The 130,175-nt window shown below is 33.3% G+C and overlaps 13 protein-coding genes, 1 non-coding gene and 3 pseudogenes across 27 annotated transcripts; 9 read left to right on the forward strand and 8 right to left on the reverse strand.

The window, feature by feature from the left end:
• Positions 1–12,169: 12,169 nt before the first annotated feature.
• LOC110415754 (uncharacterized) lies at positions 12,170–13,335 on the forward strand (annotated as a pseudogene). Its single transcript, XR_016351132.1, has 3 exons — positions 12,170–12,438; positions 12,533–12,606; positions 12,700–13,335. The product of XR_016351132.1 is annotated as an uncharacterized LOC110415754 (transcript).
• Positions 13,336–14,797: 1,462 nt separating this feature from the next.
• On the forward strand, positions 14,798–16,705 carry WCRKC1 (WCRKC thioredoxin 1). The gene is made up of 5 exons (XM_021426786.2): positions 14,798–15,332; positions 15,439–15,513; positions 15,980–16,046; positions 16,138–16,155; positions 16,245–16,705. Exons 1-5 carry the CDS (start codon positions 15,028–15,030, stop codon positions 16,341–16,343), a joined length of 564 nt encoding a protein of 187 aa, XP_021282461.1. The 5' UTR covers positions 14,798–15,027; the 3' UTR covers positions 16,344–16,705.
• Positions 16,706–16,889: 184 nt separating this feature from the next.
• Positions 16,890–16,971, forward strand: TRNAS-GCU (transfer RNA serine (anticodon GCU)). Its single transcript has one exon. It is a non-coding gene; the product is annotated as a tRNA-Ser (tRNA).
• Positions 16,972–18,970: 1,999 nt separating this feature from the next.
• On the reverse strand, positions 18,971–20,860 carry LOC110415013 (uncharacterized). The gene is made up of 3 exons (XM_021426477.2): positions 19,696–20,860; positions 19,521–19,600; positions 18,971–19,421 (listed from the first exon to the last, which is right to left on the reverse strand). The coding sequence occupies exons 1-3, from the start codon at positions 20,092–20,094 to the stop codon at positions 19,328–19,330; spliced, it is 573 nt and encodes a 190-aa protein (XP_021282152.2). The 5' UTR covers positions 20,095–20,860; the 3' UTR covers positions 18,971–19,327.
• On the reverse strand, positions 20,121–20,576 carry LOC149527249 (uncharacterized). Its single transcript, XM_089783297.1, has one exon. The coding sequence runs from the start codon at positions 20,574–20,576 to the stop codon at positions 20,121–20,123; it is 456 nt and encodes a 151-aa protein (XP_089639423.1).
• Positions 20,861–22,221: 1,361 nt separating the features above from the next.
• LOC110415282 (DNA-3-methyladenine glycosylase (MAG)) lies at positions 22,222–25,318 on the forward strand. Its single transcript, XM_021426878.2, has 6 exons — positions 22,222–22,577; positions 22,905–22,976; positions 23,113–23,236; positions 23,685–23,755; positions 24,777–24,834; positions 24,935–25,318. Exons 1-6 carry the CDS (start codon positions 22,257–22,259, stop codon positions 25,096–25,098), a joined length of 810 nt encoding a protein of 269 aa, XP_021282553.2. The 5' UTR covers positions 22,222–22,256; the 3' UTR covers positions 25,099–25,318.
• Positions 25,319–25,484: 166 nt separating this feature from the next.
• Positions 25,485–30,727, forward strand: LOC149527250 (ubiquitin fusion degradation protein 1 C-like; annotated as a pseudogene).
• Positions 30,728–32,204: 1,477 nt separating this feature from the next.
• On the reverse strand, positions 32,205–35,906 carry SPC98 (spindle pole body component 98). Of its 2 annotated transcripts, XM_089783364.1 has the most exons (4): positions 33,538–35,906; positions 32,979–33,440; positions 32,847–32,895; positions 32,205–32,560 (listed from the first exon to the last, which is right to left on the reverse strand). In XM_089783364.1, the coding sequence occupies exons 1-2, from the start codon at positions 35,799–35,801 to the stop codon at positions 33,146–33,148; spliced, it is 2,559 nt and encodes an 852-aa protein (XP_089639490.1). In that variant the 5' UTR covers positions 35,802–35,906; the 3' UTR covers positions 32,205–32,560; positions 32,847–32,895; positions 32,979–33,145. The 2 variants fall into 2 exon arrangements, with proteins under 2 accessions (XP_089639490.1, XP_089639489.1); XM_089783363.1 differs by having other exon boundaries at positions 32,205–32,895.
• A 6,277-nt stretch (positions 35,907–42,183) lies between these two features.
• On the forward strand, positions 42,184–46,656 carry LOC110415161 (Protein with RING/U-box and TRAF-like domain). 5 transcript variants are annotated; one of them, XM_021426717.2, is made up of 5 exons: positions 42,184–42,424; positions 43,084–43,134; positions 44,193–44,496; positions 45,128–45,514; positions 45,966–46,656. In XM_021426717.2, exons 3-5 carry the CDS (start codon positions 44,281–44,283, stop codon positions 46,284–46,286), a joined length of 924 nt encoding a protein of 307 aa, XP_021282392.1. In that variant the 5' UTR covers positions 42,184–42,424; positions 43,084–43,134; positions 44,193–44,280; the 3' UTR covers positions 46,287–46,656. The 5 variants fall into 5 exon arrangements, with proteins under 5 accessions (XP_021282392.1, XP_021282393.1, XP_021282394.1 ...); XM_021426719.2 differs by lacking the exon at positions 42,184–42,424 and adding an exon at positions 42,435–42,972; XM_021426720.2 differs by lacking the exon at positions 42,184–42,424 and adding an exon at positions 42,541–42,559.
• A 999-nt stretch (positions 46,657–47,655) lies between these two features.
• Positions 47,656–50,626, forward strand: LOC110415136 (Protein kinase superfamily protein). The gene is made up of 8 exons (XM_021426655.2): positions 47,656–47,821; positions 48,146–48,323; positions 48,445–48,701; positions 48,801–48,927; positions 49,017–49,290; positions 49,965–50,097; positions 50,170–50,256; positions 50,394–50,626. The coding sequence occupies exons 2-8, from the start codon at positions 48,227–48,229 to the stop codon at positions 50,517–50,519; spliced, it is 1,101 nt and encodes a 366-aa protein (XP_021282330.1). The 5' UTR covers positions 47,656–47,821; positions 48,146–48,226; the 3' UTR covers positions 50,520–50,626.
• Positions 50,627–52,802: 2,176 nt separating this feature from the next.
• LOC110414752 (uncharacterized) lies at positions 52,803–61,726 on the forward strand. Its single transcript, XM_021426156.1, has 8 exons — positions 52,803–53,256; positions 54,083–54,451; positions 54,528–54,787; positions 56,773–56,914; positions 57,119–57,490; positions 57,569–57,700; positions 58,879–59,007; positions 59,122–61,726. Exons 1-8 carry the CDS (start codon positions 53,158–53,160, stop codon positions 61,435–61,437), a joined length of 3,819 nt encoding a protein of 1,272 aa, XP_021281831.1. The 5' UTR covers positions 52,803–53,157; the 3' UTR covers positions 61,438–61,726.
• A 626-nt stretch (positions 61,727–62,352) lies between these two features.
• On the reverse strand, positions 62,353–64,377 carry LOC110415298 (DNA-directed RNA polymerase subunit beta). 2 transcript variants are annotated; one of them, XM_021426900.1, is made up of 3 exons: positions 64,343–64,377; positions 62,972–63,799; positions 62,353–62,677 (listed from the first exon to the last, which is right to left on the reverse strand). In XM_021426900.1, the coding sequence occupies exons 2-3, from the start codon at positions 63,594–63,596 to the stop codon at positions 62,472–62,474; spliced, it is 831 nt and encodes a 276-aa protein (XP_021282575.1). In that variant the 5' UTR covers positions 63,597–63,799; positions 64,343–64,377; the 3' UTR covers positions 62,353–62,471. The 2 variants fall into 2 exon arrangements, with proteins under 2 accessions (XP_021282575.1, XP_021282576.1); XM_021426901.1 differs by having other exon boundaries at positions 62,972–63,796; positions 64,343–64,371.
• A 294-nt stretch (positions 64,378–64,671) lies between these two features.
• Positions 64,672–69,722, reverse strand: LOC110414953 (metal tolerance protein 4-like). 5 transcript variants are annotated; one of them, XM_021426375.1, is made up of 8 exons: positions 69,222–69,722; positions 68,931–69,143; positions 67,581–67,753; positions 66,974–67,172; positions 66,326–66,399; positions 66,090–66,240; positions 65,407–65,540; positions 64,672–65,101 (listed from the first exon to the last, which is right to left on the reverse strand). In XM_021426375.1, the coding sequence occupies exons 2-8, from the start codon at positions 69,139–69,141 to the stop codon at positions 64,922–64,924; spliced, it is 1,122 nt and encodes a 373-aa protein (XP_021282050.1). In that variant the 5' UTR covers positions 69,142–69,143; positions 69,222–69,722; the 3' UTR covers positions 64,672–64,921. The 5 variants fall into 5 exon arrangements, with proteins under 5 accessions (XP_021282050.1, XP_021282049.1, XP_021282048.1 ...); XM_021426374.1 differs by having other exon boundaries at positions 65,407–65,519; positions 66,326–66,504; XM_021426373.2 differs by having other exon boundaries at positions 66,326–66,504; positions 69,392–69,720.
• A 921-nt stretch (positions 69,723–70,643) lies between these two features.
• On the forward strand, positions 70,644–71,506 carry LOC110415312 (transmembrane/coiled-coil protein (Protein of unknown function DUF106, transmembrane)). Its single transcript, XM_021426927.1, has one exon. The coding sequence runs from the start codon at positions 70,740–70,742 to the stop codon at positions 71,322–71,324; it is 585 nt and encodes a 194-aa protein (XP_021282602.1). The 5' UTR covers positions 70,644–70,739; the 3' UTR covers positions 71,325–71,506.
• Positions 71,507–82,237: 10,731 nt separating this feature from the next.
• LOC110415156 (P-loop containing nucleoside triphosphate hydrolases superfamily protein) lies at positions 82,238–96,516 on the reverse strand. Of its 2 annotated transcripts, XM_021426706.2 has the most exons (24): positions 96,218–96,516; positions 95,408–95,690; positions 95,206–95,303; positions 94,465–94,554; positions 93,548–93,600; positions 92,710–92,775; positions 92,576–92,629; positions 92,365–92,424; positions 91,334–91,412; positions 90,914–90,981; positions 90,524–90,586; positions 90,207–90,311; positions 89,145–89,249; positions 88,876–88,983; positions 88,578–88,724; positions 86,973–87,155; positions 86,674–86,832; positions 85,636–85,866; positions 85,232–85,372; positions 85,023–85,148; positions 84,884–84,934; positions 84,530–84,577; positions 84,272–84,421; positions 82,238–83,592 (listed from the first exon to the last, which is right to left on the reverse strand). In XM_021426706.2, exons 2-24 carry the CDS (start codon positions 95,653–95,655, stop codon positions 83,071–83,073), a joined length of 2,955 nt encoding a protein of 984 aa, XP_021282381.1. In that variant the 5' UTR covers positions 95,656–95,690; positions 96,218–96,516; the 3' UTR covers positions 82,238–83,070. The 2 variants fall into 2 exon arrangements, with proteins under 2 accessions (XP_021282381.1, XP_021282385.1); XM_021426710.2 differs by lacking the exons at positions 94,465–94,554; positions 95,206–95,303; positions 95,408–95,690; positions 96,218–96,516 and adding an exon at positions 93,784–94,411.
• Positions 96,517–106,107: 9,591 nt separating this feature from the next.
• LOC110415157 (C18orf8) lies at positions 106,108–113,878 on the reverse strand. Its single transcript, XM_021426712.2, is given in 14 exon segments — positions 106,108–106,801; positions 107,218–107,397; positions 107,524–107,632; positions 108,257–108,864; positions 108,958–109,032; positions 109,110–109,445; positions 109,546–109,633; positions 109,721–109,830; positions 111,039–111,192; positions 112,195–112,454; positions 112,547–112,778; positions 112,880–112,941; positions 113,064–113,165; positions 113,710–113,878. Coding segments are annotated over 11 exon segments (2,265 nt in total). The 5' UTR covers positions 112,715–112,778; positions 112,880–112,941; positions 113,064–113,165; positions 113,710–113,878; the 3' UTR covers positions 106,108–106,624.
• Positions 113,879–114,911: 1,033 nt separating this feature from the next.
• On the reverse strand, positions 114,912–118,226 carry LOC110415158 (small ribosomal subunit protein uS9m-like; annotated as a pseudogene). Its single transcript, XR_016351130.1, has 4 exons — positions 117,712–118,226; positions 116,830–117,270; positions 115,442–115,522; positions 114,912–115,279 (listed from the first exon to the last, which is right to left on the reverse strand). The product of XR_016351130.1 is annotated as a small ribosomal subunit protein uS9m-like (transcript).
• Between the last annotated feature and the right edge of the window lie 11,949 nt (positions 118,227–130,175).

The following is a 130,175-nucleotide window of genomic DNA, read 5'->3' on the forward strand; positions in this document are numbered from 1 at the left end:
GGAGAGAAAATTGGCGTTTGCGGAGAGAGAAAGTGGAGAAGTGGGACGAGACTAAAGTGAATGTGACTGTACAGAAAGAGAAAGTTGTCTATGTTGGAGAGAGGACTCTTGTGACTTGTGAGGAACAGAGAGGAAAAGAGAGAGAAAAAAAGGGAAAAGAGCTATAAAGAAAAAAGAAAGAATAAACGGTTTGAAAAAAGGGATGGTTTTCCACATAATTAACATTCTGCCACTGAGTTCCTATTTTTGTGGCACGTGTATTTTCCACGACATGTGCTACATCACATTAATTTTGTTGCGTTTTAGAGATATGGGATATTCATAACAGACCATACCCCGCGTTTTATTAGGGTCGTTCTCTTTTATCTATAATTTTTTTTTAATTTTAGTATATGTAAAGTGAATAAGTATGACCAAAAATATAATTTATTAATAAATATATATCTGCAATAGCTTCTTTCCTATTAATTCAATAATATCTTTTAGTGAGTAAAACCTTCTTTCCTATTAATTCAATAATATCTTTTAGTGAGTAAAACCTTTCTTATGTATATAAAAACTCAAAGAGGTCTACCAAAAAAAGAAATTAAACTTTTGGCGATAAAAATCTAGATTACGAAAATTTTTAAAACTAAATTTGAGTGTAAAAAATCATGCATAAAAAATATTAAAATAACCTAAGAAATTATAATCTTTTGAACGTGATTGTTGATCAACATCAAATTAGCAACAAGTAAAAATAATCAAATTATAAAAAAAAATAGCAAATTGAGTGCTACGTGAAACAATCCAAAAGAAAGCAATGAAATCAATGCAAATTTTAGTATTATAAAGTTTTCCTTTTGATCGAGTTATACTAGTCAATATATTTTTAGGCAACATTCAACAATATCATGTTTAGTTTGAATTTTTAACATTAAATGATCAACATATTTTTGGGCTTTGTCTTTTCATAGAGTTTGAATTTGTAATAAATATGTAAAATTTTCAAATGAAAACGATCTATTGTAATAAATTTAATTTTTTTGAGTACCAAAATTATAGTTTTGTATAGATTTAGTAGAGAGGAGACATTTATTTAGAATGTACACACCTCAAAGAGATAAACTATTAATGTAAAATTATTTCCTTTTTTATCAAAGATTTTATTTTTATATATATTTGTATTGGATGAATCTATATTTTCCTTTTAAATCAGGAATTTGTAAAAACGGCAGCTTCTATTTATAAAGGAAATTATCTTATGATGTGGATTTGCAAGATTTATAAATATACGTTACGTTATAACTAAAGTAAAATAATAAATTAATGCAATTATGAAATAAACATATATGATTATATAAAAAATAATTATTCAATTTCAAATAAATGAGTTTCTTTATGCAAGAATTTCGTTGAATTCGTCTATTGAATCCTCATTGCAACTCTTTTCAAAAACTTGATTTTACAGTTCATCTTCCGTATTAAAAAATTATTTTATGCATTTACAAAAGTTAAATGTCATTTTGTCCAAATTCTAATAAACTTGTATTCAACACTTGAAATAGAAAATTATTCATAAAAAGAAACAAGAGAAACCAATCAAGCAAAGAATTGGGCAAGAAAGGGCACTTTCCTTTATCCCACTCAGATTAGCAGTTACGGCATAAAATGTAAGGCTAATTTATTGGAGAGAAAGGCAATTCAAACTCAAATCGGGATCAAGTAAGCTTATCCCAAGTTTTTGAATTTAATTCTGCGTATCTTAACTTGTTTTATCTTGGTCTTGTAAACTTTGTATTATAAATAATTCAATTCTGCTTATTGACAATCAATGATTTGAGCTTTGTTCCACCATAATTTTGTTTGGTAACTGTCATTTGACGAAGACCTTCACTTACCCTACTCACCAATATTACGAAGGATAAATTCGATGGTAGATTATCTAAACTCAAGCAATTTAATTTATATAATAATTAGTATGTATTTATTTAGTAACTATTTTTAGTTATTATTTAATAGAAATGTGAGAATTTAATAAAATTAGTTGTGGCGTTTAAAAATATTCTATTTACCGGATTACTTTTCAATTTTTAATCTGTAAGCTACGGGGTTCATCGATGGCCGACACGTATCCCAAATAAATGTTAGATTGTTCAATTGTTAAGGGTATTAAAGACTTTTCATCACAAAATTCGGAAGAGAGAGACGATGAATCGGGAGAGAGAATTTGCAGGAAAAGGAGAAGGAAAGTTCAGATCTGGCTGAGAGCATAAGGAAAACATTTTGTATTTTCCTTTTTAGTATTTCTTTTTTAATGAGAAAACATTTTTGGAAAAAAAAATTATAAAATAGGCAATTAGTGTGTCTTTAAGAATTAAAAAATGTTTTTAATTTCCTCAGGAAAATATCAGATCACAGAAAGGGAAAGAGGTAGTGGCAGAAATCGTAATATTCATCAAAATCCCCTTATCAAAAGTACCCTTTACATTGTTTTTGAAAATTTAAAAATTTATGAGTTCCGTTTCCACCTCCTTACCGGTATTAAGTTAAATATAGACATTTATAAATGCCTGTCCGTGTGGGACCTCTTATAACTGTTTCCTCTATTTTTCATTTTTTAAACTTTTTCCGTCGTGTTTTTTAATCGTACATGTCAAACATGTACGGCCGCTTGTTCACAAAAAAATGTTAAAGAAGAATCAACTGCCGAAGCGCTCGGCAACCGGCGGTGAGGGTTGTGGTAGCTGTGGCGCATTTTAATTGGCGGGGGACCCATCTGACAGACAAAAAGACGGAATGGGGTGTTTAAGGTCCCAACCAGTAACCTTCAAGTTATGGAATCACCGCCCAGCATTGTCGTTTGGGTTTTAAGGATTTGAGTTTGCCAAATGCCCTACGGCTTTGACAATTACAAGGTGGGTTGGAGTTGGATCTATCTGTGTTTTATCATCCTCTTTGGAACTCAAACATGTCTTTCACCCAAAGAGAAAATCACTTGAAAGAAGAAGTAGCACATCCTAAAAGACCAACATTAAAAGGTTTAGAGAATATAAAATTGTTATAGTTAAAATATTTCAAAGGCATTTAGATTAATTTGGTTATCTATTTATTATCGCATGATACGATGCAAAATAGATATTCTATTTTGGGAAGCACTTTAATTTAATAGTTCGATATAATTCATTGATTTTACTTTAATTTTCAACCTTATTTTAATTTAATTTCCCCCTCTCTTATGTCTACTCTAAAAATGTTGGACTGAACAACATAGTTGGGTTGTAAGTTGTATTGAAAAGGTTATTCTATTCAATATCTATTTGACTGATATTTTTGTTCTTATTATTTATTTTTTTTAAATTAAAAAAAATTAAAAGTATAAACTATAGAGGAAACCTAAATGATCTTCCTAATTAGTATTTAATTTGTTAGAGAAAAGCCATTGACCTTAAGCTAGTCCGTGAAAGAAACCCTTGGTGAGTCAATGTCAAAGTAAACCATCTGGCTGACTACACATGAACTGAGAAAATGAACAAACAGTCAAAAGCTTTAATCTTGAAGTTCAAATCGAGCTACTTCATTTTCTCTTCCTCACCATTTTCCCAATAGATTCAGTCATTGACGGATTAAACAAACAAATTTTTTTTCTCTTTGTGTTATCAATAAATTAATGCTTAATCTGTTAAGAAGGTTTAAATAAACCCTATTTTTAAACAATATATATGTATATAAGAGGTTGGGAAGATTTGACGATTGATCCAAACTGATTCACGAGCATTCAAACACTTGCAGAATGCATGTGACATGGCAAATGGGCTTTATCTATAAAATGATTTTTTTTATTAATATAAAATAATAATTAAAAACTAATACATCGAGTATTCGGTTCAATTATAAATATATATAACTATTTATTTAAAAAATTAAGTTGAAATTCACTTTTTTTTCAAATAATAAATAAGTAAAAATAATTAAAAATTTTAAATATTGAAAGGTAGAATTGAAATAAATAAAAGTGGTTCTCCCTTTTGGCCCCATTTGGAAAACTAGAGGTTCAAGTTTAGACGCAAATATTTTTGAAGGGTTTATTGGGATGAACTAAATGGGACCATGCTCTTCCTTATTGCACAATGAATCAAATCACAGCCAACTATATGATGTGCCCAACAAGATATTGTATTTATAAGCTAAGTGGCTCTTAAAAGAAACAGTAGCTAGCACGGTTCGTAGAGTTGTGAATATTGTTCATCTAAATTATAGTCTCTTTAATAGTTTATCCAAAAATAATTGTTCATCTGTAATATATTAATTATATCATTACAAGTCCATTTTTTTTGGTGAATTTAAAATATATAAACTACCAATTGCCTCTAGTCTTAAGTTAGTGAATAGTATTTAGAAAAAAAAAATAATTTGTGGGTCTCCTTTCCAAAACTTAAAATGATATCAATTTGAGAATTAAGTATTTACATTCAATTAAGTCATATATTTTTTTTCTTTTTGAAAACGAGAAGAAGTCATCCCTATTAATAGTTGATCAGTCTTTTGTCATGTAATATTCTAACAATTAATAAATGATTTTATTCGATAGTCTTATATTTGCTCCCAAATAAAAAATTTGAAAAGAGTCTAAGATCTCCAATCGGAACAAATGGGTCGAAGCAGCCGTACATTCCCAGCGTGGACTTGGCTGGACTCCCCTGGTGTACGCGTCAACTCCTCAAATCTATGCCCAATGTCTGTCGGTGCTGCCTTCCTTTAGGATCTTATTACTTCCAAATCAACCATTAATAATTCTTTTTACTGCTTAATTAAATCTCCTGTCTTTATCGAGAAATTGGAACTTTCCTCCTGCCTTTGTTGACGTACATACCATCACTCATCAAACAATTCAAACTATACTTACTTGAGGGCAAGATGAGACTTCAAATATATCTTACACATAAATCACAATTTTATGTAATTAAATAAAATTTTAATACACTGGTTAATATTTTTAAATTATAAGAGTTTTAAGATGATCAAAACAGGAGTGGAGTTAGTTAATTTTTATTAAAAAGATTAAAAATAAAAAATTAAAAATTAAAAAATTTAAAAATTAATATATTAACTTTAATTAACAATAAAAAGATTAATAATAAAAAATAATTTTATATAACATGTAAATAAAAAAAATCTTATAATAATTTGAAAATTATGCTCGATCATATTTTTAGTATTCAAATTCATTAATTATTAATTATATATTGAAAAACATCCATTTATTGAAGATCAAGTCTTGAATATTTTAATTCACATTATTATTATTCATGAGTTGAAGCATTAAGGTTTGGTGGCTCAAGTATAGAAGAATCATTTGAATAATTTATATTTTTTCTTTTAAAGAATTTGTTAATTACTTTCAATTTACTCATACTTTAATCAAATATGAAAAACATTAATGCAGTTAATCTCTAATATTTTTATTTTATTATTATTTAAATTTATAATAATAAATATGAAACTATAATACATAAAACATAAATAATTAAATACAATATACAGGAATGATAATTTCCTCTCATATGATTAAAATTATATAAAGACTATATATTCTATATAATTTTCTTTCAACTAAATATAAAATATAAAACATATAAAAAAGATATATTCAAGATAATTTTCTCTTATATAATCAGGATTAATAAAAAAAATAATATATTAATGAAATTTTTAACAACAATGTAACATTACAACTTATATTTAAGAATTACATAATAATTTATTAATTTTTAAATATTAAAATCATATAAAAAAAAATTCATATAACAGAAAAAGAAAAATATGGTAAGTAGAAGATAGAATCTATATATGACATAATAAAAAAAGAAAGAGCTATGATTGATGGTTCGTAAAAATTTAAAGAAAAAAATTTATAAAAATTTAAAGAAAAAAATTTATAAAAATTTAAAATATATAAACAAAGAGAATAGAAATGAAAAAATTAAATAAATATAAATAAAAATAACAATATAAATTGAGAAAAAAAAATTAAAATTGAGTCATGTGAAATTATTTTATTATTTGTATTAATTATTAAATAAATAATTATTTTGAAAGGATCGTTAAAAAATATATTAAAAATTTTAAAAATTTTATATAATATAAACGAATTTTTAAAAATTTTGAAAGGTCAAAGTAAAGGAGGCTCCGCCCCTGGATCAAAGTATGGGTCACTATTTATCCTTTCTAACAATCTTGCAATAATTGAAAGATAACTTTTTTTAAAAGAATGTTTACATAAATGAGTCAAAATATTTTAATTGCAATATGAATGCTTGACGAAAAATTGGTCAAAATTATTGTAATCACTTCAAAATTTGGGACAAAAGTTACCAAATAAGTTTGATGGGTGATTTGGTTTGTTATGGCAATGAATTCAAATCAATAATTGTGAAAGGTTTAAAATACGATATGGACCAGATTTGCAATCATTGTGGAAATTGCTTCTTCCTTGCGATTTGTCATTCAATAATTGGTTTACATATATTACTATAAATGAAAAAAAAACCCAGAAAATTGAGTGATTTAATTATGTCTTTACAATGTGTGTAATAGTGACTTGCAAGCTATATAGTACAAAGATATCATCAATCGTGGAACTAAATGCTTGTGCGTATAAGTTGGATATATTTGTTGAGCTAGCAATTGAAGGAGACTACCATTTGGCAAAGAATAAAGGTGAAGGGAAATTGTACCAAAAACAGTAAAAGGAAAATTATATGGAAAAAGGGCCTATGTGCTTTCTACTAAGACTAAATAGAAATAAATGCAGAGAAAAAAAGATGGCAAGGATATGATCAGAAAAGCTAGAAATTGCCATTCATGTCTGTCCTCCACTTTAATTTTCTTCCAATTTGCTCAGCTCATTGTTCTGCCCAAAAACAAAAGTGATAGTGATTTCACAATTATCCAAAATTAAATATGGTGATTTGTCTTGAAATAAATGCAAATATTTATTATTGATAGACATCATTTGCTCTGATCATACATATAAGAATCCACCTTTTGACGTAGCAACAAATTGGGCAATATTTATTTCTTGATATGAATTGTTGTTTCGATATAAAAAAAAAAAAAGGCTAGATGATGCTATTTTCGAAGCTCAATAATTGAAAACCTTATGCTAAAATAATTCATGAAGTCTGATGATTACCTATTAATATAAATGAATTCAAAAATGGAGGAAAATGACAGTCGGGGGTCCAGTGTCATTTAAGGCCTCCTAATCTCATCCTACTCATAGGCCAACGACTTTTCTCCACCGACTCAACTCCTTAACCTACTACATTCATTGGGAACCTTTTCAAATTGCAACCAGACAAAGAGCAAATCCCATTTTTGGTCCCTTGGGATTTTCTCAACATGCTCTTCCACATGATTCTTTTCTCCACTCTTCTATTGTGTGAGGCACCCCATCCATGCATTGTTCTGCAAGATCTGAGGCTTGTTAATTTATTTATTGCCAATAACCCATGATTTGTCACATCTTCTTTTCACTAAAACTCAATATATATATATATATAAATTCAAAGGCAGTCGTCTAGCTCATATTGATGGTAAGTACAATAATATTAGAGCACACTAAGGAGAGAACTAGGATGTCACAACATGAATATCATTTTGTTATGAGAATAAAGTGAGATTGAAATCTCTAGTTTACTCTATTAGCAACAAAGGTCCGTGATTGGTTTGGCAGAGAAGATCCCTATTAAAATATGCAGATAACATTTCTTTAAAAACGTGGGGTAGAATTAGAACGCTTGGCTTGGACACCTTAGGTCTTAAAATATTCAAAATCGCGACCTATAGGATTATATAATCGTGGAAAGACAGTAGTGATCAGTTATTTCTAACGCCGACATATATATTATAAAAAATTACAGGGGAAAGTGGTCACAAGTTTTCTCAATTCAATATTTTGACTAGAATAGGTTCTCCCTAACCATGAGAGAAATTGGAAAAATACCTGAAATACGTAAGGAAAAAGAATAAGGTGGGATGGAATATGTGATTTCTCCGTGAGATAATTGATGTGGAGCTCTCCCTACCCTTTGCCCACAGCATTGAACGCCAACGAAGCTACAAGGAAAAGCCCAAGGGGACCAAAAAAGAAAAAAAATAAGTATGCAAGTCAATTAGATCCATGTACAAGATTCAACCGTCGTCGAGGGATTGGTCTATAATTTTATGAATTTAATTTTTCTTTTTTTTTTTACAAAAATGATTTTCCCCTTCAATTCCTGAACAAGGTATTGATGGCGTTAAGAGACATATGACAGCTGAGAAATTCATGTACACGCCATGTGGTTTTACATTAGTGTAGGAGGCAGAGATGGTCATGATGCTAAGCAAATTATGAGTAGACTTCAAGCATCCAACTGGATTTCAAAGAAGCCTACCTTTATCAATTCAATCGGTTACTTATAAAAAGCTTATTGAACTTACAAACAAGTTATCATTTACAGCTGCTTTTTTTTTTATTCTTTCATTTCTGAATTTATTGTTTAAATAAGAAAGATTTGAGTCTTGGCATGTTTCTTTTGATTGACTAAGACTTTGCTTCGCGGTATATTATGCCTGAAAAAAGTGATTCACCACTTTTCAAGGGTCGGGATGTTCAAAGATTACTTACAAGTACAACAGCAAGTCCTATGGGAACTTCTCCAGCTTTTGGACAACCACAAACCACCAAGGAATAGACCCTTTTGGCCATGCCACCTAGACCTAGTTTTGGCGACGAAAGATAATTAATGTTTGTGGTCTTTTCCAATCATTCACTTTTTGGTTGCCTACCTCACTTGGTTGTGTAACTACTTTACAGGATAAAGAATGTATACATATTTCTCAAGTAAGCTGGCCATATTAGCTTCTAAAGCAACTGCAACTATTAATATATCCAAGGGCAGAGGTAGAAAGTGGAAGATCCCCCAAGGCCCAGGGACCTGCAGAACATGGAGGAAAAGCAAAATTCATGATCTGTTGATATAGTTGGTTATTATGGTAACTTAACTTTGCCACTCAGTGCCGCTTATTTTCATTTTCCCCGCAGGATTTTTGGGTTTGAAAACATGGGATGATCATATTATCGGGATTCCAATATCTGAATTGTTTTAAAAGGCTATGTAAAGGAATTAACATTCAAACTCTTATACCAGGATCTAATCATATCTCTACTGTTTGGAGCAATAACTAATTAAGCAGATTAGAACACCTTAATCCCTAGACTGACTATGGGCCATGTGTGACCTAAAGAGCTAAAGATTAATCTAGGATTAAAGAAAAGGAAGCTGCCGCCCCAAAAGAGAAAGAGGGGGGCTACTGGCTATAGGGTCACATATCTTTAGCAGATTACTCTATGACTTGAGGGGTGGATGCATGCCATTGATCATAGGAAATTAGCATGAAACAGGAGCTATCATTCTGCTTTGTTCGCTTTTCTAAATTACAAGGGTAGCTGTATACATAAAGTTAATACCACATGTTACCCAAATGGGCCGGAAAAAAGAGTAGGGATCCAAGAATGATTGCATTAAAACTTACACACTTGATACCTTAATGGCCAACTAAATCATCAATTGTTATCAATGGCTCCCCTTCTTGACCCAAAACTACCCTATGGATGCCTGATGGGGCAGTACTCCTTTTGGGTTCATTTGCATGCAGAAGATGATAACGCTGGAGCAGTAGCAAAAAGAAGTAAGACAACATCAACATTTTTTTATCAATCCCTCCATAATCTATATACATATAATTAATAATATAAAAAATGTGTATGATTTGATTGAAAGAGGAATACATTACACATAAAGTGGGTAAAAATAATGCTAATTAGTAATAATAATACAATATTGGTTCAAAATTCATAAATACATCACCGAAATCCTTAATTTTAACATAAGGGTGACACTGTCAATGTACTCCCCTTTAGTCATATACTCCAATAATTTGGGGAGGATAAAAGTTGGTCTCTCTCTTTTCTCTAGGATTGTCCACTGGCTTGGAGAAGCTTGCGAATGATACTAGTCTGTAAAGTGATTGGACCATGTTCCCCGGCACAAGCACCTTGACATTTTTCAGTGAAACAAAGGCTTTGCCTCACTTTTATATTGCCTTCCCAACACTGTGTTATGTTATACAACTCTCTTTTATTTTCTAAAATTAAAAAGTGCATGGTATGTATCTTCAACTTAATCGTCATTCAAAATAAATTAAAAGAGTGATACAAAATTACAATCAATAATGCCCCTTTCTATAATTTTTTTGGTACATTCGTTGATGTCCTTAATTTATAACATTTCACCATTTCTTTTACATCAATAATTGTTTGAATAAAATGATTAATTTCTCAATGTTTTTCTTTTAAGACATTGTATATTTTATTTGTTGCGTGTCAATTAACATTTTGGTAATGCTTTGACACTAAACAGGATAGGAGTATTACAATTCAAATATAGGATTTTCATCCAAATTTCATGGCATCCTTATCACTTGTTATTCTGTAACATTAAGGTTAAAATATATACTCAACAAGCTCCTAAGTTTTTTAAATTTTTAAAATAAATTCTTATTATTTATTTATGCATATAAGCTCTAATCTTAGGATTATATCCAGGCAAATCTTTATATTGACTAAAATTAATGTCATATGTATCATGTGGTCTTTTGGGTGGTTAGACTCATGGCATTTTTCCCACAAATGCATACTGATGTGACTTTCATGATGAGGCAAAATTGGTTAAGCGAATTTTTTTTTCACTTGAAACATAATTATTTTAATCAGTTAATTTCATCACATTAAAAAAAAAAAATTGCATCATCTACGATGAGTGAAAAGATACCAACTATGAGTTTTTCAACCATTAAGATCATAAACTACACTTATTTAGATACGAGAAAAAGATAGATATTATTGAGAAATTTGATTTATATAGTTGAAGAATTTGTTCATTATTTTAGCTTAATAGAGATTGCTTGAAAAGATTGTTGTCAGCATTGTTAAGGTCTGCAATGCTACTGTTGATGTTTATAAGAAAGAAAAGCAAGTAAGAGGGAAAACAAGAACATAAATTAGTGCATGGCTGGAACAGCCAACCAGCCATGTGCATGAGTTGCTTTGGCAACTTGGTCCAATTATTCACTTTCCATGGGCTTAACCAAATGGACTTGCCGATGTAACAGTTGGCAGCGCTTTACCACGGGGGCTTAAGATACTGTAAGGCCCCAATATTTGCCCTCTTCGTCTTTTCCTGATCCGGAGAAATAGATTTTTGCCAACTTTAGGCTGTCGATCATATAATCAGGATTTTTCAGTGGGCTGGGTTTCTTAACGACGGTAAAAATGCCTCTAACTTATTAAAAAATTTGGGAAAGAGATTTGCGCATACTTGCATTGGGATTTTGGGGCACCGTATCGAAAATTGACAGACACACACTTTCATAGCATCGTGAATTCTAAACTTTGTGGGTATAGCGAGCCATAAGGGTCAGCAACAATGTGCCTTTGGTGCCAACGAAGAATCTTAGTATTAACTATTCCTATCAATTATTGTTAGGATAGGATGGCATCCAACCACAGCTAGTGGGAGAGTAGGTAAGAATGAACCTCAATCTTTAGGCCCTTGTGGATTTTAGCCAGCCTTGTTGCAATTGCTAGTATTCCAGACTTCTATAAAGAGCATCACAAATCTATAGGTATTACTATCATTTATCATACATATTCTATAGTTTTCTGAGATAATGTCTTAGTGAAACAAACCGGCAATCCCACTGTGGCAAATATCCAACAAAACTGCAAAAAGAGAGTTGTTTTTTTTTGCTTTATTTTACTAAAACAGGTCCGTTGGAGCCTCCCAAGAACCGATTCTGGTGGCACTTGGCAATGGTGGGTTGGACTGGGGATGTACACGCGTACTAATAGAGCGTGGGTGATTCTCCTGGGAAAAAAATAAATCCATCCCGTACAACACTTGCAACGTGCCTTAGTGCCCTTTGTCAGGATCCCGCTGCCCTGCCTCTGCCGCAAATATAAAAACAAAACCCAAAATGAAATCGACCCCTTACACATTGTCCCCAGCCTTACAAAAAACAATACTTTTTTGCTGCATAGCCTTCATCACAACATGAGAATCAGAAACACTGGCCCTCGCTCCATTTCACCTCCACCTGATCATCTCTCTTCCATTTTACGACTACCACCCTCTCCACCGCCTGAAAAGCCAACCTTTTTCCCCACCAAAGCCATGATGACCGCTTCTGATCCGCTTTCTCCTCTTTACATGATCAACAAGCGCCACATGTCATGGTCAGTAGAATCAACGCCCGACTTTCCTCCTTGGACAACGGGGCTGATTCCAAAGACACCATCTTCAGCACAAGCTCTTATGCTCAAGATAGCTGGTCCATGTCAACTAATGAGATGTGAATGATTAAAAAGTTTCCATCTTTTTCATTCATGTTTGTTTTCGTTTTACTGTAATAACATTCGGCTGAAAATTTGGGCATGTTTGTACAGATTTGGGCACGGCATTTTTGGTCAGACTCAGACACCAACTTCAAGCTCAGCTTCTTCATCCCTATCTTACAATGGTATGCAACATTTTGTATGTCCATATACATTCTGAAATTTTAAATCAAAATGTTTTTTTGCCCGCATGTTGGGTTTAATACGGGACGATGTAGGGCACTGGTGTGAGGAAGAAAGAGCAATTCCATTGAAGAAAAGAAGAGTAGCAATGATAAGCTACGAAACAAAACAAAACACGGAGATTCAGATCATGAAGAAGCATGCATTGGGAAGGAAGCGAGAGATGGGGGAGATGGAGGGTTTTGAGAGGTGCAATAGGGAGAATGGGAAGGGATGGAGGTGTAACAAAATGAGAGTGAAGGGTCACAGCTTGTGCAAGCACCATTTGGAAATGCAAAGGATGAGAAATATCAATTGCCCCAGCAGAAACCAAGGGGATTCTTTGCTGGTAGAGCCAACCAAATGAGGGAAAACAAGAGAGTACGAGTGGTCAAGGCTCGATCCATGAGCAGCTTGCTTAGAGACACTGATCCATTGTTATATTAAAGTTGCTGAGGTAGTACTCGTGCTAGTATGGAATTAGCTTTAGCAGAAACTTGTAGTTTGATAGGCAAGCAGTGGGGAAGGAAAACTGTAGTAAATAGAAAATGGTAGACTGATAGTAACAGCAATCAAAATTGTAATGATGCATAGGTTTGACAGAAATCAAAATTGAAACAGAGACACGGTTCACGGTTGCTTCCTTGCTATTTCTTTGTATTTTTATTAGTTTCCATGTTGGGTGCTGGCCAGTCTGCCACGTATGTAGTTTGTTTCACAGTTTTCAATTTCCTTTCTTTTTTATAGGTCGCAAGGAAATTAGTGACTATTTGGTTGCTAGTAGGACTACTTTATATACAAAATTATAAAAATTATAATTATAATAACCTACTATATGGATATTATTTCATACAAAAAATCAATGAATAAACCGACAAAAAACTGGTATAAAATTACATTCAACTAACATATGATAAGATTCGAACTTAAGACTAAAAAGATATCATGACCACGAGCATGATGTGAGTACTCTAATATGATTTTATATTGATTTATTAGTTAATTAATTAGTTTTTTTATTGAATTTAATAATACTTTTGTTGAAAATTACTGGATTATGCATAATTTTATTTCTGAATGTAATTTTATTAAAATAATTCAACTTTTAAAAAAATTTATATTTACAAATAGTCATATTGATTTAGAATTAAAATGAACATAAAATTGAAATATATACTTATGTGATGACACTTGAACGTAAGATTATAATAGTTCCACTTTTGGTGCGGTTGAGACAGGATCTCATTGACCCCATTTAGATTATTTTGTTTTTCAAGTCATTTGGTTTTTATGTAATTTTTTATTTAAAATAATGCAATGTTTAATTAAATTACAATAATATATATCATCGTGTCTTATCATGCACAAATCAAAATTGAATTAGCTACTCCATTTTCCATTACTCAGAAAGAAAATAAAAGCTAAAACAAAAAAAATTATATATATATTTATAAATAAATTTTTATATTTTTATTGTATCTAATTAAGTATGTTTTTTTATTTGTAAGTATTTATTCTTTTACCTTTTAAAAAAAATTCTTATTACTTTCTTTTACTCAATTAAACCTAAATCTCGTAATAAAAATATAATATACCATATTTACGATAACAATAATGATCACTTGTTGTTGTATACATAATTTTTAATTTAATTGCTGATTAGGCACAATAAACACCAATGATGTGAGATTTTTTACGATACAGTGCACCGCGTCAACAATCACAATAAAAATTGAAGACGTGACATATCATATGTCTTTAATTATCATGTTACGTAAATTTTCTATGTATATAAGAAGTGAAAACTTTCAGTAAAAATAATATCTGTTATGTTTTCATTAGGGGATAAAAATTTAATTATATATAAATAAAAAACTTAATAAAAAAGAAAGAATTCCATTGAGAAAAGCATATAAAATAGTAAAATAGCTGTGGCTGACGTTGAACCAGTACACGAAAGGATGCAAAAGGCCGAGAAGGGAAGAACAAGACAAAAGATGAGGAAATTGGAAATAGTTAGAAAAAAGAGCAAAAGTTAGCTGCTATAGTCTAATAGCATTGTGGTCCCCACATCCCATTCTCCCTCCCTTACCTTACGGATAAGCCTTTCTTTGAACAGACAGTCTCTCTCTCTCCCCGTCTTCCAACGTTTCAAATGAATCAATCCACGCCAAAACGCAAACAAAGTATATCAGAAACGCAACTTCCGACTCTCAAACGGTGTTAAAAAAAGGAAACACAAAGGGCCCGAGGGTCTAACCTTCGAAGCCAGTTATGCTTTTCTTCTACTTTTCCAGATGCCCTTTTGCCTAAATATCTGATTTCCTATCAAAAATATCTTTGAAATAGTATATTGGAAGCAAAAGAAAGGATAAAAAGAAAAGATGTCAGTTTTGGCAGCAAATTCTCAAATTTTGTACAGAGAATTCTATCAAAGGGACCAACAACAGCAGCTTTGGAACAATGGGAGCTGTATGTTGTTGCAAAAAAATTGTGGGTATTTTGGGTTTGATAGGAGGAATGGAAAATGGAAGAAGAATATTGCAAGGAGAGATTGGAGAGTAGAAGCTCTTTGGCCCGATTTGTCCAGACCAAGTGCGGTTGAGATGGAACCCATCAACGATTCTGATCATCTTGATCAAATTCTGCTTGGTGCTCAAGAGCTCTCCCAGCCTATTCTCATTGACTGGTTTCCTCGCTCGCCATGTTTTTGTTAATCTAATCTTTATTTGATTTGTCCTCTGCTTCATGAATTGCAAAATGTTTAGGTCCTGCTTTTGTTTTATTGTTGATAGGATGGCTGCTTGGTGCCGGAAATGCATCTATTTGAAGCCTAAATTGGAGAAATTGGCAGCTGAGTATAATACCAAGTAATTTCCCTCCTCCCTCTTTAGGTTCTACTCTAGTTTGTGAAAATCTTTTACTAGTTTTGGAATCTATGCGTTTCTTAATTATGTGATCTTTTTGGCCACCTTACCCTTCATATAAAATTGCACAATATGTTACACCCCAACCTAAGGCAACCAATGTGTGTTTTAGGCTATATGGAAGGTTGGAGATGATAATTTGAGTAAAAACCTACATTCGAGTTCTAGCATTTTTCATCTCAATGAAAAGGCAGTCACCTTGAGGTTTTGGATTGAAGTGTTAAGTTCAAGCTGCACCATGATGAGTAATTGTATTTGTCATCAGCTTAAATCATCTATCATCCACTGCCCAACTGTTAGTCCTTGTCAAAAACTAGTTTAGCTATGAAATGCTTTGCTCTGCATTGGTTGCTTTAATTATTTTTGCTAATGTTCTTGACGTGTTCTTTTTTGTTTTAAATCCTCCTAGAATCAAATTTTATTATGTGGATGTCAACAAGGTACCTCAAAGTCTAGTGAAGCGGGGAAACATCTCTGTATGTATATGATATGCATTGTATAAACTTTCTTTCTCTCTTCGTAATCTGATATGATTTCTTTTTTGATTGTTTATGCCTCTCTGAGCAGAAAATGCCAACAATTCAGGTGCGTTGCCTACGAATTAAATCTGGGTTTGATATGAAAAGAGACGCTCTTATAAAGATTGACAGAAGGATCTGAAAAACTTGTTGCAGGTATGGAAGGATGGAGAGATGAAAGAAGAAGTAATTGGAGGACACAAGGCATGGCTTGTGATTGAAGAAGTGAGACAAATGATCCAAAAGTTTGTATGATTAAGCTACTGGGACTGTCACTCTTCTCTGTAGAATTAGCTCTTTCTCTGCTCTGCCATGATAAGGAAACTCACTTCCTATGGAAGAGCCATATTTGTACAGAAGAAATAATTCCACTAATCAGTGTTAATGCATAAAGGATAGATGCATCTTGAATTTGATGTATGAAATTAGCATGGCCATGGTATGCTGCAATTGCTGTGTGCAGAGAGGTCTACTTTGGTTTTTTATGTCTGCAAGTACCATAGTATGAAAAGCTTTGAAGATTGTTTGTATGCATTCTAAATGTAGCAATTAAAACTTGAAAGCCTTACGGTGGCATAATAATTTTGTTCGGCTATATATTAGAGTTGAAATACCTAGACATTGTTTTCTTTGTTTCTTTGTTTTTAACATTTTTGTTAAGGTCGCATTAAACTAACAAAATTGCAGAAGTACAAGCCAAACTGTTTCACCAGAAACGAACGAAAAAAGCCTGTGTGGCCATGCAGTTGTTGTGAGACATTTATTACTCTAAAATACATAGTACAACATATGAGTAAGTACGTCGCTTTGGCCGAGTGGTTAAGGCGTGTGCCTGCTAAGTACATGGGTTTATCCCGCGAGAGTTCGAATCTCTCAGGCGACGTTCCATCTTGTTTTCATTTTTAAGTTCTCTAATCAAAGTTTAATACTAATGCTATGGGCCAAAAACCTCTTAAGTACACCACGCCACAGGGCTTTTTTATTGTCTGCCACAACGAAAAAAGTTCCAAAGGACCCAAAGTTAAAAATCCTTTGATGTTCTTTCAATTTTAGCAAACACAATGTAAAAGACAAATCTCCCTATTAAGGATGCCATGCCAAGTGGAGCTAGGTTTCGATGTGATGGGCATTACACGATGTGCGTTTACGAGGATTAAGTCTTGCTAGGGCCAGCCAGAAGACAATCCCTTCGGCTTTCTAGTATTGCATCATTTGTGCCGACATTTTCCACACAAATAAGGCATTGATTCTTGCAACCTAAAACTATATAAACGTGGACAACTGATCATTAGTACCCGCTGATAACATCACAGTACAAAATGAAAAATGGAACTGCAGAAGCTAATTCTTAAAAGGAGAGGTACAGTCTAAGACTAAGAATGGGGCTACCTTCTATACAATCTAGGCAAAGCTTTCTAGGGCGAAAAATTTCATCAGGCAAGCTCAAAAAAAAAGAAAAAAACTGTCGACCCTGTATTATGCAGAAATATATAATGGTGATAGTGCTGAAGAAAATTCTTTAAAAGGCTGAAAGGTATAGGGGTAAGGGCAATGAGAAACAATCCTGACAAGGGGCAGAAATTGAAGTTGCAACTCTCAACAATCATGTCCAACCTAGGGAAAGAATCCTTACCATACTGCCCTAGAATTGAAACTGAGACTTACTCCTAACACATGCAACGGAGCAAACATGCTCGCTATGCTACTAGTTATAGCACTTTGATGATGTAAATTGTCTTTTCTCACTAGACTGCATCCATCTTCTTACGTCCACCACTGAGCGTACTTCATTTGTACATCTAGTTGATCATCCCATCAACATAACCACCTAAAGCTACATGTCCACTACTGAGCCTACTTCATTTATACATCTAGTTGATCATCCCATTAACATAACCACCTAAAGCTACTTCACCTGCCCACACACTAGATATAACTAAAAAACATATTAATCCCCATACCTTAAGCTCTCTTTTACTCTTTACTGATAACCCCTTAGCAAAGGGATGAATACATGCAAACAACAACCTCCATTACAATTAACTTTACTATCAGTAAAGGATCCAGATATCAAAGTTAAAGATAAACAACAATTTCAATATCCATTTGTTTGCAGGAGTTAAACCAAACCACTGCAAGGCCATCCACATGGTTTTCTTCTAATCTCATAATCGCTGTCTTGTAGCTAACAGCACTCTGTATTACATGGCCTAAGATTTATCTTCATGCTCTTTCAAATGCCAACACAATTTGCACAAATAAGAAAGTGCTTCACTTTGGACAAGTAAACATGTTAGGTGCAAGAGAAATTTCATTATAAGCACAAGTAATCCCATATAATGAACTCTTATATCACCATGCACACTATGACAACAGAAATAATATCATGCTTTCAATTGTATTCCCAAACAAGCAAACCAAAGAGAATAACTAGCCATACACCCCACTCATGGTAACTATGATCCAAGCTCCAGATATGAAAATTAAAACCAATTGAAATGCTTCCAAAAACATAAGTTATCCAAAACCTACATTAACTGGACCAGTAATTAGCCTGACAATACCTCTGGCAAAGACAGGAGCTCAGTAATCAAATTCAAACTACATTAACACAATCAAAAAATCATTAAATTATCCTTAGAAAATGCACCAGCTGAGTGCCATAGTTATTGCACCAGATCTCTACTTCTTGTGACAACATGAAAACCATAGGCAACCAAACCACAAACTTCAACTTGCCCATAAAGACCTAATACAATTCAGTTCTTATATGTTTTAACAGAAAAAAAAGAACGGCACAATTTGACCTTTTTCAGAATTCTGACAAATCATAGGAGCAATACAAAGAGATAGTAGAGAACTAAACCTGCGAGGTGATTAGATTTTCACTCTTAAGAACATCATTTCATTAACATGAACAAAGATCTTGCGAAAGTACACCAAGGATGAAGGTCCTCAAGTGGACCCAATGCATAGAATTACAATAGTCACTGTAAGACAACAGTTTCGTCATTGTCAAGGTTATAAGTTTAAAGGGATAGTTCAGATATTGGAAAACAAGACAGAGCTGACTCTCAGTCCAACTTCCAAGTTTAAAACCATGAACCATAGACCAAAATCATACTTGTTTGGCTCATACAAATCTGTCACAATAATTGCTGAAAACAGACACGTTTTAATAAAATTCTAGAATTCAGAAACAAAAATGAAAGACTTTCCTCATTTAGGAATAAAATAAATCATATTCCGAAACCAAATACTGCCCGAATCTTATTAAAAATAAGATCCCTCCATCCTCTCTCCGTGTTCTCCACCACAGTCGCATTCCCATATCTGCATTACGCATCCGCATAAACCCAAAATCAATCACCCAATTCAATCGGTAACGTATTTGCCATATTCACAATAAAACAACTAAGGATAGAAACCAACCTGTCCTCCTCCGGAACATCCGTATGTGTGAGCTTGATTATAGTAACTCCAGGCTGAGGCTCATCAAAAACAAGCCTTACCTGCAATCACAACCCATTACCAAAACCATCATTCAATCACTCTCTGAATCTCAAAAACTTAAAAACAAACAAAAGAAAAGACCAATTAAACTTACCGTAGAATCAATCCCATCAGGCCAACTCCCAAATCTCCATCTCTGAACAATCAACTTCCCTTCTTGCAACTCCAAATTATTCCCAGTAACTGACCCATCGAAAATGCTGAACTGCCCACCAACGTCTTTGCTAATCCTAGCATTACTCTGCGTAAACCCTTTCCACCTATTCTCATCCATCAAGATTTCATACATATCCTTAGCTCTACAGTTAAACTTCTCGGACATTGTAATCGTCTTAAACCCTTTTTTCCCTTCCTTTTTTGCTTCCTTCTTCACTTCCTTCTCCACCACAACTTTCTCCTCAGACACCCCAGCTGAATTACTACTACTATTACTGTTTTTGGGAGCCAATTTCTTGGCTTCCAATTCATCTTTAGCGGGGCCTCCTTTCGCCATAGTTTTAACGTAATCCCTCACTTTTTCTAAAACCAAAGGCTTCCCTTGGCCAGCATCGCTTCCTTCAATGTTTTCCCAATGGATCCTTCATCTTTAACCGTCACCTTAACTTCCGGATCCTCGTCAGCATTCTCATCCGAAATATATGGAATCTCAACATTACCGTCAACTTTCAAGAGCGTCTTCCCTTCTCCATCCTTGGCTTCGCCTTCCCATGATAAATTTACACTGATTTCATATCCAGGAATAATTTTACCCTTCCGGACGTTGAGGTAGGCTTCGCCGTCGATTTTTCGACCTTCTTGGTCTTGATGTGAAGATTGGCTTCGCCGTCGAGGTGGTGAGATTGGAAGGGATTTGGTGAAGAAGGTTTTAGACCATGGGAGACAATCGGTTTCCGCCCAGTGCCAGTTGTGGACATTGGCTCCATCGGGTCTGTCCTCCACGATCCATCGCTTGTCACCTTCGCCGTACTTGGCCATCGAGAAAAAACAAAAAATGGGGTGTTCAGATTGAAAGAGAGAGTGTTACGTGCTGGGCCGGGGCTTTGATTGAGGGAAGTTTATAAAGGCAGCTGAGAGAAAGGGGAGGGTGGGTTCTCTGGAGGGTTCGCGGTGAGGAAGAGTCTAGAATGTGGGCGTCCGCGGTGGTTTTGGGGATACACCAAAAAACACCATTAAACTAAATCTCCTCTCCCTCTCTCTCTCTCTCTCTTTCTTATTTTCCTTTGGAAGGATCTGGAAGACCATAACTGAATCTGTTTTTAGGGTTTCTTTCTTGTTCGTGAGTGAAGTTTGGGTTAGGCCAAGCGGTCCAAGAGACCCAATCTCCACGTTGTACGTCACCACTTCACCTTGTCCAATACGTTTTATTTTCATTTTCTTTTTGGATTTATTAAAGAATTTCTTTAATTTTTTTGGGTTGTTTTTTTTTAAAAAAATAAAATAAAAAATTCGGATTGTATCAATAAAAATGTTTATGAGGGTCTCTACGTGACAATAGATTAAATGTGTTTTATTATTAGGTTGTTTAGAAGTTTTTTATTCATTGTTTTCATATTATTTAAGAACAATGAAGCATTCCATGTAGGATAATATAATCTTTCAAAAATTAAGTATTATACCTTAGAAAAGAAAAAGACAAGATTTCTGTAAAAATGTCTTAGGTAAAACATTTTTATTTTTAAATTTTAATTAAAATTACATAAAAATTTATTAATTTTTAAAATAAATATTTAATTTTAAATATTTAAACTATGTTAATATTAAATATAAACTATTTAAAATACTCTCTTTTTTTTTATTGATTCTTTCTCTCAAGCCGATTGACGGCTTCTCTCGTATTAGTTGACCACTCATGGAGAACATCAGATCGATGCCCCTTGAGAGCACTAGAATCCTGATCGGACTCTCGTAGGGAGCATTGGAGTTCTTAAAGGAAGCCCCAAAATCAAGCTCCTCGGTGCTCCCTTGCTAGCCTCAATTGAGCTCTCCTGGAGTTCTTTTTTTTTTAAAAATTAATAAAATTATATAATAATAATTTTTAAAATGAATAAAAAATAAAATTATTTTTTAATAATATTATTTTATTAAATTAATAAAAACATTAACGATTCACTAACGATTAAATCTATGCATTTAGCAAAAGAGTTTTTTTGAGATGAAATATTTATTTTAAAAATTAATAAATAAAATTTAAATAAAAATTTAGAAAGGAAAGAGTATTTTACTCAAATAATTTAAGTTAAAATCAAGAAATTTCAATAAATAATGATTAAATAAAAATTAAAATAAATTAATAAATTAAATTTTTAGTTGCATAAATAAGTATATAAATTTTTTTGTATAAAGAAAAAATTTTATTGAATTAATTTAAAATAACATCCTATGTCATTTAAAAAAAAGACATCTATGTCATTGGATACCCAAAGAGTCCGTTAATAATAAATATAAGATGTTTAGTGATACTTTGTTTAAATAAATATTTTTATAAAATAATTATGATAAAATTGTTTAAATAAATACCCACAAGTATTGCAATGTATGAACAAATACCCGCCAAAACCCAACCGAGGTCAACATTCAACGGCCCCTCTATACTTCAAATTCCGACCAAAATCAATTTCCTTTTGGTCTCCTTCAACTCCTTTACTTTGCCTCCAAATGAACCCAACTCGCCGATTCAAACGAGTTGCTTCAAAACCCAATAGATCAATCCAACCGAGTCAATCCAGTAATGACCTGGAAACTCGGACGAGTCACCGTTCCAAATCAGTGACCGTTAGGGCCAAACCCAAACCCAGACAAATACAACCCCAGCCTCAACCCAGACTCAAAATCGAGTCTTCTCCAGTTTCTGACCCTTCTTTTCCCAAAACCACGATACTGTCCCCCGGGTTCTTTCAGATTGACGCTCTTGATTTGGCGCCACGTTTGCTTGGCAAGTTTTTAAGGAGAGATGACGTTGTTCTTCAGATTACTGAGGTAAATTGTGAGCATTTTTTTCTGTTGATCTCTTTTCCCGAATTCTGTTTTTTTCTCGAGAAAATAGAAACGAAAGATCGAATTTTGGAGTTTTTTTGGCGCTGAGTTTTTTTCATTAATTGGCGTAGTTGACTTGTGGTTAAATGCCCATTTGTTTGTTTCTGCGAAAAACCAAGGAAAATTGAAGGAAACTCATTAAAATTTTCATTTCGAGGCTATAGATATATTTATATACTAATGGGGTTTTACCAAAGTTTCTCTTTTGTTTTTTTACTTTCGATTTTCTTTGCCATGTGTTTTTTAATTTCAATTATTATGCTTTGACAGGTAGAGGCTTATAGACCAAATGACTCAGCTTGTCATGGTAGGTTTGGAATCACAGCAAGGACAGCCCCTGTTGTAAGTTTAGCTACTTCTTTATTCTTTTACATGTGCTTGCTAATTTGGATTCTTGTTCATTAATATCTTGAGAGTTTTATGATTATTTCTGTTGATTGAGTAATATTTGTTGATTTGCTTTATGGGGTTGTTGCAGTTTGGTCCTGGAGGGCATGCATATGTTTATCTTTGCTATGGTCTTCATACAATGCTCAATGTTGTTGCTGACAAGGAAGGAGTTGGGGCTGCAGTCTTAATACGAGCATGTGCCCCAGTGTGCGGTAATTTGCTGTATTACTATAGCTAGCTAACTCTTAGCTTTTATATGCACTTGTATTATTTTCTGTTACATTGCTATTTCTTATACTTTATACCTTATTTGGCCTTTAGTTGTAGTGAATGTAAAGATAATCAAGCCCTGAATCATCCTGATTCAGTTACTTGCAGAATTGCAGTTGCATAGAAAGTGTAGAAAGTGTTTTTAAATACTTATACCTTATATTTTTCTCTACTGTTAAATATCTGAGAACTTTTTCAAACTTGGTAGTTAATAGCAAAATGAGCAGAGAAAGCGTGGAGTCTTGACAAAATTTAGTGAGAATTTTCATTTCTGGTTTTCTGCCCTTCATTACAATTTCAGTTTTTATATGCTATCTATATTGAGTCTGAAAAGCCAGTATAGTATTTATCAAAGGCTATTTTTCTTGAAATATATGAACGCCTTCGCAGGTTTAGAGACCATTCAGCAGCGCCGAGGTCAGCAAACTGAGAAACCTATTCTTCTCACTGGACCTGGAAAGGTTAGCGCTGATTCTTTCCCCCTTTTATTTTTGCAATAGCTTGATCTTCCTATCTGTTTTACTTAATTGTTTGAAGATTTTGTGAAAAGTATTAACGGAAGGTAATTTCATGTTCTTGTATCTGGGAGATGGTTTTGTTGGTTTGATTAGCATAAATATGTTTTAAATATTAGTTTGGGATAATTAGCACATGAATTTTTCCTTAAACAAAGATTAAGTCTTATGCTTTATATCATTGGATCACATAAATGCAAATTGAATTTGTTAGTAACTTGAGCTATTGCAACAAAGTTCATGCTCAATACGTAAGAATTGGATGATGAAAAGGAAATGGAAGTGTTATGGAAGGCAAAAAATATATTGCATTTATCAATCTCAGCTTTCCTATGAAGCAGCGTTAAAGTGACTCAAACTGCTTTGAAAAGATACCAAAATTTCAAGGCTTTAATGGTTTCACAAAAGAATGTTCAAGAAGTGAAAGTGCCATATCTCTATAAGTATTTTGCAGGCAAGCCTGCATGCACACAGGAAGATCATCTCTGCCGACTCATGTGCATATGTAATTCTCAGTTTGCATTCATCTTTTGAACTGCTTTTTTCAACATTGATGGAAAATTAACTTTTGATTTTTTTTTTATATTTTCATTTCAAGCTTCCAAGTCATTTAGCCAAAAATAAAAATAAAAATCATCACTCTAGCTAATAAAATGAGGAGGCATTCATGAAATATCAATTGGGAAAGAAGTTCTATGAAAAGGATTTACCATTAATGTGCAATGAGGTGAGGAAGTTCTTTCTTTTCTAGATTGAAACATTGGTCGCTCATCTACTTGTTGCTAACAATTAACAAGGAAAAAATGGCAATATTTAGGTAGCAAATTTTTCCAGTCTTTCTTGTATTAAAATTTCTTTAACTCAGCAATGAGAGAAATAACTTCTATGAACTATTACTGCACAGAGTTATCAACTCTTTGGGTAATGCAGGTTTGGTGAGCTATTAATTTCTTATATTTGAATGAAGGTTGGTCAGGCACTTGGAATTTCCACAGAATGGTCTAACCATCCCCTTTACACTCCTGGTAATTAGTTGTGATTAATGTACCATGATTCTAATTTCCAGTGAAATCTATGTACCGTGTAGTGCAGTCCTGTAATAGAATATTCAATAAATGTGGATAGGTGGTCTGGAACTCTTAGATGGGCCACAGCCAGAGAAGATAGTAGTTGGTCCTCGTGTTGGCATTGAATATGCTTTACCTGAGCACGTTAGCGCCTTGTGGAGATTTGCCATTGCAGGTACCTCTTGGATAAGTGCTCCTAAAAACACTCTCAGGTCTCCCTAGCTACTCTTGAATTCTTGGCAGGTAAGGGGACTCCTTGTTGGGATTGAGCACAGGAAATTATATTCATATGAACTGTTTTCAATCTCTTTCTGTTTTCCTTTGTCATTGGAGTACAGGAAAGTGTGATATGTGAAACATGTTTCAAAGCATTGTAAATAAAGAAAGCCTATAAAGCAAACAGAAATTTCTCAATGTCTTGCTCCTATATGACCTAAGCCTTAGTTTTTTTTCTACAACATATTTTGCTAATTTTTACTACATATTATTATTATTATTATTATTATTATTATTTGCTCTGATATTCTCGCTATTTTGACTATTTAAACACCGACAAGGCATGTAAATATCCTCCTAACGCTACCAGAGCTAGGTTTAAGAGTTAGAAGCAAATTGTTCATCAGTAGTTATGACATCAAATTTCTTGAGCTTTAAGTTACTGATCTTTTATGGAGGGATTCTCTCAAGATTGTGTTCAATTTGATGGCTTTGAAAAGCTTGTTGAATGCTTTAGTCCTTTGGGAGAGTCCTCTTTTCAACCTCAAGGAAATAGTGCTTCTTCTTCTCTCGACCAAGTCGAAAGCAAAACCCTGCCTGATGGATTTTCTGATGAACAAGATGATCAACACGTGAAGGATAATGGTGGAGATGATCATTGTTCAGAAGAGAGTGATGATGGTGATTTTCTTTTAGAACTTGAAGGAAACTATGCTTCTTCCCCCGACCATGTCAAAAGTAGTAGAACCTTCCCTGATGGATCTTTTGATATGCAAAATAAAGAAGACAGTGAAGATGATTCTTCAAAAAAGAATGAATTAGACGATACTACCGATGATGATTATTCTTTGCATGAATATATCTACTATCAATCTCGATTATATGATTGGTATGAATGTGTTTATCGGTGTTTTCCACTTTCTTTTGTTGACAAAACATATCCAGAGATTGGTAATAAAATCATTATGCCTGCCGAGGCTCTCATGTTTCTCATGGCAACCAAAATCTCCATTCTTATGCAATTTGAGATTTAGAACCAATCCATGGGAAGGGTTTCCCATTGTGGGGTTTTGGAGTTCACTGAGGACAAGGGTTTAGTTTACTTGCCAGATTGGATGCTGAAGAGCATGCGACTGCAAGAAAGTGATCTCGTGAATATAAAGAATAAAAAGTTGGAGAAGGGAACGAATATCAAGCTACAACCTCACAAATTTGACTTTTTGGGGATCTCAAATCCAAAACCTGTATTGGAAAAAAATTTGTAAAAGTTTTCTTGCCTGATAATGGGGGATACCAATATAATCAACCATGGGAATGAGAATTTTTATATTAACATAGTGGAAACCAAGCAATCTGTTGCTATTAGCATCGTTGATGTAGACTATGATGTGGATTTTGCTCTTGTAAATGCTCAATTTTGATTAACTATTATTTTTTGAAGTGTTGTGTTACAAAATAAGAACAAGCGTAGAATAGTTATTTCATATGTTATGTTACCCAATAAAAAATAAGTGTGAAACAACTATTTCATACTAGAAAATAAAAGTAACTCATTATGAGTGGTAGATTTCATGAGTTATTTTCACGTTTGAGATGTTCTAAAGAGCTTGGCTTGGTGACTTAGATATGAAAATAGTTAAAAAAATTTCTTCTTAATTTTTTCTTGAAGTACATATGCTTTTACTTTTCTTTTTTTCTTTCAATAGAGTGCACGTGGTGCACTATCAACTGTCATTACTTCACTATCCAAAATTTACACCCATTACCTAACTACGTAGTCATTTTCTTAATATCTCATAAGTTGTTCTTTAACGTGCTCTTCCATGACAAGCGCGTTTTCCCTTGATTGAACTTCATATCCAATAACCTTGTTCTTCCATGACAAACACATTCTCTAATAGTTGAACATATTCTCCAAATTGTTCCTAAGAAAACACTATTGTTCAATATAAATGTGAGTGCTTTAGAGGTTAGGGGCAATCAGAAAGAATCATAAATTCAATAGAGACTATCTTCAAAATTCTCTCAAAGCTCTTCCAAGCATTTTCTCTACTCAGCATTTTCCACCCATCGTGCTCCGCCACTTTCTCCACACTTCTTGTTCTTCATTGCTTGCCACCAAAATAGTTATACTTCAAGGACTGCTCCGGTCTTCCTTTCTATCACCTCTAACTTATTTTGTTTCATTTAGTAGTATATGTCCTCTTTCTTTTTACTAAAAGAACCATCTACATTTTGTTGACAACCTTTTCAACCAATGCTCAGAACTTTGTTACAAAGGAAGAACTTGAGAAGTTGTTCGATCAGAAGAACAAAAGCCTCAGCTTCTCAAAGTTTGACTTGAAGCTAAACTCTATCCTAAGGATTACACTAGCTCAAAATTTAAACAATTCAATGGCAAGACCAGTGTTGCTCAAGAACACATCATGAAGTTTGTGAAAACCTTAGGAGTAGCAGGTTTGGATGACGATTTAACGTTGAATGAGTTCTTTAAGTCCTTCACTGAGAAAGTTTACACTTGGCATATCAATCTCACTCTTAGTTTAGTTAACTCTTGAAACCAGATGTGTAGGATGTTCAGGGAAAAGTCCTTTTCTATTCAAAAGAAAGTGACTCTTATTGATTTGAGAAGGGAACACCAAAAGTCAAGAGAGGATCTTATGGAGTACATATAGTGATTTAGAGAATGGGTATTAGATATACATGATTTTCATAATGAAAAGGAACTGATTAAAGTTTACATTAGGATATGTTCGATGAATATAGGGTGCATTTGGAAAACTTACCTGTTCTTATTTTTACCATTTTAGTCGAAGCTGCACGACTGACCAATAATATAGTTCTTAGGCAAAAACGAGTCAATTGTTTTAACAAAAGGAACATCCCAACTACAAACTCAATCCGAGGAGGTAGAGAATGAAAAAGTTCTCGAGAAAGTTTGAGGCCAAGGTGTGACAATTTCAAGAGAAGACAAGATGAAGAGATTGTTGCACCCCCTCCATTCTCAGTTCCACTTGACCAGTAAAGACACTTCTTTAGAAGTGGATTAGAGATGGATAAATAAAATTTTCAAGCATAGGAGGTACTTAACGAATTCTCCCTATTTGCATTTTCTTAAAAAGAGAAGTTGCAGTAGTATTCTCCATTTTCTTTCCCATAACAACCCTACCAGGCTCACCATAATGAACTTTTAATGTAAAACGAGTCTTGATCATAAAATGAAAAAAAAAATTCCTACAAGCACGAATGACAAAGACAACGAAATAAATATTCATGTATTATCATTCTTACCTATGCACTATCACGTCCTCTAAATTATAGTAATATTCCATAATTATTTATTTATTTTTATCTTTGCCCTATGTTTGTTTATTTATTCTTATCTTTATACCAAACAAAACAAATTAGGATATATATATATATATATATATATATATGTCACTAAACATATATAAAAAAAACTTCCTCTCTAGGAAAAACTAGTGGCAATAACAAAAAAAAAATCTTCTTCTTTGTTCCATATGAAAGCTGTGTTACAACAAATAAAAAAATATATTGTTGAAAAGGAAACTTACTTGTTCAAAGAAACCGTTAAGAAAAATCTTAGAAGTTAATTGTAAATTTTTGCAAAACTATTTTCTCTTGTTTATAGATTTTGGGAAAGTATTTTTCTAGTAAGAATCTAATACTTTAAATTTTCTTATCAAAATTTTTTCTCCATCTCATTACTTTTCTCGATATATTTCTACTTCGTTCTACTATTTTGATCTTTTTCTATTATCATACTTTAAAAAAAAATTGTATGTTTAAGTCTAAAATAAGCCCATGTCTTACTTGCCCAACTAAAAAAAAAATCACAAAATAGTTCTTTTTCTTGCGCAAGTTCATGATAAAATAAATAAATAAAATGCAATACTAAAAAAATTCATTTTAGTAAGATCATAGTTCTTTCGCCACTATAACGGTGCCATTGTTTCTTTTCTTATTCGAATATTTTGTTTGTCAAGTTGATGTAAAACTGTTTATATGATCATAAATAGGAATTGTCATGTTGTGATACTTGTCCATCTCCTAAAATGATGATGTAATCCATAATACATTATCGGTTGCCTGCTATTCTTCTAATTATTTATGGAGTCAACGACTTCTATTAAAAGAGAAAACATTAAACAATCTGTTTGTATTTCATTCGAAATATAGATAATCATTTATAAGGGAAATATCTCATCCTTTAAGCAACCCTTGATCTTCTCTTCCTTTTCCCACATAAAATAAATCAATAGCTTTATTTGCATTCCTTTTTTTTGCACACACCAAGGTTTATTATTAATCACAATATTCTAATTACATATGAAATTTTTATTTTTCGTAATAAAATTCTTATGTAAGGGCAAAACTACACCAAGTATTTTAGTGACATTCCAAAAGCGAAAAATGCCGAAAGACTTTCTCAAATGCAACAACAACAACAATAATAATAATAATAATAAATGTATAAATTTACAAACTATTCTGTATTCTTTATATATATATATATATATATATATATATATATATAAACGTTGCTTTACTAATTCTATGTGCATTTTCTTGTTTTATGCATAAAACTCTCCATAAGAACTTTAAAGTAAGAGCTAAACTGTAGATGCCTAGTTTGAGTAACTATTAATTTTTTAAGTATTGTACTACAAAATAGAAATAAGCGATGAATAATTATTTTATATTAAAAATTGAAAATAACTCAGAACAAGTGACAAGTTTCATAAGTTATCTTTACATTTGAGATGTTATAAAAAACTTAATTTGGTAGCTCAAATATAGAGATAATTAATAAGACTTATTTTTAACCTTTTTTTGAAATACATGTATGTTACTTTTTTTTTCTTTCAATAAAATACACGTTGTACACTATCAAATGTTACTACTCTACTATTCAAAACTTACACCCACTACTCAATGTTACTACTCTACTATTCAAAATTTACACCCACTACTCAATTATATGATCATTCTCTTCATATCTCATAGATCATTGTTTAACATGCTCTTCCATGACAAGCCTGTTATTTCATAATTGAACTTCATGTCCGATAAACATACTCTTACATGATAAGTATGTTCTCTTACAATTGAACATTTTTTTTCAATTATTCTTAAGAAAGTGCTTTTATTCTGTATAAATATAAGAACCTTGAAGGTTGAGGGCAATAAGAAAGAATAATAAACTCAGCCAAAAAAGCCATCTACAGCTCCTTCAGATTACAAAGAGCCTGAAAAGTCTACACCTAAATTTGCTTTAGGGAAGGAACAAGAGGGAGCAACTCAAAAACCCAAGTTCAAACCTTTCACGGGTTTGGCTAGAATCTTGGATGGGATTCCTACTTCCACAGCATTAGATTAAGCTTCTTTTCCTAATGAGCAACCGTCATCCGCTGCGCTTGGGAAAGGCGGGGCTGCCGAAGCAAAATCCAGGTCAAAGACAAAGATAAGTTCACAAGGATGTCTTACAATCGGATAGGAGCCAGCCTCAAAAAAAGGAAGAGAACTCACAGGCGAGAATGTGGAAGCTGAAACTTTGGATAATAAACCAAAGTTTCAGCCCTTCACTGGGAAGAAGTACACATTGGCTGGGTGATATCGGCCTTACCCATCAAAATGGTTTATTTAGTAATACTGACAGAATTTTATTAATTTTTTTCTTTCAACTTTTCTTTTCATTGATTAATCTTTGCATTACAATAAAACTTTTATAAATTAATCTTTGAGATTACGAAAATTTATTAATTAATTGAAATATTATTTAATCAATAAATTAATAATTTATTAATTTATACATTAACTAATAAAAAATGAATTTATCCAAGTATTTTTATTTTTTTAAATATTAAACACACATATATTATATATTGTGATTATATAAATATTATTTAATTATCGAATTAAGAATTATCATTATTCACAATTAACAAATTATTAAGATCTCATGAGAAATAACAAAAAAATAAAATTCAAAACGATAATTTTGTACTACAAGCACAAAGATAAACTTAAAATAATAATCATATTACATAATTTTTTCTTATAATACAAAAACACTATACTAAACCTTGATAAGGTCCCAAAAGATATCAATTTCAAAAAAAAAAAAATAACATTACAATCATAAAAAAATTATATATTTATATATCAAATTCAACCTATGTATTTTTTTAATATATTATCTTATAAATTTAATAAATTATTAATTTATCATATTAATTCCAAATCGAAACCAGTTAAAATTATTATTTAATCAAAATTATTAATTTATTAAGTATTAATTTATAAAAATTTTAATACCTTTATCTTAAACTCAAAAACCATTAAAATGTGGAGCAGTTGCAAAATTTTAAATTTCTTTGTTCTGCCACAACCAACAAGGTAGTTTGAAACAGGTTCAGAAGTGGCAAATGAAGATCTATGGCTTGACCTTTTTTTAACTTAAAAATTATTATAAATTTTTTTAAAAAAATAATAATTTTTTAAATTAAACTAAAATAATTAGATAAATTTACATTTATATGATCTTTTTAATAAACTCTAATATTGGTTAAAATTACTACAAAAAGTAATTCTTTTTTTAAGAAGATAAAATTGAGATTATTTTTAATAAATCAAGACATTTTTTAGACAAAAATAAAAATTCTCCTGTGTTTTTAAAAGAAAAAACTCTTCTGCGGAGCTAAGCTGAAAAAACCTTCGACCAAACAAACAGGTTAGACAGATAGGGAGGTCGAAATAGTGGAAATTCAAACCATAAGAAGTAACAACTTTGCTATACAAAATCCAAAATTCTTTGGCAACTTTCAGCATTCATCAGCACTGGATAACAAGCTCTGCAGCAGAAATAACAGATACTATAATAACTGCTGGAGAATGCTAAAGAAGGAAAATGAAAAACAGAATTAAGAGTATGGCAGAGAATTAGGTTCACATTATCATTGCATAAATAAACTAAAACTTTACAGGAAACCTAACAGATCTTTGCATCCCACAACAACAATAATGAATGCAAACATGTCATCCCTATGAAAACAATAACGTATGCATTCCATGATATAACCAGGTTACACTAGTCCAAACCATCAGCTATATTGAAATATTAATTTCCCACAATATTTTTTACAAATAATGTATAATCGTAACCAGAGAATAAGGTCAAAGGAGTAAGCTCAAAAGCAGCAACCATTAGAACAGTCTGTAATACTTTGAACTCAAAAGTTCTAGTTCTTGCTGATCTCTATTCAACTCCAAAAATACAAACCAATCACTCTTGGTATTGCAATGAGAGATGTTATATATATTACACGTATGCTGATGCTCCTTTATAGTAGAAAATCATGAAAAATAGTCAATCTTCCTTGTGAACGTGTATCGGCCACCACACTTTGCATCGCGAGCCAAACTTACAGCAATACCAAAAACCAGGCTTTGCAACCAAAAAGGAATACAAAATCACAACTTAATGCCACAAATAAATATCCAAGGGAAGGCCAAAAAAAATTCTAGTTAAACCAGATAAAAGGATATAAAAATCAAACATATAGAATGAATTGCTCATAAATTAACAAATTGAGAAATATGGTACGAATATACAAGCTTACAACATATAAGTTGTAAGAGCTGTAAGGACACACTAATGAATCATTGGACTATCGGATTCAAAACGTGTACACTACTACATTGAACACCACAATAAAACATTACAAAAATACCTTCAACTGAACTGCAAAGTTCCACACAAGCCATCAGAAAGCACACCATCTGAAAGGTAAGAAGCAGTGTCAGATATATGGAAAAGAAAAATAGAACAAAATTTAAATAAAGAACATCTCAAGTTGTCTTACCTAAAATCAAGCAATGTCCTACAAATTGGTCAGTCTATACAGCTGCCAGATGACTGAGTTTAATTCATGTGGCAGCATGGCGGAATTGACTTAGTGAATTGAAGCACTACATTCGTGTCCCAAAATGTTAGAAGCAATTCCTTAAACCCATATGTATTGACAGCATTTTATACGGTAGGATGCTGCTGACTATAAAATTCAGTGAAATCTAGCCGAAAAAGGAGGAATTTCAAATCTATATGTTGCTGAACAGGCAACCGAGCTAAGAAACCCTCAAGCAATGATGTATACTCTGTAGCTAATGCATCTAGATCTTGTCCCATATTTTGAAGGAATTCACTAGCACGTTGTGTTATGGCTTTCCTGCCTTCACTACTCCAAGACCCTGGCTCTGAAGATTTATCCTTTCTTTGCCTACTTGATTTGCTTTTGTCTCGAGAGTTTGAAGAGGATTCCACAGTTCTACAAAAAGTGAAAAGCAAGTGTTAGTGAATATATAAACGGAACAATTGCCTTAAGATATCTAAATACATACAAATAGTATGATGCTAGAACATACCTTGATTGCAACTCATGAATTCCTTCATATAACCGATCTGCATGGCTTCTAAATTGTAATATAAGGTCAAACAGGACAAAGAGTGACTTGTAAAGGGTTTGTGATCGTTCACCTAGGAGTGACTTTTCTACAATTGAATGGAGGTATTTCTCATGTGCTGCAAGTAGATCATCAAGATCTTTGGCTACTTCCATTTCATTGGAAAAATTGGACCATGATACCTCCAAGACTTCAAACATGATATAGTATTGCAAGTTTGTAACAAAATGATTCATCTCATCCCAAAGAACCTGGCACCGCCTCAAAGTTGAAAGCAATTGCAATTTTACTGCACGTTGCAGCTTTGTGAATGCATGAGAGGTAATACAATTGGGTTTCATTGTCTTCCAAGCACCAATGAGTGCATGCTCCACCCGTCTAAGCTTCCACAGAAAATTAAAAATTCTTAAATACCTGGTCATGACAGATTCAGTAAATACTGTATCTAGTGGAACCCTAGCATCATATTCCAATGAGAACACATCCCAGCCCCGATCACCAGTGTTATGTGGCATCATCTTAACCCGCAATCGATCTAGTATGTCAGGATCATCATACTGTGCATTAGATGACCGAATTGCACTTTCCAGTAATCCTGCTAGCTTGAAGGAACTAATAGTATTAGCAGGCTCAGAAAGCTCTGGTCCAACAATATCCATCAGGTACTGAACAAAATCACCCTGCCCAAGCAGCAAATATCGCTTGATCGCAAGACAGTGTTCTTTAAACTTATACCTCTTGTATATAACATCCAACAAATGCTTATCGATTCTCTTAGCTGCTTCCATGACTAGAGATTCAAGTGCATCAGTTTCTCCATATCCAAGGCCCCCTCTTCTAGTTGTAGTTCCAGCAGCAGCCGCAGCCTCTGCTGCAGCATCAGCCCAACCTCGGTCATCACAACAGACACGAAGAAAATTAATAGATTTCCCAGTCCTCAGAATACGTTGAGCAAGAGACTGTGAAATAAATGAAGGCAACATTCCAGCATGGAGCCGGTAACCTTCTCTCCAAAGCGATTCAGCTTTCACTGGTTGCCCCACGATAAAGAACTCAGCAAAAATATCCTCCAATTCCCCTTCCAAAACCCAACTCCTCACCATTTCAAAAAGCGGAGAGCAAACCCTCCGAAGCAATCGCCTCATGAAGTCGTGAACAAGTGGGTCACCATGCTGTGCATGCAAATGAATAGCACCAGCCATTGCCCCACCCCTCAAAACTTTACATTTATCAACCAAAACAGCCATTAACCTCATTTTCACCATTGGCTCAGCAAACCAAACAGACAATCTCCTCAAGGACAAATAATTCCCCGAACTTGCAGTCTCCGAAACCAATGGAACTGGATTCATTGACTGAGCCTCTAGCACAGCCAATAACTTATAATACTCTGATAACTCATCCTGCAACGCAGCACAAAATGCCTGTCCCACGGTCCCCACATCTTCAGCAGGAAAGCGATCCATACTCTCTGAAATATACCCTTTAACCTTCCTAAACAACCAACCTAATTCACAAAGCTTCCTAACAATAATTCGAGTAGCTCTAGGTACCTTAACTAAGTCGGATAAAGAATAACCATCTAAAGTACTATCAAATTTCACATACTTCCCATCAATCCCTTGACAAGCATACAACACATCTCTAACCAAAACCTCCTCACTCACTTCATTCTCTTCCTTAACCAAATTTCTTAACTCCCTAAACGAAATTTCACGTAAATTTTCAGGGTCTTTAGACACCAACAAAACCCCATTTTTCCAATCCTTTTCTCTATTATCTTTACCATTCAAAGCCCTTAAATTATTTCCCGTTTCATCATCATTTAAACCTAAATTAGGCAAGAAAACCGAAGAATCCATGCTGTTTTTCGCGGTTTTTCGATCTTCTGACACAATTTTAAGCAAGTAAAGAACTGCCCATTTGTTGTTAACGCTTCCCGGACCATTTTTGGAAGCGAATTTGGTGTAGAGATCAGCGAAGGTAAGGGCATCAGAGGAGTTACCTTGAGTGGCGAGACGGCGCTTGATGGATTCGGCGATGGCGTCAGCATCAGGGGAAATGGAAGGGGTTAGACGGCTGGAGAGTATGCGAAGAGCGTAACGAAGAGATTGGGAGAAATGAGGAGAGTTAAGGTTTGGGCTTTGAGAGTTTTGCTGAGAAAGTAAGCGACGGACTAACTCAATCACTAGATCTGTGACTTTGCGTTGATCTTCTTCTTCCATTTCCGAAAGAGAAAAGGGAAAGGATTGTTTTCTTTTCCTTTTTTCCCTAAAAAGAAGGAGAGAGGGATTTTAACAGTGAGAAATTTGGTAAGGGTTTTTGTTTGATTTTATATGGGCGGGCAAATGGAAAAAAACACTTCTCTTCAATTTTAATTCTTTCTTTATTTTTTTATTAATATTTTAAAAGATTTATATTTAGATGGGTTTTGCAAGCCCATTGATTTGATAAAAATGGGCCTTTTCCCAAGAACAAGTGTGCCCAATGGGCTTTTCCATGATTGTTTCAATATCCATTGAGCAGACAACATATCCTACGATTGGTGATTTTCAAGTCATTGATCAAACTATATTTATATGCAATGTCCACTAATCTATCTACCTATCTATCTATAGTATATATAAAAATATGAATATTGATATAATTTTATAGTGACAAAAATAGATATTATTGAAATATTATATTCCATGTTAGTGAAATACTAGATAATTTTATAGCATTTTTTATAATTATGATTTGCAAAACCAATAACCGCAAAATATATTATTACTTTTATAATATTTTATCTATGTTTTGGTAACATCGAACATACTCCGTGTGTAACTTTTATAATATGTTTAATACGATAGAGTTATTGAAATATTAACTACGAAGTTACTCAAATATCAGATAATTTTATATCTTTTTTGATAATTTGGTCGATAAAATTAAATAACCTGGTTAGTAACTTATATGAATATTCATGACTTTAGAGTTAATGAAGTATTATTATTAAATTACTGAAATACTATTATAGCTTTTTTTAAGAACCTTTCTCCGCAAAATCAATAACCTCAAAATATGCAATTACTTTCATAATTTCATGAATTGTTTGATAATATTAGACATAGTTTATGTTGTAAAAATAACAAAGCATAAAAACAATTCAAGAAAATTTGAGGCGTAAAACATCGTTACATTTTTCTTAACTATTAAATTTGATGTAAAAAGACTGTAACGGTTAACTTTGGGATCTAAAAACTTCTTATTTAGTTAACTTAAAAAAATCATTTATTTAGTATATATTATCATTGCTAATATCAATTCTAATAAATTTGTCACCATTCAAATTTTCCAAAATAAAAAGGTAACTAACTTGTTAAGTAACGCATATAATTATGTATACGGCAGGTGACACAAAACTAGTTTATTGACTAAAAAGGACACTATTTTTAATATATTTTTAAATTATCATTACAGATAATATTTTTTTGAACTCGAATTAATTATAAGGTTTATTTGATAAAAAAGAATTCTACCTTACATTAAAATGCTTTCTTTTATTAAGCATTGGATATATTTAACACCTATATGAAATTCTAACCAAAAAAAAAATTTGACATTCAATTTTCATAGTAGCATCAAAAATAGCTTGCAGTCAACTAGTGTAAGTAATTCCAATCATTTTAATTTCTTTAATTCCTCTCCTTACTGATGAAAGTTGTAGTGAACCTAAACAATATCTGTGTGCACTGAAACAATTTGCAGGCATGTCTGTGGGTGTGGGTATAGAAAACAGTATACAATAACCAATTAAAATTTAATAAATAAATTTTGAGATCATAAAAGTTAAAAAAAAAAAGAAAAAAGAAGAAAACATAGGAATTTTTTACATACAACTTTACATATTTAAAAATGATATAAGTTGAAATTTAATCATTCACTAAAACACACCATCAAATAATTATTGACAAGTTATAAAATATATGAAACTACTTAATTTAATAAATTATTAGATATATATATTGTTTTGAAATTGATACTTTTATATATAGTATTGATAAATTCTAAAAGAGTTAAAAAATTACTACTATTAAATTTTTTGTTGTGATAAAGAAAATATCTTATTAGCTCCTAAAATGCAAAATCTCGTCTAAAATCACATTATGTATGAATTTGGTTCAATTTTATATTAACTTTGTTCAATTATTAGCTGGTTTGTTAATTATTTTATCTATCTAATTGAATATTTATATGACATGAAAAAAATAAATAATAAATTTAAAATATGATTTCCTTTTGAAAGATTTTGAAATAAATAATTCCAACTTAGAAAAAATCTTAAAATATTTGTTGCAAAACGCGTGAAGTACAAAAGAAACACAGGCTTCAGATGTTAGGGAAAACACCAAAGCGCCATTAATTACTGCCATTCAGAAATTTTCAAAGCGAGACATTGATGCACCCATCCACGTCTTCCTATTCAGCATCAGATCATTGGCTGCAGGGCTGAAATCTCCTTGTACCCCAAACTTCAATGAAATTTCCACAGAAAATGTCGGTTAAGCTTTTGAATATTACCCAATCTAATTTCTTCGTTTGAAACCTTCTTATTCTTTATCTCACATGCTTATTGACTCATCAAACCATATATTACTGCGCGTTTCTCCTCTTATGAAAAGTACATGTCACCAGTAGCAGATAAGGAATTGGACAAGATTGCAAGAAGTGGGTAACCAACTGACCATCTCCTCATGCAGAAAATTTAATTAAATTTTGATAAGTACTAAACATATAAAATGATAACATATCAAAATCGCCTAATTATCTTATAGCCGCAATCTCTGATTAAGTATTTGGAAATTATATATTTTTTCTGATTTATACAGTATTGCTTTCAACCACCATTTTTTAAACTCATTGTCTTTTTTTGGTCATTTATTGTCTGGTTATTTGGGTAAAAAAAAATGGGTCGTCCCACATTAAAAAAATAAAGAGCAAGTGGTCCAAAGTTGTGTGGTAAATAAAGGAGACAAAGCCAATGTTCAGAGCTTTACATGGTAGGTGCAAAGAGGGGCCCTGGCCTTTTCCCCAAACGAATGAAGTGGAAGTCTTTCGAGTGCATAACTAGAAGCTCAAACAACTTTGTGGAGATGGTCAAAACCAACGTTTATGTTTGTGAGAATTCTTTTTACTCTGAGATGAATTTTTAAATTATTTTTTTAAAAAAAAGTAAACGTTAATAACTTTTGTGACTATTCCCACTTGTTTCTTTAAAAATATATTAAAACTTCAACTTAAAGTTTAGGCATTGAAATGGGATTGATAAATATACATATATATATATATATATATATCATGTTATCCAATGCCTTTTATTTAGAAAAAAGAAAGTTGTATTATCATATTCATGCATCTTCGTGGAAAGTTGAGAAAATATTGATTTCATGCTTAGTACATGACTTCGTCATTACATTAACCACATTATCAAAAGAACGCTCCAATAACTTGAATTTAATATTAAAATCGTGAATAAAAATTTATACGATAAATATTGATGATTTTTTTTCGTGTAGCATTATAAGATCAAAATATAATACTTAGATTCTTAGAATGCTTATGGTAAAGGTGAATAAAATAAAATAAAATTAATTATTCATCTAAATCAAATGTGATTTGGATAAATTAATTCAGTTTAATTGGTCCATTAAATCAATTGATTCAAAATATTTGATCCATTAGTTTTTTATTTTAAACTTTTTATACTAATTTAATAAAAAAATAAAACTAATTTTTTTTGTATATATTAGTATATATAATATTATATATATTATTTTTAAATTTATGTAAAATATAATATACATTAAATATTTTTAATTTTTAATTTGAACCACCTATTCAATCCTTTACTCTTTCTTTTCTTTTTTTTTTTTTCACCTTGATGGCTTTACACTGTACTCTTTCAATTTTTCTTTAGTCTTTTACTCTTCCTTTTTTTCAAAATCTAAACTTAAATCATAAGTTCTTACGCTTACACAAGTCCTTATTTGGACTTAAAATTATTTACATGAATCTTCATCATTCAATTTCAATGAGATTAAATTGGATATGATAGATACTAAAAAAGTTGAATTAGGTAATTATAATTTTTATTTTATTATTTTTTAATTCTTATTTTTTTATTTTTTTATTTATATATTTTAGAGATGTTAAAGATTGATATTGTAGATTTCATTTTCATTGTTAACGATTAATGAGTGAAAAAGTTAGAAATGCATTCTTTATAGTTCAATTGAGGTAAATGTTAAATTTTATGACTTTTTACATAATTTTTTATTTTTAATTTCTTTTACTTTGTTATTAAAAAAAATTTACTCTAGTTATATTTTTTATTTTCTTTCAATTGTTAGATAGCCAATGTGAGTGAATGTGAAGAGCCAAGTCATAAAGGAGATTTAAGTTGATAATTGGTGATGGTTAATGGTCTTATGTTAGATAATTTTATTTTGTAGATAGTAATTTTATTATCTTTGACCTTTTATTATGTTGAATTTGATGATTTATATAGAAAGATATAATTATATGAGTGAAGGAACAAATGTTATTTTTTTCTCTATTTAGATTATTTGTATATTTTATAATTATAGATTAAGTTTATAAGTTTTAATATTATAATTTGTAAAAAAATAAGTAATAAAATTTTGATCCATTTGTCCAAAATTGAACAAATCGAACTAATTTGATGTTTGGTTAATTTAGTTCTCTTTTATGTTTGGTCCGTTTTCTAAAAATATATGGTCCATCTGATCCTTAGTTATGGTATTAGCAATATGACATTGAAGATAATGGGCTCTTATTGAAGTGGGGATGATATCATGGTCCCCGCGTGAACATATATCTCATATTATCAAGATAATGCTCTCGACAGATTGAGTCACAAAATCTCATATTGAAGAGAAAACTCCTAGCAGAAAGTAAGAGAGGATATCATAGTCCTGGAGAAAGAAGTCATAAATTTCACATCGACTACGTATTAAATTGATACTAAGTATATAAAGGTTCACATCACTTTTAATTGTGAGGTGCTTTTTGTGAGATAAAATCATGAGATCGACGAATCAAAGTGAACAATACATGGGTTGATGTAGACCGTAGCAGTTGTTACCATGTAATCCTATCCAAAATTTAATAAGGTTGTATAAAAAAAAATTTATCAAATAAAACAAAGGAAGTTATCAAACCTGCATGATTCGAATAAACTCTTTAATTATCTAAGCCTTTTTTAAATAGACCTTTAGGTATAACCAATAAATCACAATCTTTATTATATATAATTCATAAGTCACTTAACAAATAAACTAACAAATTGACATATAATTTGAAAACATTCAATATAAAAGGTATAATATTAAAAAAAACTCTAAACTATTAAAAATATTAAATAATATTCTATTTTATTATTATATTTAATTAAGTTCATTAATTTTTATTTTATATTAAATAAGTTCTTATAATTTTTTTGAAGATTAAATAAGTTTTTATAATTAACAGTTGGCTAATTGTTATTAATGAAAACGTCATTTATCATTTTATGTCACGTAGTATTGATATATCATAATAAATGATGACATTACATATTAATATAACTTGATAATATAATTACATAATATTTTCATCATTCATATTAGTGTCACATAAATGCTATATGATATAAAAAATTACAAATGATATTTTGATTAATGACAGTTAATGAATTATTTATTTTAAAATTTATTTAACTTAAAATAAAATATAAAATTTAATTGAATTTAATAAAAAAATAAAAAACTTATAAAATTTGATAGTTCTAAAATCATCTCCTGCAATAAACTTTAGTATTAGCAAAATTCTATCTCACAAAAAGCTACATGATCAATGAAAAGATTTTAATATTATTCGATTTGAATTCAAAATTTTTAAGGTAAAATATTTCTATTTTTAAAATTGTAATCGAAATTTCAAGTGCATCTATTAGTTTTCGAAATGATACTTCATTTTAAAAAAATATTATTTATTAGACACATAAATTTAATTATTAGGTATCTGTTAGTATTTTCATTAATTTGATGACATGACAATATTAAAAATATAATCTTAATTTTTATTAAATTTAAAAATTACTATAATTAAATTTTTATTAATTTAAAAAAATTAGAGAGCAACAATAGGTGCTCCTTGAATTATTATTTTTATTTTTTTCAAAAAAATTATATAATATTTTTTAAAATTAATAAAAAATAATATTTTAAATTTTTAATATTTTTTAATAATAATGTTTATATTTTTGAAGTGAAATGTTTATTTTAAAAATTAATCAATTTATTTAAAATTTTAATTAAAATTTAAAAAATGAGATATTTTACTCAATTTTTTTAACAGAAAAAACACGTATCAACCATTGAGATACACGCATAGCCAAAAACAGAAAAGAAAAAGGACGTCACCCACTTGGCGCTCACATAAGTAAACGTCAACGAGAGTGTAAAAATGGAAAAGAAAGAGCTAATAACCTAAAAGGTAAAAGGAAAATAAAAATCGAATATTCAAACGTTGCGTGCGCCTTGAGGGATCGGTCCACTGGGGCAGGGGAGAGGAGAGGAGAGGAGAGGAGAGGCGAGGGGTTGGGGAACAGCAAGAAATCAGTGCTAAAAACGACATATACAGAAACCAAAATATTTTACTTCCAAATAACCCAAAGAATAATAATAATAAAAGGCCAATATTATCAAAATATACGACAGACGCGTTTGCATTTGCAAAGCAAAGCATGGCCACCATTTGATGCAAAACAAGTCTCCATTTTTCCCATGTGTTCGGTTTAAAACCCGTAAGTTTCGCTGCTCCTTTGGCACTTTGTCTTTTTTTTTTTTTTTTTGTGGTTTCAATGTTTTGACCGCAACCCAGATTTTGTTTGTGGATTTCAATGATGTGTAAAGACACCAAGCTTGGAAGTCTCAACTGGGTATTTGATTTCTTTTTTCCCTTCGGGTTTGGTTTTTTTGGTTTTGTTTTTTCTTTTGATCGGTAATGTTTGAAACTTGAAAATTTGGAGTTTTTGTTTTGTTTTGTTTCGTTGTTGTTTGTGTTTTAATTAATCCAAATGGGGAAGTCGGTTTTTGGACAAACATAGTTTTGACATTGCATCGAAAAAGAGAGAACTTTGTTGGAATTTGGACATTGAGGGGTGGGAGAGGGGGTTGTTTCCTTTCACCATTCCCTGTCCCATTTTCCGGTTCCTTTGTTAGAACCTATAAAAAATTGAAGATTTTTAAATTTTTTGGTGGGTAAAATCCAACTGAAAAAATGGTGGATTTGATTATAATTTGGGAGGTTTTTTATGCTGTTCTTGTCTCATGCTTTGGTTGCTTTTTGAAGGTATTTTGCATAAATAATAAAGCTAGTTCTTTTCTTTCTTATTCGGCTTTATATTTGATTCAAATTGGCAGTATTTTCATTAAAACCTCTGAATGTTGCCTGCTTTTTTAGATGATCATGTTCTTCGGAAAGGTAGTTTTTGGCGAAGCTGGGTTCTATTTGGTTCGTGATTCTTCCTTTTGCTTGCTCAAAGATTCAGCATTTTATAAGAGTGTTTGTGGAAGGAATTAGACATGAAAGCATGCCTGTTCTTGTTGCGCATGGCAATCTGAATTCTTTGATTGGTTGGAAAATAATCCCTTTTATATAAGCTTTTTCTTTCTTCTTGTTCCCCTGCTTGGCAATTATCGCTGAAATGAAAACAGTTAACTTAGTTTTGAAACATACTTCCCGATGTTAGAATTGTGTACCTTTCTCTTGCAAAGATGGAAATTCATTATTCCTTAGAAGAATGGTGCTTATAAACCTGCCCAATACTGTTTCATAGTTTATTGCTGTTTATATACTAGTTTCACTAATCACAAAGTGTTTGGCAAAAAAATTTTTGCTTAAACTTTGATTTCCATCTATATGAAATTTGAAGAGCAAGAAACAAGAAGGAAGAAGGCTTCTTACATGAAAACTGAGATGTGATAAATGGAACTTTTGTATGCAATCATTGCCATGGAAATGATTGACATTATCAAGTTATTAGAGTAACTACCATATATTAATTTATTACTAGTTTACTGCTATTTCTTTTGGTTTTAGAGATAGTCTCTTCTGAATGCTGATATTTGATTGTCCTGTTGGAATGTAATAATGTTGTATCTTTTGTTTGCTGTTGCTAGATTTCTCTTTAAAATGGCTGAGTGCCTTCGGAAAAATTTTACCTGAGAAATGCTTGGTTTTTATTGCAATATGATGAATGAAGCGTTAGCGATTTGAGACTCTTCTTGAAACAGGACATATTTAACTGCTTAAATGAGAATCTGGTTTTAATCTTGTTTGATCTTGTTAGGAAAAATTTTACTATTGGTTGCCTCGCTCCCCTGACCTGCCAAAATTAATGTTTGTGGTGAGAGCAAGTGTGTTGAGTTTCCTTCAAATTGTTCATATGTTTTGCCCTGCTTGTGTTATTTCTTCTGAATGTTCAACTTCATATTATTATATAATTTGCTACATGTTTTGTTTAAAATATCTTCTTTTTGATGACATCTAATATTTATCCTGTATTACAGGTAAATAGAGTGTAAAGCCTTTCAAAAGTACGTAAACATAAAATAATTTAAGTAGTTCACTGGAGATATCACCAGATTTGGAGTAGCAATGGCTCCTGGAGGCAGTGCTTGCAAAGAAGTTGTTGAATCTCATCCCTCTGTTGCAGATTATGACATTGCTACTGCAAAATCCGAGAGTAATACTACAACAATGAAGAGTCCTGTTAGTTTTGTTGGAAAACATGGAATTCATTCAAACAATGGTGTTTATGAACTCCTTGAGTGTCCTGTATGCACAAATTTGATGTACCCACCAATTCACCAGGTTTGTTCACCTTTGTGCACTTATTCTGGCTCCTCCATAAAGAATATAGTTTGTAGTATTTTGTTTTTCACCCTTTTTTTGTTTTTTTGACTGTCACTGAATTTTCTAATTTACTTTGTTGTGAGGGCTATATGTGTGCCTTCTTATGCTTGTATGGAACTAAGTAATGATATCTGTGTGCTGGGGTGGAAATGGTGGTGAAGAACTAGTTGTGGTGCGCTATTTAGTTAGATATTTGGTTGTGCATCCTGTGAAATGTAGGGAATCAAGCACAAGGCACTGAAGGGTTATGGGCATATAGTTATAGGGTAAAAAGGGGTATTTGTTACTATCCAAGAGGATAGCTTATCATCTTGGAGCTTGGTTGCTGCAGTGGAGAGTTATTCTCAGGTGGGGAGATGGAAAAATAATTAATGTACTTGGAAAGCAATTTGAATGGGTGGAAATTTTGGTCAGACGTGGGCTTATTTGGTGTTAAGTATACGTTGGCTATAGTGTCCTTAAGTGATTAGGTTTTATGGGGATTTTTTGCTATGGTATAGAGAATTTGTTCTTAACCTCTTTCTATCAAAATTTGCAAAAATGATTCAGTTATAATTTCTATATGTTGTATCCATTCTTTCTATTACAGTGCCCAAATGGACACACTCTGTGTTCAAACTGCAAGATTAGAGTGCACAACTGTTGCCCAACATGCCGCTATGATCTTGGAAATATAAGGTGTTTAGCTTTGGAGAAAGTTGCAGAATCCTTGGAACTCCCTTGTAAATACCAGAACCTAGGTTGCCATGATATCTTCCCCTATTACAGCAAGCTCAAGCATGAGCAACACTGTCGGTTTCGTCCCTACAATTGCCCTTACGCTGGGTCTGAGTGCTCTGTCACAGGTGACATCTCAACCCTTGTCGCACATCTCAAGGATGATCATAAGGTTGACATGCATAATGGATGTACCTTTAACCATCGATATGTCAAATCAAATCCACACGAAGTTGAAAATGCCACATGGATGCTTACTGTAAGTTCGTTTATGCTACAGTACATGACAGCTCAAATGTTATCATGCTTCTCTGCTAGTTATTTGTGAATTGTGATAAAACATCATGGTTGCAGACTTTTGCTCATATTTTTCTTTTCTAGTTTTCAAAAGAAATTGAAAAGCATTTAAGTCACCTGAGTTCTTTAAATTACCAAGGAGAATACGTGGTTTCTGTACAGACTGTTCAAGTTATAGGTAGTGCCAGTTTTAAACTGCAAATCTCATGCTTCTGGAAGGATTCATTTGACAAGTTATCCATAATTATTTGAAACAAACTACTGCTGTCTTTTTAAATAATTTATTGTAGATCTACTTTTAACTTTCTATACAAACTGTCATAATGTTTTCATCTACTCTTCCTCTGGTCAAATTAAATCTTGTCTTGATATGAAGCCCTAACCTACTTTGTGAACTCTGTCATCCTGTTCAGGTGTTTAATTGTTTTGGAAAACAGTTCTGCTTGCATTTTGAGGCTTTCCAGCTTGGCATGGCACCTGTCTATATGGCCTTTTTACGTTTTATGGGTGATGATAATGAAGCAAAAAAGTTCAGTTATAGTTTGGAAGTTGGTGCCAATGGCCGTAAACTAATATGGCAGGGGATTCCCAGGAGCATCCGGGACAGTCATAGGAAAGTTCGTGACAGTCAGGATGGACTTATTGTCCAAAGGAATCTGGCTCTATACTTTTCTGGTGGGGATAGGCAAGAGCTGAAGTTGAGGGTAACTGGCCGTATATGGAAAGAAGAATGAGATAGGATTCCATGGAGAATTAAGGTGATTTTGTACAGTTTCAAAAGGTTCTGAGTCTCATTCAGAAACAGATGAAGCTTTCATTTTTCTGATGGGGGCTTTCTTTTGTATTTACATGTTGTATTTTCACTGGGATCTCTGTCCTCTACAGTCCAATCTTCTGCTGACCGCTGCCTTCTGCTGAATGTTTAGTGTAGGAAATGATGATTTATATGAGTCAACTTGGTTGCTCAAAGTTTAATGCAGCAACATGTATGAACTTTCCTTTTGAGTCCTTAAAAAGGTCTTTCGGCATCTTTTGGCTGTGATTGCTGATAGCTTCCTGTATTAAACCACTTCCTCATTATTACAAAGTTCTATTTTGCTCATATGTCCTGTTTATTGCCGAAGGTTTTCTGCTTCTCGTCCAAGATATAGCTTGATTGTTATTTGAAAATATTACGAGAAAACAACTGAAATCTTCTTCTGAATTTTTCTGAATCAAAAGTACAATATAGTGAAAAGAGTGAATAAGAATTATACATGCAAAGTAAAACTGACTTAATAATGTCAAAACATTAGAGGACTAACATTAGTTCATCGACATGAATGTCAAATATTTTAAAACTTAGGCTAAACTTCGGAAGAGTGGAGAAGACGTGCTTATTCTTCCTGGCGGACAGACACTCGTAATCTTTTATCTAATGTGCTCTGTTTTCTGGTTCTGGTGATGTTTAGGACTTATAGCATGTACTTTTTCAAACAAATGATAGAACAAATTATAATATTCCAAATTTCATGATTTCCATTTTTGAATATCAAGCAGCTTATTTAATAATCTAAAACCCTTTGTTAATCATTAAGAAACCTTGGACCGTTGACATGGAAAGATTGAAATTTGAAAGGTGACTTGCCATGCATAGTTCCATGTCTCCATCCCATCACATGTATGTATCCAGCAAATCCAATTAGTAAAGATGGACAGTCCAGGTTTAGACTGATAAATCCAACAAATCCAAAAGGAAGATCATGATCATGCACTTCATAAGGCTTTTTCCTTGATAATTACAATTTGGGAGGAGGAGGACTTGGACCCATGTTTCTGATCAGGAATTCATTGCATGACTATCATTGAGTTACCTCACGACATTGATCATGCAAAATTGCAAATCAAGGACCATTCGATTAGCATAAAAACGAAAAAGAATACATTAATAGAGAATAGAAAATATAAGTTTAGTTTAGAGACGTGCAGACGTGAATGCACGTAGAAGTAGGTGTGTTTTAACGGTTAAACTATGAGAGACCCGAGTTTCTCGGAAAACAGGGGAAACATGTGTGTCTGTTCCAATGCAGAGCCATTACAGAGCATGGGGGAACAAACAGAAAAGAAGGGAAAAAAAAAGTTGAAACGACCTTCACTTTTCTGTTTCCTATAAAGTTCTGTATCTGTTTTTGCATTTTTCTCTGTTATCTCTTTCTGTGTCAATCCAACTTTCCATAGCTTTGTTTTGTTCGTTTAACCTTCTTGGGTTGATCAGATCACAGACTTTCAGGTATGTTTGTAATGCTTTGATGCTGTTTGTTTTTTTTTTTTTATCTGAAATAGTGGGACATTTGATTTTGCAATCAAATGAATCATACATGCATTGACAATTGATTATGATCATTGCTTGCATGTATATGTTGCTGCTATCTGTTCATTTTAACAAAATCCCAAGCAGCATTTCAAGTCTGATTGTTTTTATTAAATTTGAGGAAAATTCCAAGGGGATGGTGATTGAACCTTGGACATCACCCTCAGGCTCCTTAGACGATGACCGTTAGGTTAACCCTGAAAAGCTTAAAATATAATATTGTTTCATTTTTTTCCCATGCAGGAAAAGATTTGATTTTGCATTGAATTGATAAAGGAGTCCTTTTCACTGCATGAAAGTTGGGAGGTTTCAACATCCTGAGCTATGTTCTGCTGCGGAGGTGCGGAGGAGGAACCCAACGGCCCACCTGCAAGCCAATATACAGCCCCACCTAGAGGAGGAAACCAATTCGGTGGCGCTGGTAATTGCTTTAGCTTATCTGTTTAACATTTGGAGCTTTATTTGTTCTGTTTTTCCATTCTTCTTAGCCTCTCAAGAGTCAAGAAAATGGTTTTCAAATCCTTATAATGGTATGTTTACAGGCAGTGGGAGAGGAGAGCCAAAGGCTTCCAATGTGGTTAAAAGTGGGGCTCCTCAAAAAGTCCTACCAATTGAAATTCCAGCTATGACATTGGATGAGTTAAATAGGATGACTGGTAACTTTGGCACAAAGGCTTTGATCGGAGAAGGTTCTTATGGCCGAGTTTTCTATGCAAAGTTAAGTAATGGTCAGGATGCAGCAATAAAGAAGCTGGATACTAGTTCTTCGCAAGAACCAGACTCTGATTTTGGAGCACAGGTGAGAGTGAGACACATAAAACGCTTTTCTTTCCACTATTAAGGTGATCTGCGTGGAGTTTGATTATGATCCCATGTTATTGCTACCATGAATTTGCAGTTATCAGTAGTTTCAAGACTTAAACATGAACATTTTGTGGAGTTGATGGGTTATTGTTTGGAAGCAAATAACCGAATCTTGGTATATCAGTACGCGACAATGGGTTCTTTACATGATGTATTACATGGTAAGCACTGTTTCGTCATTCATCTTTTTGCTTTTCTTTTGTTGACGGTATGAGATTTTTGTTCATTTTCAGTATTTTTTCTTTATCAGGTAGGAAAGGTGTACAAGGAGCTGAACCAGGTCCAGTTCTTACCTGGAACCAAAGAGTTAAAGTTGCCTATGGTGCGGCAAAAGGTCTTGAATATTTGCATGAGAAAGTTCAGCCTTCAATAGTTCATCGTGATGTCAGATCAAGCAATGTCCTTCTTTTTGATGACTTCATGGCCAAAATTGCCGATTTCAACTTGACAAATCAATCTTCTGACACAGCTGCTCGACTACATTCGACTAGAGTCTTGGGTACATTTGGGTACCATGCCCCAGAGTAAGTCTTGTAATCAGCATTTTAATCTGTTTACAACTATAAAGTGCCAAAGAAGCCTAATTATGGCCGGGTCTGCACCTATACATAAACTGATTTAAGTTTTTAAAACTTAGCATGCTTGCAGATTATTTCATTGAAATGAAACCAAGACAGATTATCTTCTTGAGTGCTAGAGTTATAGGGTACCTTCATTTTTATCTTTGATCCTCTGATAAATCACCACAAAGTTATAACTCTAAAGATTTATGAAATTTAGAATCACTTCTAGTCAGGAACAGATTTTCTATGCTTATCTACACTAGGCACCCATTTTGTGATTCTTATGCATTTGTGCATATACCATCTCTGGTTGCAACCCTTTTTCAATTTCAACATCCAATGTTCCAAAACTAAGATACAAGTCGTTCCAGGAACCATGACCTTGAAAATTTTCTGTGTCTGCAGAAGTTGCTTTTATCATTTTCAAACAATGAAATTAGTGATATCGTACACGGAATTCTATCTAGTATCTGATTCATGTTATTGCCACAAGTAATGAAATCTTTTGCTTCAACGTTCTTTCTGTTCAGAGACTCGAACAGATTCCCCGTAGTAAATTACAGTTGCCTGTTGTCTTGTACAATGACCATTATTTCTCCCAGTATTCATTCTAACTTTCTTTCTTTTCTGTTTAGGTATGCTATGACAGGGCAGATAACACAGAAAAGTGATGTATACAGTTTCGGAGTTGTTCTTCTAGAGCTCTTGACAGGGAGAAAACCAGTAGACCATACAATGCCGAAAGGACAACAGAGTCTTGTTACTTGGGTGTGTTTCTTTTCCTATTTGTATCTCCTGGCCCATTAGATGTGCCTCTTGACTCACTTTTACATAACGCAGGCAACTCCAAGATTGAGTGAGGACAAGGTTAAGCAATGTGTGGATCCCAAGCTTAACAATGACTACCCACCAAAGGCAATTGCCAAGGTTGTTGTCTCTTCTGCTGCATTATTTTCCATATGACCAGCTGGTTTTTCACACTGCAGTTAACTTTTCCTAGCAATGATTGACTTGCCATTTAGTGGTATCATTGTTTTTTATATATTATTATTTGGATATCTCAGCTAGCAGCAGTTGCAGCACTTTGTGTCCAGTACGAGGCAGACTTCCGGCCAAACATGACAATTGTTGTCAAAGCTATTCAGCCTCTTCTCAATGCAAAACCAGCAGGAGCAGAGTCTCAAGCATAATATATATCTGACCTGAAAACCAGTAGTGAGGCTCATGTACTTGTAACTCTTTCCTCATGTTTTGTAATCTCATTACACAATCAAGTCCATTTTCCAATCAATTATACTCCCCCCAGAACCAGAAGGACCATTTCTTGGAGATTAAATCTGCATTCTACTCTTGTCTTCTTGCTTTTGTTGTTACTTCTTGAATGCTCCAACTCCCAAGTTTTGAACCTGATAAACCCAAACTAATCATGGATTTTAAATTTCTTCACCCCACCTCATATTATAATAAGAACCCTAACAGATTTTTTTCTTTTTATATATAAAATTTTTCTTATATCTCTTTACATGTTTCCTTCATTTATTTTCAACAACTTCTTTTTATCTTAACCATTATTTAATTTGAAAATAACTTTATTTATTAAAAATTTTGGATATAAAAACATGTTTGGATATTTTAAATTTGAAGTCAGTTTCAAATTTCAACTAATTTCAGTTCAAATTATTGCAAATATTTTCATTTTAAATTTTAAATTACTTTAAGTTGGATTAAATCGGATATCGCATTATTTTACTTTTGAGTTATTTTCGATTTAAATTAAACGTAATTTGAATTAAAACTGTATTTTACTATATTATCAAATTATAATCATTTTAAAAAAAAATTAATTTAAATTAATTAAAAAACTAAAAGAAAATTAGCTGGGCCTAATTTGTGGCCCTTGGAGTTGGATCCTAACGGGCAACCGCTGCCCCCTTTTTTCTCTTTCCTTTTAACCTCATGTTGTCTTTAAGCTGTTGACCCTTTTTTATATTATATAAAAAAGAAAAAAAATTATAAGAATTTGACAAGTTCCATTATTATTGTTATAATTAGAAGCTTCTTAATAGTATAAGGATTTAAGATAATCTTCTAAATATTTCGTGCTAAATTGCAAATTCAATAATGATGTCATCTTTTAATAAAATGACAACATCTGCCTCATCTAAACTATAAAATGAAAGATGACAACACTTTCTCGACAAACAAACAACATTGCTTGTAATATTTTTTTCTATTTTTTCATTATTATTTAGTTTTTGCTTTTATTGACGAAAATGAATTTGAATATTATTTTTAATACCTAATTTGCAACCAAGCATGATACCTTGATATTCACACAATTTTTTTTTTATTTTGAGAGAAAAAAACAAAGTGGTAGACAAAGCTTAAATTAACTTTTTGAGATCCCTAGATTGCAAAATTTCAAACTAGCCTATTATTTCGCCGACAATAACTAAAATAAATAAATATTAAATAAAGGGGGGACTGGGTCCATTGGATGTTTGCAGAAATCCATCCCATCTGACAAAGACGTACGTGGAAGATATTGATTCGGTATTAACATTGAGAAATGACTATGCACTGTCTGAGTAGACTTTTTTTCTTTCCCCCTGATTTGCTACCCCAGCAGGCCCAACGGTTCGCTCACCGGCGCACGTTAATTGCTTTAGCCCTCGCCAAACGGCGTAGCTTTGGACCTGTCTTCAGTCTTCGGTCTTCAGATTACACAGTGTCCGCAAACCCTGGCAGAAGAGGCCATTTTTGTCATTTTAGAAAAAGACAATTAGCTTTTTTCTATTTTTTTTGGGGGTTTAATGAACTTTTTACATTGCGTGAAAAATAAAAACGGACAATTTATGTCGTCATTATTTCACATTTATCATATTTATTTATAAAGTAATTATTTTGTTCAGAAATTACTTTTATGATGAAATATCTACATGAGATGACCATACGACCTATTAAATATTTGTGGTAAATTTTTTTATATATAAAATTATTTATGGCCTGTTTTCTATGCTCAAGTGTCAATACTTTTTTTTTTATCATGTGCTAAACAAGAAAAATAAATGTATAAGTAAATATCTAATTGGCAAATGTAACTCATTTTTACCACCTAATTAATTGCAATAAACCGCTTTAAACTCTAATAAGTCAAAGCTTATTTCCAATCACCTCAAAATACCAAATATGGTAGTAATTGATTTTATTTGTCTATTTAAAAAATAATTTTTATTTTATTCTACACTTTGTGTTTTTTTTGGTAGTTTAATCTAATATTAAATCATTACTTACATTTTTTTGTAAAGTTTATAACAAATAATAATAATAATAATAATAAAAAAACACACAGTGTGTTATTTTCTGTTTTTACCTCACAGAGTTAAAAACAAAAAAAATGGTAATGTAAACAGTCTGTTTCCATTTTAACCGTTTTTCCCCTTCCCCATCCCCACGGCCAAACAAGCAGCCCCAAAATCCTTCCTTTCTGATTTTCTCTTACAACTATAAATATATATAAATAAATTAAAAAAAAAACGCAGCACCAAATCTGATCATCGTCATCAACCCCCCAAAACCCACTCTATAAATGTTCTTTTCTCTCGTCGATCTCTCTCGGAAATTCAATCCGGTTTAGATCCCAGAAGAAAAACCAAACCACCCAATCATCATTTTAACGATCTTTGAATTACATTTTTGTTTGCGTTTTTGTCGAATCCGATTGAATCGGTTGTTCTTTTGGATCGGTAAAATAAAACAGAATTGAAGGGCAGGAATGGAAGGATTGGTAAATAGTTATAAATCAAAGAGAGTTTGAAGAATCAAAGGATGCCAGGATTAGCGCAAAGAAATGAGCAATATAGTAATGCCTCATTTGGGTTTTGGTCTAAGCAGAGCGATGATGTTAGCTACAATCAACTCCAGAAGGTATTCGGTTTTCATTTTATTCAATTTTTTTGTATTTTTGTTGATTTTTTTGGTGATTAATTATTTTAATTGAATTGGATTGGATCACTGTTTTGGATTGGGTTTTTTGTTTATTCTGATGGGTAGTTTTAGTTGGGATTGGATCGTAATTTATTGAATTTTTTTTTTCTTTTATCAGATCCAGTTTACAGAATTTATAGTGTTGATTATGTGCCAATTTGGATTCTAATATTGGATTTGTTGTTCAATGACATCTGCCTTGCTTAGAGACGTTAGACATTAGTTGGCTAATCTTGTTGGGAGCTAAGGCACTGATGTTATAGTGCTATTCCTGGTTTTGAATCGAGTAATGGAAGAAATAAGAATTAGAAATTTGATAATTAACTTCCTTACTGTCGGTTCTTAATGATTGTTTTTACTCTTTATTGAGCTCAATGTGGCTTTCAGCCATTTTCTATGGTCCCTTTTTCTTTTGGGCTATCAGAAGTAAGGGTAGGTGATTGAGGAATTGGGAATTCAAGGATTGGTGCTTGTCTGCCATTAGCAAATATGGATAGTGCTTGCCCAAGGGGACACCAAATGGTTAGAATATGAAACTCCAACTAAGAGATCACAGGTTTGAGTCCTGGGGATAGGAAGAGACGGGGTGTATGAGATAGGTGAGAGCTAACATAGCATGTCTCCACTCTCCATATGTACCAGGAAAGGGGGATACTGTTGATTATGCAATTTAATAGCTGACATGTTTTATAAATGCATGGTCTATTGATTTGGTTTGCATCTTTTTCATTGGTTACTAACAAAAAGCTATGCTTTTATGTTGTAGTTTTGGAGTGAGCTGTCATTCCAAGCCCGGCAGGAGCTCCTTAGAATTGATAAACAAACCCTCTTTGAACAAGCTCGCAAGAACATGTACTGCTCCAGATGTAATGGGCTACTGCTCGAAGGTTTTTTGCAGATTGTCATGTATGGAAAATCCTTGCAGCAGGAGGGAATAGCTGCTAACCTTCATTACAACAGGTCAGGAGTCTCAAAAAACCTAAGTGATGGTGGATTGAGTATGACAAATGGGTCGCAAGATGAAATTCAAGATCCATCTGTTCATCCTTGGGGAGGTTTGACCACAACTCGTGATGGGTCACTTACTCTTCTTGACTGTTATTTGTGCTCAAAGTCACTCAAGGGACTCCAAAATGTTCGTGCTGATCAAATTGTTTTCTCTGCTTGTGTTTTCCCTTTTCGTCTAGTTGTTGATGTTGCAATTGAATCAGGTGTTTGACAGTGCACGTGCAAGGGAACGGGAGCGTGAATTGCTTTATCCTGATGCTTGTGGTGGGGGAGGTCGGGGTTGGATAAGCCAAGGAATTGCTAGTTATGGCAGAGGACATGGAACAAGAGAAACATGTGCGCTGCACACTGCCAGGCTTTCTTGTGACACCTTGGTGGATTTCTGGTCAGCTCTTGGAGAAGAAACTCGGCAGTCTCTCTTAAGAATGAAGGAGGATGATTTTATTGAGAGGCTTATGTACAGGTGTGTTTGTAGCTCCTCTGTGGTTGAATATATTTCATTTGTTATATTGTTAAGCTGATGAAAGGTATGAAGTTTGATGGTCATTGATCAAACTTTGTTTGGAGTAAGAAGTAGAAGGCTAGTGGTGGGAGTGTCAGTACTATGAAGAGGACAAAAGTTTTGTTTGATGGTATCAAAGACATGAAAGTTTCATTTGTGTGCCTTCAAAAGCTGTAGTCTGTGTTCTTCTCCTAGTTGAAAACTGACTAGCTCTGTGAAGTAAATTTAGCTGTCGAGTATCTGATTTCCTAGCTATGAGAGTGTAGGTGTTTTAAATGGATAAGTATTAAAATAAAACTTGTGATGAGCCATGAAGGGAGGAAATGAAACTCCATTTTTCAGATTGGAGAAAAGATATTATTCAATTTACTATCCAAGATGCTTGAAATGTTAACATACAAGGGACTGAGTTTTTATCTTTTTGTCGGTTGACTTAGCTGTGGCATTAACTTTAGGAAAGCAGTCTCTTCTTCATCTTTCAATGAGTTGGTTCTTTCATACAGTGGTGTAACTTTAGAGCCTTATTTTGAATACATTTTGGTCATCTATAAGAATCCCGCTACAATTTACAGAGTTTAGTAATTAGAAGATATAATACTAGTACTCCTATAAACTTGCGTTGACCTAGAATTTGGGATTTATTCTTTCTTTCTGGCTTTCAAGCATGATATGAAACCATTAAGGAACAGAAAGTCCAACCTTGTAAGAATCATCAGTTCCTAGAAGCTTTGAAGGCATAAATTAGTAAGAAACCTGCAATAACTGAGTGCTGCTTCCTTTGGAGGGAGAGTAAACCCTAAAAAATGACATCTCTAAATGGTCTTTAATCAAGATATTAAGTAGTGGATAATGAGAATGACTGATGTTGGGCAAGACTTTTCTATATTGAAGGAGATCAGAATTTTAGAGAATCAAAACAATCTGATCTTAGAACCTGGACTTATAAACAGTTAATGAGTACTATATATCTCTGTCTCTTTCCCTCTCTTGAAAGTCAATGATTTTTTTTTGTTCTTTCCCCTGAATACTCAACTGTAGGCTGTCCAGTTCTAGTGATCAAACGAAAAAACAAGAGAAAAGATCTGATTAAGTTGACGTTACTCTTTTCCTTGTTACCATAAATCCAAAACAGCACCCTGCTACAAGTGATTGTGAGGAGACAGGGAAATTGTATTTTAACAGAAGGTATCTCAAATATGTATGCTTTGTTTCAATGTTTATAGTTGAAAGTTATTCTTATGGAAGATGGACTAGGGGGTAAGTTGGAATCTGAGGTCCCTGGAATTATGGGTAGTGAAAGATGCATACACTGTTTGCGTCAGTTTTTTTTCCAAGGAACAACAGGCCTATAAATTTATTTTTTTGTTTACTCAACCATGTGGACTTTCTTTAATGGATTGCTTTCCCTATATGATTGCTGTCATGCTTATTATCCTTGTTACTTTTTCAATTCTGTAAATCTTCATGGTTGTGGTGGAGTCAAATGTTGCTAACTAAGAAATTACACTTTTATGAGATAAACTAGGTAAAGTTTCTGACTAATGAGTGTCATCACTGGTGTTTGTAGGATAGAACTATAAGCATTAGAGCAAAAAATTAAACAAGCACTGATAACGAAATTTGTCATATAAAAACAAGATGTAGATGTTGAAAAGGTGTTTTTGTAGAGGAGTGCATATGAATGGAGGCTGTATAAAGGGTGGGATGGGGGGATATACTTAAAGAGATATTGATAAAGTAAAATTTGTAGCCTCCTTTAGTATGAAAAAACTTAACATGGAGATGATTTCTTTTGAACAATGAAAATGAGACATTAAATGGACTGGAATGGCTGCAAAAGTTTGGCATCTGCCTTGACCACTTCTGCTTATCTGTCTTTACGACATGCCTGTAGACTTCTGCTCTCTATTGTTTGTATAGATCTCACATTTGCATCTCTGTCACAGGTTTGACAGCAAGAGATTTTGCAGAGATTGCAGAAGAAATGTTATCCGTGAGTTCAAGGAGCTGAAAGAGCTAAAACGCTTGCGTAGAGAACCTCGATGCACTAGTTGGTTTTGTGTTGCAGATACAGCCTTTTTGTATGAGGTGCTTCATCCATATATTTAACCATATGTTCACATTTTCATGGCTGTTGTTATGATACTATCATATGTTCATCTTTTGATCTACTTGTTTATAAAGAATGGCTGAAATTACAATTTGACTGCTTTAGTCATAATTTATTGAACAACTTGTGAGAATTTTCAAAATATATATGACTTGCAACATTTTTCTTTACTACTGGCCCAGGTATCTGATGACACAGTCCAAGCTGATTGGTGCCAAACTTTTGCGGACACTGTTGGAACCTACCACCACTTTGAATGGGCAGTTGGAACTGGGGAAGGAAAATCAGATATTATGGAATTTGAAAATGTTGGCATGAATGGAAGTGTTCAAGTCAATGGCCTGGATCTTGGTGGCTTGAGTGCATGTTATATCACCCTGAGGGCCTGGAAATTGGATGGCCGCTGCTCTGAGCTTTCTGTAAAAGCCCATGCATTAAAGGGCCAACAATGTGTGCATTGCAGGCTTGTAGTTGGAGATGGTTATGTTACAATCACAAGGGGGGAAAGTATCAGAAGGTTTTTTGAGCATGCTGAAGAGGCTGAGGAAGAGGAGGTAGTTCAAACTTTGTGAGGCTTATAAACGAAGTTGTTTGGATAATAGTGATGTTGAACTTTTAGCTCATCTTTTCAGGATGATGATTCCATGGACAAGGATGGAAATGAGCTCGATGGAGAATGCTCCCGTCCCCAAAAGCATGCGAAGAGTCCTGAACTTGCTCGAGAGTTTCTTCTTGATGCAGCAACTGTTATTTTTAAAGAACAGGTATCTTCAAATCTTTTCAACCTTGTTGTGCTTTATAGTCTTGCAACATGCGTGCCATTTTTTTTCGATTGTTTAGTTAAAAAAAAATCATCTGTGGGATTCTATTATTTCCGTTCAATAATTAAAACCCTTGTGTGTGTAGAAGAATGGGATCAGTAGGGAGGTAACAAAAAACAGTTGTATATTAATGACTTGATGTGCTAATTAGCAGCAGGTGAGTTATAAGTGTAGAAAATTTCATTATTTTTGACAGAATCTCTGTTTATATTAAAATGGTTTTTGTTGTTTAATGTTGTGCTTTAGAGAAGCAGGACTAACGATTAATGAAAATTTGTCTTGGGTTAAACTTTGAGAAGAATTGAACTTAAGTTTTGAACTTGATAACCAGGAAACACCCATATGAGTGATACATAAAGTTGGGAAGATTATAATAACTTTGAAAAAGATTTCCATCGGATGTTCATAATACTGTAGATACTTGGCTGGAGGGAGGAAAAGTAATTGGTTTTCTATGTAAGCAATGATACATGACCTAGAAATGGGGAAAAATATTTCTTGAGACAAGTATGAGGCCAACCTTGCTAACTTCCATCCTGTTAAGTATCTGTTTGGAGGCAACTGTACACCTGCCATTTAGTTGTTTTGAAATTGTCAAACAAATTCCGCAGAGGTGCTTAACTTCATTTCCTTAACTCAGATTCATGTTAATACAGAGGCAGTAGCGCATTTTGTACTGGCTAAAATGAAGATGTTTTCTGGCGGTAATTTATAAAGAACACCAGTGGTTGCCTGGTGACGAAGAGTGAGTCAATCCAAGTTTCAGAGTGAAATGCTGGGAGAAAAGATATGGGACCTATAATTTAAGTGAGGTCATCTGCAATCAAGGCTAATGAGTTCAAATTTAAGGCTACATATTTTAGTCCTTTGTTTTGATATAGATGATTGGTATTATATCTGGAAAAATTCAAAGAAAAGGTTTTCTTATACGTGTGATTAACTGAGTCTTAAAAGATTTTAAATAATTGAATCACAAGAGTTACAATGAATTAGATTTGAGTACTTCTAGAACTTGGACTTTATTTTAGTGCTTCTTGTGGTTGTGGAACAGCAAACATACAAGTCCATTGTTTGTGTTCTCCTTATTGCTAAAATATACGATTTGTCCATTTTGAATTCAGGTTGAAAAGGCTTTTAGGGAAGGAACAGCACGCCAGAACGCACACAGTATCTTTGTTTGTCTTGCATTAAAGCTGCTGGAAGAACGCGTTCATGTTGCATGCAAGGAAATTATTACATTGGAAAAACAGGTCTGAATAATTGGTGATACTTCAGGATAGGTTTTCCTTTCTGCTTTTAGATAATTATTAGAGGTTATTCTGTATTTTTTGATAAATATTTCTAACACTACATGATTTCTACAGATGAAGCTTCTTGAAGAAGAAGAGAAAGAAAAACGTGAAGAAGAAGAACGCAAGGAGAGGAAAAGAACAAAAGAACGAGAGAAAAAACTCAGGAGAAAGGAGAGACTGAAAGGAAAAGAAAGGGAGAAAGAAAAAAAATGTGCTGAGTCAAGTATTACTCCTGTTTCTCCTGATGTCTCGAAGGAAGAATCTTCACCTAGTATTGAGGTTGAAGAAAATATCACTATTAGTTGCAGAGACTCTGTGAGTGACACAGGTGATATTATTGTCTCTAGACCTGGTTCTCCAGACATTGAAGAACAGTTTTTAGATGGGCATTTCACTTCAAGTTTGCAAAATCACTCTTTTGATAGTTCTGATGCAGAAGGAACAAAAGTAAAAGATGGGAATGGCTCTTTTACAGTGGAGCAATCAAAATTTTCACGTCGTAGATTGAAATTTCGCAAGGATGGTCCTTTTGATCCATCCCCAAAATGGTCTGATCGGCGCCGGTTTGCTGCTGTTTCAGAAAGTGCTCCTGTTAATAGACCCGAGCCAAGATATCAGATTGAAAACTTTGAGGCTCCTTCCAGGAGCATCAATGGATTAAATAGGCAATTAAGGGTAAGCAGTGCAAAGTCCAATGGTCGGAATTGTGGTGTTAAGTATACCGAGAAGTTTCAGTGTTCCAACGGCCGGGTTGACAGATATGACTTCTACTCTTGCAGCTGCAGCCAACACAATGAATACAGAGCCAAGATTGAGCCACATGTTTCTGCAACTAGAGTAGGTCGAGAGCCCAAATCTGTGAGCAAGTCAGAATCTGCAATGGATATGTCCAAGCAAGTCTATCGTGGTAACAAGTATAATCGACAAGATTACATACGTGAAGATTGTGGGAAACTGAAAAATAAAATTATTGCTGGAACCAATCCTTCCGGTCGAGATTCACTTCATTCCAAGAAAGTTTGGGAACCCACAGAAGCACAGAAAAAGTACCCCCGGAGCAACTCTGATACAGATATTACTTTGAGGTCATCTACTTGCAGTGAAGGAGCTGGACCTGATAATAACTTTGTTAAGTCATCTGGTGAAACGTGCTCCAGTGAAGCTAGTGTAAATTTGGGTGAAATTGATCATGAGCATAGCAAAGCTAACAAATCAAGGAACTCCAGCATTGCAATGGATGAGGACTGTCATGTGGAACAACAGGATCAATGCTCTTCGCTGAATGCTGCATATGAGGAAGTTGGAATTTGTTCCAATAGAAACCCTTCCTTGAATGGAATTTCTCATTCTATGATGAGTAGCACTTCTAATTCTGATAACTGCTCTTCATGCCTTAGTGAAGGAGATAGCAATACTTCCTCTTCAAATCATGGAAACTTGGAATCTTCATCAACATCAGATTCTGAAGATGCGAGCCAACAATCAGAGGGGAGAGATACTTCAGTCTGCCATCAAAATGGCATCTCCGAAGTTCAGGTGAAAGGAATGGATAAAAAACAGGATGTCAATGGAGGGGTTGCTCTGGAGAGCCAGGCATTGTTTGGAAATACCCCAGATGGTAGAGGGAACAAAGTTCCTGGAAATCCACTGACAAAAACTGCTGAAAATTCTGACAATGGAAAACCCACTGCTGTTATGGGTTCTCAACATCAAGGCATGTTTACATCAGTGCATAACCAGCATATACAATTTCCAGTGTATCAGGCTCCTTCAACCATGGGTTACTACCATCAGAATCCTGTTTCTTGGCCAGCTAGTCCAGCTAATGGATTAATGCCCTTTCCTCCTCCAAATCCTTATCTTTATGCTGGTCCTCTTGGCTATGGTTTAAACGGGAACTCACGTTTATGCATGCCATATGGCACTCTGCAGCATTTAGCAACCCCACTGTTTAATCCTGGTCCTGTTCCAGTTTATCAGCCAGTTTCAAAGGTCAATGGCTTGTATTCAGAGGAGCAAACTCAGATTTCCAAGCCTGGTACAACAAAAGAAGCTTTCACTGAAGTTAACACAGAGAGGGTTGTTCCTGGCAGGCTGCATCCAACAGAACAAGTGGCAAATGGAGAAGGTAGGCAAAATGATGTCTCTGCCAAATTGCACACAGATAACACTAGCTTTTCCTTGTTCCATTTTGGTGGGCCTGTGGCGCTTTCAACAGGATGCAAATCTAATCCTGTCCCTTTGAAAGATGAGATTGTGGGAGAACTTTCTTCTCAATTTTCAGTAGATCATGTTGAAAATGGTCATGCTTGCAATAAAAAAGAGACTACTATTGAAGAGTACAATTTGTTTGCAGCGAGTAATGGCATAAGGTTTCCGTTTTTCTAATACAGTAGTTAGGTATGGGTGACTGTTTGGCAATTTAGTCCCTACCTTCTTGCTCGGTAATGTTGAAGTTTGAGAGTACTTTGTAATTCGGTATACAATAATCTTACTGTGAAAGAAAATCCAATTTTAGCTTATAGTTTCTTTAGTAGATTGTTACCAATTTGTCTCATTGTTTTATTTAATGTAGAGAAAGATAAAGTTGGGAGAGTGCCATATAATGTTTGAGGGCTTTTCTGTATGAGGTCAGTTTTTTCGAGTAATGAAGCTTTGCTGGTATGAGATTTTGTTTTCTTGGATTTTCTTTGGGTATGTGGCCATTTCAATTTCGGTTCTTGAATGCTTCAGATTCTGATTTAGCTTAAACATGGTTTGCTTGAGATGAGTTTGAGCATCCATAAATCCATTGCTTATATTGATTTGTTGAGCAAGGAGCAATTGGACTTGCATGTCGCAAGTGACTTTGAGCTTGATTTGCTGCTGACAGGAAAATCTTCCTCCTTGTAAGGAATGACATCCCTTTCCGTTCTTCCTATAAGAAAAGTTTATTAAACAACAGATCTGGTAATCAGAATGTAGTTGATTGTCTGCAGAACACTATAATCTATGTTTTCTGATCTTTTCCCAAAGGAAGATATGTTCACCTCTTAACCTTAAGCAGCAAGGAATATTGCCATGATAGAAGCTAGCAAAATGGTAGGGTTTTTCATTTTGTTTATGTCTTCAAGTAGGATATAGATTCTAGAAGTCCAAGTAATTGATTTATTCATGATTAGACAAGAGGGCAAAGGATGACCTTTCAGACAATGGAATTGAAATTTCTTTTGCTGAATTATCTTCATCAAAGATTCATATGCTGACAAAAACGTGAAAGGGGAAAGGAAAGACTTAGTAGCAGTCATAAAATCGAAACATATATGGCCAAATAAGCAACAAGTAGCTGTGGTACTAGCATTTTATTACTGGGATCCTCAATCCTTGACCACAATTTGGATACCTCAAAACAATTCAAGCCGGAGATAAGAACGAATCTAAACTTAATTGTTTGCCTTAATAAACTTCAAAACAGCTAGATAAAATCCAGGCTCATCTACAAATTCAGTCATCTCAAAGGAATGTTCAGCTGCAACTCTCTGTAAAGTCGTTTTATCGGGCAAGTTTGCAACTATAATGTCAGGGAACTGTTTCCTTTGCTGCTCTAGCACTGCTCTACCTTGGGGATGGCTAATTACCAGTCTTGCACCTGTACAAGTAACAGTCAGAATCTCATATTGTAGAGGGGGCAACAGACTAGACATGGCCGACACCTTTTCATTCTAATACATGCAAAGTCTACTAAGCCCTTTTTCTTTTTCTTGTTCCCTCCCCTTGTTGAGTATCTACTAAGCTATTTCAACGGGTAAAGATATCCTATTTGGCAGAGACAGTAATAGCAACATACAGTCTGTGATACATGCGTTCCTTGCCAGCAATCAAAGGTAAAATGAAATAAAACAAAAGATCGACTTAAATTTTACCAAATATCCAGCAGGATTACCTGGTGAACAACGTTTTGCCAGCGATGTGAAAATCTGGTCAATTTTGAACGGCAGAGCAGGCAGAAAATAGAGAAATACAACGTCCAGTGGTGACCATTTCTCTGGCACATGTATCAATTCTCCTTGCCAACACTTAACCTCGTCATACTTTTCTTTAATTCCGGCTAAGATAAGAATAGAATCATGGACTACAAGCAACAATTGGCTGGGTGATGATTCAACCAAATGATCCACAAACCCTTCAGAACCAATCGAGACTAGTACTCTGGAAGTCTCCGCAATCTCCCCCACGGATGTAATGCGGTCAATATTTTGCCTAACTTGTTCAGAATTTAAATCATCTGAATCAAGAAATGACCAATCTTTTTCATGAAAATCTTCAATATTGATAACTGAAACTGCCCCCTCATTTGAAGCGTTTGCAGTTCCAGCGAATGACTGATGACTGCATAGTGACTTACATGAAAAGCTGGATTGAAATGAAAGACAAAGAGGAGAGGCACGGTATCTATCATGATGGGAACTGTCACTGCCAATATGTCGAGGCTGTGATTGAAGTCTAGGAAGGGACATGCGAGGAGGAGAGGGAGAAAGTAAAGAGCAAGGTAATAGGAGTGATTTCATTGAAGCTAAATAGTGTATTCAATTATGGAGATAATTTTGGTTCAAGATGAGCAAACACCAATAGCTTGGCGATACTTGACAGAGATAAATTAAGGAAAAGCTTAACACCCTTAAAGTTTACGAGTTTGACTGTTCATTCTATTATTATGCATCTTCAGTATATCTTCATAAGACCAAACATTCCCTTCCACCATACTACCCTGCTGTCATCAAGAACCGTGCAATGTCAATACTTTAAAATGAACAAAAGAATGGGAAAGAACAATTTCCATTGGCAATGGCAACTGGCAGGCCATGAATACACCAAAAAGCCCAAGCCATCTCTAATATACACAACAAGATTGTTAAAAGCTAAGGGAATGGGTAATTCTAACTTTCTTCTCAAATTTAATATAATCTACTTTAAAAGCAGAGAAAAAGAACCAAAAAAAAAAAAAACACAAAGATGAATAGGCACCCATAATTCTGCTGAAACAATGGATACCCATAACTTATACCAAGAATAGAAAATCTATGGAAGTCTCACAGCTGTGATAGAAAATTTCATTTGCAGAGAACCAAATTGGTAAAACGATTACTGTTTTAAAGTTTTGTAATATTTTATAATAGTTATTAGTTCATATAATTTGAAGACAAGAATGGAAGGAAGGAAGGAAGGAAAAACAAAAGAAGAAAAGGAGCAAACAAAATTGCCACAAGATAAAGAAAAAGAAAAAAAAGGATAAAATGGAGAAATAGAAGCGAACCTCGACTCCCCTTGAGCGCAGCAGCTGACTGTGGGCAGCGCCAGCAGCTTAGAAATGAGAGAAATAAGGATGGAAAGCCCATTAAGTTTTGGGCTTTCCAATAGAATACAATGATGATATTGACCCTTTCTCATTTGTTTCAACTTGTTTTCTTGACCAAAAGAAGAAAAAGAAAATAATTCATTAGCTATTTTGATTTTTGATACATATATCACTCTCAATAAGAACAAAATAATACAATTTTTATTTTTTTGATCAGCTTAGTTGATTTCCATATTATGAACACTCAAAATGGTGATGATTAAATAAAAATTCGAATGGTTCATCATTTTCATAAAATCTTTATATTGAGATTAATGTATTGAAATATAATTTTGTTTTATATCTTTGGAAACACAATGTCAAAAACTACATTCATTTGTAAAAGTTAAATATTTCCTACTCCCAACTCAGATTCTCCGGACTAAAGTCATGCAGTTCCTAATTTATACATCCCAATGCGTTGGACTGAACAGTTTGGTGTCATGTTCACCAAGTTAGCCGGTGACAGCATAGTATTTTGGTCTGGGAAAATGAAGGTCAAGGCTGAGTGCTGGGGAGTCTGTTGAGAACAGAGTGCTCTGGCTTGTGCTCACATTCGAAATCAAGATGAACGAAGGCTCGTTCAACTTCAGGGAGTTCTTCAATCTTTATCTGCAAGGATTCTCCAATGGCATGGGCCTCTTTCAATGGCAAGTACTCAGGCAGTTCAATGTCAACCTGATTTTGTAAAGGGAGAACCAACAGAATCAAATCTAGTAATTAAGCTGGACATTTTGCTTAGATATCATTCAGGTTTCTTTTCTTGGCACATATTGAAAATGTTTTTAAGAAATGAACCTGTTCAGTGCTAAGAACTACAAAATGACATACATATGTTTGCACATGTAATAAGTAAGGCAAAACTCAATTCAAAGTTGTCTGTCAAACAAAGGAGATGGAACCAGATACAATATCATGATGAACTGATCTCTTTGACGAGGTATATATGAAGCAAGATCTGTAAACATTTGCTATAAACCAACCTCAACAAAGAATAAGACACCGAAGGTATAGGCTCGAACGGTATCAACTCTTTTGATTTGAGGATGGTGCCTCAGGACAAGGTATGTAAGTTTCTGTAATACTTCAGGAGAAGCTGATTGTCCAACCAACGAAACTACATGAACAGAAGTTCAGAAAAAAAATGGTGGCATAAAATCAACTGAATTAAATAAGAATGTCAAGGAGCAAGCTAAAATTCTTGTGTCTGGAGTCCAGGACATTAAATGCTGATACATACAAGAAGGCATTCCTTTTTCTACTTAGCAAACCCCCACCCAAATCAGAAAAAATGAAAACAGATGTTCATATATTGAAAATGTGGACAACTGTCTATTAATGGAAAGAAAAACTTATAAGGATAAAACTAGAGGTTTCTGGAAACCTGAATTATATCTAATCAAATATCAATGAGCAGCAATAAGCTACAGATCCTTTTTTCTTTTTTTGAGAATTTAAGCTACTGATCTTTGCTAACAATAAACTGATGTACTATCATGGATAGTGAGTTACTATCAAGAATGTTATACTCCAAGGAATGTTCAAAATTTTAAATAAGGATCAATTTTCTATCTGTTACTTCTAAATACTTGAAGATTAGTAGCTATCCTGTTGTGCATTTGTGTCTGTATCTGTGAAAGAAGGAGAAAGAGAACCAGAAAGCCACCTGCATTTTCCAGTACAGTTCCAGACCAATTAGTTATAGTATAGAGTGCAAGGATGATAGCACCGACAGGGTCAATCCACCAGTAAAACTTATCACCAAGAACAGCAGCAATCAAACCGACTAGATTTGTTACCACATCAAAATAATGATCCTGTCAATCATCATTATACAAAGGAGGAAACCATCAGAACCTACCAGATATGGTATAAAATATCATTCTAATCATTGGCATTAACCTTTGCATAGGCACGGACAATTTTGCTCCCTGAGCTTCTACAGTAAAACCATAGGACAAGTTTGAGAGCAATAGCTGTCAGCATAATTGAATATAGCCAGATCAGTTGCAGTGAAGTCATTTTATCAGACGGTTTGTCTTTGATCAATTGTTCTATAGCTTCAACCAGCACCTGGAAGCCTGTACATGATAGTTGGAAGGAGGCTATGCAGTCATTGTTAGGGCATTCTTTCTTCCTCTAATATTTTAGTAAAATTTGTATTATGCAAAATGTAGAAGCTAATTAGAAATTCAGCATAATATCAAGATATCAGATGTTGAGTTCCAGTCAGGCTCAAGGCATTTACATGCAGGTAATAGTAGGGTGTCTTTGTTCTTGGATTTGGTCCATGAACATAAAAAGTTCAAAAATATTATCTTATTTTTTTCAACTGAAGATTAGTAAAGCAACTAAATAAAATTTTGGTAAACTTTATGGTACTAACTATATTAGTAGAATAGGTGAGTGAAATTGATTCTCCAGAAAGCATTTCAATTTTGTTTGCTTAAATCATATTCAGGGAAGATATAGTCGTAAAATTATGGGAGAAACCTCAACAATTAACCCAGTTAATGTACATGTGATGAAGGATAAAGCAAAAGAACATACCAAGAGTGGCCATGACAGCAGCGAAGATGATAATGCCTACAGGCTGCATCCTTAGTTTTCCAATAGGATACTTGTAGATGTTTATGCTTTTCATTGACAGATGTGTAAACCATAGTATACCGCCTGCCAAAAGATCTAAAAAAGAATCTAGTGTCGATGCAGCGATTGCTAGGGATCCACTCTTGACTGTTGCATATATCTGTAGGTGCATGGCATACATTCACTTCAATTGCTTTCTTGTTAAGGGAAAACACGTAAAAATTAGTTGCTAAGGCAGTGGAAGACCTAAAATGAAATAGCCTAACTGGATAATAAAATAATCCACACGGAACCTTTTGTATCAAGTTTGTTGCCAGAATTGTCATATTGCTTATAAATATAACAAAACAGAATACTCTGCTGTACTAAATGACCCCATTTTAAATAAATGGTAAGAAGTAAGCAGACCGGAACTATTAAATGAATAAGCATGTTTTGCAGGCTAGAACATAGTTAAATGTAAAAGAGTCCCTAAGTTATTTGAAATATTAAGCCAAATCCAGAAAACCTCACTGGTTGCTCATTTAGTTTCCAGAATTCTATAAGAAAAAAGGGAAAGGTGGATCACCTTAAGAGCAAGCAAAAAACCATTTGCCCCATTAGAAATGTTAATTGCTCTCTGATGTTGGGCTTGTTCTTCGTCACCTTGTGCTTCATCAATGACATGGGGTAATTCTAGGGAATCAACTTCCTCAAAAGATCTCAATGTAGCAAATTGTTTTTCATAGTATTCTTTTTCACCTGACAGAAAAAGTAAAATGTATGAATAAGGATCAGCAGAGAGAAACATAAAAAGGAAAGGGGATAATTTGTTCTCTAAAAGCTTGAGTTTAAGTCTTTAAGATTTAGATTACATGGAAGGGTAAAGAAATTTTCAAAATCATTTCCTTAATTAGGCAATACTATGGTTCATTTAAAACAAAACAGTGAGAAGAACATAGAAGACAAATATCACCCAAATCTCAGTCATGTGTACCACCTCCAACCGAAGTTCCAGCAAAAATATTCTTAGGATTTATATTATTTGCCAGTAAAAGATTAATCCACATTGATCCAGTAATACTAGCAAATGAGCAGAAATTCCCTATAAGACATTGTTTTTCTTCTGCGAATTCAAAACTCTGGGTCCGAAACCTCCATTTCTAATGGCTATGGCCACAACAAAAAGCTGCAATTGACTCTGTAACAGTAAGAGCAATAACAAGGCTTTACATGCTATATGAAAAGGAGTTTCAGAGAGTAAAAATAGTTTCCAATGAGGAGAAGGAACTCAAGACTCCAACTCATGCTATATATGTCCCTATGCAAAGAAGTCTTTGCTATTGCATCAACCAGACTTCAATTGTTTATTAATCAGTCACTTATTACAGGGCAAAGAAACTCGTAATTTGCATCATACAGGACTTTCTTTTGACATATTGATCATTTAGCAAGATATAGTTTAATCATTGGCTTGGGTTTTATTCTGGACAAACATCAAAATTCCTTGTTATTCTTCAATCGTATTCTCCTACATAGAGTGCCCTCATAATCAAGTTTTATCATACTAATGAGCTGCCTTAACTGAACCTGGAATGATAACAATCGCTTAATAGCTGAAAATGTGTCTGCAGTTACTGACCATACAAACAGAAAGCTTATATAAAAAGTCTAGCTCAACAAAAAATCCTTCTTCTCCAGAGCTGGAAATGCATCATTGCAAATTTGCAATTCATATTTTTCTAAGAATAATTACTATATAGCCTCCACAAGACATTCTCATTGCCATTGATATTAATCGAGTATGAGTTGCTATCAAGCAGTATTAAAAGAAAAATAAAAGAGAAAATGCATAGAGTTTCACTCATATTCTTCAACAAGTAATATCACATATGAGAACTGGAAAAGAATTGGGGGTAATAGAAAGAGACTTGGGCACCTTCAATCAAGCCAGTGGTTTTAGAAAGGTCAATATGAAAAGGGGCCTCAGGATCAATCCCAGACCGAACCTTATCAGGCAATTTGGAGAAGAATTCACACTTCAAAGCATCAGCTGAGTTAAAATATTCCGTCTGCCCATTGTGGATTAGCTTTTCTCCTTCACTTGACAACAATGGAGTTCTCACATTGCTCAAATCACCACCTTCCATTCCTTTTACGAAAAGATAACTAAAAAGTTAACAAAAAAAAACCATAAAAACCCAACAATCCAATATGCTTAGCAACAAACCTCAAACCAAAATTTGAAGATGATTGAACTCCATATTCCAATCCAATCTAAATCGAAAGGAAGAAGCAAAAAAGTTTCCAGGGGACACAAAAAGACCACCGGATAACGGCAAGAAACAACATACACCGAAATGGAGGACAAATTAATGATTCTCAGCAAATCAGACTCACCTCGTAAACAATTTTTTCAGAACAATTCACATGCCTGAGACTTTAAACAACGACCCCATTAAACTCAAATTGCCAGAAAGAAGAATAAAAATCCAAAAAATAAAAAACCATACAGTTTGATAGACTCTCGTGAACAACTGCTAGATGTTTATTAGCAAGCTTAGAAAACCTCTCATAAACTGAAATTTCTAGCTGCTCTTTGAACATATTTTCTACGTGGCCTCTTCTGTTTTTTGGTAAATCAGAAGCAGATATTTTGGGCTAATATGATAGAAGAAGTTGGTCCTTTTCGGACATGCCTGAGTGATCATATCTCAATTTTCAACAGCTGTCGGCTTCCCGCCACCATTCTCACATTTTAAGAGCCACAGCATACTTGAACGTTGTCCCTTTGCCAAGTGACAAACGTTCACTTCCGTGTTCGAGCATGGTATGATATCAATAATTCATGTGACGGTTCACGTTCTACCTTGACAAAATTAGATACTGTCCAAGTTATCATCACTGCAATTGAATTTCTATGTTGTTTTACTTATTGGATGAGTTTCTTATATAACAAAGGGTAATACCGTTTCTTTTATAATTTGTTATGATTCATTTCACTTGTACAATATTTGAGTTCCAACATCTCAAACTAAACCGACTCTCTAATGAATCTCTGACACTTGCAATACGCAGATCAAGATGAATGTATATATACAGAAAAATCTCATTCTTGCTCAATCAAAAGAAGGTAATATGGCAAAATAAATAAAATAATGAATCAAAATCAAGAAGTTAGAATTATGGCCATTTATTGGTGGTGAGGTATGGTGCAATGCTGTATATATATCCCATTTTCAAAGTCTAGTTCATGAAGTCTTTACTCGTTTCATGAGATTTATTAATGTCTCTGTCTGTCTTAATAAGCATTGAGAGGTTATTTGCCAAAAGAAGTGGCCACCTTGATTAGATTCTTTGTATGTGTCAGGAAAGATCATCTTTCATGTGACTTTTCTCACTTATTTCCCAGAAGCTGAAGCTTGGGCCTCTTAATGGCAACCTATGCTGCCGCCTTATTAACTTCTCTTCCATCGGTGGCAAATGCTGTGTTTTCGGTAAATTATCAGGATTTCTACAGCATCCAAATTAGCCCACTATTAAACCCAAACCAGCCCAATTTTAATGGGCCATTTCAGCAAGTGACTAAAGCAGTACGGTCAAAGCCCAACTTTCGACAGAGAATGACAGCAACTTGTCTGCATTCGAATCGTTTTTTGACTGCCAACGAACCTCAGATCGGAAGTTCTCAGTTTTCTTCCCAAACGAACTTTCCCGAGAAAACCTTTTCGTTCACTTTCTAGTCAAAATGGCGACACCTCAATTCCTATCATCGTTTAAATACTCAGACAGCCTAACAGTGGTAGCCATCTCCTTTTGCACAGCCGTAGTCTGCGAAGCCATATCCTGGCTCTTAATATACCGAACCAATTCTTACAAATCCCTCAAATCCTCAATTGACAAAGCTGCCAAGAAACTCGAAACCATGAAGACCGACCAAAACCCAAACAAGTTATCCAACAAAAAATCCAAAACCAAGAAAATCGACCGTGTCGAAACCAGCCTTAAAGAATCCAGCCGTGACCTTTCCCTATTCAAGTTCAAATCTGGGGCTGTCGTGGCCCTGGTTTTGATCGTCGTTTTTGGGTTCTTGAATTCGCTTTTCGACGGGAAAGTTGTGGCCAAATTGCCCTTCAAGCCGATTGGGATTGTGATGAAGATGAGTCATAGAGGGTTACAAGGGGAAGATTCGACGGATTGTTCGATGGTGTTTCTGTATTTCTTGTGTTCGATTAGTATAAGGACTAATTTGCAGAAATTTTTGGGATTTTCGCCGCCGCGAGGAGCTGCTGGTGCTGGGTTGTTCCCAATGCCTGACCCCAAGACTAATTGATTCAGTTTTAGTTGATCTTTGGGGGGAATTTAAGGAACTGGGTATGTCATTTTTTGGGTTTTTTAAGAAATTAATTTTAGCTACTATTTCTCTAATGAGATTCATGTTTTAGTTAATGGGAATTTGGAGTTTTGGATTTTATGTGATTATTAATGACAATAACTGGGTTTTATATTTGAAAATTTTCATCTGCATCTTATTATATGTTAATTTTAATGATGATTAAGTTGCCAGTGTGTGAATTCTAGATGGGATTAAATGATTTAATATACAAGAGGTAGAGCCTTAATTATAGGATTGAACTTTTAACTATGAGAACCTTTAGGCTCTGTTATGCCTGTATTGGAATAATCCGTGTTTGATTGTCATCTTTTTGTAATCTGTTGAGACTGTTTTAGTGAAAAGTTTGTTGTGGATGTTCATTCTGTTTCTGATAGAAAGATTCACGGATAAAATGTCGGCACTATGGTGTGTACATTTCGTACAATTTATACAATCTATGAACTGGTGGTCAATTATATGCTAATCTTAACTCTGAAAGTGGTAAGGCATAAATATTTTAGAGATAGAGTGCCCTCCTACCTTCATGTTTGCATATTCTGGGATATTTGAGGAAACTTATATTAGATCCACCGTATATCCTTGCTTAGAGATTGGTACTTAAGTGTTGAAAATGTTATTTGTTTTCCTTGTTCTCCTTGTGTGGAAATGTACTAACGAAGTAAATCTCACTGTATGCTTTGTTTGTTTTATCTTCTTATCTTGGGATTTTATTGGAAGCTTGAAGGAAGATGACCTTTGTAATTTGTAGAACTCACTGTTACAAGTTTCAACGTAGGAAGACATCATACTGTAAAGTGGTAATTCTGAGTAAGAAATACTTATGAACAGAGTCGTGGAACTTTGAAAATAAGTTTTAGATTTGGCATGCATAAAACTGTGAAATAAGCTGTTTGGCTTTTAACTGTGTTTGGGATAGTCTACGCTCTTGCTAGTGTTGCATAATGGATGTATATTGGCATGTTTGTCCTTTAAGTTCATTTTGTACTTTGGAATTGGATGCAATGTATTCAACTGGGTTTTCTTTATTAAATGGAAGTAGATGATTTAGCAGCTTCTGTCTTTCTCATCTTGTACTCATTATTGTAAGGCATGCAATGTCATGTGATTTAAACTCAGGATTTAGGAGTGCGTTGAATTATGTTTGTGCATATGGGTGGGGTGAGTATCTCTAGCCTTATCTGCGTACATATTTCCATTTGGTGTATGAGAAAATGGAACGCTGCTGGTCACCAAATTTTCCTAGTTATAAACTGGGCACTCTATCCCTTGCACCCTCAGTTTCTCCTGGATTCACTCCGCAGCCCATCTGGATTATTTGAGTTGAGAAAGATATCCTTTGTTTCTATGATCAAACATGTTATAAGGTTAATTGGTTGCTGCTTGTTGTTATATGATTTCTCCCCCTGGCTAACCGGCTTTCATGGGTGGCATTTGGAACCAGTCTGTTCATCAAAGTAGAATTTTATTGCTGGAAGGTGGTATCCAAGTTTCATGAAATTTTAAGAATCAAAGTTAAGCTAAGACCATTGTATCTCCTTCATTCGACTTGGATTATCAGGAAGAGGCTGCCATTTTCTCGTATAATCTTAACTTCATATCTCCTAAACTAATTAAAGCGAGCAACCGAATGAAACTTTGAATGTATGATTTCTCCCAAGTTTTAACAAATTGGTGAGAGCAGAGCATGTCAAACCATTTTTGGTCGTCAAATCCATATGATACAGGCCCCTTTCTTACAAATTTTATTACATTTGACCAAAGAAGAAAGAAAGTCAACCGTAGTCTCAAAAGTTAATTTGCATTATCATTTGTTGTGTCAACACTTAGAACTGAATTATCTCAATCTCAGTTGGAAAGCAAAAAAAAAAAATGTAGGTGGGAAGCTCTGAAAGACATGTTTGATCCGCACCGCACGTGCAACCTTTGTGGACCCCATGGGTTAATGAATATCGACGGTTACACATAGTCCCCCAGGCAAATTATTAAAGTAAGGATTTTTCCGAAGCTGGCTCCCAGACAAGACTTTATTTATTGCGTTCGTTTTGGACTCCTCTACGAAGGAAAGGCGTTGTAGTTTGGTTTATGGTAAATGATTCTCTCTTCTTCACTACGGATGGATTAATTTTCAATTTCAAACTTTAAATTAAAACAAAAAAAATAATTATTGTGCTTATGTAAATCTATTTATCTAATAAATTTTTATTTTTATATGACGCGATTATAATTCGTAATATGAATTTTCTAACATAATTAGTGACCAATAAATTGGGTACATAAATTACTCTTAAAAATTTTAAATCTCTTATCTTGATTCGAATATTTTAATAAGGTCTACTTATTCATTAAATCTAAATTGCTTATAAGCAAACCAATGAACTAATAATCTATACATGGTTTTAGTGCATGTAAATCTTGGATATAGTTATAAAATTTTGTAAGATTCAAGAATATAATTTTAGTTGATGGATAGTGTCAGATAAAAAATTTAAAATGTGTAATTAGTGTAATTTTCACTTTGTAATTCATTTAACATCATTAATTATTTGTAGGATTGGGTAATTGATATATATTTTTCCCTTTTATTTAATTTTGGGTATAAGTCAATTGTTTCAAGCATTATGAAAAGAGCTAACCCTTGTTTGCTCATATGTAGAAGTCAAGAGAGAGATAAGCCCACTTTTTATGTGTAAACCAGGAATGAAGCCTCATTACGAATGCTCTCTGATGGAAAATGGAACACACATACCTAGCCTGTTATCAAAGTCATGTAAAACAGAGTGTGTCTGTGACTTGAATCAAACCAAGGTTTATTCTAACATCAATCATCAACCTCAAGTGTCTCCTCCCTTCTCAACTTCATGCAACTCGCAACAATCCTCATTGCTTAAGCTCATATATATAAATGATGATGATGATGATGATGATTTTTTTTTAAAAAATTAATTAATTCAGTTAAAAATTTAAAAATTTATATTAGACACGTTATGAGTGTATAAATTTTATATATTAATAAGTCAAACATTATCATTTTGTGAATAAATATATTTAAAAGTTGAAAATTAATATTTATAATTTTAAAAATATTTATTTTAATTTTTTAAACTTTTATCTTTATATAGTTAGGAGATAATATTTTATAATTAAATAATAAAGTACAAATACTGTACATTATGTATATGTATATACACTTAATGTACATCAAATACAAGTCCAATCTCTGATCCCAAAACAACTTGTATAAGTAGCTCTCCCCTAGTTTGATTTGTTGACAGCAGCCACCTCTCTGTTTTTCTCAACAAATCTGGCTTAATTTCTTCTTCGTTTACTATGCAGGCCAAAGCTGACTCCGCCCAGAGCTCCAATTCAATCATTCCTAGCTTACCAGCACCACTAGTGCTGTTGAGTGAAACCCAAGAAACTTGTCCATTCGTATGCTACCGCTGCTCGAAGAGGTTCCCTTCCACGCATGCCTTGGGAGGCCACCAGAATGCGCACAAGAAGGAAAGAAATGAGGAGCACAGTCTCTATGTCGAGCAACGCCTCGCGTTGATGAGGCAGCCTCCCATCACTTTTCCATCGCTGACGCCTCTCACGGTTGTCCCATCTGCTAAAATTTTTGGCCATTTGGCAAAACCGGCAGTGATTAACTCAGTGCCGGCTAGCCATGGTTCTATGTTGCTGCAGCCCCTGGCTTCTGGTTTTATCTTTGATCGCCTGAAAGCGCCAGTTTTCATGCCTGCTGGGTTCCACTTCGGTCCAGCAAGGACTGAAGTCAAGGGTGGAGAGGTTTCGTATAAGGGTTCTCATCATGAAACCGATAATCATCATCCTTATAAGAAGCCTGCCAATAAGAAATCAATGCCGTGGAAGCTGTATTTCCATGAAGAAAGGGATTTTTGGGCAAAAGCTGAAGAAGACAGCGCCGGTTCCAAGGAGTACTCAGCTTCAACTACAACCGATGATGCTGGTCCAAATGCTGAAGCCTTAATTAATGAAGACAAGGAAGATGCTCATGATCAAAACACATCAAAGGAGGAGCTGGACTTAACTTTGAGGCTCTAATGAAAGATGGGAAATATTTGGTAGAAAAAGAATGGATGTTGAAGGGCATCATAAATGAGAATCTGCTAAATAAATGAAGAAAAAAAGAATAAAAAGAATGAGGGCTAAGATCAGTACCGTGGTCATCTTCTCATGGATGTTTCTAAATTTTCTTTCGTAACTTGTGAGCTAATTAGCTAGTTGTTGTTGTTGTTATGTAGTTTCTACACCTTCTGTTCATGCTTATGCATGCTTTTTAGCTTAGCTTCTATCATTTGCGAATATGTAATTGTAATAAGTTACTATCAGGTTCAAAAACCTGGTTTAGCTGTGTTAACAGTTAATGCTTTTTTCCTTTTCTGGTGGCTTGAAGAGCGTTATGCACAATTCAAAATTATTAGGAATCTTGCAAATATGTCAAGAATAGCTAAGACCAGCTTCACTATGGAAAAAGCCATTAATCAAACAGCTGATAAGTTCAGCTCAGAAACGCATAGCAACAACTCTGCAATCTGAATTATAATATTAATTTCCGGGTCTTGATCATTAGGGAAGTGCTTTCTATCAAAAAGGGTCGTCTCAGTGAGTAATTACCTTGATATTTCCATGTCACAGCCTTGTCTTATTAAGAGAGAGAGAGAGAGAGAGGAAACATCAGATTGTCATGCATTGGGTAATTTGTGTATTAAAAAATATACGGAAGCAAATTTCAAAAAAAAAAAAAAACCGAAGCACACATGAATGTAGCAGTAACACTACTGTTTAAAGTGTATATAGTTAATTACCAAATTTTTTTTATTGAACTCTGGACTCATGCAAGTAATGAGATGCCAAGGGTAGAGTTATTATGAATTGGGATGAGTCCGCAGACAGGGTTAATGCATGCTTATACATGGTGGTGGCTTGCCTCAAAAGTCGAACTATTTGCTTCTAATCTCTAACTGAAACGAGTGGAAAAATATCAGCAGAAGAGAGTACCAGTCCGTGAGAAAGGTATAATTCTTAATTCATTTCTCTTTCTTTAACTGCTTAACCCTCTTTGATTTTCCCTGGTCTGCTAATCCCTTCATTCTCTTTTTCTTTCCTCTCATTCCCTCATTTCAAAATCCTAAACATTTTCACCAGAATTCAGAAAGAACAAAAATGAACCAGTTGGCTAAAGCAATAATAAAAACATAACGCTTAGGGTGGTCTAAACCAAAAACCAATTGAACATCAGAGAATGGCAAAACTACAGATATATAAGAACTGTTATAATGTCCTTATTAATTAATCCAAACTGCTTGACTCTGAAGATTGCGCACTGATATTAGTTTTAACCTTTCTTCATAATTAGCTTGACCATACCGTCATTTTCCATTCCTATTAAAAGTGTTATTAGATTGAGTCACAACTTCTATCAAAGCAGGAGTACTTAAATTATACATTTGTAAATGTATGTATGTATGTATGTATGTATGTATATTATGCTGTGACTTTTAACATCCGACTTTAATTTAATATAATTTAATTCTTCTTCAGGTCCAGCACTCTCCCTCTATATAACCTTTGCTTTGTGTCCTCCTAATAGTCCATCATCCTTTCTTCTCTCTTTCACTTCCATCGTCAACAAAAGACTTAGCTGAGGCCTTCGGTGGGGGCTTTGGTCTTCAAACAAAATCCGATCATCATGAGCATGGTGCCAGCGGGAGAATCAAACTCCAAAGGAAAAGCTGTTGCTTCAGCAGAGCCAAAGCCTGAGTTCAAGTGCCCAAGATGTTGCAAAATCTTTCACTCTGCACCTGCCTTATGTGGCCACCAAAATGCTCATCGTCTTTTGAAAGAACCCATGAATATATCACCCGTTCTGGCAGCGGTTTTGAATAACCCTCTTCCCCCTGATGATAAGCCTGAACTGATCACTCCGAGTTCAAAACCAGCTGGAATCAATCCCACTGTAGGGACCAAGGAGCTTATTTCGAAGCAGCCTAGTGCTGGAAACGTATCTCCTCGGTATCATCCTTATAACAGACCTGGTAAGGAGCCTATCCAGGACAATCTCGTGAAAGAAACTAGCTACAACAATAATCCTGACAAGGAGGCAGAAGGCGGTGAGGATTTCATGAAACAGCTTATCCAAAAGGATGCTCAACCTCAATATCATCCTTTTGAAAGGGTACTGCCAGAGTACAGTCAGGATGACTACCCTCTCCCACAGTGTACCATGGATCTGCTGGGCGAATGGATGCCAATAAGTGGGTTTGGCGACCATGGTCACCTGGAGGGAACATCCTCCGGGAGAACCCTATCCGATCCTATTTTAAGGATTCATCCAATGGAAGCTGGGGAAGCTGCTGGTCTTGAGATTGGTTCCAAGACAGGCCCTGCGCATTTGGACTTAGAGTTAAAGCTAGGGTTTTGAGCTAATGATGCTTTTGATTATACCTCTGTGGTTGTCAGCGTGTAAAGTTGGGTCTAGTTGAATTCCCTTTTATGTCGGATAAATGTGGTCTGCTTAGCCCCCAAACTTAGCCCTATTGTGTTGTTCAGACAGAATCTGCCAATCTGTACAAGGTCGGCTGGTGCTGATGGTAAGTCTAGGGTTTTGCTGTTTCTTTGGGCTGTTTTTGGCTGTAGTAGTATATCAAATCAAATGAATCAAAGAATGTTTTCTGATATAATCATATACAAAAACTCATTTTTTTTTTCCCAGAAATCTTGAATATCTTCTTCTTCTGCTAAAAATTGCTGTAACCAATGAGACAGTGGAGTAAGCATCAAGATTTCTTCTCAAACATGTGATATATACCCAATGAAGGTGTCCAGGTTTTCTTTTTTGGAGGTTTTCAAGGTTAGTTTAAAAACAAGAACAGTTCAAGGTATTTTGGCCTCCTTAAGTTCCTATGTTTACTATAATTAGTCTGTATTCAATGAATATCTGCATATTTCATTTTAATTAGAAGCTTACCATCCTACTTAAGAGCTCTCTTTCAGAAAAAAGGGATTTATTCATGTTTTATTCCTTATTATTACCAGCTAAATGGTAACTCATATCACAAACTTTTCTCCTCACACTGATTATGACATACTGCCGATGTTCTTCTGATTTGTTACGTATTAATTTCCTTAGATTTATTAGTTTACATTGATTAAATATAATCAAGTCCCCTTGTTGAAGATCAAAGAGCAATATTTGTGCTTTGGGACTTAAACAAACCGGAAGTTTGAAATTCAAAAAGAAGAAACCTTTGAAGTTCGTAACCGTGTGCAACAATCAATGTGTGATATAATGATAGGCATTGCATGATTTACAATTTAACATAACATAATGATCCAAATATGTACAATCTGTATCTGCAAATTGTACATATAATATTTTTCATTGTTATTATATGGTGGATGTTGTGACGATTATACAGAGAACCTATAGTAGTTATTCAGTTCCTTGCCGATACCATTATTTCAATTATATATATAGCACATGTTTAATAAATTCATTAAAATTTAATTATATATCGTCAATTCAATGTTCTCCATACATAGTATTTATATGTTTATATTGAATATGAAAATTTTAATAAGAATTCTATAGAACGTACAAAATAGTTGCATAATTTCTTATAGAATACGACAAATTCAATTATAAGGAAATACGTGTAAATTAATGAATTCGTTAGAACTTATAAATGATCATAAATATATTGATAAAATTGAAAGTGAAAAGATAGATTCAAAATTACATATTGATTCATAACTTATTAATGATTTACAACAAATTTAAAGAAAATTAATGGTTTACGACAAATTCAAAAATGATTGAAGTATAAAAGATATGACGAGCAACTAATAATCATGTAAAAGCACACAAGTAAATGGTCGTATACAAATCAATGATTTTTTACATAACGTGACAAATTCAATTATAACGAAACATGCATACGTTGATAAACTCGACAGAATTTATAATTGATCATAAATATATTGTAAATTTAAAAGTGAAAAGGAAGAATTAAGATAACGTATTGATTCGAATCTCATCAATGATTTACGACAAATTCAAAGACAATTAATGATTTACGACAAATTCAAAAATGATTGAAGTATAAAAGATATGACGATTAACTAATAATTGCATAAAAGCATATATGTAGATGACTGTATATAAATCAATGATTTGTTTACAAAATACGACAAATTCAATTATAACGAAACACATGTAAGTTTATAAACTCGTTAGAATTTATCACAAATCATAACTATATTGATAAATTTAAAAGTGAAAAGGAATAATTAAGATTACATATTGATTTGTATCTCATCAATAATTTACAACAAATACAAATAAAATTAATAATTTACGACAAATTTAAAGATGATTGAAGCGTATATGATATAATGATCTATTAATAATCACATAAAAGCCCATACATAGATGATCTATCATTGTTTACAACAAATCAATGATTGTAAAACTCGATGATTGTATCATCTGTTACAACAAATCAATGATTTATTGAAGTATCAGTAACCGTTTAAATGAAATGGCGAGGACTACTCTAAGCTAATTTAGTAAGCACACTTTTGATAAAGGATTATACCTTATTATAGAATGCCCATGACAAATTCAAAGCTTGATATTCATCAAAATTATTTCAATGAGTAGCTAGATTAACTTTATAAATGTGTTGAAGTTTGATGAACATTTTGAAATACATGCCATAATTCTTTTATAATCATCAAACATGTATAAGTAGAGGAAGCAGTATATTTGCCATTAAAAAAAAAAGAAAGAAAGAGGAAGAAATATATTTGCAGCTTACTCCACATCAATGGATGCCCTGAAGAATCCATGGCTGCATGGAGAATAAAAAGTTAAGGGGAGGAAAAGAAAAGATATAATCCATAATCCATTGCAGCCATATTTACAAACATAGGCTTCAGGAAACAGGTGATTTACTCATTTTTTCTTACCTTTATTTTTATTTTTTTTTCCTTTTGGCCCATCTATATGCATAGAAATCCGTACTCAGAAAGTTGGTAATGGGACGAGCGTTTTCCATTTACATGAGAGCATTTATGATGATATTTGGAGTCTGATAAGGTATTAATTAGAAAATCCAAAGGGGATTGACATAGCTTAAATTTTTAGGCTTCTTTTTGTCAGTCGGTCCAATGGGATTCATAGTTTTATTTTTCAACTACAGAACCGGACATTGGAAAGTAAGATAAATACCCTTCCATGTCTGAGGGCTGGCTTAAACTCCTCTCATTTCACAGGACAGAGAAGGGGATTCCTTTCCATATTTGCTTGACAAAGAGACGTGGTCTTAATGGATCAATTAATGCATCCTTAGCCGGTTTTTATATGGTGACTATACTGCTAATAAGACCGTGGAATTACATGCACTAACTTGGAAACTTGTGGGGGTGTGGCCCTAATTGCCATATCTACTCTTATCTGTCTACTACTTAAGGCTAAACCATTTTCATAAAATCTTAATTTTTTATGTTCCTTTCGAAGACCATGAAAGATAAATGTCTATGAAATGATAATTATATATATTTTAAAAAATTAATAATAATAATAATAATTAAATATTTGATTTAGTGATCAGTGAACGATTTTCTTATTAAAAAAGTAAAATTCGAATATGTTTAAATAGATTTTATTAAAATTTTATTAAAAAAACATTTTAATAAAATTTAAATTTTATATATACCTTCCTGGTAAATAACATTTCTTTTTTTTTTTAACCCTAAACTCTTACCATATATATATGTTATCAATAAGGTACACCAAAAATCCTCAATAAATAGCCTCTCCTGCTTTGCTTACCTAGTCCAACCCCACCTCTGACCTCTCTCTAGATGTTCTTTCTTTTGAGTCAAAATCGTCAACATGCAAGCCAAGGCAAACTGTCGTGAGAGCTCAACCGCTCCATCAAAGCCTAGGGTGAGCCTGGGGCTGGAGGCAGTGGTGAAATCCATGTGGTCATGTCCTTCCATGTTCTCCGAGGCCACATCCCATTCCCATTCCTCGGATGCCCTAGGAGGAGACCAATATCAAGCTGCATTAACTGCAAGGGACGAAGCCTTGGCAGGGATAATTGCTCTCAAGGAACTACTGGGAAAGGGAAACTCAAGGCCGATACCAGGGATAGTTATCGAGCCTTTCAATATAAAGGTTATACCACCCTGCAAAGATTGCCAATTCATTGACTGTAATTGGGATGACCTGATAGGTCAAGCAGGCTCTGACAGTACTGATCATGTGTCCGGGCCAGCTTATGAAGGTAAAAAAGCCGAAGACTCCGACAGCTCGGTGCCATTGACTAAGAATTTTCCAGGATATGGAGTCATAGATCGCTGTGGGGGTTGCTTTGGGTACTCGAATTATCATTTTGAGCCTCCCTGCTATGAGGAGCTGATGCCATTGGAGCTGAACCATCTGTTTAAACAGACAAGCACGACCCATGGTAGTGAGAACAAGGCTGCAGACGGTGCTCTTTCAGAAAAGATGAACTCAAATCTGAAGCTCTAAACGGAAAGCCATTAGGACTATGGAACTTTAAATTAGGAAAAAATAAAGATATAATAAAGATATCTGTGTAGCTATCTCTAGGGATGCGATCTGCTCCTTTTTCTTGCTTGGTCCTGGCTGTTGTTTTATCCTCTTTGTTTTCTCTGTATGCAGAGATGCATAATGCATTAATCCTAAGTCGTCGTTGTGGAATCTAAAATCCAGTGCTGTTTCCCTTTGATGTATATTCCTCCATTTTAGAGATTAGATTAATCAATGTACCGTAAGAACAAATCAACAAATCCAAATCAAGACGGAATTAAGTAAATAAGTAGTAGAAGTCGATTGACACATCTTACATTTGATTCGTAAAAGTCAAATTCGTCTATCTATGATCAGAGTCAATAAGAAATTCTACAATTAGTCATTCTAGTTTAATTCTTTCCAAATTCTCAAACCCATATACAATTTGCTCAGCTGCAGTTACTATGTATTTCACTCCTTCAATGGTAATACAGCATAGAAATATTTCCTTTTACATCGAACTAACTCAATCGAGAAGAAAAGGATGCAAGCCTTGATGCGTCAATACCATAAAGGCCTTTGTGAAATGTGATCCATGGTTAGCTTGCTTTTTCCATATTATCCGCCAAACTGAATTTACCAACTTGGACTGTCCACGTATTTCTTTGGATACTAAAACTATAGCTTAGCACTTCAGTTTCTGTCTGCTGTTCAGAAGAAGAAGCAAAAAGGGCAACTGAAAAAGGGATCTGTCCAGCTAAAGGGATGGGGGAAAGAGATCTAAGAACCTCTTCCATTCCAGCAAAACTGACAAAAAACAAAACTACAACTTTCAACACTAATGCACATGTGAAGCTTTTCATATACAATACCCCAATGGATAAAAAGTGAGGAAGGGGGCAGAAGGAAAGAGCCCAATGGATACAACAAATTTGAAGAATCAATCAAAAGAAAAACTCACATGGAATACACAATGGCCCCCATCTGCAATGCACAACAACATTCTCTAAACACTACTCTCCCAATCCAACACTAACCGAAGCCGAATTATCATTACTGGATAATTGAGCCACTGAACCATCATTCCTGGTTCACTTCAAATTCACCTTGCTGTTTCTCTTATGTTGATTCTGAACCGACAGTATCCACTCCATTGGATTTTTTTAATTTGGCAACAAGAACCCACATGTTTGCAAGTTCATTTTCCAGATAAGCTTCTCTGTGCTTAGATTCTTCAACCTTTCTTTGAAGCTCCACCTCTCGATGATCCTTCTCTAGGAAAGCAGCTTCATATGAAAGCTCTCTCTCTTTACTCATAGCCAGTTCTCGCTTGAGATCGGAGGGTGATCCAACCTGGTCATTTCGTTTGGTCAGACTCTCTCTTCGGCCATTCCGTAGTGTACTTGTCCGACGTTGGCTGGGAGAGTTCTTTGCTGCTGTCAATTCAGCAGCTAGTCTCTCGTTATGATTCATTAGTTTAGCAACTTCTTCTGACAATGCCTTCAGCTCCACAGCAGCAGCTGAGGCTAGCCCTTTGGCATATGAACTCTCCTCAGCCAATTTCTGGTTCCGCAATTCTAGCTGTTCTTTTGACTCAGTTAGCTCCACAACTTTCTGCTTCAGTTCTTCAATCTCTGTCACCTGATCAAGCAAAATCAGGAATTTAACTCTAATGTTGACTTACATGAAAGTGAAATCATTAAAAAGTCAGTACATAATGAAAATTATGTTAAGCAAGCATACATACTAATATCACTGTAATGAATAAGTTGGGAAGAAAAACATAAAGGCCATGGTATGATATAAACTTCTATGTTTAAGATAACTAGCTTTACCTCAAGAGACATACATACAAGACATCTAATTTTATAATCATATTTAACTAGCTAATCCAGATACCAAAGCTCTATCTTCTAAGGACTTTTGTGCATTTTAAGTGCTGCGAGAAGAAAAAATGTTATAACGTCAAAAATATAAGTGGGTTGCTTTATTGCATGTATTACAAATTTAGAGACATAAGAAGTTATTGCCCTTTCCATGCTAGAGTTTTCTGTAAAAAGACTATGAATGATTATAAAGCACCAAATTGTCCACACAAATATAGAGGTGTAACATATAACCGAAGGAACTAAGAGATTGCCTCCAATTTTCATTTTGATTCCTCAAAAGATATAATCTAACAAATTAACATCTAGACATGTTGCAATCACTAAGGGGGAGTAGAGCATGGGGACAAAAGTAAATGGTATGCCATTGCATGACTTAGCCACTTAATTAAGGTACCATATGAGCAACGAAGGCATCAAGGATTTAAAAGCACCTGTCGTTTTATAAGCAAATCTTCACTCTTATCTTTTGATGCCACAGCTTCTTTGTCCACCTGCAGGCAACTGTTTTGTGATTCTAGCGCATCAGAGAGCTGCTGCTTTAAGGAGGCAACGGTTTCTTGCAGTCCTTCACATTCACAAATCTGATAAAAGAGGTTCAAGTCAGAGCTGGCTCTGAGACTGGATTGATACTTGTGAGGCATGAGCATGGGACAAATATATTTATACAGAAGTGGAGCAGGCATATCTACCTTCTGGGTGAGCTGCTCTTGGATTATCCGATTGTCTGCAGCTTTAACCTGGAAACAGAATTTATAACACAGTACATGAGAAAATCAGAAGAATCAAAGGGACAACAAGCAAAGGGCTGAGGAAAGTTTTATAGCATTCTTTGGTTCCTTTGACTGTGTCACTGCTGTTCAATTTTTGTAGACTCTTGTGCTATACTATGTAGGAGCTCATGGTAATGTACTGACTCCAAAAGTTTTCTTATTAGAACAACATCAGATAACTTGATTTAACTTGGGATGCTAAAATGCCTTTAGTCTATGTGCAAAGATTCATGGAAATACATTCTTAATTGAACATATACAGAAATTGGTTACCTCAAGTTCAAAGGACTTCTCATTTAATTGTGCCACCAATTCAGCAATAGACTGTAGCATTAAAAAAAAAGGAGTGTAAAAACGGAGCTACAGGAAGAAGCAAATGGCCTATGGAACCAATAAGACAAGCTGAACTTACTTGTGATATTTCTGATTTGTCCATCTTGTTGTGTGAAACCATGATGGAATCAGCAATTTGCTTTTCTAGCAAAGCAATTTGTTCACTCTTCCCTCTGATTTCATCACTCAACTTTTTCATCTCGACCTTAAATACAAAAAGGACAACAAAATTCAGTCTTTAGGAAGACCAAAGCAAATAACAAGGATGTTATGAAGCCAGTAGTTTACTTGAATCTGTTCATTCTGGGGATTTCTGGCAGCCTCCTCAGACAACCGCTTTAAAGCACTTGAATGGAGTGCTACCTCTCCAGACAAAATCTTCTGCTGCTCCCTTAATAGATCTATCTGATCAATTGTTTTTATGCTTGTCTGGAACAAACAAGGAATCAAAATCTACTTACTGAACTACGCATAATACAATCCTCAAAACAAAAATAAATTACATAATAAGGCCACAGAAAATTCTAAATTTAACTGTAGTTAGACAACATAACATTCCTTAACAGGGAGAGGATGCCATAACGCAATTGAAATGTTTACGAAGCCGAGCATGAAAGAAATGAGTTGAAAACTATTACACTTGGAGGGGTAATTATGAAAAAATAGAAAGAGAAATAAAAACATTTTCATACCAAAGGTGTCTCCTGCCCAATGTAATTGTCCTCTAGAACTTCTCTATCTTGTCTACCATCTGATAGAAGATCCATGGGTGGAGAACTTGCTGTGAGTAAAGATTGGGAAAGCCTAGATTCCGCATGGAAGTTATTGCTTCCTGCTTGAGGAGTAGAAGGTGTACTATTAGATTTAATTCCACTTGATTTATCGCTCGCACTCGTCAATGTCCCCACACCACTATCACGTTTCTGGACAAGAATTGTAAATAATATAAGCTACAAAGGAGGAAAAAGATGCATCTACTTCTATGCATGATTCACTAGAAAAATATTCATGTAACTGACACCAACTAGTTTGATATCAATGCTTGCATGAGCTTATTTAGTTGCACAAGCTATTTATCTAAAAGCCCTTTATATGAGCATCAATTATGAAATTAAAAGAAAAATGGCATCTAGACTAAGTTTTCTTCTTTTTTCTTTTCTTACACAGCAATATTAATACGTTATCAATTTCAAGTTTTTAGGATTCAGAGAAAAATATAATAGTTTACAATATTTTTAGCTACATATTATAGTACAGATTAGTCTCACAAACTCAACCCATAGAGAAGTGCAAAGCAATTAACTTTGCAAGGCAATAAATTAAATCTTAATGAGGAAAAAGAATATTAAAGCCAAAAAAATTTAGCTCAGCTGTTTTATAATTCTCATCTGTATATAATCAGAAATTCTAAGCTCTCACTTAATATTATTGACAACAACCATTGCAGTTTAGAGCAGATATCCCACAATGACAAGTGAGCAACCACTTATTGGCACTCCAGTTTTAATGAATCAAATGCCAACAGTTACCATTACAACAGTAAGCCACTTTCAGATTATTTGTTTTGGCATGCTGAGTTGCTAAAATGAATGTAAAGATCAGAAGGAGAAAGAAATCCCATTACTATCCTAGCTACTTTATCCAGACTAACCCCAAAGTTTATATTCTTGATTAAAACAATAAGCATTGACTTTAAAAAACAGAGTACTAAAGATCTACAACAAACGTACTCGGAGCTTAAGCCAGTTTAGCAAGCCATGCTTTCGAGTCTTTTTCTCCTCTTTAAGTGTATCATCTCCAGTTTCAGCATTCCCTTCAAGGGAAACATACAACTCAACATTGTCATCATCCACGATCAAGTCCCGCCTTCTATGTGGTAGGTATGCAAGCTGGGCAATATATAAAAGCAACTATAATTAGAGACAATCAGATTACACAAAGTTGATCTCTGAAGGCTGTAAAAACAACTCGAGTCATCCACCAAAACATGAAAATTAGTATACGAAGTAATTAAGATAAACCATGATACCTCTTCTTCTCCAAATGAATGTCTCCTCCTAAGACCAGGGCGTTGAGGAAATCTTGACGACTGTGAAGCTTTCGTGGAGACCAGAATCAATTTTGTCAATCGCTGTATTCTGCTCAATAAAGCCGCTTTCGCTTCTTCTTCTTGCTCCAACCTTGATTGCAGCTTGACTTGACCATCTTCTAGCTTTAAAGATCACAACAAAAGAATTGTCAAAGTCAAAATGTGATTCTTCTCTCTATTTCCCTCTGAGATAAAATTAGCAGCAATGATTCAAGAACTATTTACATCAACTCAATTAACCTGATACCAAGTGATTATTTCTTAAAAATATTACTTTCTTAAAAAGGTGATACAAGGGAAAAGAAAAAAGAAACATGTCAACTTGACACAAGGATGCCTTTAGGTTCACTGTTTATGCCAAGAACATGTCACGCACTGTAATGTTGAGGTGAAATCTAATCTAAATCAATCCAAGTTAACATACAGGATCCCATAAGATAGCATTATTGTGAATTTTTTCAGAGTTAATTATCTTAAATTTGTCTTTTCCATATGATTTCACAGCAGCATCCAATCCCAACTCATCATCTTGGAGTGCAGCATCAAAAGATTGAGAAGATGGAAAGGTCAGCAACAGAAAAAAAAGTGTTATTCCCCATATTGTGGAAGTTATTATTTTCTCTATCTACCACAAGCACCTAAAATTGGTATGCTTTTCTCCCCAAGTCTCTAATCTAAGGTCACCAAAAGATTCAAGAACTACAGCGGCCATGTTAACATGAATAGAATAACAACAAATTGACAATGAAGGAAGAAGTTCAAAATGTCTGGCATCAAGCAAAAGTTTTATCTTAATGATAGGAAAGCCTGCTGAAGATATTTTTCCAAACCATGTAGTGTAGAAAACCTTCTTTAATTTACTTTTGCCCACACCTGCTATTAACTTGCTGAGGAATCAGGTAATCTGTCAGTACTTTGTATATGGTAACCAGAAGCAAAGAAGTTTCCACAGCCTTTCCAGAAAATGCATAAAGAGTAGAGTCCCCCCACAACGGGTCAAAACTATTACTTTTTCTATACTCAGAACTGCTTAAAAAAATAAACATAAATTACCAAAATCAAAATGACCGATTATTGAGCAAAAGATTGCTCATAAAGAGAATCTCATACCATCCACATGCCTCAGTGATAATATGTTATGAAGGAAACTGGTCAACGGTTGCTAAGTCTTAGATAATATTTTGCTAGACAGAATCATTAACAGTATAGGAATGAGCAGGATAGACTGTATTGTTATTGACAAAATTTAACTCCACAACCCACATAACCCACAAAATAAAAGGATGCTACCACTTAAGCAAGGCACGACACTTCTTAAATATGTTAAAACGTTAAGCACAGAGTACCACAAGGAGTCAGCATTTTGAACTACTGCCTACCTCTCTATGAGCTCAAATCACATACTTACAAACACACAATGACATCATAGTCTACAATGGAACTTATGAAGTAGCAAATTTTCCCCATAGACTAGATTCACAATTAGATCAAACTACAATTAAACATTAACCTTCAGCAATTGTAGTCAATGCACAAGAAATGTACCTTCTGCTTTAAGAGTACAATATCATCTTCTCCAATATCTTTTAGTTGAGGAATTGTTACAATACCACGCTTCAATTGTTCCAACTCTTCCTTCAAACAGCGTATCTCATTTTGGTATTTTTTGATAAGTGATTTCTCATCAATAATCTACATTTTGACAAAGTAAATAATAAAAATTATAAAAAATAATATTCTAAATATATTAGTTGTATGTGTGTGCATGTACACACACACACACACATACGTATGTAAGTATGTAATAAATACACACACAGGATTGATAAAAATATGTGCATACCTTGTTCTGTGCTGCTTGGATTTCAATGTGTTTAGCACGGTGAGCAAATTTCAGTGTATTGTGCGTCTCTTCTGTGTTACTTGATGAAGGTGTGACAGTGCAAATGAGCTAAAATTTTGGACAGAAAAGAAAACAAATAAGAAGAAACCTTAAGCAAGTAGTGCTTATTCAGAGAGGAATATGGTGACACATTTACATATTTCTAATATCTTTTTGTTGACCCAGATATAACATGTTTTTCAACAAAGGTATCCAACAATGATGCTTACAGATACACGCCCGTGACCACTTAATGAGGACTGAAGCAGCCTCGTCAGCTTAGAATCCCTATATGGTATATGAGTGGCTCTCCCATCTGTCAATTTAGATATTACCTACAAATATCACAAGGTCAAATTCTAAGCCAAGTTTATCCCGTAAAAAAGACATTTGTAATAGCATTTACAAATATGCATCAGACCATAGGGAAATTACTATTGTTCATCAAAGATCAAGTAAACACCAAAATCACTGATTTAGAGAGAGAGAACATGTTATGAAACCACTAAATAAAGCAAAATGGTATGTCTATGTCATCAGATCCCAATAGCTGTCAATGCCAGCAGTTATAAGAACAGAGTATTATCATGTGCTCTAAAATATCTTCCGCAGTTAACTTACCAAAAAATGTTAAAGAAGACATCTCAGAGACACCCTTGTACATTAAAATAATCCAGAAATGCATAACAGTCAACAAAATTTAGCCCAGACATGTAGCATTTTCTCTTTGTATTTTATTTACAAGTTTATCTGCATCGTATACGATCAGAGAACAAAATGAAAAGTTCTTGATACATAGGCATGAATTCATCTGTGTATGAGGTTGAAAGTATATGGTTGTTACAGACTGGTCTTAACAATTTAAAAATCTGATATCTCAGCAAACATTTATTCAAAGAAGAAAATTAAGAACATTCAACACTTTATACTAGTTTCATTCAACACCCACTAATATATTAGGAAAAACCTTTTTGGCGTCTCCCTTTTAATGTTAACAATATTTTAGAGGGGAAAAGAAAAAGAAACCATGTTGAGAATATATAGGAAGTCACTTTAATGCTACTCTGCTGTAGTTACATATATACTCCCATAACTCTTGTTACAGTTAACATTGAATTTAAATCAAGTAACCAAAAGCATATCCATGCATTACAGCTCTCACACACACCAGAAATGGTGGACTATATATGATCAACTACTGATTGAGAGATTAAAGAGAAAGAACTTAATGCAAACCCAGAACAGTTCAATTTCCACTGTGACTCAAACAAAAATAGAAAATCAGGGCTCACAGTTCCTAGAGTTAGCAAGCTTTTGTTGATATAAGATCCTTCTTTTCGTCTAACACCAGTTGTTTCAGCCTTCGAGCTCTCAGAACCTGCCAGATCGATGAGGTTCTGCATGTATAAGTAAAATATGGAAAAGTTAAAATGTTTTCATCAACAGTGTAATACATAGACATTAATACCGTTAGCTCCTGCCCAAATGAGAGAAGAGGGTAAACATATATAAATAAAGTAATAAATAAAAATTGGACAAAATAGGAAACATAAAGAAGTAACCAAAATGTAATTGATATTGGCCCCAGGATCAAGGCTGTAGAATTTACCAGCTGTGACAGATTTACTGCTTCGCCTTCACTATTTTCACCACATGGGCTGCTCTCTATCGTCTATAGACAAGGTGGTCAGAGGAAATAATCAGCTGTGGCAGTGAATATGTGAACATGTAATGACCATCAATTAATCAAATACACCATCCGGAATCGGAACTACAGCAAGCATTATTAACATATTTGACATGTAACTGCAATGAATCAACACTTCAAAACAGGGAAACAACTTTATTTCTTGCAAATACTTAGATAAACAGATTGCAGTGGTTACCACTTAAAATAGCAATAGCATCAGCAAACATCTTTTCACGTGAAGTGGTAAAACCAAAACAGGGGGAGAAGACAAGGAACTTTTACAAGATGCTGAGTAAATATTTAGTATACCAGTGTAAATATTGTATGGCTCCTGCTGCTGAGTAAATTGAAGTTAGTTGATCCAACATGTCTGTGTTCTGTTTTCAAAGAATTAAATCCAATCAAATAGTATTGAAAAAATTCAATTACTGCTAGCAGAAGGAAAAGGACATAGGCCCAAATAACAAACATTGACAAAGCGTGCAATGAAGAGGACAGCCCCATACAAATACACATCTACATCAAAAATTTCATGCGCATGAGCTCCCTCTTTTTTGAGTCTGTAAACAACATAGTCATTTTATCCAATTTCAAAATAGATAGCTAATATTAGTTTAGGTAACATAAATGATCAGAAGTTTGGGCCCACAGAAGCTCTCTACACAATCTTCCAGTTCTAATTTGGACAACTACTCCCTGGATATCGCAAAACATGCCAGCATGATTTACCTTCTCCAGCTGCTATAAGAGAGAGGGCATGAGCAGGGGATAGTACAACTTCTTCCTTTATTCCTTCAACAAAGGTTCCCTACAGCCATTAACCAGCAATAAATAAATAACACACTTCCAAAATGTAACAAACACTAGCCATATCAATGATAACAACTAAACTGCATCACACTCTTAATAATCTAATCAGAAGAAGAATGATTATATTGTTGGAAAAATAGCAAACAAATATCAAAGAATTTAAAGACAAGGCAAACAGCATATTCCCTAGTGCACAAACCTGGCCACTACAAGGAACCACTAAGCATTTTTACAGATGTGTACTTGCCACATAATTGAGATGAACCCAGAGGGGCCGGCAGGGGCCCTGGCCCCCTCTTGGCTCATCAAAATTTTCCAAATACATGCATTCTCACTCAAAAAATGGTAAAACCTAATTTTTTTTTTTTCTACCAGCATTTTCCATTTTAAAGCTCACTGTTTTAAAAGGTTCATAACTTTTATTTGTTATTTCTTTAGAAAAAAAATCACTGTATTAGTTGGACTAATTTTATTCAATCCTTTATGTATCCCATAAATTTTTGTAATTGTGGAATGAAATTTATATTTTTTATGTAATTACATTATAATTAATTGAGATCAGTATTCTTTTTTTATTATTTTATTTCCAATTAAAGAAGTTGATCCTACTTTTATCTTGGCCCCCCAAAGAATAAATTCCTGGCTTCGCCCCTGCACATCATCATTCTAGAACTTATGATACTAAGCTGAAATTAAATAGTCATAAACTAAAGTTGGCCTCATTTGGATGATAAAACAGGACACACATGCCAAAAGCTCAACATCAATGTCCAATTAACATAATTTCCACATTTACCGAAGTTAATCTAAGGTACTATTGAAGCATTACCTAACCATAGAAGAAGAATAAAAAAGGCAATGGCAAATAGTAGACATCATTTTAAAAGTAGAAAGGTTATAAATGACAAGGATAACACATCAAACAAGGATCAGAACCGATAAACAAGTACCTGAGCATCTTCTCTAATTCTCAAATTTTGTCCTGCTGGATTTAATAAGTCGTTAACAACCTGAAATGATGAAAACCTTGAAGAAGAGTTACATTGTATGAAAGGAAAAAGCAGATTTGGAGCTAGTTCAATTTGTAGGGAAAAGAAGGGTTGTCAAGGTAGAGAGAAGAATAACAGGCTAATAGCTAAGGAAAAAAGGGAAGAAGCTCACCTCATTATAGATCTCCAGGTATGAAACACGAAGAAGAAACTCCCGGTTTGGTGTCTGCAGCATAATTGGCCCATTAGTATCCATGAAAAGTACAAGAAATAGAAATTAAACATGTCAAGATCCCGTATAAGTACCTCCTGAATAATACTAAAAGCATCCTTCACTGCAAGTGGTATAATTCCAGGGGACCTCTGATCACCCTACCATAACAGCAATTAAGATGAAATCAAGCATGCTACTTGTATTTTCAAATACAAACACATAATTTGTCTTTTCCGTACATGAAACACTAATTCCAGACCAAAGCACACCATGTATCACAATTTTGCATGTAGAAATTGCACAGTATTTGAGAAAAAATACATGCTTAAAGTCTCAAAGATTTTCCAGATATTCCATGAGAAAATACGAGCATTTGCCTATGAAGTTTTACATTTGCATACATACATACAAACATACATACATACATACATACATACATACATATATATATATTCATAGCCCCACATAAAATGTTTTCATTAATAGCTAGAATGAACCATGGAGGAAGAAGAGCAGGATATTACAGCTTCAAATAAAGAATTACTGCTGCTTCTAAGCATGTCAGAAAAGGAAGATACAAAATTTTAGATTTAACTTAAAAAGCACAGTAAACTTCAAAGCTTACTGCACTAACTTATAAGGTTAAATAACCAGTCCACAACCCCTTTTTGCTTTTATATCCAATAAAAAATAATTATTAATCCAATTCTCTACATCCTAGTATGAAAATCTTAACATTAATAATAAACCAATTCTTAACTAAGGTGTAACAGCAAAAGGAACTGACTATTTGGTCTCCATAACTCAAATGAAAAATTAACATCCCGTTGAATTGTAAATTTAGATGAAACTAAAATAGGTGAGACCATCGTGCAATCGACAACATACAAACAATGATAAGGAAAAGAAGTACGAATTATTTATTCTTACATGCATTGTATGAGTCTTCCCACTACTTGTCACACCATAAGCAAAAATGGTGCCTGTGAACAGAATTTAACACTGTAAGCTACAGGAACAAAAATGCTTTGAGAAATACAAATTAAATGCCAGAAGTTTCAATATCAATCCATCAACTTCTGATGCAAAACTGCAAGTACTTCTATTCAGTGAAGTCTAGGTGGCTTTTTGCCTGAAACGGTAGTTACCAAGGAAGTTTAGGATACCTTGGAAGCAAATCTATTGGCTCCAGAAATATCAAATTGAGTTTTGCTACGTTAAAATGGTCCTCCTACAGAGAGATTACAAGGTAGAGGGCTGAAATAGGACCAATTAAAAATTAGGTCTCAATCCAGTGCTGTGAATGGTCAAGATAAATTGCAGTCACTAAAAAATGACCATATGCAAAAGCATTCTGAAAACCTCTTATACTCTGGAAGCCCACTCAAATGATCTTATAAGCAAAATCACGAGATTCAACCTTGCCCTTAGTAGGAAGCCTTGGCAATATCTTCACATCTTGTTATAGATTCTGAAAGAGTGACCGAAACTGACATACAACCAAAACTATGCAGGTCACAAAGCCAGCAGTTTTGCCTGGTCACAGGCAAGCATTCATAATACCATCAGCCCATGGTGCATCAAACTAAACAAAACTATTAAGTCCCATAATTGCCTTAACATTGGTTCCATAGGTGGTCATGGAATAATCTCTGTCCTTATCAACTAGCTCATTAACTTTCTTTTGGCCACCATTGATAATTCAAAGGTAATGAATTCCTTTTTCTAGTAAGAGCCCCATTGAGAAAACAAGGACACTGTATTTCATCGGATGAGGATAGAATTCAAGCAAGCTGTGAATGATGTAAGAGCCACATTCACTAAGAAGAGGGATCTTCACAATTTACCATTGATGCCCTCCATGGCACCATTGACAACATGCTGAGCAGCAACATCATAGACATGGCGCGTAGTAGTTGTAGGGCCAAAAACTCGATCTAGAAGCATAAGAAATAACAGATCAATTAACTGAAATATAGAATGCTTAAAAAATTTTATACCGAAAAAGGAAAAAGGTCCACTTGATAATATATATATCTACTTTATGTCAATGAGCCAGATGCCTCAAATAAAAATGAGAGAAAAGGAAATTTTTCTTAAAATTTAGACAAATGAGCAAATATTTGTCAAACCTCCTATGGTATCATTGTGCTATTTCACACACATAGACAACACAAACCTTAATCTGAACTTAATGAAGCTTCTGTACACAATAAAAAATGACAAACCAGAAACAGAACATGCTCAACCTAAGAATGTTAAATTTACATGTAAATAGTCGAGGGAGAAATGTTCCACAAAAACATAAAACTTAGAATCCTCCAAAATAAAAACAATTTTAGGGGCATAAAACATCCTAAAAGGTAATACCGATGTTATGAAATGAGTTTTGAATATTTCCAGCTCTTTGCTACCTAAATTTCCCCAACAAATTTTTTTGTTCTACATTTTTCATTAGTCAGTGTCTGGTAAACATGACTCTGAGTAAAACCCAAGGGTTCCTTCCGTCAAGTGCATCAAATTACCTGACCATTGAAATTCTCTTTGAAAAAAAAAAACAGTTAGCTGACAAAATCTACAAAACTAACCATATGCGTATGCTATGGACGGATTATGTTCATTTCTCACAATAGTCTCCCCATCTGCATACCAAGCAATCTCCTCGCCTTGACGAATTTCCCTCGGACTACATCCACAAAAGCCAATACGAACGCCAATCAAATTTATAAGCCTTCATCAACCAATAAATGAAACAAAATACAGACAGAGAGCTAAAACAAAATAATGTACCTGAGAGGACGAAACCTAACCGTGACGGTGACATTCTCCTTGGATCGGTCGGCATCCAAATGCAAATTTTCAGAGTAAAAGTATTGTGGCTTGCTTCGAGCCGATGAAGATGCTGGTGAGCTCTGGCCATCGACAGATGTTTCTAGGAACTGTTTTGATGACGAAGTTGTTGAAGATGAAGGCGAATTTGCAGCTTTTAAGTTGCTTGAACCTAATTTCTTTGATTTCAGTCCTCTTTTCGACGACATTTTCACTTCAACAAAATATCACTCCCTTTTACACACTGGAAGAAGAAAACAAAAAACAAAAATCAATTAGACAAACAACTGGAAAATAGAAACCACAAAATTGGAGAAAAAAAAACAAAGTAGAAATTAGTTTCTGAAAATAGCTACACCGTAACAAAATTGTTTTTCAGAAATAGAAAGTCGAAGCAGTTCCAAAATTTTTGAGTTTCATCAAGTAATCAAATTGTTCTTTAAGAGCGAAGAAATATCTACTTTCCCAGTCAACATTGCAGGTAAATTCAGTTGACTTTTCACAATGCAAAAAGAACCAAAAAAAAGAAAGAGAAAAATGAAAATCACTTCCTTTCTACATCCTCAATTTTCTGACCAATCAAACACACACAAAACACAACCATTTCAAAAAAGAGAAAAAATGCATAAAACAGCTAAAAACTCTTTTTTATCTCAAAACTTCACCTCTTCAATCCAAAAGAAAAAAAAAAACACACCAAAATTTTTCTTTAGATTTTCTTTTGTTGACCTTCAGTTATACTTTAATGCATTTTAACAAAAGAAAGTTTACCTAGACAGTATCAGAAGAGCATTGTGGATAATACAAACAGAGAGTTCTAAGATCCTTTTCGAAGTGAGAGAGAGAAAAAAAATAGAATCTACAGATCTAACAGTTAGAAGAAAATATTGAGAGAGTAAGAAAGATTAAGAGTCTTTGTATATACGATAAAGGATTACAAGAAAAACATCATAATCACTCATCAGTTCGGGAGCAAAAGAAAGAGAAAGAGAACTGCTCTTTTTTTTCTCTCTCTTCTCTTTTTCTCCCTTTCTATTCTTTTCTCCCTAATTTTAGTAGGCAGAGTAGCTTTTTTGCTTGCCTTGGAAGCGATGCCCTTCATCAAAGCCTAAGGCAAACCGCATTTTTCAATCCTCCGACCTTTTTAGAGAGCAAATAAAAAATTAAAAAGAAAAACACAAATGGGTGGTGTAATTCTTGCATGATGATAGAATTTCTTTTTTCTTTTTTTTTTTATTTTAGCGCCAAAATGAGTAATGAGTGTACATGACACGATCACAGGAGTCGCGTGAGAAGGAGGTAAGTGACACTGGCGGCAGACAAGTGGTGGGACCCATTTTCGGTGGTACACGTGTCGGAATCTGCAATGTTTCATAAGCTTTTTCCCAATTGGCTGCTACGAAATAAGACAAACTTTTGCCAAAAAACCTAAAATGTTAGTACTGTTTTCTTTTTTTTTTATCCTATTTTGTCATATTTTGTAATAATAATGAAATACTTTGTTTTAGTTAGAGTTTAGAGGTCAAAATTCAAAAAACTAACTCATGTTTTGTTTGACATGAACCCTTTTCGAATATTTGATCACTCGTACTCCCAACTGCAGGTCCCACTCACAGTTCCTACAATGATTTAATTTTTTAGATAAAATATTTTTACTGCTCAAAATTATACGTAAAGATATTACTTTTTAATACAAATATTTTATTTAAAAAATTATTTTTATTAAATATATAAGTTTAATTATTATTATTTTTATTAATTTAATAATATAATAAAAATTAATTTTATTTTTAATTAATTTTTAAAATTATTATTATATAATTTTATTAATCTTTTATTTATTAGAAAAAGCTGTCAATTTGGAGAGCGTTGATTCTTTCTTGGAGTGTTGTGAAGCAACGATCGATGTTTCTTATTTTTTTTATAAAAATATAATAATATTTTTTAAATTAATAAAAAAATATTTTAATTTTTTTATAATTTTATTAATAATATTTACACTTTTAAAATGTAGTTATTTTAAAAATTAATAAACTTGTTTAAAATGTCAATTAAAACTTAGAAGGTGTAAGTATTTTATCTTAATTTTTTTGTTAGTATTAGAAAAAGATTTGAATCTAATATTTGATTAAAAGATCTATATACCTATTATTTAGTTAATAATTATAATTATTTCTTCTACTCAAATTAATAATTTTAACTTATAGCATGATTTAAATCCTTAGTCTTCACAAAAACTAGTTCAATTCTTTATTTTTCGAAGTAATAAGTTTTTATTTATTTGAAAACTGATTCATTAATAAACCAAAATATAGTTCAAATATCTAAATGCGTATTTTTAAACTTTAATTATTAAATCCAATATTTGACTATAATTTAAATATCAAATGTAATTAATTTAACTTTTTTTTGTAAAAGAGACTATCACCTTCACATATAGTTGTTCGATCTTGTAACTTTGCCATACGACACATAACAGTAGGGCCTAAATGGTTAAAATCATGAAGCTTCGGTGGCGGTGGCGGTGGCGGTGGCCATGCAAATTACCAAAAGAAGTACGATTGTAGAGATTGCAATAAAAGCAATTTGTTCCCTATTGCAATTTGGGAGAAAGAACATGTTGAAAAAATAATATCTAAGAATTTGGCAAGTGGCTTGTTAAGCGTATCATGCAACTCTTTTTAATGGCATAAATAAGTCCTCTAATTATAAAGAAATTTTTATTAAAGCCGTCACTCTGTCATTTGATGCAATTAAGTCCTTATATTATTAACTTTTTATGATTAAGTCCAATTTAAATGAAAAATGATGATGTCATTAACAGACCGTTGTAGCATCTATGCTTGCAATCCATGTGGACAAATCCAGCTGATACGACACTTAACACGTCCATGAAACTAGCTGACATGTCAATTCTCAAAAGTTAAGAAATTAAAAATCATCAATAATATTTAATTATGACAAACATAATGATACAAAATAAATTTAGCTAAATTCAATATAAAATAATAAAAAAATTTTAAACCAAAGCCCAACTTCGTGTTACTTTAATCTCCAAACTTCAAATCCACCTCGTTGTAACAACCAAAACTTGAATTGAAAATCAAAAGACACCCAGTATTTTGTTTTTTTTATTCTTTTTCACTTGCCCTTCCAATCATTATATCTTTTGAATTTTTGAGGTTTGAATTTGTTTGGTTCGTAAGAAAATGTGGGAAAGAGATGATTTTGAATAACTAAAAAGCTTAGAGGAAGAACCGATTTTGTCCTGAATTTTACTTTAATTTTTTAATTGGCTTTTTAATTGTATTAGTACAACAATTGGTGGGTCTGTTTTGGCTTTTATTAGTAATTAGTAATTTGTGATTTGGCTTATTTTTATGCATTTTTATTTAAAAATAAGTTTTTTTTATTTGTTTAGCATTTAAGCACGTGCTCCTTTGGACATGTTGGCATTAGAAATCGTTAGCACATGATAGTACATGAGTTTTGTTGTCCAAAATTGGGTTTTATTGTTTCAAAATGGTAGTATCAGGGTTTGATTGTCTTAAATGAATAATAAGGGTTTCAGTGAAAATTTTGTCTTTAATTTGAGAGCTTATTTTACCCATTATGCCTTTTATACACATGGACTAAACCGTTACAAATGAAAGGTACATAATCTATGAACCCTTTATCGTCATTTTCATTAGAATTAAAATTACCATGGTAAAAAAAAAAAAAGAAATGATGATAATTAGTGTGACTCAAAATGGTAACCCAAATTCTATTGCGGGTCCCATATCAGCAAGGGCCAAGTCAGGATTTTAGATTTGAGAAGATAAAAAATAATTTAATATTTGAAGAGATGAAATTATAAAATTTTTAAAAAATTAAGGGTAAAATTATAAATATTTAAAATAAAATAAGGAAAAATTTATAAATTTTTAAAACTTTGGAGGATGAGGGCTCCTTCTAAACCCTTCCCTTTGTTTGTGCATATGAATAACAGATTCGATAAATCTTAGATATATAAAAATAAGTTTTTTATCGTCAATTAAATATATATTTTGAGTTAAAAACATAAATTCATGACAAATGGTATTAGAACAGATCCAAATCTTCATTAATGTGAAACTTTCATGAGGGATACAAGATTTGAGATAAACTCAAACCAATGTAATCCTCTCATCTTATAGGTGAAGAGCCCATGTAACAAGAGCTTCTTTGCACAATTGGATGAGTTTTGGATACATAAATATGAATATTTTATCATTTATTATGTTTATTTTTTGAGTTGAAAATATGGATCCGTAACACTAGCCGAATATGCATTTGATAATAAAAGAGTGCATGTGAGATCTTAAACTCAAATCATTTTACTTTTTATAAAATGTTAAAAGAATTGAATATTGAATTATGTTACATATATAGTTGTTGGATTTTATGATTTTTTGAGATACACTATGCTTTTCCCATGTCTTTTTTCAATTAAAAAAAAATCAATGTTATACTTATAAAGGATTTTAATAAATTAAGCAAAAATTAATAACAAATCTTTCCCTAAACAAAAGTAATCTAATTAATAATGAACTTATCACACTAATCTACTTAAATTAATAATGTTTCTCTAGAGGATTCAACAGAACAATACATCTTTGAGATATCAATGTATTTTCTAATAAGATAAGCATACAACAAGATGATATTCCAACATCTTAAAAGATTAATGCATCTTTTGATAAGATGAGCATATGATAAGATGTTATTCCAATTTAATTATAAAAAATATTTAAAAAGGGAAGTGTAAAACAAAGTCAATCACACTTAGATTAAAGAAGTTCTTTCTTCACTTTAATCTTAGATAAAATAACTCGACAAGATATTTATTCAAGCTAATATAAGATAGCTTGATAAAATTTTATCTTTGTATAATCTATTTAGTCCTATATTTGTACTATAAATACATTGAAATTGAACACAAATGAGTAGGCTTTATTTTCATCTTCGATACTACTTTTTTTTTTTTTATATGATATTAGACCCATATTTTTCTCAAATTTCTGAGAAATACAATGCTGAAGATTGAGTTCGTTTTCCTATAATTGATAAAAACAAACAAATTGCTCTAGAGGATGGTTCTTACTTTTATTATTTTTATTTTTTTATGGTTTATGTTTTTATATTGTATGCATGTTTGTGCCTCATTGGCCTAGCTTAAAAGCTTCTCTTCAGAAGCAGAACAGCTACGAGGAAGACAGAGAATTCCCAGAGAAGACAGAAAACTCCCAGCAAGACAGCAGCAAACATATATTTTCTTGTAAGATGAACATATAACAAGATTTGTTTATTTAATCTTAGATCAGATAACTTGATAAGATTTTATCTTTGTAATAATGCATCCAATCTTATGAATAGGCTTTATTTTCACCTTTAATACAATATATACTTTTTATTCATGTTTATATTCTCTTCCCTCGCCAAACCTTGAAACAATACCAGTTAATAACTCTGCTCCAAGCACTCATAGCCAACAATCACACTAAGTGCTAAGCCTTTCCTTAAGAGTTTGAATCTTACACTGGGATTAAATTATAATATAATCCAATATCATGCTGAGAATATTAACCATATGAAATAAATTGATAATTCAAGATTAATAGTAACTAATAAAAGGAAATTTTCTCCATTATTTAATGGAAAACGATATGTAAAAGAATTGAAATTGAAATCCGAGACCCTTCGTCTACCACCAAGTCGCTTCCTTTGATTGCTATTGTACCTACCATTTGTTTCCCAAACCTTTGCTTCCTCAACAGAAATGAAGTGTAACAGGTAAAACCGACAGCAGTTGGTAAATGTTTGTTTTCCTTTTGACCTTTTTTAGGTCTTGTTTTTGGACCAAACGGTGGAACCATGATGACCACGCTCTTTGCATCGACGAATGGAGGTGGAATTTAGTGATCACTTTAATCTTGTCGCTGAAATATTGTATTTGTGGGGTTGCTTACGCCTCGGGATGAAACAAACATTTTCCCAAGTTTTTTCTGAAGCATCATCAAGTTGACTCGTACACACTTGTCCTTAACATCATATAGCTTGAGACTCGAATGACAGCCATCCAATTATTTTCTATTTTTAGGCAAGTTTATTTTCATGCATTTCATGCATAATTGAAGCTTATTTTACGTAAATGTCAATTATCATGTAAATGACGTGATTGATTTGTTGGCGAGAATTGAGAAAAAAAAATTGCATGAAGCATTGTTGTTAAATTCAACAAATTTAGTGATCAAACAGTAGATTCAATGATCCGGTCCTTGAATCGAGTCGATCTTTTAATTAGATTGTTTATGCGATTGATGTGGAAAAACTCATATTAATTCATTAAAATTATAAAAAAAATCAATGTAACGTGCAGAAATACCTCCGTTATATTTTTGTAAATTTAATATACATATATATATACACTTTTCAAGTTGTTAAATTTAAAAGCAACAATTGAAGGTGCACGTGGTGATGTTGAAGGAAATGTAACTATCAAATACATTTTTGTGTTTGATTTCTTGTTCTTTTCAGGGTATACTAAAAGAAATTCTAATTGCTTTTGCAAGTGGGAATACTCCTCAATTAATGCGGTCTATTCATTATAGTAAAGGGTGTTTTAATATTGCATATATATATATATTTATTCTTTACCCTAGAAAAAGAAAAGAAAAAAGGTTGTTGGGTTAATAACATTTATCACAATGAAAGCCTGCCACGTTTCATTGATTTCTGGTCACTTTCTCATTTATGAGAATCAAATTTCCACTTCACCATTCATCAATAATCATCATCAACTAAGTTAAAGTAAATATAAATATATATATATATTTCTAATTATTTTGAAGGACAAGAAAATTGAAAGGCATGCATTAAAAACAAGTAGTTCAGGCGAATTTATGCCACAGCTCACGAGCTGAGGCAGACAGTTGCATTGTAAATGTTTATTGTGTTGACTGTTTTTTGAGTTAATGTTTTGTTTTTTTTTCTCTTTGACTGTTGCTGTGAGGGGCGTACCCTTGTATTGTGGGTTTAACTTGCTTGCCATGCCATCACAAAGGGCTTTAGTTTTAAGAGAGTGGTTCATTTATACACAGCTTTTTTGTCTAGTGCAATTATACTTGATTTATTAATGATAAAAATGGATACGAATATTAACCTGAAAAAGGAAAGTCAATACCTAATATAAAGTTCTGCTCTCCAACAAATTATGAAAGTATAAAAAAGAGAAAGAGAAAAAGAAGGTAGCAGTTCACCCTCTGCACTGCATTATGTCTTAATTGATCAGAATCAGAGATTCTAACTTTTTACTTGGATATATTACCTACTGATTCTGTCTACAATAAACAAATGCATGAAACATCTGGAAAGTTCAGTACAAATTATATATATATATACACACACACACACACACACTACCATTACTCAGTGTTCTTGAAATAATTATAAAGAAAACCACAATAAAAATGGTGAGCATTGAAATTTTAGTTCCATAATTTATGGTATCTATCTAGGGTTAATTGTGGGTGTCAATTACCATTACTAATACTTACAATGTTACAATATTTCATAATATATGACATCATACTTTAATTTAATGGTGCAGTGGAAGCACTATTAATTACTATATATATTATTTAAGTAGAAGTAGTTTGCAAATGATAATTAGAAGTGAAGGGTAGGTGTGTATGGTTACTATAATGCTACAACATATTATAGATTAACATTAATAATGGCTATTGAAAAAGTTTCCAGCACATGTATATAATTTATATCAACAACCTCTCTCTCTCTCTTTTAATTTACACTCTTCAAATAAGATGTGTTGATAAACCCCAATAAGATTGTTAATGATGTTAACAATTGCTTAAGTTATCTGGAAATTAATGGTGGGTCTGATCGCACTGATAAGCAATATATAATCACAATTGTTTAATTCATGCTGCAAAATCAAGATATATATATATATATATATATATGTAATCAAGTTGGTCTTTTTCCTCAAGAAGTTATCTTTACACATAATTTCAAAGTTTAGATGAGATGTGTGGCCTTTACATTACTTAACGTGAAAATGGATTGATATCTTAATTTTATTATTTATTTATATACCAATAAAATGAAAAATAGATTCCTTCTGTTTCTATACACATGAAAGCATATACATATAGACAATGACTAACCTAAAATGGAGAGAGGATAACTTAAGGCTAAAGGAAATAGCAGTAAAACTATGGGGGTTGCTTGATAATTGCTAATGCATTTAATTGCAGCTATATGAGTGAAAATAAAAGATGGTAACATATAGAATTTTGGTATTTAAAAAAATTCTATATGTGTCATTTCTTAACAAAGTTTGATTTCTAATTATCTTTGGTATGCAATAGTAAATTGGATAAAGAGATAATTAACTGAAGATTACCTTTCATGAAATCTAGAAAAACCCATTTTCATACTTTAATTGACATCCCCAAAGCCAAGTTCTTGCTAATTACTCCTCATACTTATTAACAAATTTGTTGAAAAATAGTTACACGCGAGTATTAGACATATATAACCAAAGTAAAGTTTAAGTTATAAAAATCGACCTTACTATAAAATTAACCATTAAACATGTCAGGATAAACGAATGAATCATTTTTATTTTGAGCATTGGCGAGATTATTCAATTTGACGTAAGAGGTCTTACATTCGAATCTTGCTAAGGTTGGACATAAAAACGTCAATGTCTAAAGTAATTAGTAAAGTAATTTTGTGACGAAACAATCATTATCAGATTATATCCAATTCAATCCTTTATGTAAATTGAAGCACCTAGGTAGATTTCATAAAGAAAAACATCATCCAATAAAATGAAATAACGTCAATCTTTATCCAAAGACCTAACATCTATCTTAATCAAACCAACTTAAAAATATGCAAAACATGCACACTCATCAGATGACAAGCATCCTTCTAACTCTCACTCACCGGCAGATATGCTTTAATAATTTTAAGTTTCGTTTTTTTAAAATATATAATAAGGTTTTTGGTGGAATGTAGGCTTATTAATATAAAGAAAAATTAATTATTTAATGGTGCATCTCAGTCTCAAAGCTCCTAATGGATATCTCCATTTGCGTTAAAGAAACAAAACCTTGGATTAGATCTTCTTTTCTATATAAGCATCCTTTTCTGGTAAGAAATCGCCCCCTTTAGAGATGCTTTCATTATTTTAATGCTGTCCAAGGCTGATGCACCATAATTCCATGGTAGGTTTCAAATCGTTTTCTCCATACTTGCTTTTTTCTTTTTTCATTTCTGTTTGGATCTGTCCAAGAATATTGTTATTTATGTTAATTTTTAAATTAATTACCATCTTTTGCAATCAGTCAATTTCTTGATAAACGTATAAAAGCCATTGTACAGGCTTGAAAGTTTTGGATTTGTACGGTGTTTGCAGTGGTTGGTTGAACTAACATGATACTAAGCTTAATTTGCTTGGTCGGCCCTACTCCCTTATAACCTGTCTCCCATTATTAAGATCAGTATATAAGAAGGGCATCGATCCCAAATACGAACATATATATATTTTTATTTATTCAATAGAAATAATCAATAAGTATATATCAAAAAATTACATCGACAATAAAAATGAAAGATTATTGAATGAAAAGCACGATTTATATTTTTTATCTAATTAAATATAGAATACGTTCATCGAAATATAATTAGGTGAAATTGACATGATGTATTAAGTCTTAACTTTAAAATCACTTTGATTATCTTTCTTTCATTTCACATGTTGAGAAGGAAATGTGTAATATCATTACATGAAAGTAAAAGCAATAATGCTCTCAATGCTTTGTATAGCAAAAAGGGAATGTAAGTAGGGAGGAAAATGATGAGTTAAGGTGTATTGGTGATGATGGGTTTGGGGGGGGGTGGTCCATGCAAAATTAAAACAAGGTCGACCTTGAACATCAAGTGACCCCAATGCTGTCTTACATTGATTTAGCTAGGGTTAGGTGGCTAAGCTTGGATGAATTTTTGAGTCATGATTAGACAGGAAGTCAACCTCAATGACATTCGACCAAGTTAAACTTAAAATGGCCCACTCCTTGGCGTAGCATACATTTATATGCAACCCTAGTGTTCAATGTTTTTATTGTGGAGCAGGGTCCATTTTGGTTGTCTTCATACCAAGTTTACTACAAATTCGCAGTGCAAATAATCACATCTCAACGCCCTTTACCCCCCAAACTTAGCCTCTTCCAAAATCATGGATTTCTTCTCACAGTGGGGGGGTTTGGGTTTTGAAATAAAAACACAGCAGCTACACTTTTACATAGGTAGCTCAGAGGGGAAATTTGTGATACTTGGATAAGAACCCATGGCAGAAGGAATCAGAGGGAAGCTTCCCCTGGGCTTGGATGAGAAAAATAAAGAGATCATTGCAACAAGAACAAAGGGCAAAAAGCTTCTCGTTGAAAAAAGAATACTTGTGGATAAATCAGCATTTCCATTGCTACTGCTTGGCATCCGAGAAAGCAAAGAAACTGGTGTAAAAGTGGAACGCATGTGATCTCCATTCAAAGGTGAAGCACTAAATAACAAGTAATGCGAGTTTAGAGGGAAAAGAAGAGAAAAGAAAAGAACAGAAAAGCAATGGCAGTTCATGCAAGCTAGTCCATGTGCATGTCTGCATACTTCTTTTACTTAAAAGGAAAATCTAGATGATGCACAAATCAATACAAAGAGAAAAAAGGGGAATACCATAAAAACGTGTATCAAACAACTGATCATCATTTTCCAGATCTCTAGAAACTCTATATAACTTTCCCTCGAGTGTCGATGTTCTTAAAGAGTCCTAGATACAAAACACTGCTGGTGAGTTTAAGACTTGGAAAAGCTGGACCTGGAAAAGTAACATGACGATCAACAAAAACTTATTCATCAGAAGTGGAAAAATGGATGCAAAATAAAAAAAGCATGCTGCTTCTTCTGCTCCTCCTCCCTTGCTAGGACTCTACTTCAACTGTTCTTTTTGATGTTCTTAGTCTTAGGATTGAGATAGTTGGTGTGCTTTCATTGAGAGGTGATCACAATTAAATAGCAGATGGCATTGCCATAATTATGACTGGCAAGTACACGTTGTCATCTTCTTATTAGATCTCAAGCAGCTACTTAAGAGTTCATCTCATTGAGAATGTGGTAATATGCAAAGAAATCTGAAGTGCTTCGAAAGCCAGGGAGAAAATCTGAAAAGAATCTCAAAACCGCAGCCAGATGTTGTGAGTCACTAGAAGTAAATGCTGCTTCAAGAAATAATGAGGGCCGAATAGTAGTGACCTGAACAATTTAAAAATTTCTGTTAGAAAGTCTTCAAAATTAATCAAACCAAGCTAACAGCTGAACACAATCATCCAGCATTTTGGTGAAATGCCATGAAATGCCTATTTCCTGCCAGCAATTTCAAACGAGTAAAGATTTTGGCAATGGCCTTATGTTTAGACATGCACAGTTACACAAATAATATGCAAACAAAAACCAACAAACATATAGAGCAAATTTTACCAACATTTTGGTGAAATAAGACAAGGTTGCTTGTCCATTTCATGAAAGCCTACAGATCTCAGGTAACTTTAATAACCATGTCAGAATGAACAAATATCAGGAATCCAGTTCTAGATTCATAAAACTGTCATTTTACATAAATAAAAAACACACTAATTTATTTCCACTGTAGTTACCGAATAAAGGGTTACCTTATGCTTCCGTGCATAACGTAAAGCTTCAAGATAATATCCATCTTGCACGAGTAACAACACATAATCATGATGTAAAGAGAGCTGTCTTAGCATATCTGAGCCCAGCTTCCTAATTTGAAAATTTTGACGACCGGACTCTAGCAGCTGTAGAGCAACTTCTTTCGAGGGCTCAATAATCTGTAACAGAAGAATTTTCACCCTTAAACAAAACTAAAAAATCAATCCAGCCAAAAACATATGGATAACTTTTCTTTCTTTTGCAAGGAAAAAAACTTATTGTGAAGGTAAAAGAGACTTCAAAACCTTGTTTATGATAAATAAACTCAGTTCTGCATATCGCTCGCTACGGGCCAATAGTTGAATAGTTAACACGCATAGATTTGGATGCACTTTGACCTTTTCCAAACTAGCACTGCACAGAGGAAACAAATAAGATTTCGTGGAACAATACAATTTCAATAACAGAGTACCATAACCATGCATTCTATCAGTTAGTATTTTCTCTTTCAGTTTGTCAATAAAGCAAGGTGGTATAGCTTGGTTGTTATATTGCTAGATCATGTAGCTAATTTTCTTCTACCTGCTCCTGACACAATTGTGCCTAAGAATTTTTGTTTTTCCTTTTCTTTTGCTTCCAAAACATCATTATAATTGCTTATCTAAATTTGGAATAATAGCTATGTTTTGTTAGAGTTTACTTGATAAATCTATTATTTATGTCTAAAGACTTGGATAAAGCCACATAAATTTTGCTGCTCTTCAGTATAAGGCCGGGCCAAAAGCTTCTTCAGATAACCAGAAAATGATTTATATGAGTAACTTTTTTTAGCTACAAAGTTTATATGACTTATGTTTATATTTTCCATATAAATGGCTAAGAAAACATTATTAGAAAATAAGTTTATACACAATAGGGAGCTTTGTGTTTTTATCTAGAATATGGTTTCAGTGGTTGTTTATAAGATTCAAGCCCATTTCAAGAATCCTTCAAAATAGTTAAGCAGCAGTCCTAAACCACTTCCAATAGTCAGCATACCTTCGACAAAACTCAAGAATGATGGCAACCAGATAAGAAGGCTCTCCAACCATCTCTTCCTCGATAGGAGCAAAGACAAATTTGTACATCTCATCAGGTGAAATTGCAGGTGAACTGAGGTGAGACTCCTGCTGCTCAGAAACACTAGCATTTAATGGATTACTACTAGGACCTGGAAATTGAGATGAGAGGGATGATGACTGAGCTTCAGTGGTACAACTTTCAGCACCCATAACCACTTTGCCAGCATCAAATTTTGTACCATTTGAGCTGGTTTTCAATGGTTCAATGCTGGAACTATCCTCAGTCTCTGAAGAAGAATAAGTTGAAGGCCTACCGGCACTGTTGACTCTGGAAGCAGATTCATGTTGGATGGATTTTCCAAGACCACCTGTTCTGCTGGTGAATACATCAATGCCTTGTCCTGAACCACCCACATTTGGCACGCTTGAGGGAGCCCTCTCAGTCTTTAATCCCTTTAAATAACTGCCAGTTTTAAGAGAGTGGGAATATGAGGTGACTAATACATCCATTGCCTTGGCAACCATGGTGACAGGTCTACGTTCTAGAATCACTGTTTGTGTAATTCCCAAACATAGTTGTTTAGCCTGAAATAGCAGAAGCAATGTACACGTAATAACGGGTAATGATTATATTGCCATTCATCGTGGAAAGAGAAAGAGAGGTAGCTGAGAATTGACCTTATTAGCTTCCAGCCTTCGTCTTTGCAAGAAATCCAATACTGACGGAACTTCTGAGCTACTAGCAGAAATTGCCTACAAGTAGAAAAAGGGGACAGTCATTACAAGAATTAACCATTACAAAATAACAAAGAATGACCAACAAGACTTGCCTCCAGGTCTAAGTGGATCTTCCATAAAAGCTTATTAGCAACATCACAAATAAGGTCAGGAACCAAAAAGGTCCAGTCATCTCCATAAATAATTGCTTCATGATCATTTGTATTAGAGGCCTCTGAGCTTTCACTTTCTTTGCTGCTAGGTCGAGATGTAGAAATATTGGACCTTGGAAAACCCCTCAACAGTACAGGAAGTGGAGCAGATATGGGAGCTCGAGAATCTGCAAATATGTCATAGAGTATAACAACCTTTGCATCTACTTGGTGCACAAGTAGTACATTATCAACAACACTCACAGCAACCTTGCTCGAATAGATTGGTAAAGAACCCTGCAAATGGAAATGAATATGGTTGGGATTCCAACTCAAAACCAGTTAGAATAAAGCCAGCACTTGAAGTGAGCTGGAGGGAGTTTTGAGAAACACTTGCCTGTTGGACAACAGCATCTCGGTAAAACCGATATGAGTGCAGTAGCATTGCAACTCTATCAACTTGCAAACAGTATATTCTCCCATAGCTGTCAAGTAGAAAAAGAAGATCATAATATTTATATATTTTAGTTAACAATTTGGTATATTAGCAGAAACAGATAAAAGAAACATACACAGTGACAATATAGACATCTTCAGAAGCAAGGACAGGCTTGCTGTTAGCTTCAGATTTAGCCATTACCATCTCAAACTTTGGTAATCGAATAATCCCAGCAGATGAAAGCTGAACATAAGCAACTTGTCAAATTAATAAAATCGAGGACAAAAAGGACCACCACCTATCTGTACTATCCATTAAAGGCTAAGTAACCACAATAACAGGATCACTTTTCATAAGGGACCATCACTCTAATACTACATTTTCATGTCAACTTCGGTAGATGATCAATCTCTATTTTTGCAAGTGTCATAAAGTTAACCAAATGTTGCAAAAAGTGCAATTTTTTAATACCATTTTCTTGCATGTAGCCTCTGAAACCAATTTCTAAGTTTATTTTCTTGCACAGAGCAAGCATAGCCCAGCCAAATTAGAGCCTAGCCTAAGTGTCTGTTTGGCCTGACTTTTTTTCAACTTATCTACCTCTTAAAAGTAAAAGTCGAGCTAAACGAGATTTTGAGAACTCTTAAAAAAAATAACTTTTTTTTAAAAAACAAAATCTACAAAAAAAGAAAAAAAAAGAGCCTCAGAAAAGCTCTAGAGAAGCTAGAGGAGCTTTCTCTTCTCTTCTTTTAAAAACATGCCAGCTTTTCAAGAGAATTTTTATTTTTGTTCTACAAATATTCTCATCTATTAAAAATAATCCCAACGTTACCCTCTCAAAAAATATCCCTCTCTCAATCAATCTCCTTGTCCTCTCCCTCTCTCTGCAAATCACCCCTCTCCAACGCAAATCGTGATCTCCCTCTCCTTTACCTCTCTTCGCAAAGACTATTAGTAACAAAAAAAGCAGAAGGCCCTAACTACTAGAAAGTTATTTATTAAATATCCTTTATGGTAATTTTCACCAAAATAAGAGCTTATATATGTTGTTTTGCCAAACAGTTTATCAATAAAAAAAAGCTTATAAAAGTAACTTTACCAAACAGCTTTAGCTTTTTTAAAAGTCATTATTTTTCATAAGAGCTTCATAATAGCTGTTAAGCTAAAAAAAGAGCCAAGCCAAACAAACTACTAGAAAGTTATTTATCAAATACGCTTTATGGTAATTTTAATCAAAATTAGAGCTTATATAAGTTGTTTTACCAAACTGCTTATCTATAAAAAAAGCTTATAAAAGTAAATTTACCAAACAACTTCAGCTTAATTTTGAAAGTTATAATTTTTCATAAAAGCTTCATAATAACGTTTAAGCTAAAAAAAAAAAGCCAAGCCAAACAAGCTCTAAGAGGATTTCTAGAAAATTGAGCAAATACTGAAGCTCGTAGCCATACCTGAAATCCATTGAATGTCTTGCACTGCATCCCTGAAGCAAGAAGAACCAATCTGCTCTCGTGAGTGTAGACATACCAACTCACATTTAATTTCCTTGCCTCCACCAAGGCAAGTGACTTTGAGGCATAGTCATAAGCAAACAAGTCCAACCCACTGTGATTAAATTCCATTTCAGTGAATTGAACACAATAAATCTTTGGTGCAAATAAAAGTAGAAACATGAAGAGGAAAAATAGAAATAAGTATACCCTACATAACTCAAAAAGGTCAAGGATAGATGACTGTTACTCAATAACATGAACAATGATGGCAAATCTTGTGAGGTTGACTTGATGATGTTGGATGTACAATGCATTTAAGTTTCCAAACTAAATTTAACAGTAAAAATTGTTGATTCTGGGGTTGGGAACTTCTTATTCCGGATCCATGCTATAGTGGTATCTCCCCAAGTATAAGTTACATAAATTGTTCTCTTCCCCAGGGGAAACTGATAAAAAATGTGTAATGATGAATAATTTGCCAAAATGATAATAGTTTTCCTCTCTCTCTTTCATATCATTATATTTGTGTTGGTCATGCAGCAAAGTCAGCACAGTTCCATGCATCAATAACAAAAGAAAACATACAATGCCAATGGCTGATACAAAAGTTCTAAATGTTCTTTACCTAGCTGCATGGCCTGAAAGAGTCCATCCATTGCTACAAGAGGATTCCAGGTATGATAAAATGATGTGCATTAGGTGATAATAACATCTATTAGATGCATGCTAACTAGTAGGTAACTCCAAAGTTGCTAATTCTGCCTGTTCCAGTGTTAAGGGTTGGGTGGGATTTGAATAGAGATCCTAAGTTTAAGCTGCAGTGCTCCCTCTTGTAAAAAAAAAAAAGAGAAAAATCTGCAAGTCAGTAGACTAATTAAATTTCTTGTAAATATTACAAACCATGTTTATTTTATATATTAGGCATCCAAGTGAACGTGAAGTAAGCATTCAGAGGCAGCATAACATTGCTATTATATGAAATTGAATTCCTTGTCCAAAATATCATATCTCAGTTGAAGCTGAATTTTACACACCATATCAAGATTTAAGATGTTCACAAGAACAAAATCATTATCCAATACATATGTAAAATGGACAGGAAGCCTCCCCCTACCTGGTCTTTACAACTACAATATCACATGACGGACAATCTGTCCAGAAAAACCCCAGGATATTCTCCGACTCGGACTTGCACCCGTGAGTGAAACTTTCCCCTGTTTCTCTATGCCAAAATTGTATCAATATGTTGGATCGTTGGACTGCTATAAACTTTTCATCTAGAGAAAACCGGATGGAGCAGATAGGCCCTTCACCTATTGAATCAGTGGTAGAGGCAGCCAGTGGAGAAAAGGGAGTAATTTTCCATGAAAAGACCTGGGTAGAAAGGCAAATAAGAAAAGTAAAATATGGATCTGCCAAGCTCAAACAAAATTCAAGCACACTTATTAACTTCAGAACTATAAAACCTGATCAGATGTAGGAGAGATAAGCAACTTATTTCCATCATCATAATAGAAACCTCTTGATCCAGGAATGTTGCAACGTAGAGGGGGATATTGTATGAAAACATGCGACAAAGCTCCCGATCCTAAACCACCAACACTGGCTTGAGAGCTTGATGCTTTCCCAGCCATTTTCCTAAGGTTATGTTGAGTTTTTTAACCTCAAAACCCAAATTGCTGGAGAATAATAAAACTACTGAAGCACAAAAGGATAGTATGAGTACAATAGAAAGAATGTATCGAGCTTAAAGACTAGCATTAAAAAAAAAAAAAGAAGGAAAAGTTCATTGCATTCACCGTCTTATACAAAGTTTGAACAACTTCCTCCAAGGATCCAAACATTAGACCTTTCCCCGGAGCTATAAACAAAAAAAGTAGAAAACATTAATGCTAAGTGCAGCTTTTTCAAAAGGGATTATGCACTGCAAATATCCTTCTTTCTTTTAATGCATAAAAGTGTATTTCTAAGCAATATGGATACCGTATTCTGCATGCAAGTCTTTAGGGCAAGAAATTCTTTCAAACACATATTGTGTTCAACTTCCGGAACTTTAGCTGCCACACAGGCCCCGTATTCTCTTGCCTGCAAAGACGTTGCTTCAATTTAAAAATAAAAAAGAATAGGAACCAAGTGCAAGCAGAACAAACACTCACTAAACAGCAGGTTCAACAAAACGACTTTCCGCAATCACATTTTTGCTTATTTTCAACCTCACTTACTAAATATTTAAAGCATAATCCTAATGATACAGGCAGTAGTACAAGGTCAAGGTGAGTACTTATCGACAAACCTGTGCCGTACAATTCACTAAAATGCGCCTAAGTGGAGAGATTGTGTTCTTTTCTTTCATTTCCACGGCTCTGAAAAGAAATTAAATAAAGAAAGAGGAAATACAAAAATGAATAGAAAATGACGATTCTTAGATTTGATAGTAATTCTTAAAGGGAAAAATCTCACAATTCACAAATTTGAAAGATTAATAGACTGCGAATTGAACATGAATTGATTAACTTAGGGTTTTCAATTGAATTGATAGAAAAAAAACCCCTAATTAAATCCTAGAGACTGACTCGCTTCAAACCACAAAGTAATTAGCAGAATCGAAGAGATAGAGAAGATAAAACACCTGGGCAATTCAACATTTCTTTTGTGGGATTTCGGGAACAAAATTCTACTGCTCTTATTCTTGTTTTGGTTAGCCTCCCGCTATCGAATCTAAAGAACTGGCTTTGAATCGTGGAAGGAAAAGCGAGTTACTTCTTCCACTACACCTAACGGTCTTAGTCTGAGAAATACGACTCCTCAGCCTCGTTAGTTAATTAGTTTTTTTTTTAATAATTAAAGAAGAAATATTCAAATCTTGAAAGAAATAACACATTATTAATAAATTAAATACTCAAGTGTTTATTAATTAATTATTTAGTAACTAATAAAATTTCAAAGATAATCCCAATACCATTTTGTTAATTCTATTTTTTGGTTTAAGATGTCCAATAAATTAAAGCCTTTATATTAATTTCTTAATCCCCATGGTAAAATATTTAATATTTTTAAACTTACATTGCATAATAGAATGGTCTGACTCTTACAATTAGGAATGATTATAAATAAGTCCAGTATCCCAAATAATATAAATTAATTAAAATTCTTTTTAATTAATATTTTTATTTTTTATAAAAATAAATTTAAAAAATTAAAAAACTCTTTAACTATTTTTTAAAAAATTAATAAATTCTCTATTTTCTTATGTTAAATAAATCTTTATTATTAACATTAATTAATTATGATTTATCTAAACATTACTTATTAATTTATATTAACGTAAACATAAAAAATATTATATAATTATATAATCATAATTCATCAACATATCACATCATTAACTATTATGACATACATATTAATATATATGTAAATCAATATCATATTACTTAAAATAACAAATAACATTTTATCAAATGATAATTAGTTGAAATAAAAATAAAATTTTGACCTAACAATAAAAATTTAAAATTTAACTAAATAAATAAAAATATAAATCAAAACAACTTATATAATTAATTTAGGTTGCGAGATTCAAGTTTTTATCCGAGCACCTCAGATAATCGACATCAATTTTAATATTCTTGTCTGCTCCTTGGTTTTTTTACCAACCTTTCTACAACAAATATTCAAATTTACTTTCAATTTCTTAAAGTAAAAAAAAAAAAGGGAAGAAATCTCCAATTGTAGACAAAGGTAAAATTTTCTTGAAAAGCCCAGCGAATGATATTTGACTATTGGAAATATTAGCATATTATATCGTGCAGAGCATCAAACACCATGAGATGTCAACAGATTTTTCCTTCTTTCCCCAAAAAAAATAGAAAGGGCCAATATCTCAAACATATTTCATGGTCAAGTAAAATCTTCCTAACTCTGCTCCTACTGAAGTTGGGAGAACTAGATTACAAGCTACGTTACAATGCAAACACCAAACCTTATGAATGAAAGAAATTACTGCAGTATGGCAAAATTAAAATTCCCTTCTCATCAAAAATACAATAAGCCTAAAAAGGTCCCTGAGAAATTACTAGCACAGAAAAGCAGGCACACAACAGCTGATCAACGCTTGACCCATTGGAAGCTCTTCCTTGCTTTTGCCTTCCCTGGTTTTTTCCTTTCCACCACACGTGGATCCCTTGTCAAGAAACCGGCTGGTAGAACACATGACCTTTTCAGTAAACATGTTCATAAGATAAAAAAAAAATGTAATAATGAAGATTATGATTAAAAAGGCCTTGCCAAAACCTAAAAATGGATTGATGGAGTGTAAATGACCAAAATACAATAATGCACAATCCTAAAAGAGGTAATACCTGCTCGGAGTGGAGGACGTAGCTCTGGCTCAAAATTTTGCAATGCCCTACTGATTCCCAACTGAATTGCTCCCACTTGGCCTGTCACAAGCAGATAGTCAGCTTTACTTAGAAGGAAGAAAACTAAAGTCAACAGTGCAACAAAGCACTTATAAAGCATTAAATTTCAACTTAGGCAAAGGGCATTAGACTGTTAAATATAAAATTAAGCTAACTAAGGTAATGAAGGTATCTATTAGATGAGTTTTCCTTAACACCGTCCACGGAAAGACCACTATACTTGAAATCAAAGTTTGCCACTCTCTAGATGATATCTTGAGTACAGTAGGGCTATGGTGGCATCCAGTTTTCAAGATTCAACAGCCAATGAACTCCATAACGTTGCAAAATGAAACATGAAGACCAGACTAACTGTTCAAACCTCATCAGCTCAACCGCATAACTAAGTTATATTATAGCATACGAAAACTGATAGAAGGGTGTTATACAAATTTCAATCTGGAAGGGAAAGTATTTCTAAGAAGTTGTCTAACATGTAAGAAGGTGAGGCCAGCCTCCTGGCAAATTTTTAAATGAGAAAAAAATGAAGCTCGTATTAGCCAAACCTCACTAAGCTCTATTTACAGACAATAATCAACTTACCAGAAAGGCCTTCAGCTAGTTAACACTTATCATGTAAAGTGTCATTGCGGTGGCATTTTGCCACCATTTGACATGAGTTCATGCAGTGCCAACAAGTTATGGCCATTGGTTGCAGGTTGGATTTGAGGTGGCTGCAACTAGACATGTAGTATGCCAAGTCAACACATTAACTAATCTTTCATTAGATTAAACATATTTAGATTGTATACTTAATAATTTGACTTGTTTCAAATAGAAACTAAAATGTCTACCCTCATTCAAAAAACTAGTATTAAACACATGTCAAACATATTTCACTCTTGCAGAAAATAAGTAATGCAATTGCTATCTATACAACTTGAGAGGATAAAGCATGCCTAAAAATATTTGCAAAATCCCATTTCTCCATGGCTGGTCCCAACAAGTTAAAAAGCGTGAAAATATATCCATACAATCACTTGTATTAGTTTTGTAACAAACATGCTCAATGCCAGATCAACAGGGTGAAATACTAAAGACTGCTCTCTTTCTTTAGGCATAACTTTTTTCTTATTCTTGATAAAGCAGCCTGGCCAAGTAAAATATAATGACCAAAACCAATGTTTTAAAGTTTCCAGCTTAATATTCATGTAACAGTGGTGATGCATAAACTTTAAATCAGAGAAACTCAAGTGTTAAACAAATAAATTAGAGAGATTGCTATTAAAGAGACAGTTATTATTATTTAGAGGAAGGAAGGAAGTGTAAGTTCAAGGAATTAAGCTTGCCTGTAACACCACCTCCTTTAACAGTGCAGTTAATGTCCCAAAGGCCTAAGGTCTTTGTTTCAGAGAATGGCCGAAGAAGAGCAGCACGATGATCAAGCATTGGGAAGTAGACATCAAATTGTTTGTCATTGATAATAAATTTCCCATCACCAGGTTGAACCCAAACACGAGCTACACTACATTTTCTTCTCCCAGTACCATAAGCCCTTCCCTTATCGTCTACTTGTCTTACTCTTGCTTTGGCAATTTCCTCCATCTTCTGGAGTTCTATTTCAGCTCTCATGGATTTCCTTGTATTCTTTTCATATCGCATATCTTCTAAAACGTTTAAAGGTGGCAATCCCTCAACCCCTTCAAAGTCCTTCAGAGCAATCAAACTGTCAAGCATCGCATCTGTGATACCGGATGCTGCAATAAGGTCACCAAATGCACGATTCGGACCTGCAAAAGGGTATAATCTTCCTCTTAACCCCAAAGATAAATCAAGGTAAACAAGTAGCCAGCACCTTGATTCACAATAAGGACACCAAGGCCATAATTTATAAAAATTTTCCTTTTTTATTTCAGTTCTCATCCTACTCTTCCTGCTATTATACAAAGGCCCAATTAGGCATTGCAATTTGATTCATGTATGATCACACTCGCTGAATTTTGCTGCAAATGCTATTCTAAATAATATAAAATTTGCCAATTACGATGAGTTTGATCTCAATGGCAAAAGTAAGTTCCTACCTATCCTAATCGCAACATTTTCACTCTATGTTTTAACCGCAATGCCAAACTACGCCTAAATTTACTATTTCATCCTTCCAATCCGATAAAAAACATAACAACAATAAATTGCTATTGAATCTATTTTTTATTAAAAAAATGGAAGCTTGCCTTTGAGTACGGCAGTGAGCTGCTTCTCTTCTTCTTCAAAATTCTTCTGCTCCTCAACACTATCATCACTCTTGGCAACACTAGTTTCACCTCCGGTTCAACAAAATCCGTCAACCTTTTAAATCAAACACCGCCATCACCTTTCTCTTCCTCTCCAAAGCTCCACGCTTTATCTTCTCTCCAACCAACCAATCCTCTCTCCACTCTTCTTTCCAGCACCACCGTCTTCCTCACCTGCGGCCGTAGGAGACTCGGTGAAGCCGGAGAATCCGGCGAGGGTTCCGGACTTATCGGAGAAGAGACTGTCGAATTTCCCGTCATTTTCTGGGGAAAATTTCCATGGATCGGAAAACGGTTGATCTTTTTTATTATCATTGTTATTGTTTTGATTGGTTGAGAGGAAACGGGGGAGGGAAATGGGAGGGTGCTGAGGGAGTAGGGATATGGTTGGGATTTTGAGGACAGGAGGGGTAGAAGACGGAAATGGAAGGTTTGGGGAGGAGACGAGAAAGCATGGTGGAAAGGAAAGGGTTTTGGGGGGGTTGGGAAGTACAAAGGACAGGATTTTCAATTTTTGCTCTGGGCAGGGTTTTAGAAATTTGGTAGATTTTGAACCGAACCGCTCCAATTCAAATGTCCGTGGCCCAACAAAGCCCAAAGATGTCTAAAATGTCCAACTTCTTGTCAGTATTATGATTATTCTTTTGATCAAAATATTCACCAAGTTTCAATATTCATATAGATTGTTCAATTTAGTTTTTATATTTAAAATCAAAGTAATTTAATTTTTTAATTTTAAAAATTATTTTAATTTAATTATTTTAATAATATTTAATTTTACTATTAAAAGGATAATATCAACATTAGTGTAACACATTTTAGTGACATGGCATTGACATAATAATGTGACAATACCATGTGACTTTGATATAATAACATGGCATTGACAAGATAACATTCGGTGTTGCATGGCAATGTTGAAGTGACAGATTAAGAGAAAATTTTTTCAAAACAAATTTGTGTCACATCATATAGATTAAATTGAATAAAAATCTATAAAATAAAAGTTAAATTGAACAAAATTGAGGTGTTGAGAGATTAAATTAAGAAAAAAATTTAAGTAGATGATACATATATTTATTGATCAAAATACCCACTAAGTCTTTATACTTATGTATCTTATTCAATTTAATCCATATATTCAAAATTAAAATAATTTAATCTTTCGATTTTGAGAATTACTCCAATTTAGTTCTTCCTTCTATCGACAATCAATTTTGTTGTTATAGAGGATGATGTTAGTGTTGATGTGGTGTTGATGTGGCACTTTTGATGATATGACATTAACATGATGACGTGATGTAACCACATGGCACCAATGCGATGACATGATAGTGCCACGTGGTGGTGACAAGTTGATATGTCGATGCCATGTGAAAAATTAAGAAAAAAATTTTTAAAAAAAAAAATTTGTGCTACATTATAGGAACTAAATTGAACAAAAATCTATAGTAGAAAAACTATATTGAAGAAAATTAAGATATTGAGAGATTGAACTAAAAAAATATTTAAAAAATATAAATATTTAAGTAGATAATACACAGGTTTATTAATAAGTCAAATGCTTATATGTAAAAGATTTATGTTGTTGAAAAATATAAATTAATATTTTTTTATTTAATTATTTGATTTCGAAATAAATATATTATCTCTTTACAAAAATTAAGATTGAAAACCACGTCATCATGTCAAAATAAATATATTAATTTTGAACTTAATTTTTGCAAATAAATAAATTAATATATTTATTTTAGAATCAAATAATAAAGTAAAAAAATATTTATTTATATTTTTTAACATCATAAATCTTCTATACATAAACATTTGACTTATTAATAAATATATGCATCATCTACTTAAATATTAATATTTTTCAAATATTTTTTAATTTGACCTGTCAACATTTCAATTTTGTTCAATTTAATACTTATATTATAGATTTTTGTTCAATTTAATTCTTATAACATAGCATAGATTTTTTTTATTTTTTTTAATTTACCACGTCAACATTGTCATATGGCACTAATGTGTCAGTTTATCAATATCACATCAGCATTACCGCCTCATCATATCAATGCCACATGATATTATTACGTCATCACATTAGTGTTATTTCATCATGTCGTTGCCACATCAAAGTTGATGTTATCCTTTTAACGAAGAAACTAGATATTGAAAAGGGACTAAATTGAAACAGTTTTCAAAATCAAGTAATTGAATTATTTCGATTTTGAGTATAAGAACTAAATTAAATAAAATACATAAGTATAAGAACTTAGTGGATATTTTGACATTTTCTTTTTATTAGAGAAAATTATTTTATATACCTTTGGAGAAATTTTTAAATTCTACAAGTCATTATAATATATTTAAAAAATTAATTAATTAATTTAATAAATAAAAAAACATATCATAACATCTTAACTCCTCGTAAAATTTAAAAACTTCACCAATAATGTATAGAATAATAATTTTTTATTAGTAGTATGTTTTATAAAAAATTTCGAGAAGGGGAAGTCAAATCAATTTTTCAAATGGTAGGATTTATATGGTTAAATATGTGACTAAAAATTTTTATGTTAAACAAAAGAGCTTACTTATATAAAAAGGCCAATTCTAGCAAATAAATTTTAGAATAAGATCTGAATTTATTAATTTACTTAGTTTGGTGGATCAAATTTATAAATTTTCTTTAAATAAATGCAATATTACCAATATACTTTCTAATTGATTCAAAAATAGTCAAAAGTTAACATATTATGTAAAATATACTTTTGCCGTTAACTTTTGATTATATTTTAATCGAATTAAATAAGTGAAAATTCTAATCTATGGTCTTAAGTGGAGAGGTAGATTGGAATCTTATCCCATAAATCCATAAATAATGATTGGCTTGCTAAACATTCTTTACAGTTTTAATTCTCATAAAAAGAATTTATAGCTTTCAAAATTATTTAAAGCTTACTTATAAAATTATTATGCATTCATTTTTCTTGAAAGCAAGAGGATAACACATGAATTTTGTTACAAGTAGGAGTCAACAATCAATTAAATCGGTCAAAAAATTCTATAAATTGACTCAATCGATTTTGTTGGGGGATTTAATTAAAACAATTGAGGTTGCATCTGATTAATTGGCTTTAGTTGATTAATTTGGATTTAACAGACTCAATCGAATTCTTTTTATCTATTAAAATTTTTTAAAATTTCAATTTACTTAATAGTCTATTTTTAAAAATTATTAGCATTATGTCTTTTTTATGATTAACAAGATTATTTTGAAAAAAAAATACAAATTTTCTTTGATATTAAAATAAAACAAATCATTTTCATATTAAAATAAAATCAGTTAATGGCATAAGTTTTTTACATAGTAAAGTAAAATTTATTCCACTATCAAATTCAAGAATATCTTAAGAGAGGAAGGATTGAAAAGTTTCTATATATTAGGGGTTTATACTTTATAATATAAAGTTGATATCACTAATAATGTTCTAATGCATGTTATTTATATATATATATATATTAATGACTTATATAGATTCATTTTTGAAAAGGCTGATATAAATTCATCGGTCACCATTTAATTATTTAATTATTTATATTAATTTAATATTTTAATATTGACTTTTTTTATTTATAATCTCCAATTCAATTAAATTTATTAATTGTGGTCTCTGGCTTCCAAATTAAAGACCAATACTCTCATTTGAAGTTTCAAATTATTAGAATGATTACTCAAAGTATGTTGTATACGCTATGCACTAATACCTTTTTGTCAAAATTTTAATTTTCAATCTAAATTAAATAAGAAATTAAAATTTTTTTAACACAAGATATATAATGTTGGATAAATATAAGATACATAGAAATTTTTAAATAAAAGCTACTATAGAAGATGTTAAACTATCCAATTATAAATCTTATTTGGTTGACTGATTAAAGTCCTAATTCTTAACATATGATTAAAATTATCCTAATGTAAAATATAGGGATCTTAGTTTAAAAGATCAACAGATAATAAGAATTGAATAAATAGTTCTTAATTAATTAATTACTCATTTAGATTTTTTGTAAGTACTTTTTAATTTTTGTAAATAATTTGTTCAAAAAAATGATTAATAAAAAATTTTAAGTGAAATGATGGTCACATATTTTGTAACTAAATAAATTTTGATAAAAAAGCAATAATATTTGTTTCGCATTATGTTTAATTTTTTATAAGTGTTTTTTGCAAGTACATCAATGATATTAAAAAAAAAGTATATCAAAGATATAAATGTTTAAATAAAGATTGATAAAAATATAAATGGATTTTTTTTTGTTGCATTGGGAATTTGAATTTTTTTTGAGAGGAAGGAAGTTGAATGTTGAGATGGATTATATATTTATATACATAAAAATAAATAAATGAAATTTGAAATCAACAAAATAATAATAATGAAATTATGTCCTATTTTTTATTTGTTTGATACAATCTAAATTTTAAATTTATATATAAGTATTGAGAAATTGTCTGAGTGAGATACATGAAAGATTTACCTTTAAAAATGGTATATATATATATATGTACACTAAGATGATTAATTTGATTAATTAATTTAAAATTTATGTAGTCAAATTAACCTATTTTTTTCAATTAAATCGATTTTAATGGACTTTTACTCACTTCTAATTTGAGGTTTTGCGTTTAGATTCTAGGTTGTCTAGAGATCTTCTAAGTACTTCATGGGCTGAGATGGATCCCAATTTAATCAATACTAACAGAGGCCCTCATAGACCTTTTTCCATGGGCTGCCATTTCATTTCCAAAGAGACTTCTGGCTAGTTCAATCACATTATCATATGGCCAGCCTTTTTTATTATATTTTCTAACTTGTTCATTCTAAAATTCTCTCTTCCATATGATTCTCCAAAAGAAAAAAAAAACAGACAAAAGAAGGAAATCTCTGTTATCTTTCTACCAAGATGCTTATGACCAATGCTTTTAATTTAAATATAAGAAAAAAAAAGATGTCTTCCTTATTATGACATAATAAATACATATTTTTTTATATGGATGTATCCATTTTTCTTGTAATTCTTATATGATTAATTAATAACTGAGGCTTTTAGTAATAACATAACTTGATTGAATAAAAAAAAAGAGAAAATCGCCTTTGATAAATAAGAATTTGTATTGTTGTATAAGATATTTATGGTAACTACAAGTGACAAGTCATTCCTGCAGATCGATAGATGACTATTGATTGATCCTCACTATATATTTTAAAACATTTGAAGCAAAAAGTGAATCCATGCCAATAATTGGTTGTAAATAGCAGCATTAGCTTTTTGCTTGGCTTCATAAATCCCTCCTTGAAATCCAACTGCTAAAGCCCATGACAGTTTTGTCAACACCATCTATCAAATTTTCAGCTCAAAAGGAAACACTTTCTTAAATAAAACCTTATCTTTCTTTTCTTTTTCTTCCTCTTTTATTAGCTTTTTTTTTCCCCTTTGGACCCAACAGAGAATTCCTATGTGGGGTTGTGCTCATAGTGTAGGGAGTGATGAAATGGAGATATCCCATTGAATTGGTTAAAATTTTCCAATCAAAGGCTTTAGTTAGGTTATCTTGGAAATCTAGTAGATGCCTAAAAGAAAAGGTAGTAATGATAGAATTGCACAGCTAGAATACATCAATATCAAGGGACCCCATTAGGCTTTTTCTGCCCTTGACTTGTGATGGAAGTAGTTCCCTAAGTAGTGATCAAGTGGTGTGATGATGATGACAGTAGAAGATTTGCAATTTGATATAACTTGGCCACAATCCTACCCAACTTTTTAAAGCAAATCAAGGAGAGATCTACTTCTCTCTCCCCCCTTCATAATCTCAAACCTAAGAAATTCTGTAACGAGGAAGTGTAATTACAAAGTTAATTAATGTTTCTCTACTTTTCCTTTCTGATTAATGATGTAATCACCTATAAGATAATATTTTGCTTATCCAAATCGTGTACTTTATTGTGCAGGAACTTAGATAATAAACGAATAAAAAAACGATTAATATCATAAAAAAATTGAATGGATAACGTAGAGTCGGTGAATTATTCTTGGTAGCGAGAATATGTACTTTAAATGCAGATGTATAAGACTGGATTTAGAATTCCATCTTGCAGAAGGTCCATGTAGTTACTTACGAGACAATTTCTCGACCAAGTGAAATGTGTACTTTATTATGCTTTTTACAAATTTGATTTATATAGTGTCTCTTATGGTTGCCGATGCTTTCCATCAACTAGTTTCCGTCAAGGGTCCTACATTAGTTCACATTGGAAAGAAAAGTCAAAAAAGCTTATGTGTGGAGGAAGTGGTGCAAAAGAAGATAGAAATTGTACCAGACGTAGGAAGAGTAGTTTTTTTTTTTGTTTAACAAGACATATATAGGTAGAGAAAGAGAGAGAGAGAGAGGGAGAGAGAGGGAGTACCTGTTTTTGGACCACTTAAGGTTGCCCAAAGAGCCATGGTTAGTAGGGCAAAAGTACTCTGCCCCCACCCCCCCAAGTGCATGGACTTGAATCTTTCTCTTCATCTTACACATATGTGGGGTTTTGCTCTTATTACAAGTACCATGGAACAACAACTGCAGATATAAAAAAGAAATGTCAAGTCATCACCCCCCATGTTACACTGCCAAGATAAAGGAGAAAAAAGTGAACACCAAACTTGGGAGAAAAGAAGCCCTTTTCCTCAGAGGGGTAATTTTTGCTACCCAATAACTGTCTATTACAAACAATATTTGAAATGAATAACTATTAGGGAAAATTTTGTTCATGGTGTGGTCTTAATAAAGAATAGATGCCATACAATAATACAATCTGTAGTTATCCAATAAAAAACAAAAAGATTCTCTTGTCGATGGTAATTAAATTTTTTCACGTGCACTAGATAAAACACACACATACAGATTTATCTTTTTTTTATCGAATTTGAAAAAGATAATATAATTAATATTACACGCGTATATATCTAACTTACGTGTTACATATTTAATACCTAAAATAAATTAAGATATAGTTATAGGTTAAAAAAAAATGAAGGAGAAAATGAAATCATTGAATACAAGTTCTCTCATGTCAACATCATGAATCAAAGATGTGGACCAAATATTCAGCAAATGAAGTAAATGGGAGGGAACATTATTCATGTGAACGTCGTTAACTTGCAACCACCAATTTCAGATACTACGGTCTACGGCTCCCTAGTGCTTTAATGCTCAACTCAAAATTAACATAGAATTGCTCATATCCATCATTTCCCTTTCTCTTTCTCTCATTAGTATGTTGTCATGACGACAACCAAACGCATTTGTCAAATATTAATATCTTTTAATTAAGATTTCTGAAAGGTTCTTTGAATTTAAATGGCAATACCCAACTTTCAAATTTGTTGCCACAATTTTTATAAGTTCATGGTGGGGAAATGTTTGTTTCAAGAATTTTTCACTCTGGCTTTTGTCATATCACTTCGACTATTGTTACTTGTTTTGCTTTTATCTTTTGTGTAAATTTCTTAAAAAATTATTGACATTTAATTTTGTAATGAAGTGATATCATGTTAGTGCATCATATATATAAACCCGATTAATTATTAATTGAACTGACTCTGTTTTTTTTTTTTTATTTGTTTGATTTTCTACTGAGATATATATATATATATATATATATATATGGAAAAGAAAAAGAATGAAAAAAGCTGTATAAATTTTTTTTTTTTGTGGGGGGAATTTGCACTTTCATGTATATGTCAACAACCCCATCAATCACGGCTTGATTTTACATCATGAACTACAGCTCCAGGTATGAAAACTTTCTCCATCTTTACATTGACTCGGAGTTATTACAAGATAACCGTGATAACAATGATATGCCAATTTGAAAGAGAAAGAATTGAAGGAGATATCACATTGCAAGTTGTTTAGTTCTTGATTATGTCTTCTTCTACGTTTTAATCATGCAGAAGGGATCAATCATGCTATATATAAAATTTAAAACCACATATTCATCTCTATCTCTCTTTCTCTCCCCTTTATGACAGAAAAGACAGCATCCATTATCTATGATTCCAAAATCCATGTAAAATCCAGGGAAAGTGATAACATGGGCTTTGCTTTTTTCAACAATATTCAATGGAAGAATGAATTGGGTGTTGCATTCATGTGGAGTTTGGACAATTGTTAGTAACAAACACGTGAAACTCTTTCCATTTCTTTGATTACTTGAAGCCATACTTCATATCCCAACTCTTGAAAAATTTTAACTACTGATAGTGAGAGCTTTGGCTGTTATATCATTTCTTAAATTGAAATTATTAATTATGATGGATTTTTTTACAAAAAAAAATTTTAAAATTTCAATTTGATTTAAAAATTTTCAATGATCTATCAAACGTACAGCAATTACTCGTGCAATGCTTCTAACATTATATGTTTTAAAAGTAATTGGTTAATTAAATTTGATTATATTTTAAAATACAATTACATATGGATGAAAAAGAGTTTATATAAGTTAGTTGATTGAATGCCTGAAAAGAAAAAAGATATTTACTCATACGCAAGATATATACATAATTAATAAGCAAAATAGAAGGAGAAAAAAGGGACCAGAAGACATCAACATATATAGATAAATAAATATAAATATAAAAGGGGGAGGAGCCCCCACAATGTTACATCTGAAACGATGCCAGCCTGTGGTCCAAAAACCTCAGTTTCATACAACAATGATCATACCCACCAAGCTTTTAAGGAGTTGAAGGAGCTATCCTTATATTGACAGTTAAGGGTCCTTACATGTAAAAAAGCCCCACATTCCCATCAAAATCATGCGTCAGCCCCATGCATGTTGTTGTTATAGGTGTTGTTTTCTGGCTGAGTTTTTGCTTTCTTTTCTTCTTCTTCTTTTTTTTTTTTTTTATAACTTTTTTCCCATCCTTCCAAACACACAAATGGTGGGCTCTCATGTTCTTATCTCTCCCACTTGCATTGGTTTTTTGGCATCCACATTCTCTGCTTCTGTTCTCATCTGCCTAAACAAATATCTCTCTTCTAAAAACAATAAATTGTGGCTTTCTACTTGATGAGAACGTATGAAGTCACATGTATACGAAAAGGGCCAAGGGGAAGGTCTGCAAAAAACTTTTCTTCTTGATAATGTTCACCTCCCACACTTATCTCAGTTCAAACCCTTCAAATAAATTCAAATCTTAGCTATTACCAATAACGCATATAACTTTTTCTTGGTACATGTATATAAAAAAGGGTATTCATTTATTATCTCATAAATTTCAAAAAATTCAAACTCATGAGTTCTGAAATAGAGTTTTAAGCTCTAATTGCTGAATCAAGCTATTACAAATTAATTATTGATGAGTTTGACCTCAATAATAATTATATAATTGGGCGTGTGTTTTGGTCTGTTCATGCCGCTGGCTGGAGTGCTATCTTGACTACCTGGTAGGCTTTAATTCCTTCTTGGTTTTATCTAAGGAGTTGTGTATCTTTTTCCCTTATTAATAATATGACCAGATATCTAAGGAGTTGTCTGCGGATTTGGTAGTGTCACAGCTCCTCATTGGTTACAAAGGCGTCCAGTGTGGGTGCAATCTTTACATGGTCAGAAATCCAGGTTGCTAAAGGGACCATACAAGCCCCACTCAGTAGTAGCAACAACCCAGGTATCATCACAAAGCAACCAAGAAAAATGGCCCTATACAAAGGACTAAGAAAGGTGGCCGTGACAAGCATAAGTAACCTCGACAATACGTACATAAGCAGCAACGATACAAGGCAAAAGGCATACCACAACGCATGGCCTGCAACAAAATCATCATGAATTAGAAAGACTTATCTCTCAACCGCATGGTTAGCGGCAAGCAAGCTTCCTCCTCAGCAAAGGTGGAGGGAGGGGCCTCCGTCTCTCAAAATTTTAAAAATTTATATTTTTTTATTTTATTTGAAAATTTTAATTTTAATTTTTTAAAATTTTAAAATTTTATCTCTTCAAATATTAAATTTTTCATTTTCATTCTTTCAAATTAAAAATTTTAACTCCGCCACTGTTCCTCAGCATCATGGACCATTAATGGTCCTTTAGCTACCCAAAATAAATCATGGCTTCGAGAAACACCTCCCTATCTAGTGCATCAGCAGCCTCGTTAGCTGAGTGTGGGACTTGTTGTATCTCCTAGTGCAGCTCCTTGTCTAGCAACTTATGAATTTGGATGATGATGCTTCTCATACTCTAGGGCACTTTGCAAGGCTACTTCATCCATTTTACCACATTAAATGAGTCACATTCAAGCAAAAGAGGACAGGATGATCTCCATTTAGAAGCAACATAAGGTAGAACCGCTTCTTTAACCGCAAGAAGTTCGGCCATATTGGAGTCAGAAATGTCGATAGCTCTAGAGAAAAACACCAATTTGTCCTCGCCTTCATTTCTAAGGACACCAAAATGCCTGATTCCCCATGGCACCCTCCAGAGGAGCCATCTGTGTTAAACTTGAGACATCCAGCTTGTGTCTTTTCCCAGGTAGCTTTCATCTTACAGCTCTTTATTTGTTTAGGAACAACTCCCTCATTTGGGAATCTTGCAAGGTCACGAATGTAGAGGTCATGATTCGACCGCTTAGCATTCATCCACCAAGCGACCTTAACTTTAATGAGCTCAAAAATTTGCTGGCCATCCTGCTTCTTGTCTTGAAAGGCCACTTCGTTTTTCTCAATCCAAATGACTCAAGTGAGAGCATACAGAGCCATTTTCCATATCAACCCGTTACTCAAGGAAACAGCAAAATCAAACCAGGTTAGGAAACACACTATAGGATCAAAATAAGACACTCAATTCACTTCTCATAAAGCCGGCCAATATTGCCATAGGATCCAAGTCTGATCACAGACAAAGAAAAGATGACCAACGATCTCAACCTCTCGATTACAGAGAAGACAGGTGGCTGATTGGACGTTAAGAATACATTTTCTAATGAAGCTGTCCTTGACGGGAAAGTTGCTCCGACTTCATGTTCAAATAAAAAAATAATTAAAAATTAAAAATATAATATAGTAGAAAAATAAATTAATATTTAATCAAAAAAACAGTTGAATTCTTACAAGATCAATATTGTGTTTTCCATGTAACTTTTAGATTAATTATAAACACTTATACATTTAAAAGTTACATATTTTACTCTAAATATCACAATCAAGAATCAATTAAATCAAAATCTTTACTTTTTCACTTTTAGGATTTGTCAAATCTTTAGCCATCCAAGTGTTTGACCTTTAACAATAATCCACACAGTGACCGAATAAGACTTCTCGAAGGTAGGATTCTTTTTGCTTGTTCTAGCAAGTTTTGTTTTATAAAAAAAAGATAAAAAGTTCTTGTCGAATCTTATTTTGTGAGACAAAGAAAACTATTTTTCTTTTTTTTTATTTTGTGAAACAACTAAGAAGTAGTTGAAAGCTTAGAGTTCTAGTTTGCTAATATAATATATTTATATAGCCAAACTAAGTTGTAATATTAAATTCAACAGTTATATTTTAATTTAATTAAGTTTCTAAGAACATAACTAATTTTTTACTTTATTTTGATCTCTTTTAATTAAGTCCAGCTTAATTAATTATCCTTATTTAATCTCAATTATATCATTTAATGTGTGTGACACATTAGGCTTCTAACATGTTGACAATAAATATAAATTCTAATCAAATATCAATTTGATAATTAATTTATATTTATAGATCATGAGCTGTATCTAATAATATATCATGACCACCCAAATATTAGAGAGTCAATTAAAGAATTTGATAAAGTCCTTCAGTGATAAGCTTCTCAGTGCAATACGGTCCTTTCATCAAATATCTCGGATATGTTATTAAGATGGCTCAGCGTCTACTTATAACATTCCATATTAGTTTTCATAATTCATGACTAACTTTATGAATTTAAGAAACTAACTTTCCTCAAATTTATCATGCTTTGGCCAAAGACTTTATACAAGTTAATCAAAAATTGAGAATAAGTGATATATATCCCCTCATATCACTTGGAGTGATGAATCCTCTCTTGACCACTTATTCACCTTCGCATGCTTCAAAACATACCTAAAAACACCTTATTTACGCATCTGGTTGCTTCCAAACTCGTAGGGGTGTACAAAATATGTCATTCCCTATAGAAGATGATTTGGTATCCTAAGTCTAAAGGTTAATTGCATAAGTATCACATGAGAATATTTTTCATAGATGCTTGAGTGAAATAACAAATAGAGTTCTCATAGCGAATCATGTTTAATAAATTTGTTCTTTAACAAGCACCTATATGTTATTCTTAAGTATCCCATATACTTCAATCTATGAG

This window comes from Theobroma umbraticum, unplaced genomic scaffold, assembly GCF_002168275.2.
Source record: "Theobroma umbraticum cultivar Fairchild unplaced genomic scaffold, ASM216827v3 scaffold_147.0, whole genome shotgun sequence".
NCBI lineage: Eukaryota > Viridiplantae > Streptophyta > Magnoliopsida > Malvales > Malvaceae > Theobroma > Theobroma umbraticum.

Coding starts and splice junctions, on each gene's coding strand:
- WCRKC1 (XM_021426786.2), top strand. CDS start 15,028: ATGTCAGTTTTGGCAGCAAATTCTCAAATTTTGTACAGAGAATTCTAT. Junction 15,333..15,438: donor CAGCCTATTCTCATTGACTG/GTTTCCTCGCTC, acceptor TATTGTTGATAG/GATGGCTGCTTGGTGCCGGA. Junction 15,514..15,979: donor GCAGCTGAGTATAATACCAA/GTAATTTCCCTC, acceptor AAATCCTCCTAG/AATCAAATTTTATTATGTGG.
- LOC110415013 (XM_021426477.2), bottom strand. CDS start 20,094: ATGGCGAAAGGAGGCCCCGCTAAAGATGAATTGGAAGCCAAGAAATTG. Junction 19,601..19,695: donor CTGATGGGATTGATTCTACG/GTAAGTTTAATT, acceptor TTGTGATTGCAG/GTAAGGCTTGTTTTTGATGA. Junction 19,422..19,520: donor GATGTTCCGGAGGAGGACAG/GTTGGTTTCTAT, acceptor TGCGTAATGCAG/ATATGGGAATGCGACTGTGG.
- LOC149527249 (XM_089783297.1), bottom strand. CDS start 20,576: ATGGCCAAGTACGGCGAAGGTGACAAGCGATGGATCGTGGAGGACAGA.
- LOC110415282 (XM_021426878.2), top strand. CDS start 22,257: ATGAACCCAACTCGCCGATTCAAACGAGTTGCTTCAAAACCCAATAGA. Junction 22,578..22,904: donor TTGTTCTTCAGATTACTGAG/GTAAATTGTGAG, acceptor ATGCTTTGACAG/GTAGAGGCTTATAGACCAAA. Junction 22,977..23,112: donor CAGCAAGGACAGCCCCTGTT/GTAAGTTTAGCT, acceptor GGGTTGTTGCAG/TTTGGTCCTGGAGGGCATGC.
- SPC98 (XM_089783364.1), bottom strand. CDS start 35,801: ATGGAAGAAGAAGATCAACGCAAAGTCACAGATCTAGTGATTGAGTTA. Junction 33,441..33,537: donor ATTCATGAGTTGCAATCAAG/GTATGTTCTAGC, acceptor CACTTTTTGTAG/AACTGTGGAATCCTCTTCAA.
- LOC110415161 (XM_021426717.2), top strand. CDS start 44,281: ATGGCTCCTGGAGGCAGTGCTTGCAAAGAAGTTGTTGAATCTCATCCC. Junction 44,497..45,127: donor TGTACCCACCAATTCACCAG/GTTTGTTCACCT, acceptor TTTCTATTACAG/TGCCCAAATGGACACACTCT. Junction 45,515..45,965: donor ATGCCACATGGATGCTTACT/GTAAGTTCGTTT, acceptor CATCCTGTTCAG/GTGTTTAATTGTTTTGGAAA.
- LOC110415136 (XM_021426655.2), top strand. CDS start 48,227: ATGTTCTGCTGCGGAGGTGCGGAGGAGGAACCCAACGGCCCACCTGCA. Junction 48,928..49,016: donor TTTACATGATGTATTACATG/GTAAGCACTGTT, acceptor TTTCTTTATCAG/GTAGGAAAGGTGTACAAGGA. Junction 49,291..49,964: donor TTTGGGTACCATGCCCCAGA/GTAAGTCTTGTA, acceptor TTTTCTGTTTAG/GTATGCTATGACAGGGCAGA.
- LOC110414752 (XM_021426156.1), top strand. CDS start 53,158: ATGCCAGGATTAGCGCAAAGAAATGAGCAATATAGTAATGCCTCATTT. Junction 56,915..57,118: donor ATACAGCCTTTTTGTATGAG/GTGCTTCATCCA, acceptor CTACTGGCCCAG/GTATCTGATGACACAGTCCA. Junction 57,701..58,878: donor CTGTTATTTTTAAAGAACAG/GTATCTTCAAAT, acceptor TTTTGAATTCAG/GTTGAAAAGGCTTTTAGGGA.
- LOC110415298 (XM_021426900.1), bottom strand. CDS start 63,596: ATGAAATCACTCCTATTACCTTGCTCTTTACTTTCTCCCTCTCCTCCT. Junction 62,678..62,971: donor GGCAAAACGTTGTTCACCAG/GTAATCCTGCTG, acceptor TTACTTGTACAG/GTGCAAGACTGGTAATTAGC.
- LOC110414953 (XM_021426373.2), bottom strand. CDS start 69,141: ATGGAAGGTGGTGATTTGAGCAATGTGAGAACTCCATTGTTGTCAAGT. Junction 67,754..68,930: donor AACCACTGGCTTGATTGAAG/GTGCCCAAGTCT, acceptor TTTTTCTGTCAG/GTGAAAAAGAATACTATGAA. Junction 65,541..66,089: donor AACTGTACTGGAAAATGCAG/GTGGCTTTCTGG, acceptor CTGTTCATGTAG/TTTCGTTGGTTGGACAATCA.
- LOC110415312 (XM_021426927.1), top strand. CDS start 70,740: ATGGCGACACCTCAATTCCTATCATCGTTTAAATACTCAGACAGCCTA.
- LOC110415156 (XM_021426706.2), bottom strand. CDS start 95,655: ATGTCGTCGAAAAGAGGACTGAAATCAAAGAAATTAGGTTCAAGCAAC. Junction 86,833..86,972: donor ATTCATTTGGAGAAGAAGAG/GTATCATGGTTT, acceptor TATATTGCCCAG/CTTGCATACCTACCACATAG. Junction 83,593..84,271: donor ATTTGCTTATAAAACGACAG/GTGCTTTTAAAT, acceptor TTGCTTGATCAG/GTGACAGAGATTGAAGAACT.